At 32.9% G+C, this 123,653-nt stretch overlaps 5 protein-coding genes and 3 pseudogenes across 5 annotated transcripts; 2 read left to right on the top strand and 6 right to left on the bottom strand.

The window, feature by feature from the left end:
• Positions 1-6,864: 6,864 nt before the first annotated feature.
• On the bottom strand, positions 6,865-16,383 carry LOC107006452 (ABC transporter B family member 15-like). Its single transcript, XM_027913814.1, is given in 8 exon segments — positions 6,865-8,361; positions 8,822-9,472; positions 9,474-9,632; positions 10,048-10,623; positions 11,663-12,097; positions 12,328-12,454; positions 15,769-16,001; positions 16,117-16,383. Coding segments are annotated over 8 exon segments (3,810 nt in total). The 3' UTR covers positions 6,865-6,999.
• Positions 16,384-34,538: 18,155 nt separating this feature from the next.
• On the bottom strand, positions 34,539-84,458 carry LOC107006780 (annotated as a pseudogene).
• A 2,136-nt stretch (positions 84,459-86,594) lies between these two features.
• Positions 86,595-87,812, bottom strand: LOC107006894 (annotated as a pseudogene).
• Positions 87,813-89,383: 1,571 nt separating this feature from the next.
• Positions 89,384-90,986, bottom strand: LOC107006745 (protein PELPK1-like). Its single transcript, XM_015205260.2, has one exon. The coding sequence runs from the start codon at positions 90,957-90,959 to the stop codon at positions 89,574-89,576; it is 1,386 nt and encodes a 461-aa protein (XP_015060746.1). The 5' UTR covers positions 90,960-90,986; the 3' UTR covers positions 89,384-89,573.
• Positions 90,987-92,652: 1,666 nt separating this feature from the next.
• LOC107006741 (adhesive plaque matrix protein-like) lies at positions 92,653-93,866 on the bottom strand. The gene has a single exon (XM_015205255.2). It carries the CDS (start codon positions 93,819-93,821, stop codon positions 92,778-92,780), a length of 1,044 nt encoding a protein of 347 aa, XP_015060741.1. The 5' UTR covers positions 93,822-93,866; the 3' UTR covers positions 92,653-92,777.
• A 2,165-nt stretch (positions 93,867-96,031) lies between these two features.
• On the bottom strand, positions 96,032-97,322 carry LOC107006865 (annotated as a pseudogene).
• A 3,394-nt stretch (positions 97,323-100,716) lies between these two features.
• LOC107005782 (delta(12)-fatty-acid desaturase FAD2-like) lies at positions 100,717-102,079 on the top strand. The gene has a single exon (XM_015204439.2). It carries the CDS (start codon positions 100,794-100,796, stop codon positions 101,946-101,948), a length of 1,155 nt encoding a protein of 384 aa, XP_015059925.1. The 5' UTR covers positions 100,717-100,793; the 3' UTR covers positions 101,949-102,079.
• Positions 102,080-113,965: 11,886 nt separating this feature from the next.
• LOC107005568 (delta(12)-fatty-acid desaturase FAD2-like) lies at positions 113,966-115,459 on the top strand. Its single transcript, XM_015204199.2, has 2 exons — positions 113,966-114,056; positions 114,168-115,459. The coding sequence occupies exon 2, from the start codon at positions 114,172-114,174 to the stop codon at positions 115,309-115,311; it is 1,140 nt and encodes a 379-aa protein (XP_015059685.1). The 5' UTR covers positions 113,966-114,056; positions 114,168-114,171; the 3' UTR covers positions 115,312-115,459.
• Positions 115,460-123,653: the final 8,194 nt, after the last annotated feature.

The raw sequence follows: 123,653 nt of genomic DNA, 5'->3' as shown, positions 1-123,653 counted from the left end.
TTGTCGGTCAATGAGACATACTGGGTACACGTGGTTTCGTACTCATACTACGCTTGTTGCACTCTTTGTGGTGCAGATTCGATTTCGAGTAGGAGCACATCTCGTGGAGCAAATTGAGTCCGAGCTTGGAGTTCTTGGAGTTGTGGTGAGCTGCTTGGCTGTTCCGTGGCCCACACCTCCCTCTATCTTTTATTCATTCTGTTATTAGTATTCAGACAGGATATTCCTTATGTTAGATTTGTCATTTAGTTTCAGACTTGCATCGAATTTTAGAAGCTCTTGTACTTAAGACACCAATTCTTGGGGTGATATGTTTTAGCTTCCGCATTTCGTACTTATAAGGAACTCAATGTTGGAGATTCTTGCTAAGTGTTAGTCTTTTTTTTACTCATTTGTTGGTTTAGTTGGGTTAATATGTTGGGTTGGCTTACCTATTGGTTGGGAACATAGGTGCCATCACGACTTGAAAATTTGGGTCGTGACAAATTTGTCTTCATCGCGATGCTGATATTACCTTACCAGGTGTCCTCATTTTCTCATCACTTTAGTCATAGATCCGGATCCGACTTCTTAAGACGGATTAAATTTAATATATAATACTGAATGAGTTTATTATTCATAGCCAAATATTTTTTGTATATAAGATATTAGGTTCACCTAAACCCATGGATTTAAGGAGATATCCACCCTTGCTTTGGAAATGGGGATGTTAAAGGGAAAATGATGTTGGTTTTGTCCCACTGTTCAATTGTGTCCAAGTGAAGTGTACGGTGCAAATTAAAAGTTTTACATATTTTCTTTTGGTTTATGATCTTTGTAAAAGTTTTATTTTCAATCTATGTAGTTTATTGTTGTCGTTTATATGTTTATTCAGAATTTCGAACAAATTGAATTACGAATATTGTGCTTCAAATTTTCTCAAATTAAAGATATTTAATTTTTAAAAAATGATGCAACAAATAGGGCACCAAGGCCTTCTTCTACTTACCAAATGACATGTTTTTTTGCAAAAAGTGAAAGCTATATATATAGGGGATATATTATTATACATAAATGCTCTAATCTATACTACTTTCTAGAGAGTAGTGTATCTTAATGTTCCCTACTTCAAATTCAAATATGATATAAAATTATTAAGCAGTGAAATTCTAGGTACTTATTTAAAATTATAGCTAGGTAAGATTAATATATATAGTTTGAATGTATATCTAATTAAATAGTTATTTATAAAAAAAAGTACATTTGGGCCTATTGAGCCATTTTACAAGTTCTAGTAGGAGTTTCTATTTAATTAAGGAGTTAAAAAAATGGTAAGAAATAGCAAATTATTAATTTAAAATATATATTATAATCATAGTTGATCTAATTGTAACTCGTACTAAATAGTTGTCATTCGCCTCTCTCCCTGACTTTTTCGCTTGCGATTTCTCGCTTTCAGTCTCTTCTTCGCCTCTCTCACCTTATACAAACATAAATGTATACAATGTGATGCGATAAAAAATTATATATATACATATCTTTTCATCCGCCTCTCTCCCCCAGAGAATCACGCTAGCCACTCTCCCAAATCTCACTCGTCACTCTCACTCGCCTCTTTCACTTTATACAAAAATAAATGTATAAATTGCGTTTGTGTTTGTATAAATTAAGCGAGAGAAAATTATATATACAAATACATATATTTTCGTCCTATGCACTTATAATTATACAAATACAAATCTTTCCTTGCCCAGCTTTCTTTTATCTTTATCTTTTTCTCTAATTTTATGCAAACACAAAGTATACAATTGATTCTTTTTATCTGTATACAAAACAGATTGTACAATTGATTCTTTTGTATATGTATACAGAAATATACATATTAATAGCCATAGCAAAGATAATTTTTTTTTATTATGGAGCGTAATTATACAAACTATAGTTATAACATACAACTATGATTTTTATGTTTGCTTAACCTAAAATTTACTCTTAAAAAATACGGAAAATACATGTTCGAAAAATCTCTCTCCATTATTCTCTCCTTCTTGATCTTCTTCCATAAATCATGCAAAAAAATAATACTTCTTATCTTATTCCCCAAAAATCTCTACTTAATATTCTCATACAATTTTCTCCCTTACTTTTCCATATTCAATAATTCGTCTATCGTTCTTAAATATAATGTTCACGCTTTCATCCATTATTTTTTCATTTTCTTTTTATAAATATTGAAAAACAGCATGATTTATCTTTATTTTTTTCAAGTATAAAAGATGGTACGATTCATTTAGTCTCGATTCAACAAGGAGATAAATGAGATTAAATCTTGATTCAAATATATAGTATCACATAATGTATGAATAGGTATATAGAGAATAACAGAAGAAAAGTATAATTCGAAAAGCCTTCTGCTCGCCCAAGATCGTTAACTAAGACCGGAAAGTTCAACTAAGGATGAAGAGGAAGCTAGATAGTTATAAAGGAATTTGGAAAGAAGAACTTTGTAATGGAAGAAGACTTTTAAGTATTTGGATTTTTTTTCTTGAATACAAATGTACAAGGCCATCTCCTATTTATACTTGTCTAGGGATGGTTCTAGAAAGTCTTCTAGATACATCCATAAAAAAGTTCTAGTGAACTTATCTTCTAGCAACTATTCTAAAATATCTATATATTTCCTTAAGATAACTACTCTACATTATCTAGACAATTCTTTAAGATAATTTCTAAATTTCTATATTATGACATTCTAGAGAAATCTATGTTATTCAAAAAATCATCTTTAACTTTTTTCACACTCCCCCTTAAAGTGATTCTTGTGAAACTATCCCAATCTTGCCGCGGAGAAACTCAAATGCAGCTTTTGGAAGTGACTTGGAGAAGATATCAACAATATTCTCCTGACTTCGTACCTCCGACGTATATAAAGTTCCATCAAGAACTTTTTCTCGAATGAAATGATGTTCCACCTCAATGTGCTTAGTTCTTGTGTGAAATACCGAATTGTTAGCGAGCTTGATGGCACTTTGGTTGTCTCCAAAGATTGTAGTTGGCTTTGATATAGATAGATGCAAGTCTTCAGCAAGTCTTTGGAGCCATACACATTCTTGAGCAGTAAGGGCTGCTGCTTTATATTCTGCCTCCGTAGTTGACAAAGAAACTTAGTATTGCTTCTTACTGCACCAAGTAATACCTGTTCCACCACATAGAAAGATATAGCCTAATGTTGATCTTCGATTGTCCATATCACCACCAAAATCTGCGTTGGTATATCCGATCAATACCAAGTCATTCTTTCTTTTAAAAAATAGGCCCATATCTGATGTTGAGTTGATATACTTCAGGATCCTCTTTGCAGCTTCCAAGTGCGGCTTTCTTGGTGATTGCATAAATCTGCTGACATATCAAACAGAAAAGGCAATGTCTGGTCTTGTAATAGTCAAATACAGGAGACTTCCAACTAGCGTTCGATGAGGCTTGGGATCTACAAGAAGTGAGCCTTCTTCAACCTTAGCCTCGTGCTAGTTTCCAAAGGCATAGAGCACTTTTTGCTTTGTTTCATCCCAAACCTGTCCACAAGCTTCTTGGCATACCCTTCTTGGGTAACAAAGACCCCTTTACTTGTGTTTGTAACCTCTAATCCAAGAAAATGATGTAATTCTCCCAACTTCTTGATATCAAATGTCAGGGCAAGCTCTTCTTGAAGTCTTGCAACTTCATCATCATTATTTCATGTTATTATCAATGTCATCCACGTACAAGAGAACAACCACATGCAAATTTTCTTGTTTCTTAACAAACAAGCTAGGATCTGAATGTGATGTAGTATAGCCACAAAAATATAGATACTGAGCAATTTTCCCATACCATGCTCGTGGAGCTTGCTTGAGTCCATAAAGTGCTTTTTTAAGTTTGCAAACATAATCAGGATGTAAGTTAGAAACATACCCGGGTGGCTGCTCTATATAAATATCTTTGTCAAGTTCTCCATAAAAGAAAGTATTCTTCAAGTCAAGTTGCCATAGTTTCCAACCATATGAGGATGCCATGTCTAGTATAACACGAACTGAGATCATCTTAGCAACTGGACTGAAGGTTTCTTCGTAGTCTTCACCATATTTTGGAGAAAAACCTTGAGCGACAAATCTAGCTTTATATCTGTCTATGCTTCCATCTGCTCTTCTTTTGATTTTGTAAAACCATTTGCAAGAAACGGGTTGTACATCTATTGGCTTTGGCACAAGGCTCCAAGTTTGATTTTTCATTAAAGCCTCCACTTCATCATCCATGGCAAGCTTCCAATCTTTGGCTCCTTTAGCTTCTTCAAAAGATGAAGGTTCTTCATCATCAATTGGCCCTGCAAAGAAACAAGAATACGTACTAACAAAGTTTTCATCTCTGTAGCGAGCTGGCTTAACAATGGTTCTGTTTGGTCTTTGTGAAACCAATACATCATCTTCTGGTTGAGTTTCACATTGTTGAGTTTCTGGTCTCCTCCTTTCGCTTAGCTCCTCAACAATGGTATTATCTGGAGAATCACTTGTGATGGGCAAGTTTGAAACTCCAGGGTTCAATATTTTAGAACCCTCTTCTTTTGATGTAACTCCATAATACAAGGATGTTTCATCAAATACGACATCCCTTGAAACAACAAAACGATGAGTTTTTGGATTTATGCACTTCCAACCCTTTTTCCTTTCATCGTATCCAACAAAGATGCATTTTCTTGCCTTGGGATCCAACTTGCTCCATTGAGAATCAGGGATATGAACATAGCAGACATATCCAAACACTCTTAGGTTTTTGATATTAGGCTTCTCTCCAAACATTAATTCATAGGGAGACTTCATGTTGTTTGGAGAAAGTGGCATCTTGTTGATTATATAAGCTGCACATTTCATACCTTCATCCCACATGGCTCTAGGTAAACTTTTGGCATGAAGTCAGCTTTTGTATGTCTCTGTTAGGTGTCGGATCTTTCTTTCTGCCACTCCATTTTGTTGTGGCGTATCAGCACAACTAAGTTCTCTTTTAATGCCATATTGACGATAAAAAGAGAGAAATTCTTCAGAAGTGTATTCACCACCATTATTTGTTCGCAACCTCCTTATTTTTGAGCCAAGCTCGCCTTCAACAGTTTCCTTGAATTCCATAAACTTGTTAAGAACTTCTGACTTGTGCTTCACAAAATAAACCCATGTGAACCTTGTAAAGTCATTAATAAAAATTAGCATATAAGAACAACCGGAGAACGAAGGAGTTCTTGTTGACCCCATCAATCACTATGAATTAGCTCTAGTGGAGCAATGGATCTTGACACGAATATATCAAACAGAAGACGATGTGCCTTTCCGTATTGACATCCTTCACAAATCTCTCCTCCACAAAAATTTCTTAAGTTAGACAATCCTTTTACTAGATTCAATTTTACCATGGCTTTTAATTTTTTCCATGTTAAGATGCCCAAGTCTAGCATGCCATAGATATGCAGTATCATTGCTACTCATATTCTCAATAGATGAATTAGAGGCAGATAAAACATATAGATCATTAACTCTCTTACCGGTATGAATGACATCTGCCTTGAGTTCTTAGATATTTCGAAGGAACTTCACATCATGTGGTCCAAATAGGAGATAACTTCCTGCATCTACGGCATTTGCAACAGAAAATAGATTTTTCCTCATCCCTGGAACATGGAACACACTATTGAGAGTGATAGAGTCTTCGTTCTTCTCATTAATGACGACTGTGCCTTCCTTCTCCACTTGATGAACTGTATTATCTGCTGTTACAATAACATCACGATCATTGTATTTGTTAAAGTTAGAAAATTTAGATTCATCTCTATTGTTTAAATATATTGAATTAGAACGTATAAGAAAGAAAGGCCAAGTACATAAATAGATCCCTAAACTTGTTGGATTTTTTCCCTCGGGTACCTCAACTACGTCATTTTTCTATTGAATCATTGAACCACCCATAATTTGTTCCTTTAAAACACTGTTGGTTGATTTTAATCGGCTTTTCTATTGTAAATGCCTTCAATTTTGTTCGAATTATAATAATTATGATGAAGGAATGAAGACAAACCGTGTTAGTCTCATTTGTTTTCTAATGTGTTCAAATGACTTAAGTAAAACACAATTATTCTTGAATGTTTTCACTATCAATTGTACTAATGAGTTGTGGAACAACATATGTATCCTCTATCAATGCCCCTCATAAATCTGGTTCCACATCAGACAACGGTGTTTGTTTAAACGAAATAAAATATGGGGATTCAATGATTCAATAGAAAAATGAAGTAGTTGAGGTACCTGAGGGAAAAAACCCAACAAGTTTAAGGATCTGCTTATGTATTTGGCCCGAAAGAAATATTCTTTTGGGAAGCCAACATGATGTCACATGGCCAACACCCAACGGTAGTGGTAGCGTGCCTCACTTTATATTTATAATTTTAAATAATTATATATTTTTCCATTATTTAATTAACGTAAAAGGGTCAAAAATACCTTTGAACTATCAGAAATAGCTCAAATATACCCTTGAAGTATATTTCGGCTCAAATATATCCTTACCGTCAAACTATAGGGTCAAAAATGTCGTTCTCATTAGCAGAATCGGTTAAATGTCACTTAGATTCCATGTAGATGTCACATGGCATGCCACATAAGCCAATAAAGTTCCACTCATGTCACGTAAACTAATAAACTTACCTCTAATTTTACCCAATTTTCTCCATTTTCCGTAGAATTTAAAAACGATTTCACTGAAGAACATAGAATCCCTTTTCCTCATTTCTACCTACCCTTAATATATTGGAAATCTCCACAAATATATGACCCTAAAATTAGGCCAAAACACCATAATAGTTATATATTCATCAAACAAGATTTAGCCTTATCTAACAAAATTGACAAAAATCAATTCAACGGAAATGAGTGAAAATCATGTTCTAAAGTACAAATTTCCGACTAATTCATAGTGGAAAAACCTTCGTTTCTAGTAGTGTAATTAAGGATGATGATTTGCTGAACTAACCAGAGAGTAGTAAACTCCACAAGGCCTTTTAGCTAACAAAGAAGAGTGAGTCCCCTTCTCCACAACTTTGCCTTTGTCTAACACAACAACTGTATCACAATTTTGTATATTACTTAACCTATGTGCTACAACCACGCTTGTCCGCCCAACCATCACTCGTTCAACTGCCTCTTGTACTAATTTCTCCAATTGATCGTCCAATCCACTCGTTGCCTCGTCTAATAGCAACACCCTTGGATTTTTTAATATTGCACGAGCTATCGCGATTCTCTGTTTTTGGCCTCCTGTTAACTGCAGTCCCTTGTCCCCACACCATGTATCATATCCGTCTTTTAATGCTGAGATGAAACTATGGACATTTGCTGCCTTTGCGGCTTCAATTATCTCCGATTCATCCACTTCTTCTGATGCTAGCACTCCATACGCTATGTTTTCCCTTATGGTTCCGCGAAACAATGTTGGTTCTTGGCTTACAAGTGCTATGTGTTTCCTCAATGACTTCAAGTGGTATGATCTTATGTCACGTCCGTCTATTTTTACTACACCACTTAAAGGATCGTAGAATCTTTCTATTAGACCAATTATCGTGGACTTTCCCGAACCACTTTGTCCTACCAATGCTGTTGATTTTCCTGCATCAATTGTTATTGAGAACCCCTTGAAGATGATCACATTAGGCCTGGTAGGGTACGCGAAATCCACCTCACACATCTCGATATGGCCTGTTATTTTCTTTGGCTTGTAACCATCTGAATCCTCTGGCTCGATTAAGGAATATCGATCCAATGTTGCAAAGACTGAGCTGACAGCATTCGTACCTGTGGCGAGATCTTTAGTCATTGTTCCTAACTCTGCGATGACACCCAAATTGCAAAGTAAAAGCACCAAGATTTGGAATAGGGCTTGAGCTCCAATATAGCCTTCTACCATGAAATATCCACCAAACCAGAAAAAGAGAGCCCATGTACATGACTGGATACTGATGGTAGTGCCAAAAACAATTCCCCACAACCATGACTGTCGTATATTTTCGCGTAGAGGGCCTTCTTGGGCTTCTTTTAGCATTTGAAGAATTCGGCTTTGGGAGTTGAAGGCTGTTATAGTTTGTAGATTAGTAACTGCTTCAGCTGCTAATTTGCTGCTTTCTTCTTGAGACTTGATGGATTTTTCCAATAAAACCTTCCTGCAATCGATGCACAAAATGATGACAGCTTGAATCGCGATCATAACCAATCCCATTCTCCACGCAATAACTAGGCCAACTGTGCAAGCTATGGTCATCCCCGCAGTTGTTTGAATGAATAATGATATCCTGTCCCCAACCAAAGACCTCACCTGCACATGTTGTCATTACTTATTTCACGCTATATCACGTTATTTCCTTTTTAGTCTGATAAAAAAGAACGACCCTTTTATATAGTTGGTAACTCTATCAACTTCAATTTTTGTTCTGAAAATGGGCCTGATATAACCCTTAACTTCGTCATTTAGAGATGATACACCCATTGTTATAAAAGTTGCTCACATATACCTATTTGTATTACAATAAGGGTATATGTGAGCCCCTTTTAGAACGAGGGATATATCAGTTCTAAATCGCAAAGTTGAGGAGTATATCAGACTCTTTTTGCTTTTGTTTTTTCATCTGTAGTCAATGAAATGATGTTAGAGTCACAGAAATGTCATGAAATGATCTAAGACCACACGTTCGAGCTAAATGTGTATTATTCGGAAACAGTATATGATTAGTCAAAGACCGTCATATAAAATGAATATGGAAGAGTAGACATCGTACCACACTGGCATCATCGGTAAGTCTAGAGCATATTGCAGCAGTGGAATTCTGTTCCTTCTCATACCATCCAACTTCGAAAGTAAGCATCTTGGATAACATCCTCTCTCTGACCCTTTTAATCAATCGCTCTCCCATTACCGCAAAGTTATAATGCTGAAGTACATTGAGAAGAAGGGTAATAAATGCCATCCCCAGGAAAGCCAGAGTATACATCTTAGTCTTTCTCTTAATCTCGTCACGACTAGTCGAGTAAGACACTGATATCAATGCCCCCATCAGAAAAGCATATACTGGTACAACTCCACCTACTAAGATTGCTCCGATACATCCTAAAGTTGCTTGCTTCCATTCCGGCAAATTCATAGCCAAAAGCCTTTTAAATGATCCTTGCCCTGAAGTACTCGGAACTGAAGTATCACCGCGATTTGCAATTGAAGAAGATTGTCGTGAAGAGGCAATAGTTGATCCAGTAGGCTTTTCATTTTGTTGTAGACGGACTAAGGAAGCGTATAGTCCGTTTTGCTGATTTTTAATAAGCTCATCGTGTGATCCAATTTCCTTGACCTGTCCATTTTGGATAAAGGCGATAAAGTCAGCGTTACGAGTAGTGGAAAGGCGGCTTGCTACGATGATTGTGGTGCGGCCAGTGGAGGGCATTGTCTAGAGCTTCTTGCACCACTCTTTCTGATGCAGTGTCAAGTGCACTGGTTGCTTCATCTAGGAGGAGTATTTTTGGTGACCTGATGATGGCTCTTGCTATGGCTATTCTCTGTTTCTGTCCCTCAGACATTTGTATACCTTTCTCCCCCACCTGCATGTATGTTCTTCCAAACTATTATTTTTTTCAAAAGTGACCTGATCGTATAAATATTTTTGTTTTACACGATAGCGCATATAAGTAATAACTTAGTGATGTCCTAGGAATGATGGAATATAAATTGCAGCATATTCAAAAGTATTTACATAAACGTGTAATTTAACTTTAGTCATCTGACATCTATGCCTTCCAACTTTGAGTGTGTACACAAGTGGGCACACGCATCCTACATGACAATTCGTATGAGATACACGTCATTGAGGATGCATGTGTCTACTTGCGTATATTCAAAGTTATAGGGCATAGATAACAGCTGAAGCCAGGTTAAAGAGCATGTTCCATGAAAAACATTTTCTACCGAACACACTATATACTTTGAGAATATATAAGAGACATTTTACGAACATACCTTGGTGTTGTAACCCTGAGGCAATTTACATATGAAATCATGAGCATTAGATGCTTTTGCAGCCTCAATAACTTGTTCCATAGATGCATCCTCTTTGCCAAAAAGTATATTTTCTTTAATTGTGGTTGCAAAAAGTGCAGGCTCTTTGCTCACCAGACTCATCTGATACCTCAGCCACTTGGGCTGCAGCTTATTAATGACGACTCCATCGAGAAGAATCTCTCCAGATAGCGGAGCATAAAATCTCTGCAGCAATGCTATTACAGCGGATCCACTTCCTCCTACTAACGCCACTGTTTTCCCTCTCGGGATTTTTAGGCTAAAATCTATTAGTCCTATGCTTTTGCTCCCTGAGGGGTACGCGAATTTAATGTGTTTGAATTCTATTTCCCCTGTCATGTTATCCAATGCTTGTCCTTCCATGTTTTCTGAATCAATCTTTGGTACCATTTTTATTACTTCCATCACACGTTTATTAGCTGCTACTGCTTTTGCAAATTCCTTCATCTTTAAGAAACCAGAAGCCAAACTTCTGTTTGGAGGAAAAAAAAAACATGCAAGTGTAACATATGACGTCTTTTTAACTTGACATCATTTTACATTTATGTCCTTCAATTTTGGGTGGTGTGCACAAGTAAACTGAAACTTGTACAAAAGTTGAACAAGCAGATACATGAGTCCTACGTGATATAATACGCATAGGACAGTAAGTAGGATGAATATTGTCATGTAGGATGTCGCGTACAACGTGTATGTTTATTTGTTCAACTTTATACAAATTTAAATGTCTAGTACTTATGCACACTCAAAATTAGAGGGCATAAATATAAAATATTAAAACTAAATTAAAAGACACATATATTTATTATGCCTTTTTTACTCTATTAGTGTGTTTTAATAGAGTATAATATATGTCATACAAGTAAACTATTCTTTCCGTCTCAAAATATATGGTGGTTAGTTTTTAGTTTCAAAAATCCCTTTTTCTTTCTCAAATTTCGGTTCAGATTAAACTAACTCAAATAAAGTTGAACGGTGGAAGTATAAAGAAATTTCAGTAAAAATCATTACAAGAAAATAAGAAATTACTGACTGATAACATTTCCTAGTTAAACATCAAAAATCTCATGCTAATCTCATTTATTGATGGACTATACAAAGATTCAATCATCTATGAGTTATTAAGCAATAAATTCTAATTATAATAAAGGCATAATACATAAATGTGCACTTTAACTTAACCTCATTTCACATTTATGTCCTTTAACTTTGGGTATGCACAAGTACACAATTAAAAGTGTATAAACTTGAACAAGTAGATACATGAGCCCTACGTGACACAATACACGTAGGACACCACGTAGGATAAAAAATGACATGTAGGACATGTGTGTCGATTTGTTCAACTTTATACAAGTATTTACTAGTGCACCCCAAAGTTGAATGACATAAATATGATTTGAAATCAAGTTAAAAGACATATTTATGTATTATACCTATAATAAAAGGTATAATTACTAATCTGCCCTCACATGTCATGCAATAATATTGATAAAATATAAAAAAGAAAGGGTAGAGATAGTAACCTTCCACCCCAAAAAATTGCAAAGGTGACCATATAGACATTGCCACCATGAACTCCATTGTACATAACCAATATGCTACCATAATAAGACAAGAGAGCTCTAATTGCAAAGCCAGTGACAAAGCTATAACTTCCAAAGAACAATCCTTTAACTAAACTTTGCTTTACTCCCAATTCAACACATCCTTCAAGTGCAACACAATAATCTTCTATACTTTTTCTTTCTCCAACAAAAGAATACACTGTTCTAATAGAAGAAATCACTTGTTTCAAAATGTTTCCAGCTTTATCAGATTCATCCTTCACTTGTCTTGATATTCTCTCAAGAGCCCGTTGATAAATGATATTTGGTATTAACAACAATAATAATATTGAAGATATTACTAATACCAGCCTCCAAATCATCAAGAATCCTACCACGTATGCACCAATAAAAGTTGATATGTCCCTCAATAAAAGTGGTACCTATTTTCCAATATAGTCACAATTCAATATGAGAATTTTGTAGCAAAAGTTAGGTGGACGCAAGGGGTTCAGTTGAATGTCATTAGTATGAAAAATTAGCAAGATTTATAGAAATTATCGAATGTTATGATTCTAATACACAACCTTCGATAATATAACAAAGTGAAAATTAAATAAAGACACGTGACATCTGGATTCGAAATAATAGTTAAAAGCAAAAAAGTGCTTACCTTTTCACCAATGAAATCTTGAATTACTAGACAGTCATCAGAAACACTTGCCTTGAAGGCAACATCTTGTCTTAAAACTGATTTCAAGTATCTAATCCTTAGCCTTGAAGCTTTTCTCTTTGCTGTTCTTGTCCAACAAAAACCCTCTAAACAAAATACTAATAATCATAAATTGATCATAATATAACACAAATTTTTTTTAAAAAAAAATAAAAACCCTTACGTACGTATAAATTAAAATAATTAACATCGAATTTATTTATACTGGAAAGAGCTGATTAGACAAACCTAAAAAACACGCGATCCATTTTGCACAAACAATGTATATCAACAACATAACATTCTGCAAATAACCAAAACTATGATTATTAATCACTCCCATAACGTTATAGATGTGGAGTTTTTGACCAAAATGAGCTATTTTTAAAACCAATTCATCAAAATAATACGTTTTTAATTTTTTTTCACAAAACTAGTATAAACGTACTTCATGGTAACGTTTTAGGATATTTTAATTATAAAAATTTAACGGACAAAAAGTTAACGGGTTGGCGACGTTAAACGCATAAACGTAACTGTGAGTAACGTTTTAGGTGTAAAACGTTACTCAAGAGTACGTTTTTGGAGAATCCAATCACGGGCCATTGACACCAATCCTGCAAAGGCGGAGTCAAATCATTCAACTGTAAAACGTTACTATGAGTAACGTTTTACACCTAAAATGTTACTTTGACTCCCGTTTCTTAGATTTGATTGATTGATAGTTGAAGGAATGGGGACGGATAAAATTATTATTATTATTATTAAAACAAAATAATAATAATAATAATAATAATAATAATATTAATTTGGAAAACATAAAACGCCAGCTTTTAAAATTATTATTATTATTATTATTATTATTATTATTATTATTATTATTATTATTTTGTTTTAATAATAATAATAATAATTTTATCCTCCGTCCCCATTCCTTCAACTATCAATCAATCAAATCTAAGAAACGGGAGTCAAAGTAACATTTTAGTGTAAAACGTTACGCATAGTAACGTTTTACAGTTGAATGATTTGACTCTGCCTTTGCAGGATTGGAGTCAGTGGCCCGTGATTGGATTCTCCAAAAACGTACTCTTGAGTAACGTTTTACACCTAAAACGTTACTCACAGTTACGTTTATGCGTTTAACGTTGCCAACCCGTTAACTTTTTGTCCGTTGAATTTTTATAATGAAAATATCCTAAAACGTTACCATGAAGTACGTTTATACTAGTTTTGTGAAAAAAATTAAAAATGTATTATTTTGGTGAATTGGTTTTAAAAATAGCTCATTTTGGTCAAAAACTCTATAGATGTGCGTTCAAGTCTTACTGTTTACTTACCTCGTTAATATTGTGCATAAAATTAAGGTCATTTGAAGTGTCTGCACCACCAATAATGTTCATGAGTTTGATGGTGACTATTATCGTGATCGAAAAGCAAAAACCATTGCCAATTGCTCCAAGAAAACCTAGAGTGATCAACAAGATATCAATTCCATCGACATTCATGAAAATCATTTTTCACTTACCCTAATGTGTTATTGTATATGATATTAAACACTAATGTCTATATTTAAGAGTGAATATTATTAGTTTGAACAAGACTTTGTAGTTTTCAATATATAACATTAGGTTTTTTTTTTGACAATATCTAAACAAATAATAAATTAATTTAAGAAAATGAAAAATAGGTTAAGATAAATTTAATCAACTAATTAACAATATATTTTCCTTAATTATAGTGTTTTGTAAATGTAGGAATCCTAATTTTCTCTCAATTAGTTAGTTAGTATTTTGGTTGTTATCAATCTTCATCTTTTCTTAGTGTTAGAGTTTTATCGTGATTTTTTAATTTTTTCTGATATTTGGTTTATTATGAGTAGAAAAGGGTTTTAGTGATTTTTTTTTATATATTTGGTTTATTATGACTAGGATAGGGTTTTAGGACTCTATTTGTTCCTTTTAAGACAACACAATAGCTTTCGCAATGTAATATTATGTCTTTAGTATAAGTAAATGTCAGGTTATATAGTGTTTATTCAGATTCTATGTGACTACGTGTAATTTTTACTGCTTTGAAAATTATTTTTGTTGATATGATTATTTTAGTTTTTTTTATTTGAAAATTACTTTTTTCAAAAAATAAATTGAAATTAAGCATTTTTATTTCTAGAATCTTTTTTTTTTTTTGGAATATGGATCTTTTTGTAATTTTATTTAGATGAATAATTTCGGTTTGATAATACTGCGTCATTTACAATTAGCATTTTTTGATGTATACGAATTTTATAAATCTAAAATATAAAACTAAATCTCTATAATAAATTAATTTTACCAGTTTTGTGTATAATCTTCCTATTGAATGGAATGAGTATACCTTGTAACATATTATTTCACGCAATAAATTCAAAAAGAAATATCATTTATTGTATACAAAAATGAGTGTAACTTAATTTTATACTTAACTTTAAACTAATATTATTGAAATCAATTTATATACCACTTTTACACATTAAATAACAAGATTATTGAAATTAATTTATATACCAATTATATACATTAAATAACAACATTTTTTGGTACCTTAATGCATGTAGTTTTTATTTGATGTCAATTTTGATATTAGATTAACGTTAATTTTCATGACATGTCACTAAAGTGTGCGTATGCAATTGATATTAAAACTTGTATGAAAAAAATAATCTTATTAAACCAATCGGTTTACTATGAAAACGGTATACAATTTGCTAATACTTATTAAATTTGCTAACTTTGGTGAACTAAATTAAGGTCTCATTTGTTTGCACTTAGTAGGGGTCTAAATTTTAATAATTCAAATTCACTCATTAAATGTGTTTGTTTTTAATTATTTAATCTTAATTATTCAGATCTAGTTCATTAAGTTCGTTTATTTTATTTTGTTACAAGTCTTTTAATGGATCTGAATATATTTAAATGAATCAGATGTGTAACACACTCTTAACACCATTCGGAATCAAACATAAGATTTCTATCTTAATTCAACTACATCACAACAACTCATAAAAATTATTTTCTTATTTAATTAATGTTAATTACATGATTTACCATTATAATTTTTTTTATTCTTATTAATTTAATATACGTCTTTTACTTTCATAAATTAATGAATATATTTAAATTGATAAGCACTCCCATGATATAATATTTAGCACGGTTTCAAAAAATCAAAAAAATATTAGTTATTTGATCGATAACAATAATAAATGTCTATTATAAAATAAAATATTTTCCTAAACAACATATTTACTACTCTATATAAACTATTTTACATTGCATTATATTAGACATTCCCTCAAACTCTCTCTAATCTTTCTTAACTCCTATTAATGGAGTTTCTCAACACTTGACTGCTACATCAAACCGTGTATTCACCATGCACAGAAAATGTTGCAAAGCAGTAATAGTATCTGATTTAGTGTGCATTAAGAAAATCCAGGTGTATCTTGACATATCATCCACTAAGGTTCCAACTGCACAACTTCTATGAGAGCTTTGTTCACATGCAGGATGTGTAGAAGCTGAAAACTCAGTGTTGAACAGATAAAGGACTTGATCTTCTCTACCAATCCCCAGGACCCTCCCATTGAAGAAATCCTGAAAGATACAAAAATCAGGAAAAAAATACCACAGCACAACCTAGTTGCTTTGTTAGTTGTGAGACAGATAGAAGATTGTACTTAAACTATGGTATAAACAACACATCCTTCACCGTTTTATCCTTAAGTAGTATAGATTCACCAACATGAGTAATAGGAACTTGATCACCAGTAGGTAAGTTTACATTCATTTGTCTTTTATCACCAAGATCTGTAGACTGACTTATCAAACTTAGATTGTGGACCATGTGATTTGATGCACCAGTGTCAATGATCCAATTAGCATTTACCACATCAGTCATAAGAGCTATATGAATACCTGAAGTACTGGTTGTAGCAACATTAACTGAATAATCAACTTCCTTTCCTTTGCTCAACATTTGCAGAATCTGATTATACTACTCATGTGTAAACATTGACATGCCCTGTGTACCTGCTGGAGTGTTAGTAGAGGAACTATATGATCTAGCATTAGAGCTTACAGAGGAGTCATTATGACTAGCAGCTGTAGTAGCATTTGCATTAGAATGAGATGTGTCTCATTTCTTCTTAGGATAACCATGAAGCTTGCCACAAGCATCCTTAGTGTGTCCCTTATAATGACAAAGTTCACAGTAGATTGGAGGTCTACCAGATGTAGGATTACTGTTTCTTCCATCACTATAAATGTTTCTCCCATCAACATAGTTGTTCCTGTTCCTGTAACTACCACCAGAAGGACCTCCACCTGATCCTGAAGCATTACCATTGTTATAGTATCCCCAGCATTAGAAGAGGTGCCAAAAGACATTCGATACTCATAAGAGCTGTCTCTGATAGAATTACCATTCATTCTTTGCCTTTCAACATTTATTATCATGGCATAGGCCTGATTAACAGTAGGAATAGGAACTTGCATCAACACCTGACTTTTAGAATGCACATAGGACTCATTTAAGCCCATAAGAAATTGCCATAGTTTCTGAAACTGGAAATGCTCAGTATATTGTTTCGACTCAGGACAAGCACATGAGGGATGGGGAATTAGAGTTTCAACTTCATCCCATAGCTCTCTAAGTCTCGAAAAGTAATTAGACACAGAAGCAGTTCCTTGAGACAAGGTAACTATTTCTTTATGAAGATAGAAAGCTCTCGAAGCATTGACCTTATCGAACCTTTCACGAAGATCCTCCCACACTGTATGAGCATCAGATCCATAGATGACAGTACTCACTAGGCTCTTAGAAACAGTGTTCATAATCCACCCTAGAACAATGGCATTACATCTGTCCCACACAGGATGCAGAGAAGCTGGATACATATCCTTTCTACATGTTCCTAACAGAAAACTTAACTTGTTTTTACCAGTTAACACTAGTTTCAAAGACTTACTCCATAGAGAGTAATTTTCAGAACCTAGAAGCTGAATTGAGATTAGAACAGAACCTTGAGTGTCCGATGCATGAATGAAGAAAGGATGATTATGATCTACCAAAACTTGATGCTGAACTTCAATAGTTGCATCACCAACAATCGACATGACTAAACCAGTAATTTGAAACTTCAATTGCAACTGAGATCTGATCAACTGTTAATGCTACTGCAAAACTTCAATCAAGCAGCAATAGAACTGAATTTGTTAACTGTCAAGTAGATGAGTTGTTCAAAGTCAATGGCATTATACATCAAACCTCATGTGTTTACACTCCTTAACAAAATGGAGTGGTTGAGAGAAAACATATGTCCATTCGATATTTCGGTTCGGTTTTGGTTTTTTTCTTTCGATTTTCAATTCTTGTAAATTGTAAACCAAATACCAAACTGAAATATTTTGGTTCGGTTCGGTTTTTGTTATTTCGGTTCGGTTTTTTTATTTCAGTTTTAAATGAGTCGCCGATTGAAGACGAAGTCGCTGCAGGCTGCTGCTGCTGGCGCCTGGCGGGCTGCTGCTGCTGCTGCCTGAAAGAGGAATAGGGAGAAGAGGAAGATGAAAGAGGAAGAGGAAGAGGAAGAAGAGGAATAGGGTTTCACATACTTTTTTCTTTTTTTTAGAAGATTATTTAATATTAATGATTATTAATTAATATAATATAAATTATAGTATAATATTTTGATTTAAACCGAAATATCAAAAACCAAAATAATACGTACCGAAAACCGAATCGAAATAACGAAAAATACAAAAAAGTAAGCTGAATACAGAAACGAAAACCGAAATACCGAAACCAAAATTCTGAAAAAATTCGATTCGTTTCGGTGTTTTGATTTTCTGGTGTTTATGCCCATCCCTGTTTTTGTGTGACCACTGCCATCTATACTCTTAATAGATTACCTTCTTTGTGTTAAAAGGATGCTCTTCATTTGAAAAGTTATTTGGTCATCCTCCATATGTTCATCATTTTAGAGTATTTGGTAGCTTGTGTTATGCTACAAATCCTAAGTCTCTTGATAAATTTGCACCTAGAGCTATTCCTGCTGTTCACATGGGTTACTCTTCTTCTAAAAGGGGCTATGTGTTATATTCCTTAAGTTCGAAATCATTTTTTGTGAGTCGAGACACTGTATTTAAAGAGTCAGTCTTTCCTTTCAGAGATCTTCAATCTGAATATGCTCCCTTATTTCCTCCTCTTCTTGATATTTTTTTTGCTGATACAACCTTCTCTATCTCATTATCTCCTCAATCTTCTTCTATATCATTCAAGTCTAGTTCCTCTTCTATAGTCCCACCTGGTGATTTCACATATCTAGAATCATCTCCTCCAGTTCAACCAAGGAAATCCTTTAGAATTTCCAAACCTCCAGTATGGTTAGACTCTATGTCACTCCTAGTGCTAAATCTGCCTGCTTGTATCCAATATCACAGTATATATCATATTCTAAGTGGTCCACCCCTTACAAAACTTCTCTTGCAGGCTATTCTTTCATTATTGAACCTAATACTTATCTGGAGGCATGTCAAGATCCTTAATGGATTGAGGCTATGAGAACTAAAATTACTGCACTAGAGACCAATGCAACATGATCTCTTGTTCCTCTTCCTGCTAATAAGGTTCCTATGGGGTGTAAGTGGGTTTTCAAAGTCAAATATCATGCATCTAGAGAGGTTGAGAGGTATAAGGCTCGACTGGTAGCTAAGGGGTATAGTCAACAAGAAGGTCTTGATTACATTGAGACCTTTTCTCCTGTGGCAAAGATGGTTACTGTCATATCTGTGGTGGTTTTAACTGCTTCTTATGGCTGGTTTTTATTTCAAATGGATGTGCACAATGCTTTTTTTGAGGGTGATCTTAATGAGGAAGTCTACATGCATGTTCCTGAGGGTTTTGCAAACCAAGGGGAGAAACAACATATGGTTTGCAAACTCCACAAGTCCTTGTATGGACTAAAACAAGCGCCAAGACAGTGGAATCTGAAACTGACCAAGGCATTGATTGATATGGGAATCGTACAATCTCACAATGATTATTCTTTGCTTACACAGAAAATAGGTATAGACATTATTGTCATTCTTGTATACGTTGATGATATTCTCATTACTGGAAGTAGTTTGCATCTCATACAACAAACAAGAAAAAATTTGCAACATAAGTTCAAAATGAAGGATCTTGGAGAGTTGAAATACTTTCTTAGAATTGAATTTTCTAGGACAGCAGATGAGATTCTTATGAATCAAAGGAAGTAAGCACTTGGACTAGTATCTGAACTGAGACTAGCAGGATGTAAGCCTGCATCTACTCCCTTAGAGTCCAATCATAAGCTAATTTCTACTATATTTGATGATACACGGGAAGTAAGAATGATACAGATGATCGGGTTCTTGATGATTATGGGAAATACTAGAGTTTAGTAGCAAGACTCTTATATCTAACAATTACAAGTCCTGACATAGCCTTTGTTGTTCAGGTGCTTAGCCAATATATGTATTCTCCAAAACAGTCTCATATGGAAGCAACACTTAGAGTGGTAAGATATGTAAAAGGGTCAGCAGGTCTTGGATTGTTTATGCCAAGTACTAAAGTATCATCTTTGGTAGCCTATTGTGACTCAGATTGGGGAGCTTGTGTTGAAATCAGGAGATCAGTGACTGGATATATAGTAAAGTTGGCAATGCAATTGTGTCATGGAAATCAAAGAAGCAAAGCACAGTTTCAAGAAATTCTGCAGAGGAAGAATTCAGAAGCGTGGCATCTACAATAGCTAAGATTATATGGTTGATAGGTTTATTAAAGGATGTAGGAGTACAAGCCAAGTTACCTGTGAGATTGTTTTGTGACAGCAAAGCTGCCATTCAAATAGCAGCACATCCAATTTTTCATGAGAGAACAAAACACTTTGACATAGATTGTCGCTTTGTAAGGGAGAAGATACTAGAAGGACTAATTCAAACTCAACATATTGGAACAAAAGAACAACAAGCAGATCTTCTGATAAAGGGTTATGCAAGCCTCAACATGATGTACTGATTGACAGGCTTGGAATGAAAAACATATTTTTCAATTCTTAGCTTGAGGGAAAGTGTCGAGAAATAGTTAATTAACCATATGCTAGACTTAGAGTTGGTTAGTTATATGGAATTAGTTAGAAGAGCTTAGTTAGTTAGGATTTACAGCTGTCAAAGATTCTTTTTCTATACTTGAATATATGTGTGTAATCAGCATGTACAGATATAGATTGAATAAATAAGAATTGGTTCATTCCCTCAAACTCTCTCTAAGCTTTCTTAACTCCCATTAATGGAGTTTCTCAACATTTAAATCTTCATGCACATCTTAAAATTCAGATGTATATCAAAATTCAGATATCTTAATCTTAATAGGAACAAATGAGGCCTTAGTATCGTGTTCTTTACTGGCGGTTGTGAATCTTGTTAATAAATACTTTTAAAATATGTAAATAATATAGAATTCAAGTTTTATTTGATATTTTGAATCAAATTTAGAACGGTTTGTATCGACATTTTATTCACTAAATATTTTTTTATTCTAACCGATAATTATCAATTTCAGCTTATAGTTTACATACCAATAAAATATTTATACACACTAGATTAAACTTACTAATGTATACCAATTTCTATACATTTTTATATATTAATAAAAATTATAATAATTCACTAATTTATTGAAGTATCAAATTTCATACCTAGTTTATATATATACATAATAAACTTATAGGTTGCTTACTGGACATAGTCTCCTCTTGAAATATTCATTCCTTCTCGAATACATATCTCTCATTAAGTAATGTATCGCTTGCAATGTATCAGATATCCACAAAATGTATGCGAGAGCAATTGAACATCCAAAATTTGTAAATAAGATAACTTTAAAAGTACGATGTAACGTACACCCAAATATATGAGATTTTTATACTCTATACTATTTATATTGGAACTTTTACCTCAAATAACGTGTATGTGTTATAAAATAATATATTGTAGATGTCCACTATACAAAATGGTTACTACATTACTTTCCTCGATTATGAAGATAATCCATTACACCAAGAAGTTACTACATTACTTCCTTCCATTATGAAGATAACCTCCACCTTTATGATAATTATTCTTGTAACCTTTCACCTCCATAACCTCCTTCTTTATATTCATGTTTAATGTCATGTTTATAATTAACCTTTTGTATGCCTCTATGTTACTCTATAAATAGAGGCATAAGGATTCCTATTGGATACACTTGAAGATTTGATGAATAAGAAATGCTTTCATCTTTTGTCTCCCTATTTCTATTGCTTTATCTTTTATATTCCTTGTCTTATTTTACTTTAGTTTTACAACACGTTATCAACACGAGTTGCTCATTCTCCGTCAAGAATAATGATAGGTATTTCTTGATTTTCTTATGAATTACCCTAATATTTCTTCATGCAAGGTATACTTCATATTTTATATATTATTTGTACTAACAAAGTTTATTTTGTGATTATTTGATAATGGTTAGTAAATTATGATAATCTTTACAACAATATTGTGAGGTACAATGTTTTAATTTATTTTACTTGCGATTTATGATTCTAACATGTTATTCTAATTAATAGTTTTTTTTTCAATTTTATTCAATTTAAGTCAAATTAAGATTATATTTATGATATTTAATATTTATCATTTTTGGTAATGTATTTGGTTTATAAGACATTGATTGAGGGTAAGACGGTGAATTCAGGTTTCACCGCACCAAGTTGGTAAGACTTCGAGTAAAGTCTCGGTTCACCAAGATAATAGGAAGTTGGGTTTAAGTCCCATCAATTTATGACCAAATGCGATTTTTATATGGGTAAGACATTGGGTTTAAGTCCTAATGCACTATAATGATGATATGATGATGACTAACATAAAATTGTATACTTTTGACTGAAAGTCATGAAATTTACCCAATTAATTTGCTCCATTCTCTTATGTGAATGTGGTAGCAGTGCATAATATGTCTGAAAAATGACAAGTGGTTGAATGTATGATATGAATATGGTAAAATATTAATAGCCATCATTGTGATAATGAAAAGGAAGAACATTATGAGTTCTTAAGATAATCCTTCAAATGTGAAGGTAATTTTTATCCATCAAAGTGGTATGAGAAGTTATTGGACACATTGTTGTTGGTGCAACCCAAATTTAAATTTTTTTGTAAATCCTCCATCAAATAAAAGAGTACAAAGTGATAGTACATTTGATCATTTAAAGTGATGTTGAGGTAAGTCACATAAATTTGATATGTAAATGTGAAAGTATGACAACGAATTTCTAATAGAAACTTATGGAGTATGTTCAAATGGTTATGGTCCATTTTTTAAAGAAAATGTGACTTGTGTTCTTATGGATAAGAACACGTCCATGAATTGTTGGATAAATGTCATATCTCACCTCTACAGGAGGTTTGAGATATTGAAAAGAAGTATTTTGACATAAATGATCATTTAGTCATATACTTTAAGTAATACATAAATATTGTGATATGTTAAATTATGAACTATTGAAGGACAAAGAAAAGAAATAATTCTTTCCTATAAAGGTTGTGGCTATGAAAAAAAAAAGTCATTGGTTGTCAAGAAATAAGTCTTGCATGTGATAATTTAACCATGACAATAATAATAATAATTTTCTCTAGATAGTCACCATAATAATGACGTTGTGAAATTTATGGTAGTATACAAAATTAGTTGAGAGTTCCGAAAGGACTAATTTGTTACTATCCGGAGGGATGAAATTGTTCATTATATTAGGGTTGTAGTGAGTCTCAAAAGAAACTTTTAAGTTTCAGAAGAATTTAAAAGAAAAATATTATATTGAGAAAATAAACTATGGGAAGATATAATATCTTCAAATTACTACAACAAAAGTGGGTTGTAAATATTTATGTATAAGATTATCCATTTTTCCCCTTTTGTTTGTTGTATACATACATGGGCATGCTGATGGAATCACATGCAAAAGTAAACTAGAAGTTTACTAGAATAAATATCAGTTGGCACAATTGGTTGGCCATTTCGATTCAAATGTGATGCAAAAGATATTGAAAATTCATGTGGCTATATGTTGAAGAAATAAAAGATTCTTCAAGAATTCTCTTTTGTAGCTTCTTCTCGTGATACAATAGTCATAGTACCAGCTAAGGGTGAGATTGTATCCCCTAAAATTATTTGGAACATATAAAAAGGTGAATATGGGCCGGTTCACCTGCCATGTGGACCGTTTACTATTGTGGTTTAATAAATGCATCCATGATGTGGTCACATGTGCATTTGTATCAACTTACAAATTGATTTCTGTAAGGTTGTTTGCTCGAATTATTAAACTATAAAGAGCACAATTTCAAACTATAAAATCATGTTAATAATACTGGTTGGTTTAGAAAAAATTGTATACCTCAAATTATTGCTAGACCATTGATTATGAGAACAAATCTCTCAAATAAAATTTGGTATGAGATGAGTTTATTTAATATGTATGCATCAAGCCAACAAGGTTCTCCCAACACAATTGGTTTAGGGTCAGAAACCAAATAATTTTCATCTTAAAATTTGACATGTGCACATATGATTTTAATGCTCCACCATGCACAAAGATGAATCCCCAATCGAAGTCGAGGGTAAATGTTAGATTTCCTAATATTAGGGGGAGATATGTGTAGCAGTTGAAAATTATGTATGAGGTGAATTATCTAGATCCTCATTAAAAATTATGTGAACTTGAAGTTCAAGAGATAATTCATTTACAAAATGTTGCAAGTAATTTGCCAGATGTATTTGCTGACCCAATATTCTAATTAAGCTGCAAACGCTCTAATAAATAGTCCTTAAAGGACAAAGTCTATGGTACGCCAAAAACGTGATAAACCTATCGATTCTAAATGTAAAACTCCTCAGAAAGGAGAGAAGCAAATTATCGAAATGGTCATTGATAATGAGATAAGTGCTTTGAAAGAGCACTATGATATAACATTTCATAAAACCTTGGCAAAGGTTCAGGTACATGAAAATGATGAAAAATGAAAAGATCTCGATAAGTTATGTTGTATTGGAATCGATGTCAAAATGACCGTCGATGGTATATTTGATATGAAGTAACACCCAATGCTATAAATGGTTACGAGGATCTTAAATTTGAAATTGTCATATATTGTGAATACATAAATGATTAGCCAAATAAAATGCACTATTCATGTATATTTTATTTCACTTAGAGAAGTGATGTTTTTAAACTTATAGTTCATAGATCAAAATATATGTCAGTGGGGTACAAATGAATCATTTTGCGAAAGTATAACTGTAAGATATAAAGTACGGTTTGTGCCTCGGGGCATAAAGATTTTTTGCAAAAATCCTGACATTATTAAATGGAGATATATTCTCTAGTGGTGGATACAATAAGACTTGTTTCAGTCTGGCAATAGATGAAATACTTGAATATGCATAATGATTGATTATTACATCTAACTAGACAATGAAGGTTATATGGAAATTCTTGAAGGATTTAAAAGGTCTTAAAGCAATTCCATTGAGTACCCAATGGTTTTGAGATTGCTTAACACAAAGAAAAAATCTTTTCAACCTCATGAAAATGATTTAAAATGTCATGTATTAGTGCAATTGGTGCACTTACAAATTGTTGGTTATGCAAATGCTAGAAGATGTGTGATTTTCTTTGAAAAGAAAAGATGAGCTTCAATAAAATTAAAAGGATCAATTATTTAGATGCAAAATATTTATTTGATCCCCGCGTACAGCTCAATCACAAATGAATTATTTATTTACATATGAAAGTACAACAATATCTTGGAGCTTAAAGAATCAAATATTGATAACCACTTCTTCAAATCATGCAGAAATACTATTGATCTATGAAGTAAGTCTAGAGTGTGTTTAGTTGGAATCATGATTATTCATATTCAACCAATATGTGATTTTCCTTTGGCAAAGGATATAAAAACCACTATATACGAAAATAATATTGAAGGGGGAATATAATCAAATGAGATCAAACAAAGCATATTTCACCAAATATATTTTTTTCACACGTGATCTTCAACAAAATGGTGAGATTGCCGTTCAAAGACTCATTCAAGTAATAATCTTGTAAACTTATTCACTAAAGATTACCAACATCAATATTTGAGAAGTTGTGATGCAAGAATGGAATGCACTGTTTTCGATATATCAAGTAAAGTTTTTATCAGGGGAGAAAAATACATGTTGTACTCTTTTCTTTAATCATGGTTTTGTCCCAATTTAGTTTTCCTGGTAAGTATTTTAACGAGGCAACATTCAAAGCGTATTAAAAGATATGTGTACTCTTTTTCCTTCACTAGAATTTTTTCCCACAAGGTTTTTTCCTAGTAAGATTTTTATGAGGCAACATTTAAAGCATATTAAAAGATATGTGTACTCTTTTTCCTTCACTAGGATTTTTTCCCACAGGGTTTTTTCCTAGTAAGATTTTTAACGAGGCAACATTCAAAGCGTATTAAAAGATATGTGTACTCTTTTTCCTTCACTAGGATTTTTTCCTACAGGGTTTTTTCCTAGTAAGATTTTAACGAGGCCTATTATCTATGGACATCCAAGGGGGAGTGTTATAAAATAATATATTGTGGATGTCCACTACACAAAATGGTTACTACATTACTTCCCTCCATTATGAAGATAATTCACTACACCAAGAAGTTACTACATCATTTCCCTCCATTATGAATATAACCTCCACCTTTTATGATAATTATTCTTGTAACTTTTCATCTCCATAACCTCCTTCTTTTTATTCATGTTTATGACTAACCTTTTGTATGCTCTATGTTACTCTATAAATAGAGGCATAAGGATTCCTATTGGATACACTTGAAGATTTGATGAATACTTTGATGAATAAGAAATGCTCTGATCTTTTGTCTTCCTATTTCTATTGTTTTATCTTTTATATTTCTTGTCTTATTTTACTTTAATTTTACAACAGTATGGATTTATTGCTAAATATTAATTGGACCTTGTGTTTTGGGATTTGTTAGGAATAAGAATATATACATGTGAATGTGGCACACGTATGAGGAACGTTTAGTATGATTAAAAGAGGCATAAATAGTTCAATTTTATTTATTTAGTTTAAAAAATTTAAAAATAATTTATTATTTTATATCTATTTTATCTTATACATTAATGAATAGGTAAATACTATTAACTTTTTAATATTTAGATAACTTATAATTAATAGAAATAATATAACAATGTTACCTTCTTCTTCTTCTTTTGTTTCTTAAAATGTGTAAGTCAAACAAATCTATAAAATATATTAAAATTAGAAAAATAACTTCTCTAATAAAAACATCGAAAACAAGTTTCATAATAGCACTCCAAAGCAATTGTCTCCTTCTCATACCTTCACCATCCCACCAACCCCAAATTATCCTCACCCTCTAACAATCATTTGTCGATACAGTGTTTGCTAGATTATATATAAAATACTCGTAGGGTAATATTCTTTTTTTATACTTAACAAACATTAAATACTTATTTTTCAACGAAATATTTTTAATGAAAAATATTTTCTTTCATATGTACCAAGGACACCCTAATCTTAAGGGTTAATTACTCCAACCACCCTTACAATATGACTAGTACTGTAATAAAATAAAATCAATATAACATTAAGTATTAATTTCATAATTTTTTGTAGAAGAAAAGCAATCTGATTAAACGTTTATTAAATTAATCAGGTCTTTAATTTCAATACAACTAGACATGATTCTCTCAGCTATTAAATGGCAAAATCAACATATCATTAAAGATTGATTTCTTAACTACTTTAAAGGTCTCCACAAGCAGCAAAAGCTTCTAATTGAATAAATGAATTGGCAAATGATATATCAAAAGTCAAGTGGATCTCTTGCAAATTAGGCGAGTATATTTAAAGTTGGAGTGTTATATACTTGTTCACTGAGATTAAATTTGAGTGTTTGTTTATGTATTATGCTTTATAGTACTATACTAGTTTCTGCGAATGTGAATCACACTGTACCCCAATGAGGGAGCAAAAAATTTCATCAAGGATGTTCAAACTTTAAAAGAGTGAATATTTTTTAACGAAGTGACTATACAATTTTTTTTTAACTGATAAATGGGTGCATCCAAATTTAAAATTAAATTACATATCATCTAACTAAATCATATTAAGACTTAAATTATAAAACTATCAATGGTATAAATCAAAATTAACATAGAAAAGTTAAGAAAAATAATTTTAGGTACTAGTATAATACACTCCCTCTAGTTCATATATTAAGTGAATTCTTGATGCATATTAATCTATATTAATATAATTATCTTTGTTTACCAAAAAAAAAAAAAGTAAATCGTTGAGACTCTTTCAATAATTTAAAATAGGTATATTCTTTTATAGTTCAAGAGAATTGTTATCTTCATATTTACCCTTTTTTCAGTTAGATTCTTATGTATTTTACATTTTCTAAAAGAATAATTTAGAAAATAATCAAAAGAATAATAGTGGAAAGTGACTTTTAAGTTTATCTTTAAATATAATTTCATAGGATGGTGTTAATCTCACGATTTACTAATATAGATGGAAAATATGAAGAAACAATAAAATCTTAATTCTTAGGTTAATAAATCCATTGAATGAAGCGTGATTAAATTTAAGGCTAGAAATAGAAAGATTCGGGGCATCTTCTTTTGAGGTAACTATCGCATAACCTCTTAGACTGTCTTATCTGACTTTGAGCTTTTCGCTTCTCGCTTCTCAGTGTTGACAAAATCAAAGGTACGAACTGTGGTTTAAGGTATGAAAAAATTATTTCTGTCTCCTCACTCTAATTCTGTTTCTTTCCAATTTTAAAAAAAGAATTTGCTAAAGCATGCTTACCGGAGGGCCACATAATAAAAGACACATTTTATTTATATACACGATATAATTTTTTGATAAAGAATGTTTAACTGATCATCCTTCACCGGCTGTAGCTACGCCCCTGTGTACCACATTTATTGTATAAATATTTTAAATAATAGAAATTATTCATAGTAGATTTGAAGGGGGAAATACAAGTTTAAACTGATGAATGGTGAGCTTAGTTGACCAACTTAATTGTCGAGCATAAAATGATTATATATTATTTGAATAATTAAATTTAGTTGTAAAATTGTAATTATATTCAATTTTATTTTTTAACTACATATAGTTTATATGTAAATATAAGTGACGTCTGCTAGCTACAAATACTTTACATCTAGTAGTTTTTTTATGGTGTATCATTAAGAAATTGTAGCCTTTTTTTTTTGCAGAAATGATTATCTGTCTGTCTATAAGCAAAGTTGAAATTAATTCTCAGTGTGCATACTAACTTTTCAGTAAGATTTTTCAGGAATATCTAAGAGAAAAGGTTGAATGTAATCAAAGTCATTCTAGTTTCAATTTATTTTTCAAGAAATCGATTAAAAGAAGTAAAAAGAAATTACTTTATAAATACTTTAAAATCTTGTCTTTTAAGGTCCGACAAGTCTACACCTCAACAAGGCTTGAAGCAAGGTGTATTTATAGACATTTAAATTTTATTAGTTAAATTCATATGATTAAATCTTAAGCTCAAGATATGTCGATCTAATCAAATTATTGATTGATAAAGTTAAATTAATGTTTAAATTAAAATTATATGACTTAAATATCAATTACATTTGGATTAGTCTGTTATCATTATTTTATTTTTAAAAAAAACCATGTTAATAAGATAGACAAAAGTTACAAGAGTCAGAGACGAAAAGAGCATTTATAATGGAGTGATTATTCCGAAGAGATCTTGTCAAAGACTAAGAGTTTTGGCACGTTGAAGTGCTATAAACCTTCATAAACATAGAGGTAACCAATAGCTAGATTTAGTCTGTTATGTTGACAAGATGAGAACAACTGATGTTCTTCGAGCCGAGATTTCGGTAGAAACCCTAGCCTATGTAAAGGAATCTTCATAAGATGAAAGGAAGAAAAAAGTAGAAATACATAACATATGAGAAAATGAGTCATTTGACACCAAGCTTGACAAGAAGATACCACAAAAACAAATACATATATACTAAATGATAGAACATGTGACATAGAACATGAAACTTGTGAATTGAATTGAATTAAATTAATTTCCACCACCAGCAGAGGAAGAACCACCTAGCAAATCCCCAAGCAAACCATCAAGAAAACCACCAAAACCGCCGCCATCAAGCAAGCCTGTTTCTCATTCCCATGTTGGCTGAAACAATGCCACTCACAAGAACAAGTAACAATACCACTATTCCAACAAAACGTGATGACAAACCAGCCATTCTAACTAGGAATATGATTCTTATTCTTCAACAAGAGATAAAACGATTCGATAAATTTCCATTTCTTCATGCAACTATATATAGTGTTTAGTTTGAAATCCCCTTAAATTGTGTGTGAAGTAATTTTTTTGTTTAATCCTTCATCATTATATTATAAGAAATGTTTTGGTAGACATTGCATGTGGCTTTCCATAAACTAAGCATACTACCATATAGTATAGGACACTCAAAAATGTGTAAGAACTTCAAATTGAAGAAATGAGTTGGCAAATGATCAATCGAAAGTCAAATGGATCTCTTGCAAATTAGAGAACATTGTGTGATGATTCTAAAGGTCATTTTTGAAAATTTTCCGGAGAATTGTCATTTTACCCCTTCTGATAGTTGCCCCGAGTTATTCCTGATTAGTTTGCAAAGTTGGTTTCGAAATTTGATTGATAAGTTGTGATTTTTGGGAGTTTTGTTTTTCGGAGGTCTAAACTTTGTTAAAAGTGCTTTTTTGGTAACAACCAGATCTACGAGTCTCAATATGAAATTTCGTAAGTATCATCAACTTTGAGATGGAGAATAATTTGGTCGTCTAGGACTGTTGCCATTTTCTATTTCGGAGTTTTTATGGGGATTTGAGCCCTTGAGTTAAGGTGAAAATTAAGTCAAGGATTGACTGTGGTCATCATTTGGAGTTCAGACGCTCATATCGGATTTTTGACGATTCCATTGAATTCAGGAGATAATCTTTTGTCATGGTTAAATTTTCAGAGGTCCCGAGGACAGTTTGGTATTTTGAGTGTAAATTTATGTTTATTGTGACTTTAACAGGTTTCGGGTCAAGAAGACCTCGAATCCATGTTTTGACGATTTTATTGAGTCCGACTAGTCGAGTTTAGTTGGGTATCAAATCTGATTTGTGTGCTCGGAATTTTGAACGAACCTCTGAGGGTCTATTCGGTGAACTTTTGTGTCTTGGTGAGTTGTTATATGCTGATGTCTGGTGCCCCAATTGAGTGCTAATCATCACGATCACATAGCCATTGTACTTTTAGTGGCATTAAATATTGACACTAATAAAGGGTGCTAAAGTCTTTACCGGCATTAGTTAAGTGTCATTAGAATCAATGTCGCTAAAGACTTTAGGGACATATACAAAGAGTGACAATTGCCGCTAAAAATATATATTTATCGGCAATTAAGAATTAAGAATTAAATGCCGCTAATGATCATTTTTGTTGTGGTGTGTGTCGCGATCTTGATGTTTAATTAATGAATTGACAAGTGGTATTCATCGGATATCAAGGCTTTGGTTCACGATCACGATGAACAAATATTACCTGAATAGAATGTTTTCAAAAGTCGGAGTTTCATCCCCATTTTACCATTTTTGAACGTTTAGAGCTCAATAGAGGATTGACAGTTAAAGATCACATTTATGTATTATATCTTCAATCATACATTTCAATTCCTAATAAAGTGTTTCAATTAGTACTTCCAATTCGAATTTTATAAAAACTTATATGCATGTTTTTATTTGTCTATTAGATAATTTAAATTGAAAGAATCTAATTGAACACTTTAATATGAATTGAAATGTTCGATTGAAATATGACTTAAATTGAATATCTAAATAGAATATTTTTAAACAAGTTTAACAAGTAGATTATGTATTAAGTTGAAAAAGAACCTCTATATACTTGATAGGCAATGAATGAAAGCACGATATTAAACGTCTTATACAACATATCCAAATAAGCACATAAATCAACTAAAATAGAAAATTGATGTTGGTAATTTAAGAGAAACCAAAGTTAGAATATCAAGTTGAAGGTACAAACTTTGTACTTTTCAAAAGGAGGTTATTTACATTCATATAGATGCTTTACGCAAAAAAATTATGAAAACATATGCATGCACTTAAAATTATTTAGTATAATACATAAATATGCTTTTTTAACTTGGTTTTAAATTACATTTATGCCCTTCAACTTTGAATTTGTACAAGTAGACACTTAAACTTGTATAAAGTTGAACAAATAGACATACATGTCCTACATATCATCCTACATGTCTTTTTTTTTTGTCATACGTGGTGTCTTACATGCATTTTGCCACGTAGGACTCATGTGTTTATTTATTTAAAAGTTGGATAGTTAAAGTGTCTGTTTGTGCATTATGAAAGTTGGAGGTCAAAACTAAAATTTGAAGCTAAGTTTAGGGTCTAATATATGTATTAGGAAAAATTAGTAAAGTAGTCATAATTTCTAACTTAATTATTAAAAACATCTACACTTGAAAATATTTAGTCAAAATATCAAAATGTCAATATTTTAAAAATAATTTGTAAATACTATTATTTGTCTTTCCTTTTATTTCTCATAACAATCCAACATTAAATATATTCACTATCCATTTAGACTTCTCTAGACTTTAATATCATTAAATTTATTTCCATTTTTAAGATTTTCAAAAAAAAATTCTCTTTTACCATTTCCACCATTATTGTATCTCATTGTTGAAGAACTAATTATTCAAGTTCATATCAATTTGTTCAGATCAATCGATTAATTTAAGAAATCTCTCAATACATAAAGGTATTTTCGTTATCATCTTTTATTTTGCGAGATTTCATAAGTTTTTGTTTTCGAAATAAAAATTATGTTGAATTTTGGATTGTATGTATTACAATTTTTTCGTTATTTTTTCGATTTGTATATGAGTTTGTTAACATACTCATCAAATATTTATGCATTTCAGAATTTTAGTATTTGAAACACTATTTTTATGATTATTTTTGTATATTTGAGATTTAGTAGATTGTAATTTGTAGTAAGCCACATAAGCATTCATACATAATATATTGTTTGATTTTATATATATATATATATATATATATTCATTTTTAATAATTTTGAATTTTGCTTATAGGGTTATTAATTCACAATTAACACAGATTCAGATTTGAATTTGATGAAAAGAATTGAAAAAAAGAAACATAGTAGATGAAGAAGAAAGAGAGAGCCAAAGAAGAAGGTTGCGAAATTGTATACATATCAGAATAATATTCATATTAATTTTTATTAGTCAATTATTTTTCTTTTACACATCATTTGTATTTTTATTAAGAATATTGTATTTCTTTTATACTTGTAGTCATTCAAATACGTATCTTATATGAATTTGTATTTCTTAAGCATAGATGTATCCTATTTTTTAACAGTCAATTTATATTTTTTTAGAATATTGTATTCTAATTATATCATTTTCACTATGTATGCTATCTCATATGAATTTGTATTTCTTAAAAACATATATGTATCCTGTTTTTCAACAGTTAATTTGTATTTTTTTTTCAATATTGTATATTGATTATATTATTTTACTATGTATGCAATATGTTTCCAGAATCTTGTATTCTTATTTCTTTCATAGTCAATTTGTATTTATTTTTTTAGAATATTATATCCTTCCTCAACAAATTTATTATTTCCACCAAGTATATTATTTTCCCCAAAAAATCTTGTACTCTTTCATAAATCATATTCATACATATTGAGATACGTGTATATATTATATATGGTAATCAAGTAATACAATTTTGATCACCGGAATACAATTTGTAGTTTGAAAGAAAAAAATTAATTTTAATTGGAATGGTAAAGTGAGCACATAAAATGTAAAAAAATATTGATATACAATTAAAATGAAAACATAACAAAGGAAAGTTGATCTTATAGAATTAAAAAGGAGTTTTTTTTTTTTGAAATGGTTAATGATGAGAATTTTAAGTGATATGTTTCTTCTCTAAAAACTATTATCTCACTTTTTCATCATACTACTTTTTTGTATTTTATATATTATCATACAATATTTTAAATAAAAACTAGAATAAATAGAAATACGAATAAAATACATATTGAAATAAATACGAAATATAAAATTTTCGAAGAAACAAATAAATACAAATGAAAAAAATATATGAATAAAAATATGTTTCTTAAATAACTATAAATTCATTTGACAAACCTATTTGAATGACTAATAAAAAAAGATTAAGATTATGGAGGAAAAAAAAGAACAAAGTTTGAGTTTTATTTGAAAATGTAACTGATGAGAAAATTAAGTAATCTTTAATTTTTTTGAAATATTCTCTCCCTTGATTTTCTCGCTTTTGTTATTAAATAATTCTATTCTTTAAGTAAAAACAAATAATAAAATCATAAATAAGATACACAACAAAATAAAATTTTTGACATTTTTATTAAATATTGAAAGTGTTGCTAATAAGCCTTCTTAAATATTAAAATATTGATATTTTAAAAAATTTCCTTATGTATTATGCCTAAATTAAAATAAAAAAGAAACTAGAGTAAGATGCATGTTTTAAATCCCTATACTATAATTCCCACTCAATAATCCAGTCTAACTTGTTTGCAAACCAAACGATCCGTTAGGTTTTTTGGCTCAATTGCAAGCAAGGAACTAACAATATGGTTCAATAACACATAATCAAAAAAATCACAACAATGTCAATTTCATCACAAGCAACAAAAGAAGGAAAGCAGAACAGCTATACGAGCAATACCACCCAAAGTTTAGATCAAAGTCATAATGATTTAGTCGGGCCCTAATACAGGTAAATCAAACGCCAGGTGACGAATAAAAATAAACTTATCTACAATCTGCGTTTCTACGAGTAGAGTCGCTTGAATTGTAAAACCTAAGTTTTTTTTTTTAAAATCTCATAGTCTTATATCAAACACGCAAACCTTGTTATTTGCAAAACAAGCTGCAACCTTGTTGCCTTCCTTGTTCCAACACACTTCATAAATAATGTCATCCCCAGTGTAAGTTTTTACAATATTTCCCTCCTTCACTGACCATATATGCATGCATTTATCAGCTGATCCACTTGCCAAGTATTTGCCGTTCGGACTAAATGCAACAGAGAAAACAGGTCCTCTGAATTCAAAATGAAAGATAATATACTTAGTAAAAAGACAAAAACAGTCAACAAAAACGATACAAACACTTAATGATCTAAAAGAAAGATACACAATTAACTTATTCTCACTCCTCTCCCCTCACATCCCCATCCAAATAGGTATATATGTATCGATAGTTCAATTGAGTACGAGTAAACAAACCCCATAGTACTTGAGCTTGTATATAACAATTGAAAAGTGAAATTCTATTAGAGTGCCTTAATATCCAGTGTCTAAGTAGACATAATGAGTTCATATTTGTTACCTGTGACGGTTCAAGCTTTGAAGAAGACGCCCTTGTTTAACATTCCATATTTTCACAGTAGCGTCAAATGAACCACTACAAAGAGAATAAAACAAAACCAATAAGCTCAAAGAAACAAAAAGGTTAGGTGCAACACATTAATCGACACACACCAAAAATCTATTTTCTAGACTGTTATACTAAAACTTTATCTCTCTTAGATTATTTTTACTCGCAAGGAAAATTCGTTCTGCTGCCGTGGAATGGGGTGTTACGGATCAGGGATAGGATGATGAAGAATGAAAGGGAAAATATGTAGAAGGGGTTAATTTGTAATCCAGGATTTCTATCCCAATCCCAATCGATTTCCAAGATAAAACAACAAATCAAGCCGGGGCTAGAAACATGACTAGTAGCAATAGATAGAATACCTTGCTAGTAACAACGGTTGATTTGGATTGCTTGTACCAGCGCCAGTTGGACTCCATTTGACGGTATATGTAATCTAAAAGGACATAATAGCAGCAGGTGATGTCTGATTTGATTAAATGAATCAACTAAGACCATAAATAAAGAACAAAAATAGAAATAATTATATTATATGTGATACTTCGGAATGTTCTCTGAAATCATGCAAGCAAACATCTTGTTTCATGCTCCATATCTGTATAAAAAAGCAATGACTTATTTTATACAACATAATTCCTTGGAAACAACACACATAAAGTCCTAGCGCGGAAAAAATGAAGCTAAAATTCAACATATGCAAATCTCAGAGGGCCAGTGGCACACTACACCACCTCTACCTGATACGGAATTACCTTAACTGTGGCATCGTCAGAGCATGAAGCAAGCAAGGAACCTGAGGGATCCCAGTTGACAGCATTGACATCATTCTGTAATGGCGAAGTTAATAACTCTTTAAGAATATATTCACAAAGGAAATTAAGTTTACACTTTGGACATAAAATGTTTCGAACTGGAATCGTTATGAAATGGTATCACACCTCATGTCCTGAGAATCTTTTGACTGGTCTGTTCTCCCCAACTTTACAAATGTAAATCATGCCACCAGTGAGGCTGACCGCAAAAGAATCGTTGTTTTGCCAATCAACATCAATTACAACTGAATGGGGTTGTATAACAACAGTGAGAATAAATGCAAAACAAAACAAAATCTATCAGGTAAAATATAGACAGAGCAAGGGAAACAAAACACCTGAAGGAAATTCAAATTGCTGCTTCGGTTTGCCAGATATCACATTCCAAACAACTGCAGTTCTATCAACACTACCGCTAAGTAGATAATCACCCATCTTGTTCCACTTCAAACCGAAGATTGGACAACTATGATTGTCAAGATTTTTAACCAATTCCCCTGAATGAAAAGTCAGTTACAGGATTATCAGTAAGAGAAAAACAGACACGAGGACAACACGCACATTTGAACAACAATGAGAAGGACTCAACATTATTGAATAGATTCAACACGACGAAAAGCTTATCAACAAGTAAATGGATTGTTTCTTGGTGCCTTTTAGTTTCAATCAGGTAAACATGAAGACATGAAAATAATCCAAATAACAAAAGTATTTTCGGAACCATACTTTTCGAATGGTCAATTTATACATTCAATCTTCAAAATAAGTTTTTGCCTTACCATATCGGTTCCACATTCTGACTTTGCCTTCATGACTACCTGTTGCAAGCAGGGTACCCTCACTCTGTACAAGAAAAAAGTCAACGATACAAGATTGAATAATCACAAGAAAATCAAATTGGTGAAAGGATAGATTAATGAAAATGAGCAGTAGAAAACTCACATTCCAATTGAGTGTTGTAACAAGATCGTGGGTCTCACTTGTTTGACTTTCCAAAGACTTCAAAACCAAAACATTTGGAGCTCTCCTTCGGATAGTAGAATTACATGGACCATCTCCAATAGTCCAAATTCTAGCAGTAGAGTCTCTCGACCTAAAATGATATTACACATGGTTAGCTATACGAGAGATGGTTCCTTAGACAAGTCTAAAACTACTTTTAACTAAGGAAAATCACTTCAAAGAATTTGACCACATAAAACATATTGGAAAGTAGAAGCAAAAGTATGAATATGAAACATGAGTTAATTCATAGACGAGAGCAACAAACTAAAGAAATGGAACTAATGCTTACGCAGATGCAAGAAGAGACCCTTCTGGACTCCAAGCACAAGAAAAAACCTGACATGAGTTTAGAAACAATTGTAATTTTCATAGAGAAGACAGAAAAGAAATGATACTTAGCATTTTTGCCTATTATGAAATCGTGGCGGTCAAACCTCTGAAGTATGTCCTTCCAAAACCATTAAATCAGAACTCGGAAATTCATATGGGGTTGAGTCTGTGTTGATATCCATAGGCTCCGAATCTATCTTGCAACAAAAGAAAAACTTAGTGTCACAACAAAAGATGTGTACAAATATTAGCTGCATACTCAAAAAAATTATGTATTTATAATGCTTATATGAGTAGTAAATTATCTGCAATGGGAATGATTAGATACTACCGTACTAGTGGCGAATTTAGAATTTTTGTTCACTAGATGTTGTTCGATTTATATACTCATATTTCAAGAAATAACATAGATAAACGATTCTGCGGGGAGGTTAACTGGTGCTCCAGTGGCGGAGTCAGAAATTTTATTAAGGGTGTCCAAGAAAGCCAGAAACTTTATTAAGGGTGTCCAAGAATAATGATGTGTGACAGTCAAAATAAAATAAAATAAATACGGTGTTATTTGGGGTTCGAACATGAAATTTCTTCATTCAAATGGAAATCGATTACCACTGAACCAAAAACATAGCTTTTGTCAAGGGTGTCCAACTTTAAATATAGAATTTGGCATATATATTTACAACGTAGTTTTTATGAACTGAATGCGCTTTATTAATGAAGGCAGCAAGTTCTTAAATAGAGTTACAACGAAAGTAATAAGACTCCTAAACGAACTGAACTAAAGTAGTCTAATTGAATAATAACTACTGAATTAGTAAGACAATCCTAATACGACTAAACTACTAACTGGCGTCCTAGGACCAGGTGTTCTAATATGCCCCCTCAAGTTAGACGATGAGTCACTAAGCCTAACTTGAACAAATTAGACTCAAAAGCAGATTTAGAAAGTGCCTTGGTGAGGGTGTCTGCTATTTGATCGGCACCATGGACATGAACAACACGAACCCTTTTAATATCAACATAGTGGCGAACAAAGTGAAAGTCCACAGCAGCATGCTTAACACGACTATGGAGGACAGGATTCTTGCTCAAGAATGTGGCTCCAAGATTGTCACAATAAATTGTGGGTAGCTGATGTACTGGAAAGCGCAACTCATTTAGGAGATTGGTGACCCATAAGGTTTCAGAAAGTGCATTAGCCACTGCCCTGTATTCGGACTCAGTGGAGGAGCGTGAGACAATATTTTGCTTCTTTGATGACCAACTAATCGGATTGTGACCATGAAATAGGATGTAACCAGATGTAGAAACTATGTCAACGATGTCCCCACCCCAATCTGCATCAGAGTACACATGTAGATTGAATTCATCAATGGGAGTAACGCGTAGGCCGAGTTGAATGGTACCCCGCAAGTATCAAAGAACACGTTTTACAGCCTTCCAGTGAAGGTCTGGCGGTGCTTGCATAAATTGAGAAAGCTTGTTGACTGCATAGGCTATGTCAGGTCTAGTGAAGGATAGATATTGAAGCCTACCCAAGACTCGGCGATAACGTGTAGCATCAGTCAAGTGAGTTCCATCAGACAAGGTGAGTAACTCAGATGCACTCATGGGCGTGTTAACACTCTTGCAGTCGGTCATTAGCTCATCATTCAAAATTTCATTCACATAATTTGCTTGGGTGAGAATTAAACCGTTGGAGCTGCGTATCACTTCAACACCAAGAAAGTAGTGAAGATTACCTAAATCTTTAATAGAGAACTTAGAAGCAAGGGAAGTGATAACCTGATTGACACTTAAAGTATTGCTCCCAGTGATAATAATATCGTCGACATNAAGGTTTCAGAAAGTGCATTAGCCACTGCCCTGTATTCGGACTCAGTGGAGGAGCGTGAGACAATATTTTGCTTCTTTGATGACCAACTAATCGGATTGTGACCATGAAATAGGATGTAACCAGATGTAGAAACTATGTCAACGATGTCCCCACCCCAATCTGCATCAGAGTACACATGTAGATTGAATTCATCAATGGGAGTAACGCGTAGGCCGAGTTGAATGGTACCCCGCAAGTATCAAAGAACACGTTTTACAGCCTTCCAGTGAAGGTCTGGCGGTGCTTGCATAAATTGAGAAAGCTTGTTGACTGCATAGGCTATGTCAGGTCTAGTGAAGGATAGATATTGAAGCCTACCCAAGACTCGGCGATAACGTGTAGCATCAGTCAAGTGAGTTCCATCAGACAAGGTGAGTAACTCAGATGCACTCATGGGCGTGTTAACGCTCTTGCAGTCGTTCATTAGCTCATCATTCAAAATTTCATTCACATAATTTGCTTGGGTGAGAATTAAACCGTTGGAGCTGCGTATCACTTCAACACCAAGAAAGTAGTGAAGATTACCTAAATCTTTAATAGAGAACTTAGAAGCAAGGGAAGTGATAACCTGATTGACACTTAAAGTATTGCTCCCAGCGATAATAATATCATCGACATAGACGAGGACGAATAACGTATCATCTGCACCATGTCTGACAAGTAGTGAGGCATCAGATTTTGTCTTAACAAAGCCTATGGATGAAAGATAACCCGTGAGGGAATTGTACCACGCCCGAGGAGCCTGTTTCAAGCCATAGATTGCCTTCCGTAGCCGACATATATGCATTGGTTTGTCTTCACTAGTAAACCCCGGAGGTTGTGCCATGTACACTTCCTCTTCAAGGTTGCCTTGGAGGAAGGCATTATTGACATCTAGCTGGCGAAGGTGCTAGTTGTGACGAAGTGCCACAGAGAGGACAGTGCGAACTGTGGTGGGCTTGACGACAGGGCTGAATGTGGCACGAATGTCAACGCCTGGCCTCTGAGTAAAGCCTTTTGCAACTAGGCGCGCTTTGTATCTGTCGATGGACCCATCAACATTTCTCTTGATCCTGAAAAGCCACTTGCAGGATACAATGTTTTTATTCGGGTCAGGAGGAACAAGTTCCCAAGTCTGATTTTTAATTAAAGCATCAAATTCATGTTTCATTGCATAACGCCACTCTGGATATTTTTGTGCTTGTTTGACAGTAGTGGGTGTGACAGTGGGGTTCAATTTGGCTAGGTAATCAAAAATCTTTTTTGGTTTTGTGATATTATTTTGGGATCGAGTGACAGCACGGGTAGGAGGAGACGGACATTGAGGCGGTGAAGGAGCGAGTTCTAACTCGAAGGTAGGACAGGCTGGTTGAGGAGCCATATGTGTTGGTGGGTTGGTGTTTCTACGGTGATAGACAAGGAGAGGAGACAAGCTGCTTTGTGTGTTGGTTGTTATCGGCGTTTGAGAGTTTGTAGGGAGGCGTGGTAGTGCTAAATGTTGGGCAGTATATATAGAAGAGGTGTTCTGGGAAGCAGGAATTATTGAAGATGAGGAAGACAAAAATTTACCATGAGAGGGAGGAGTTGCTAGAGGTGAATCTGTTGCGGCTGTCGCTGATGCATTGTCGGATAAGGACTGCGAGTTTAAGTTGTCTCCGGACTGGGCTGGAGAGGAGGCAGATGGTGATGGAAAATCTGCAATAGTGCGTGCTGCTATTTCTAATGGAGTTTGCAGATCTGTAACTATGGGAAGTTTGGGTGTGGGGTCTGAAGAACTTGGCATTGTTGGTGTTGCCCATTCCAGGTGAGTTGATTTAATGGCAATGTTGGAGAACAATGTCTTAAACATCCTCAACAAATCGCACATCTCGAGATAAGTAAACCTTTGCAGAAATTGGGTCAAAACACTGGTGACAGTGATGGGATAGTGAGAATCCAAGATAGACACATGGGGTAGATTTTGATTCAAGTTTATTTTTGGAGTATGGTTTTAGCCATGGATAACATAAACAACCAAAAATTCGTAGGGAGTTATAATTAGGTGATTTTCTAAGTAATCTTTGGAATGGGGATTGATTATCGAGGTGAGAGGTTGGAAGACGATTGATGAGGTAGACAGTGTGATGGCATGCAAAATACCAGAATTGGGGTGGGAGAGACGCCTCATGTAAGAGTGTTCTTGCTGTTTCGACAATATGGCGATGTCGCCGTTCTGCAAGTGCAACTCGTTGGGGTGTATAGGGAGGGGTAGAGAGGTGTTGAATGCCGTGAAGTGAAAGATAGGAGTCAAGACTTTTATACTCACCTCCGCCATCAGTATACAATGATAAAATTTTATAGTCAAAATGTTTTTCCATCATAGGATGAAATTTTTGAAAGATATCTTTAACTTCACTTTTGTTTGTTAGTGTGTAGAGCCAAGTGTACTTCGTATATTGGTCAACAAAAATACAATAATACAACTTTTTATCAAGAGATAAGACTGGTGATGGCCCCCATAAGTCACTGAAAATAATTTGAAGTGGTTTAGAGCTACACAATGATAATTGAGTAAAAGGATGTCGATGAGCTTTATTAGATAAACATGAATTACAATGAAAATTTTTGTCTCTCTCATGAAACAATAGCGAGAATTTATTCCAAATAAACCTAAGAACTCTAGAGTGAGGATGACCAAGACGTTGGTGCCAAGTAGTGAGAGGGCTGGATGTGGAGATAATGTGAGCTTGGGGATGTGAGACAGGCCACTCATATAGTCCATTGTTAGTCCGATCGTGCACCAGTGGCTGCCGTGTTTTCAGATCCTTCACAACAAAGTTAAAAGGAAAAAATTCAACAGACTTAAGATTGTCTTGACAGAATTTAGAAACAGAGATAAGCTTGCGTTTAATGGAAGGGGCACACAAAGTGTGAGTTAGCTTAAAAACATTATTTGATGCATTTAATTTAGTAGAACCAGTGTGAGAGATAGGAATTTTGTTACCATCACCCATGGAGACATCTTCGTTACCGTGGTATGGTTGTAGGTTGTGCGGCTCTGTCGTGATGTGATGGGTGGCTCCTGAGTCAACTATCTAGGGATTGGTCTCCGTTGTAAGCCCAGCGGCAGTCTCGAGCGGCAAACATTGGCGGTGTGGCCAATTCTGTTACATAATAGACAGCGAATAATACCGTTTGGATTTGAATTGGATTGCCCTTGTGGTGGATCGCTTGGATGCAAGTTCTGGCGCCATTGTTGAGAGTTGTTGGTTTGTCTACGGTTGTTGCAATTATTGGAGTTGAATTTAGTGGGAGTAGCAACTGCAGCAGTGATGGTACTAGATAGTTTCTTAGCATCCTCATGGCGGAGGAAGAGTTCAAAGTCTAGTAACTTTTCAAACAGTTCCTCATAGGAGATAGGCGTATCGCGTGCACGAATGGCAGCAGATATTTCACGAAATTCAGGACCTAGACCACTAAGTATTTTGACAATGAGTTCAGGATTGGAAACAGGAGCACCAGCAGTGGCTAACTCATCCGAAAAGGACCGAATAGTATGAATATATTCAGTAATGGAGCGAGAGTCCTTAGTGACACGGGCAAGCTGATCACGCAGACTGAAGACTCGAGTTTGAGATTTGTTCGCATAAGTGGTATGCAAGGCATCCCAAGCTGATTTAGCCGAGTCAGCGGCTGCAACAGTAGGGGCAATAGTGGGTTCGACAGAAGCCATGAGAGCATTCTGGATGAGTTGATCCTGACGGAACCAAGTTAAGAAGGCAGGATTGGGAGAGATATTCGTGCCGAGGGTAATCGTGCGACTAGGGGACGGACTGGTTCCATCGAGATGGCCAAAGAGATTGTAGCCATACATAAGCATGGAAAATTGGGCTTTCCAGGTGGCGAAGTTGTGACCACTACTTAGTTTGATGGGTAATTGGGATGCGGGATTGAATTGAATGATAGTATTGGTGCTTGTCGTGTTATCAGCATTGAAAACTCTGGGATTGTTGCCATTGTTGTTGGTCATTGTTGCTGATCTGCGTGAGGAGAGGAAAAAGAAAAAAAAACTGGATCGTACTCTTTAGAGCGTGAAGAGCTCTAATACCATATGAACTAAATGTGCTTTATTAATGAAGGCAGCAAGTTCTTAAATAGAGTTACAACGAAAGTAATAAGACTCCTAAACGAACTGAACTAAAGTAGTCTAATTGAATAATAACTACTGAACTAGTAAGACAATCCTAATACGACTAAACTACTAACTGGCGTCGTAGGACCAGGTGTTCTAATAGTTTTCAGATGAAGGGTGTACTAGTTACCCTAGGGTGGCTATAGCTACGTCACTGTGGTGCTCGAGCACCCAATAAGTTGTATGTATCTCTTAACTGTAACATAAGTGTCTTCACCATTGAAAGTATGCCTATTCTAGCTATTTAAAGTTATTGATGTAATGTATTTTCAAACAGAATAATATTCCAACTATTATTTTTAATACTTTCTTCCACACTTTACTTTCATCATACTACTTCCCCAGACTCCACTTGTGAGATAACATCGATTATTCTTTTGTCATATTCTTTGATGATCAACAATTAGATTCCTTATTTAAATAACCAGACTAGCCAACTTCTCTGTTATTAGTCATTCTTTTTAACCATTAAAGTATATTACCTTCACCGCTGTTATATTCCTGCTATGCATTATTGTTGCAAAAATATCGTGGATTAACTAGCACATAATCACAAATAAAGAAAATAGAGAAGAAGAATAACACGAGGATGTAATGAGATTCAGCTGGGCCTACTCCTCTCAGCAAATTTTCAACTGTGAAAAAAAAAGATGAAGCTTACAATTCCTTCAAGCCCTTAGGAATACATTGTGTATCATGTACAATGCTTTAAAATCCACAACCTTTTCTCTTTTTCCCTCGGCTCAATTTTTCCATTTCTTACATGAGTATAAGCAGAACAACCAAATATTGTCAAATTTGAATAATCAACAGGTGAATCGGGCAAAACTTCAAAAGGAGTTTTAAGCTCAATAGCAATAGATGAGGATCTATTGACCAAATAACAAGTTGTATTAATTACTTCATCCCAAAAGTCTTGCTAACACATGAGTATGAAAGAATACGTCGTGTTCTATCACTAAGTGTTCTGTTCGTACGTTCTGCAACACTATTTTATTGTGGTGTTCCAACAAAAGTGCGGTGTCTCTCTATGCCCTTTCTGTTGCAAAAGTTATTGAACTTTAAGTTGCCAAATTTCAACCTATTTTCAGTTCAGAAGTTATAAAGTACCTTGCACCAATTTTGGAGGGAATTTCGTTTTTGGACTCCACAAGTTCGAATGTATATAATCTAACTTGTCTTTGCTATTGTTTATAGCCAACTGCTGAATTTCACCGTGTTCTCTTACCAAACACATAATGCTTAAAGCTTGATTTTTGTAACCATCCAACAAATTTTTCTTGTTCAACAAAGACAATCCATTGTTACTTATATGATCAAGTCGCACGTGCCACAACTGAGACTGATTCAAATTACTCTTCCCAGAAGCTACAATTTCTTTCATTACAACTACACCAGCTTGTAGATAATACAATATAGAATGCAACTTATACCCTTGCTCATCCAAAGTTAAAAGAGAAATCAAATATCTCTTAATTCAAGGAACATGCCAACACTTAATATTTCTGATAATTCCATCAAACATTCTCAATTTGATATTACTAATCCACTCTACCTTTTACGGTTTATCATCACCAAGGTAGACGATTTATTCAAATGTTTGTAAGTTGCAAACTAATTCTTGTGATGACATATGTGAAAAGTTGCACCGGAATCAAGAACCCAATAATTCTGTCTATGATCAGAGCTCACATCACAAACTTCCCCTACATAGTCATTGTCATCCGAATTATTTCCACTGTCAACAATATTTGTAAAGAACGTAACACACTTAAGACCTTATCCTCACTTTCAATTTTGATATATACATTCTTCAAGTCCATTATAATTGAATTAAACTCATCAAGGTAAGTTTTGATCGGTGTACCTCATTCATACGGATATTGTCTAACCTGATTTTTAAGTAGAGGTGGTTTGTGAGTGATTCTTAGAGTAAGATCTTCTAACTTCTTCCATGCCGTTGCTGCAGATTTTCCTTTATCAATTTCCTGAAGAACTTAATTTGTAACGCTCATGAATATCGCACTCAAACCCTCTCCGTCAGGTCTTGTTGTTATGATTCTTTCAACTCTTTTGGAACTCCTACTCAATTTCCTTCCACAATCCTTGTAAAACCAAAGAAAATCTCGTTCGAATCTTCCATAGACTGAAATTATAACCCTCCATCAAATTTCTCTATTTCTGTAACACCCCGTATATTATTAAGTCAAACTAGAGTGTCATAGAGTCTTGTAGTGAACTTTTGGAGTGTCGTATGAGGGTTAAAATCAAGATAAATGATTCCCATACTTAGAAAAGCATTTTTAGGGGTTAAACGTCTGGGTACAACTCCCCAAGGACCACCTATGAGGGGGGGGGTCCTTGAGGAGGACCCCAAAAACAGTCCCCAAAACTGTTAATTTTGTGACATACGGTTGCAATTCACGTTCAATAGATCAACCTACGCCCCATAGGTCAGGCATGAGTTGTCATGCAAAATATGAGCCTTGGGTCCAAACCACGGACAGTAGATCAATCTACGGTCCGTAGATGGCCAAGTCATTAGTTAGGTGTTAATATATGTCGGTTAATAGGTTATTTAACCACCTACATAAGCTTAAATAAACCCTAAACTAATCAATCGAACTCATACATCTAAAGCCCAAAAAACTCTCTAAAAAATCATCTCTCTAGAATAGAAGAAGAAGAAGAGAAGAGATGCGGGCAGAAGCTAGGGCCGAATTTACCAAGGATTCAAGCTTTCTTTAAGGCATTGATCAAAGGTATGTGAAGATTATTCATACATGGGTTCTTCCACCCACGGATCCAACATAGTTTCCCCCAAATGTAAACTCAAAACCCAATTCTAGCTAGGGCTGTGATTGCATTATGGGTAGGGCTTGAATGTGACTCCAACCTAGTGGTTAACACTCAGTTATGTTCGAATTAGATTTGTTTAATGATTAGATGATGATTTCATGTGAATTCCATGATGAACCCTAATCTAAGTTGATGAAGGTGATCTTTGTGTGTTTGTGCCAATAGAGGCAATGTTGAAGGATCAAAACTAATCTTCCTATTTCAATGTCTTGATTTTTAATTGATCAAAGTTAAGATCATCTAAATATGAAATGAGCTAGACTTGATTGAATAGGAAGTATCTTGACTTATAAAGTTAGAATTGAACCTTTATGATCAATTAAGAATAGAATCACTTAGTATGGAAGACGTGACTAAATTACCTTGAAATCTAGATATAAAGAAGAGATTAAAAAGAAACTTTGAGAGTAGAGTTTGTGATCATGATAGCTAGGGATTTAGGGTGAGTCTAATATGATTACCTAGTGATGCTAATGCTTTGAGAGTAAAGTCTAAAAGAGAATAGAAGTCTAATAGGTTGGATTGTGGTGAAAGGCCTATACTAATCTAACATAACTTAAGAATGCTTGCTAGATGGAAGTGATATAATCACTTGAATATGGATTGATTGTCAAGGACATCCTTCCATGAGAGATGAGTGTTAAGCAAGTCTTAACAAGTAAATAATGGGGTGTATGCTCGGCTCTAAGTGGATATTGACAATGAAATGGAGTATCACAATATAGGGTCCAAACTTCAAGAAGAGAGAAGAACCACACCTAGTTGATGTGAGGACTATCCAAGTTAAAGGGGAAACTCTTACGTAATAGAGTGTGGGTTTTCCCAAAGTTAGGTCTCATAATATGGGATCCTTCACATAGTTGAGTCAAGGTTCCTAGTAGAGATCTCTATATCCTATGAAGTAAGACATGTTGAGAAACATCTCATAGTGCTCATAGCATACTGGACTAAGACTTACTTAATGAAGTAACTCCTAGTGTTCAAGAGTGTAGATGAACTTAGACATACTAAAAGTGGTATCTCATAGTGTTCACGAGTATAGGTGGATTTAGACAAACTTAAGAAAGTATCTCATAGGGTCCACGTGAAGAAGAAACTTAGACATACTAAAAGAAGTATCTCTTAGGGTTCAACGTAATAATACACTAAGATGTGCTTGAGAGTGAGTACCTCATAGGGTTCTAAAGCTAAAGATAGGAACTAGGTTCCAAACTAAGAAGTACTGGTAAGAAGACATAAAAGTAATACTTAGCATGATTAGTATTATGGGATTCTATGATTGCATTACACAAAGTATGACTTAGGGTCACTAAAGAGGAGTTGTGAGATAAGATTGTGCTATAGTTGCCCTTCCTAGTTATTATTGACTAAAAGGTGAGAGATTCCCTTAGGTTGAGAGTTAAGATAATAATGAGGCCAAAGTAGGATTAATATGACTAGGATAACTTCAAGGCTATGCTTAGTGTGAAGGGTAGTATGGAATGTCTTTCAAGCATTACACAAGTGTGCCTTGGGGTTACTTAGGAGTATGATACTCTTATGGCATAGAGAAGCTTAAGAGTTGACCATATACATATAGTATAATTAATATAACATGAAAATCTAGGTATTGACTATAAGATGGACTATCCCCAAGAATGACCAAAGAGAGGTCTTAGCTTGGATGGTTGTATTAGATGATATCCCAACATTGAACAAGTATATTTGGAGGTGGATTGTGACATAGTTGTCTTGTAACATGAAAGACTTAAGGTTGATGAATGTAACCATGCACGGTCTAAGTAGAGACTGTTCCATGAATAGGATGCTTATATTGGAGATTGATGCTTCTATTGACTAACCATTTTGAGATGCTCATATGATGTGCTAGCTTTCGTACTTGGTAAATTTTGTACTAACATGTATTGCCTTCATTCTAACCAAATATTGGGTTGGAGGCTTGAATTGTTATTGGAGGCTAGGTTTCAAGGATTTAGAAAGAATTGAAGATCTTGGTGAATCTTCATAAATTCAAGGACAACATCCACTTTACATTTACGTCGTTTACTTTTATGTGTAAGACATTGTATGGGTTGCGTCCCAAACACTACTATTCTTGAGTATTAAATAGATGGTTTGAGACAAAGAGTTGGAAAAAACTTTTGTCTTCATTTATGATAAAGACTTCAATTGTATATCTTAAAAGTTTTAAATTCCTCCATTATTCCTATGATCTTATGTTATTCTACGCTAAAGGCTTGTATGAGACCGCTTTGGGGTCAAGTACGTCGTGTTACGTCTAGGGGGTGCTCTCAGGGCATGACAATTTCATACTTTGTTGAATATGATAGAGACATATTAACCCTTGATTATGTCTAGAAATACTAACCAAACTCTGATACCAATTGATGCAGAAATATCGTGGATGAACTAGCACAAAATCACAAACATAGAAAATAGATAAGAAAAATAACAACAAGGGTGTAATGAGGTCCGACTAGGCCTACTCCTCCCAACAAAAGCAGAGAGAGTTTTCCACTATAAAAAAAACATACAATACTTTCAAGACCTTAGGACTACATTATGTATCTTGTACCATGTCTTACAATCCTCAACTATATACCTCATACATAGATCCCAAGTAGTCTCAAAATTATAAGGACAAGGTTTCCAATCCTATAAGGAAAATATTTTCCTTTCCAATTATATTTGCACAAAGGGTTTCCTAAACTAATATGAATTATAGTTTCTAAAACATACAAGAAAAAATTCAAGACTGTTTAACGGTAATCAATGTAACTTTTACGAAATATTAAGAAGTTTGAAAGAATAGGAATTCTTACATTTCTAGTAATCTATTTGGTCATACTTTTGGAGGCTAAACGTGTCACGACCCAAATCGTCGTGATGGAAACCCACCCTGACCCTCCGGTGGGAGAACCACTACTACTATCCAACTAAACCAATAACTCTAGAACTAAGGTATTTAAGTTACGGAAGCAAGTTAAAATAAACTAAAATAATGTGAAAAATACGCGTAGAACCTAAAAGTCAATGTACCAAAACTCTAACAACAAAAAGTCTAAGAATAAGGGGTACAATTCCGAAACTAACAACAACTTAACCAATAGTTTGAGTCCGAAAAGAGTGAACTTAAACAAAGATAACTCAAGGCAGCCTGGAAGAACTAACTCACCCTTGAATTTGAACGGTCACTGATCTTCTTAATGAAGTTTGTCAATAGCCTCCTGATGATGCCTGTACTCAACAAAAATAAGAGCAAGTGCAGATTCAGTACATAAACAAGTCAATACAATATCATAATCATATGCATATATATCGCATAGTCAATATTATCAACATTAAAAATAACGACACAATCATATGTTTTCACGTAATTGGTCATCTCACGGAACCCAAATTCAACTTTCTAGCTTGTCGGGATGTGGCAATTCGATCCCATTTTATGCCGGAACATGGTAATTCGATCCAACTTTTATGCCAGAACGTAGAAATCCAATCCAAGTTAGCTTGTCGGAACATGGCAATCTGATCCCCAATCACACACCACAGTCACAATTACAAGTACATCATCAATGATCATAAATTAGGCCACGATTTCATGGTAACGACAATCACACATCACATTTTTCAAATTCTATGATCAATATTGGACATACATATATAATCAAGTATCACAATGAAGCAAGACAAGCATATACCACACATCATAGAATCGCAAGCATCACCTAAGACACTTGAATCTTCCCTTTACGGATTCTTTCCCCTTGTTCTAGGTTTACAACAATGGATATACACATGGATCAACATTCAAAGGTCTAATTATTCGGATTATAACAAACCATATAACCCTAGACCAAACCCAAGATCGTAATACCTAAATTAGAGGATTTTTTCACCTTAATTCTTATGTCAAAACCCTACCTCATCGATGATAACCCAAGAAAATAGGTTCTAAGGATTGAAAAATGGATTCGGGTAGTTAAAACCTTACCTTTAGCCTCAAAATGGTGAAAACTGTTAAGAACTCGTCTGAGGTTGCCTCTTTAGTCCTAAAAGTCAAAAAATACCAAATAGGGTCATCTTAACTTTAAAATGTGTATGTTCTGCTCTAGCGGACCCATTCCGCTACAATGGCGGCCTCGGCAGAGGAAGAATGTACTTATTCACAAAAAGATCAATTCCAGAGTTCTACTCGTCGAAATTCGATTCCGTAAAGTGCTACATGTTCCTTATCGTCTTATTTATCCACTCTTATAATAAAATTCACAATTAGGTCTTTTATTCATTATTATATTTTCTCTAGATCTTAGTGAATTCGATTTCTTCCAAATCTGGGCTAGGATGAGTATTTCCAAGTTACTACAAAAAAGTTTTCTGGCCCCATTCTTTCTTCTTTGAATTTTCTATAACGAAAGAATTGGACCATTACAATAGATACCAATTTACCTATCACTGATCCCCGAGTGATCAACTGGGAAAGACTTGGGTAAAATAAAGGTAGAGTAGTATCTGAAACGTGGAATTACCAGTGGTACTTGTCTCGGATTCCCTTCTTACCGAATTTCATTACCTCCTAAGGGTTTCACATCTCCAACCTCAAGCCAACCAATTTGTACCTACACATCCTCCCTTACCATGCATCAACAAAGTCATCTATACACTCAAGCGATACATATTGTTGTATGTAAACTTAACTAATCACAGAACGAATCCCAACAACCACCAAAGTTGATCGGACACACTTTTTCCACATGTTATCAAGGATCTTGACACAATCATAAGGACTAATACTTCCTCACATAACCATGATTAAATTCTAAAATTAAAACTCACCACAGTTTGAGATGAACCTAAACCAACAACCACACGCTCATAACACTCAAATAATCATAGTAAGCTTAAGTTACAGAAGTTTCAATCTTTAAACATTGGATATTCCTTGAGAAATATGTCCAACATATAAACCAACAAACAGTCCAACAACACTATCGAAATGATAAATTTAGTAATTGTAGCTTACCTTTTAACAACAACATAATTTGATTCAAATCACCACATTCGACCACATTTAACGATACATGAACTTGACGACAAGATGAATATTAAAATTGCCGGACAACCATAATTATGCAATATAGCTCTTCTATAAATTTTCCTAAGCAAGGTGGTACAAGAAAGAACAATAAAATACGTTAACAATTCCAAGTCCATACCACATAAGTAATCTAAATAACCAATTCTTCTCAATCATCCACTCATCCAAGAGAAAATAACAGTATCGGTACACTTGATTCCCTACTACGGATGCACCCTCAAAATAAAAGCACATGTGATCATAGTTATTTGATTATGTTCCCAATCATGTACAAAACGAAACACATAGTCACATAAGAATTTATCGAATAACATGAAAGGTTTTCCTTTGCAGAGTCGATACCAGTCATTCCCATTCACTTGACTCAACATACTCATCACATCCTTCGATTGGAGACAACACTCTTAATACTAACAACCATGATAAACACTCTGACCATTGAACTAATTTTATTTTAATACCTTTAGAATGAAAACCTTCCATAAATACCTTAACAATCAAAAGCGATAAACTTTACAAACTTAGATCAAGTGTAAGTGTTTTCAAATGCTCAATACTTGATAAGTGGCCATTCCACACCTTGTAAATTCATACCTTGGAAAAATATATCACCACAAATGTAGATGTTTGTAAGTTCAATCTTCTAACACAAACCCCTCATCTATTAACATTAGTTTATATGTTTATTTAATAACATTCAATCGCTTCGGACCCGCCACAGCAGCACCAATCCCGCTGCAGCGACACTTTTTTAACCACTGAGCTCTCGTATGAAATGTCCTAAAAAAATTTATAATTTCAATCCCCTCCTTGTTCGCTACAGCGACACCCATCTCGCAGTAGCGGCGTCGCTGCAACGGCAATAACTCCGCTGCAACGGCATGAATCGAGGCAGTGAGCCTTTTAGAGAATTTCAATTCTACCTTTTTATAACACACTCTTAACCCACTAAGATAAAAAAAATACCCTTAACGCTAAGATCGATTCACAGAGATCTATATATTCCTTTTTAAAACAAAATAAGGCACATATCATCACTCTCGAGCTAATATATGTATACTCCTTTCTCAAGTCTTTTCCAATAGTATTAACCAATATGATGGACTTTTGACACTATTAGAATAGCTACAACAAAACGAATGAAATACACATCCCTGCACCCAATTATCTATACCTCTAATAATATCTCTTTAGCCTTTCCAATCAATATAATATTCTTGCTTTCGCCTCTCTTTGAAAAAGATACTACATCCTACTATACTTAGCTCCTTAAAACTCTATATGAGAGGTGTACCAAAAACTCTAAAAACTTCACAATACAACCACCTTACTCACCAAATATTAGAAATATACAACTTTAGATATTCACAAGTCATAATAACTATACAAAATTCGCTTAGCCACAATCTTATTATATAGTTGCATCCCATCACAATCTACTACGAACTCTTATTACCATTATGATTAGTTAGGCATGACTATCTCTATAATTCAACATTTACATCGACATAACTCCTCAAAGTCATGTATACTCATCAACTTCAAAAGACTAACCCATTCTTGGTACACACTTTCTAACTAGAGTCATCAATTTCCTTCACCCAAGTATACCCAATAAAATTTTCTTTATCCATAAGCTTGTCATTCCGGTATTAATCCACTTCCTTATGGATTACGATAAAATCACCAATTCTCATACTACTCTCATTTTTAATAAACAAGATAGGAGCACTTCACGATGAACACTAGGATGGATGAAACCTTTATTAAGAATCCCTTTTTTTAAGCTTTAAGCTCTCTCAATTCTAACAACACATGAATAGACTCAATAGAGGGAGACTTGACCATAAAATCCCTAATATGAGCCAATTACGCCAAACAATCGTGCCCTACCAGTTTCCTAGCCCGAATGAAGGATAGGATCTTAGCTAGCTTAGACTTGTACACCCCTTCCCACTCTCATCTTTCTCTACCGGGGATCTCAAGAGTTACTATCCTGGCATCACAATTAAACCCGGTATAATAAGGGAACAACCAAGTCATATCCAACATAACCAAATAAATCCAAATCTGAGGAGTTACTATGACTGACTCCTCAACTAGGGTAGAAACATGGATGAGGGCATCAAGTATATCACAAACCACATCAAATCCCCAGGAAATTGAACTGAAACGAACGAATAAGTAGATTCTGGATCAACAACACATTACTCATTCGGTCACAACAATTTTATCACTTGTGAGCACTACATCCGACCCTCATATGCCTAGGTTCTCCACAATTTTTACACACCTTATAACTTATATTCAATTTCTTGATCTCAGAGGTACAATTAGGGGTCCATAATTATAAATGGAAAACAGGGATTACATGCTGAGATTTAGAATAATCTTCATAGCTATGATAATCATCAGTTACCTCGAGTCAATCTTAGTGACACAAGTTCCACAATTTTTCTTACATTACATTCAACACAATAACTCACTCGTTCCCAGGATACACCTAGACATTCATACGATTATCATTTCATCGCAACACATATCAAGATTTATCTCTTACAAATCATATCGTAATTTATCTAGCCCATTGAGCCTAATCTCATGATGATTTTCCTTTTTACAACAAGTTCTACGACACTCAAATGGTTACGATTGACACACTTTCAACATTTAGACCAACACATTGACATATCCCATTTAGTCAAGCAACACTTGAGCACCTAATCATACCCAAGCATTCAAGTAATACACCCTCCACATCCATAGTTAATTTCAGAGAACTAGAAGCACACATTCACTGTTTCGAAGATACAATACCAAAGAATTCCAAATTCTTAATAGTTATTTTTTTCATAAAGGACTTTTACTGATGATCCATTCCTTACACGATTCCTACGGACAAATACCAATGGAACCTTCTCAGTTTCGATTATCTTGTTTGTGTTCCATCTAGTTCACTTCGGTGAGATATCAATTTGAATTGGGAGATACCAATTGGACCCAAGTCATACCAAAATCAACAATAATAGCCAACAAGCCCCATAAAATTGCTAATTTCAATCACATAACTTGTCCAAACCCAATTCTTGACCGCCTCTTTCTTTAAATGATAGTAACTAGACCTTAAATCAATCTTAGAGAAAGCCTATGCACCTTGCTGTAGATCAAAAATGTCATTTATTCGAGGCAATGGATACTTGTTGTGAGTGGTAACCCTATTCAATTTTCATTAGTCTATACACAATTCTCACTTGCTAGCGATGCTGTTACCACTTTTGTTGCTTTAGTTCGAACTATAAAGTAAAGGAGGAAAAATACAAATTTGTATCACCTAATACCATTTGGATTCAAGTCATAGTACAAAAGAGTAAAAAGAAGTGAATTTTTTCTAAAGTCCTATACTCTCTCGAAGAAAAATATAGGCGTCAACGTACCGTTCCGCAAGACTCTACTAGAACCATTTTGGTACAAAGAGATCAACGAACCTACGCTCTAATGCCAACTTGTCACGACCCAAATCATCGTGATTGGCACCCACCTTAACCCTCTGGTGGGAGAACCACTACTACCATCCAATTAAAACAATTACTTTAGACCTAAGGTATATAAGTTACAAAAGCAAGTTAAAATAAACTAAAACAATGCAAAAAATCCTCCTAGAACCTGAAAGTCAATGTACAAAAACTCTAACAGCAACAAGTCTAAGAACAAGGGGTACAACCCCAAAACTAACAACAACTTGGCCAATAGTTTAAGTCCGAAAAGAGTGGACTTAAACAAAGAAAACTCAAGGTAGCCCGAAAGTACTAGATCACCCTTGAATTCGAACGATCACTAATCTTTTAAAAGACGCCTGTCAATAGCCGCCTGAAGATGCGATGTACTCAACAAAAACAAGAGTAAGTGCAGAATTAGCACAACCACCGTGTACTGGTATGGTTACGCGGCTATCCCACTAGTGAAACATGAATAAATCAATACAACATTATAATCATGTGCTTATATATCCCATAGTCAATATTATCAACATTAAGAACAACAAAACAATTCACATACTTTCACATAGTTGGACCTCTCATGGAACCCAAAGTCAACATGTTAGCTTGCTGACATGTGGAAATCTGATCCCATTTTATGTCGGAACGTGACAATTCGATCCAATTTTTATGCCAAAATGTGGCAATTCAATACAAGATAGCTTTCCATAACGTGGCAATCCGATCCCCAATCACACACCACAATGACAATTACAAGTACATCATCAATGATCATACATTAGTTCCTAATTTCATGGTAATGAGTATCACACATCATATTTTTCAAAGTCTATGATAAATATTGCAACATGCATACATAAACAAGTATCACAGTGAAGCAATACAACCATATACCACACATTATAGAATCACAACCATCACGTACCTTGAATCCAAGATTGAATCCCCTAAGACACTTGTTCTAGCTCTACAACAATTTATATAGACAAGGATCAACAATCAAAAGATTTATTATTCGGATTATAACAAATCCAAGATTATAATACCCAAATTAGAGCTTTTTCCACCATAATTATTACATCAGAACCTTTCCGCATAAATGATAACCCAAGAAAATAGGTTCTACGGATCAAAAAATGGATTCAGAGATTTAAAACCTTTCATTTAGCTTAAAATGGTGAAAAATTGTTAAGAACTTCTCTGGGGTCGCCTCCTTAGTCCTAGAAGTCAAAAAATACCAAATAGGATCATCTTAGGGTTTATAAGAGGCTTTAAAACGCGTCAGTACCGCTCTTGCGTACCCATCCCGCTGTAGCGACACCGCTCTAGCGGCCAGAATCCTGCTCTAGAGGACTCAACAGATGCAGAATGTACTCATTCAAAAGAAGATCAATTCCTGGAGTTCAACTCATCCAAATTCAATCCTGTAAAGTTCTACATGTTCGTTATCATATTATCTATCCATTCATATAATAAAATTCACTATTATATTCCTTATTCATTACTAGATTTTCCCTATACCTTAATGAATTTGATTTCTTCCAAATCTGGCTAGTTTGGATAATTACAAGTTACTACAAAAGAGTTTTCTAGCCCCAATTCTTTATTTATTAACTTTTCCATAACAAAGGAATTGGGTCGTCACAAAAAGCATAAAAAAGGGACTCCTTTTTATATTCGAGGTGATTGGTCAACAAAAAAATGCGTCTTTGAGCCAAAAAAACACAAAAAATTGTTTTTGTCAAAAAGTTCTTTGTATAAGTTGATTTCACAGAAGTGGCTCTAGATCTGAATAACATTCATTACCCTACCTTTGAGGTAGATAAACTATTTCTGATAAACCCTTGGTTTAGAAGAATCTTATACGCTGGAATGGTAATGTTAATCTTGTAGAATTTAACTCGTCTAAGAGCAACAACAACAGATCCAGTGAGGCCTGAGAAGGTTGATGTGTATGCAAACCTTTAACCCCTACCTTATGTAGGTAGAGGATCATGTTACCTAACACACCATTGACTCAAGTAAAGCATATACCGAATCAATTAAACTCATCTACTAGAAACATAACATCGAATTCTCCATAAAAAAATAGTAAAAATGAACGAATTCTAAAGATAAAGATTTAATTACCCAATTCAAGTTGTAGGAAGTTGTAGGTCTAAGAGGCCTTTGATGTGAATTGTCGGCGGCTTATATAAACATACATATGGATTACTATTAAGTTTGGTATATATAGAATTAGAAAGGTTTTCCTTCAAAAAAGGCATTTTGAATCAAGTGTTGAATGACTAATGTACCCTCAAGGCATTTCAAAGAGATGAAATTTCAAATTTATTTATTCGTATCTAAAAATAAAGAAATGAATTCAGAAGTTAAACGAGATTTCTAAATTTGGTAGCATATCACAATTATTCACCAATTTAATGGATTTGAAATTTATTAGTTAAAAATTTATCAAGTAATTAATTCATAATATGGGTTCTTGATACATTCCAAAATTCATAGTGATAAGTCAAAAAACCTATTTGGCTCCAAGAAGTGACCCTTGGTACTAATGCTTATCGAGAGTAGAAAATTAGCTGCAATGAGAATGAATTACCTCCAGCTTTTCCATTTTCCTCATGATTGATAGCCTCTTTTTGTCTACTCAGTTTTGAATATTTGATATCCTCGCGTTGATTTCCATTGTCATTATACACTTGTACTTGTCTTTCTCCTTGTTTTCACGATTCATATCATCGTGATTGACACTCATACTGACCCTACTGTAGGAAAATCCTTAATACTAATTAGATAATCCAAGAACTACACAAGCTAATCAATCACTAAGTATTTAAAGTTATGGAAGCAGGTGTAAATACATGAGTCAAGTAGAGTTCCCATACTTTCTCAAAAGATCTAACAACGACTAACAAAATAATGCAGAAATTATTTCTTAGAACTCGAAAGTCAATGTACCAAAACTCTAACAACAACCAAAAGTCTAAGGAAAAGGTTACAACCGAATCAACATAAGAAAACTAAAGTACTAGTCTAAGTACAAAGATGTGGAGTAAACAAGAAGGAGAACTCAAGGCAACCCAAAAGAACTGACTCACCCTTGAACTTGATGATGATCATTGATCTTCTAAACGAGGTCTCTCAGTAGCCACTTGAAGATACCCTGAACTCAACAAAGAAAGAGCATGTGCAATATCAGTACACAACCACAATGTATTTTAGGACCACACGGCTACTCCAATAATTGCAATATAAGCAAGTAATTACAACATCATAAGCATGCACACACCGAACATATACAATATCAATATCATTTCAAGATCAATGTAGAACTCCATATTTTCAACAATAAGTGTATGTATAACAAGTCATTGGTCTTCTCACATAAATCATACTCAAATAGTTAGTGTTGTAACGAAAAGATGAAACCGAAAATCTAACAATAAAGAACACCAAGTTTAACGTGGAAAAACCCTTCAAAGCGAAGGTAAATACCACGGGATCGACAAGATCCGAATTGCTTCACTATAAAAATAAGAGGGTTACAAATATTCTTCTAATGGCTACACAACAAGTTCCAAAATAGAACAAACAATAGCTATACCAACAAAAGATAATATAAAGAAACACCACCCAAACCCAGCTTCTGTTCGGGACCTAAAATAGGATCTTGCTGACCTCCGAATCCAATCTCCACCGTTCAAATCAACCACCAAGATGTCAGAAACACTAAGTCCAAATTTCAGCCTGATCCAACTGTTAGTTAATCGGGAAACACGATCTGAACGTTGTTGGTCGGAGAAAAAGACTGCAGCAAAAGAACCCTTTTCTTTCTCTCTTTTTCTCTTGTTGAAAGCTCTCTAAAAAACCTCTCTTATGTTCTAATGTCTTTCAAAGACAATACCAATGAGCAATTAATTATTCTCTCAAGACAATCCTCTATTTATAGAGTTGTGCTTTTCCTTACAAAGCCAAAACCAACTACAAATAGGATTACTATTCCAATCCTTTTCCTAATAGAATTGGAAACCAAATAAAGAGAATAATTCCAATCCTTTTCCAAGTAGGATTAGGCCATGGGCCTTTGGCTGGAACATGGGCAATAGCCCAACAAACTCTCCCTCCAGCCAAGGGGCCAAATGGACTTCAAATGGAGGATCTCTTGACAGGCTTCCTGCCTGCCACACTTTTACAAAACTCATGATTGTCTATGATGAGTTCTTTCCACTTATATCTATGAGTATCTAACATGACTTCATCATAACCTTCAGGTTCTCCCATATTAGTCAATAGAATATACTCATCATGAGAATAACGTGTTGAGCTTCGCTTCTCTCTAGTAGATCTTCTACAAGAGGTTTCTGGAGCATCTGAAGAGGTCATCCCAACATGAATTGGTTGATTATCAACCACAACATCATCAGTAAGAACAATTATATGTTCTACACTCTCATCTTTATCTTGATCATTACCTTGGGTTCCCTCATGTGCAGAAGATGTATCAATAATAGGAATTTGATCAACATCCACTAAGCTCTCATCAGTATGAGAATCTAGTTTCTCAGTCTTTTCAATATCTTCAATAGTTTGATCTTCAAAGAACACAAAATCACGACTAATAATGAGTTTCTTATCAATTGGATCATAAAAGCGATATCCAAACTCATCCTTACCATAACCAATGAAGATACATTGCTTTAGTTTTAACATCCAATTTTGACCTCTCATCTTTTGGAACATGCACACAAGCTTTACACCCAAACACTTTCAAGTGATCATAAGAAACATCCTTATCAAACCAAACTCTGTTTGGAATATCACGATCTAAAGCAACAACAGGAGACAAATTGATAACATAAGCAACAGTGTTAAGTGCTTCAGCCCAAAAAGAATTTGGAAGTTTAGCCTCTGAAAGCACACATCTAACTCTCCCAACTAAAGTTCTGTTCATCCTCTTTGCCAAACCATTTTATTGAGGAGTCTTTGGAGGAGTCTTCTGATGACGTATTCCTTGCGATTTGCAGTAGTTATCAAAGGGACCAATATACTCACCACCATTATCAGTGCAAATACATTTTAATTTCTTTCCCGTTTGTCTCTCAAATAAGGCTTGAAACTGTTTAAACACATCAAACACTTGATCTTTGGATTTTAAAGGATATACCCAAATCTTGCGAGAATGATCATCAATGAAAGTAGCAAAGTAAAGTGCACCACTTTTTGACTTCATTCTGAAAGGACCACACAAATCTGAGTGTACTAGCTCCAATAGCTCAGACTTTCTTGAAGGAGGATGACTGTGAAAATAAACTCTTTTCTGTTTCCCTGTTAAGCAATGAACACATCTTTTCACCTTTGCTTGTTTCATACCAGCAAGCAAATTCTTCTTAGCCAAACATCTGATCCCCCTCTCGCTCATATGACTAAGCCTCTTTTGCCACAATTCTGATAAAGTCTCGCTCTCCACCAAATTTATAGAGTCACCAAGAATTGATCCTTGTGTCACGTATAAATTTGAATGTTTTCTTCCTCGAGCTAAAATCAGTGAGCCTTTGGTGAGCTTCCATTGGCCATTGCACAAGTCATTATGATAGCCATCATAATCTAGTTGTCCTTCAGAGATCAAATTTAAGGGAATGTCTGGAGCATGCTTGACATTCTGAAGGACCAACGTTGAACCGGTATTGGTTTTCAAACAAACAGTGCCAACACCAAACACCTTAACCTCACCAGCATTACCCATCTTTAACACCTCACAGTTAACAGAAGTATAAGATGAAAAGAAGTCTTTTCTTGGTGTGACATGTGATGTAGCTCCAGAATCTACTATCCAACTTGTATCTTGAGATACAAAATTGATGACGTCTTTATCACAAGCGAAGAGAAGGTCATCATGTACAACAACAACAACATTATTTTCATTGTTTTCTTCCTTCTTCCTTTCTTTAAGATCTTGCTTCAATTGTTTACAAAATCTTTTAATATGTCCTTTCTTTCCACAATGATAACATATAATATTTGGATTCTTGAATTTTGACTTGCTTCTGCTTTTACCTCTACTCCTCGGATCTCTTGTCTTATGTCTCCCTCGATCTTCTGTATATAGAACATCTGAATGTGAAGATGTGTCTTGAGATTTTCTTCTAACCTCTTCATTCAACACACCACTCTTTGCATATTCCATAGTCACATTTCCACCAGTGGCAGAATTTGTTAAAGAAACAAGAAGAGTTTCCCAGGAATCCGGTAGAGTATTAAGAAGCCAAAGTCCTTGTATTTCATCATCAAAATTCACACCCATTCCTAATAGCTGATCAAGAATACCCTGAAAATCATTTATATGATCAAAAATAGGACTTCCCTCCTTGTATTTAAAGCTCATCAATTGCTTTGACAAGAACAACTTGTTATTGCCAGTTTTTGAAGCGTAAAGCGTCTCCAACTTTTCCCACAATGTTCTAGCATGTGTCTCATGCACAATATGGTTGCGAACATTATCTTCAACCCATTGTCTTATATATCCACATACTTGTTTGTGCTCAAATTCCCAATTTTCATCGATCACATTCTCGGGTTTATGAGCAGAAAAAACCGGAAGATGCATCTTCTTCACAAACAATAGATTTTTCATCTTGCTTTTCCATATGTTGTAGTTTCTTCCGTTTAGACATACCATCTTGCTCATATTCCCCTCCATATAGATAACCTTTGCTCTGATACCAGTTGTTGTGGCGAAAAGATGAAACCGAAAATCTAACAATAAAGAACACCAAGTTTAACGTGGAAAAACCCTTCAAACCGAAGGTAAACACCACGGGATCGATAAGATCTGAATTGCTTCACTATAACAATAAGAGGGTTACAAATATTCTTCTAATGGCTACACAACAAGTGCCAAAAGAGAAAAAATAATAGCTACACCAACAAAAGATAAATAGAAAGAAACACCACCCAAACCCAGCTTCTGTTCGGGACCTAAAACAGGATCTTGCTGACCTTGGAATACAATCTCCACCATTCAAATCAACCACCAAGATGTCATAAACACTCGGTCCAAATTTCAGCCCGATCCAACGGTTAGTTAATCGGGTAACACGATCTGAACGTTGCTGGTCGGAGAAAAGACTGCAGCAAAAAAACCCTTTTCTTTCTCTCTTTTTCTCTTGTTGAAAGATCTCTCAAAAACTTCTCTTATGTTCTAATGTCTTTCAAAGACAATACCAATGAGCAATTAATTATTCTCTCAAGACAATCCTCTATTTATAGAGTTGTGCTTTTTCTAACAAAGCCAAAACCAACTACAAATAGGATTACTATTTCAATCCTTTTCATAATAGAATTGGAAACCAAATAAAGAGAATAATTCCAATCATTTTCCAAGTAGGATTAGGCCATGGGCCTTTGGCTAGAACATGGGCAATAGCCCAACAGTTAGTGCACTGGATTGTGCCACCTATTTCAAGTTAGTGTGTTCGATCATGACACCCGTTCCAATATTTATGTAGGTACATGAAATCATATCTCATTTAGTGTGTTGGTACGTGACATCATATCTCATTTACTCTGTCGAAATATTACATTCAACATACCACAATCACAATCACAATGTACATTCTCACTATTATACAATTAAGAGGTTATCCATGTCATATGGTTATTTGTTCATACTTATTTACGATTAGTTTGATCAATAATGCAATATTCACATACATACATGAAATATAATGAAGAAAATACAAATATATATCACAAAACATGAAATCACAACCATTACCTACCCCACACAAATCTTGAATCCCTAAGAAACTTGATTCTGCCCTTTTCGGATACTTTCCACTTGTTCTTGGTGAGTTTTTGGCCAAAAACATCCTTAAACTATATCCCAAACTTAAACTAAATCCTTAAGTATCATTTGTAGCCGAAAACATCCTTTAACTATATCCCAAGCTTAAACTACATTCTTAAAGTATCATTCTTACCATAAAACATCCTTCAAATATTTTAAATGAACAAGTTTCATCCTTCTACTTGAATTTCTTGTAAATACCCGATATATCCCACAAAAATTAAGTTGTCCCTTCCTAATTAGTATTCTTAGATATGTCAAGAATATTACCGTGAACTTTTTCGTAATTGAGTTAACAATTATGCAAAACTTTTAATTTGACCGTTTTTTTCATTCATTTTTCATGTACTTTTAATTATAAATATTATTAGTTTAAATATGTTTTTTCTTAATTGAATATGCTAGAAGAAATATTTGTTGGAGACTTCCGCTTCTAATAATGTAGAATGTGTTGGGAAAGACAAGGCACTAACAAAGAATGCCTGACAGGATAACAGCGGAAGAATACCCAAGTCTATACTTTCCCTTCTCGATTTGAACCAAGAGAAGACAAACAACCACAAGCAATATGATAGTACGTCAGCAAGTAATTCAACCAAACAAATATAACAAGACAATAATAAACCAATCACACAAGACACCAAGATTTACGTGGAAAACCCTTCGATGTGAAGAGTAAAAAACCACGGGACCAAAAGCTCCACTATAATCACCAAGAGTTACAATATTGTTCTCCAAAATTGGCCACAAAACAAGTGCCAAACAACGAGCAACAACAAAATAAGATTGCACCAAATCTAGAGAATTAAAGGAGCAAAATCACCAATTTCGCAGCTACTGTTCACGACAGCAAAACTGAAGCTGCAGGCCACCAAATCCAACTCTGTCAGTTTCTAATCAAAGATTGAGATGAAGATAATATGCTGTCCAAAAATCAGCTCAATCGGACAAGAAACGAAGCGGGAATCGCAATTTGAAGTTGGCTGTTAGGGCTGAATTTTGACTGCGAAAACTGCTCTCTTTCTCTCTTTTTGGCTGCTGAAAAAACTCTCTGTGTATATGAAAATAAGACCTAAATAGGCTTATATTTGCCTCATAAGAATGGGCCTATGGGCAAAAATGGGTTGGTCCAAATTGGACTTTTATTTATCCACATAGGAAGGGAAAAAGGCCCATAACCCAACAATTCTCCCCCTCACGACTATGTGGAGGAGACCGCCATCCCGGCGACCATGCAACAATCTTCAAACTTCCCTCTTGGCAAAGCTTTAGTCATCATATCGGAACCATTGTCATTTGTATGAATCTTTTCAAGCTCAAGCAACTTAGAATCCAACACATCTCGAATCCAATGGTATCTCACATCAATGTGTTTAGACCGACCATGGAACGTAGAATTCTTGCCAAGATGTATAGCACTTTGACTGTCACAATAAAGCACATACCTCTCTTGAGCACAACCAAGTTCCCCCAAGAATCTCTTCATCCAAAGCAATTCTTTACAAGCTTCAACGACAGCAATAAGCTCAGCTTCTGTAGTAGATAGAGCAACACATTTTTGCAACCTAGATTGCCAAGACACAGCTCCCCCTGCAAAAGTAACCAAGTACCCTGAAGTAGACTTGCGAGTATCAACATCACCAGCCATGTCTGAATCAGTATAACCACAAAGAATAGGCTTCCCTGTACCAAAACACAAACTCAGACTAGAAGTGCCACAGAGATATCTCATAACCCACTTCACAGCATTCCAATGTTCTCTTCCCGGATTAGAAAGAAAACGGCTAACAACTCCAACAGCGTGAGCAATATCCGGTCTTGTACAAACCATCGCATACATCAAACTACCAACAGCTGAAGCATAAGGAACTTTCTTCATATCTTCCTTCTCATCATCACTAGAAGGACACTGTTTCGTGCTCAATTTGAAGTGCATAGCTAAAGGTGTACTGACAACCTTAGCTTTGTCCATGCTGAATCTGCGAAGTACTTTCTGAATGTACTTCTCTTGTGATAATACCAATTTCTTGGCCTTTCTATCACGGACAATCTGCATGCCAAGAATCTGCCTTGCTGGTCCTAAGTCTTTCATAGCAAAAGACTTACTCAACTCTTGCTTCAACTTCTGAATCCTGCAAGTATTATGACCAACAACAAGCATGTCATCAACATAAAGCAACACAATAATAAAGTCACCATCAGAGAACTTTTGCACAAAAACACAATGGTCTGAAGAAGTCTTCTTGAAGCCCTGCTGACTCATAAAAGAACCAAACTTCCTGTACCACTGCCTGGGAGCTTGTTTCAAACCATACAAGCTCTTCTTCAATTTGCAAACATAATTCTCTTTACCCTTGACTTCAAAACCTTCCGGTTGCTCCATATAAATTTCTTCATCTAAGTCACCATGGAGGAAAGCAGTTTTAACATCCATTTGCTCAACCTCTAAATCTAGACTTGCAGCCAAGCCTAGAACCACACGAATGGATGACATCTTCACAACTGGAGAGAATATCTCATCAAAATCAACTCCCCTTTTCTGATTAAATCCCTTGACAACTAATCTAGCTTTGTACCGTGGAACTGGATTACCATCTTCATGTTTCACCCGAAAAACCCACCTGTTTTTCAAAGCTTTTCTGTCTTTAGGTAACTTAACCAAATCAAAGGTATGATTATCATGCAAGGATTTAATCTCATCTTCCATAGCATCAAACCACCTTTCTTTTTCTTCACTTTCCATGGCCTCATCAAGACTCTCAGGTTCTCCCCCGTCAGTCAAGAGTACATACTCATTGGGAGAATAACGAGATGAAGGAATTCTCTCTCTACTAGATCGTCTGAGAGAACTCTCTGGAGCATCTATAATTGGTTGTTGGACAACCACATCATCTTGCACTGGAGCATCAACAACATCATGCCGGTCATTCTGAACATGATCACCATCTTCATTATCAACTTGATTTTCATCATTATGAAGATTTTCTTCCGGTGCAATAGTCAAAGGAACTGGATCAACATCAACTAAGCTCTCACTACTCTGAAAATCAGCCTTGTCAGCTTTGTCAAAATCTTCAATTGTTTGGTCTTCAAAGAACACAACATCACGGCTTCTAACAAGTTTCTTCTCAACAGGATCATAGAAACGATAGCCAAATTCATCTTGACCATAACCAATGAAGATACACTGCCTAGTTTTAACATCCAACTTTGACCTTTCATCCTTAGGAACATGTACAAAGGCTTTACACCCAAAGACTCTAAGATGATCATAAGAAACATTCTTACCAGTCCAAACTCTGTCAGGGACATCACCATCTAAAGCAACAGCAGGAGATAAATTGATAACATAAGCAGCAGTATTAAGTGCTTCTGCCCAAAAGGAATCTGACAGCTTAGCATCTGAAAGCATACATCTAACCCTCTCAACTAGAGTTCTGTTCATCCTCTCTGCTAAACCATTTAACTGAGGAGTCTTTGTAGGAGTTTTCTGATGCCTAATACCCTGCTCTCTGCAATATCTATCAAAAGGACCAATATACTCACCACCATTATCTGAGCGGATGCATTTCAATGTCTTCCCTGTTTGTCTTTCAACCAAGGCCTGAAAACTCTTGAACACATCAAGTACTTGATCCTTGGACTTCAAAGGAAATACCCAGAGTTTGCGAGAATGATCATCAATAAAAGTCACAAAGTAAAGTGCACCACCATGAGATCTTACCTTAAAAGGACCACACAAATCAGAATGTACCAACTCCAGCAAATCAAGCTTTCTTGAAGGCGGATGACTCTGAAAAGAAACTCTTTTCTGTTTACCGGCTAAGCAATGAACACATTTCTTCAACTTTGCTTGTTTCACTCCAGAAAGCAAATTTTTCTTAGCCAAACTATCAATCCCCTTCTCGCTCATATGACTCAGCCTTCTATGCCATAACTCTGATGAAGTATCATTCTCCACCAAATTTACTGAGTCTCTGGACATGGAGCCCTGAAATACATACAAGTTAGACAACTTGTCACCACGGGCCACAACCATCAAACCTCTAGTAAGCTTCCACTGGCCAACACCAAGTGTATTAACATAACCCTCATCATCAAGATATCCCACAGAAATCAAATTCAAGCGAACATCTGGAGCATGCTTGACATTATTGAGAACTAGTTTGGAACCATTGTTACTTTCCAAACAAACTGTCCCAATGCCAATAACTTCAACTTCATGATTATTGCCCATTTTCAACGTTCCAAAATTACCTGGAGTATAAGAAGAAAATAATTCCTTCTTTGGCGTGACATGAGAAGTAGCACCAGAATCCACAAACCAGCTAGACTCATCACGAACAAGATTAATGGCATTTGCATCACAAGAAACAAGAAGATCATCATTAGCAACAACAGCAACACGATTTTCATTATCGCCTTCTCTCTTTTGTTGTCTCATATCTCTCTTGTGCTTGTAACAATATTTCATGATATGCCCATTCTTGTGGCAATAGTCACATGTAATATTCTTGTATTTAGACTTTGACTTGCTTCTACTTTTACCTCTATCATTCTGACCTCTGGACTTGTTTCTCCCCCTATCTTCAGTAACCAAAACATCGGAGTGTGAAGCTGAAGAAGATGAGGCTTGAGATCTTCTTCTCATTTCTTCATTCAAGACACCACTCTTAGTATATTCCATGGTTACAACACCACTGGGAGCAGAATTAGTCAAAGAAACTCGAAGAGTTTCCCAAGAGTCTGGCAGAGTATTAAGAAGCCAAAGTCCCTGTATCTCATCATCAAACTTTACACCCATTCCGGACAGCTGGTCAAGAACACCCTGAAAATCATTAATATGATCAGAAATAGGAGTGCCCTCTTTATACCTGATATTCATTAATTGTTTCAATAGGAACAACTTGTTGTTGCCAGTCTTCGAAGCATAAAGTGTCTCGAGCTTGTCCCACAAACTTTTGGCATGTGTCTCATTCACAATATGATTTCTAACATTATCTTCAACCCATTGTCTAATATAGCCACAAACCTGCAGATGCTCAAATTCCCATTCTTCATCATTCAAAGACTGAGGCTTATTAGAAGCAAACACAGGTAAATGCATCTTCTTGACAAATAGAAGATCTTTCATCTTGCCTTTCCAAATATGATAGTTACTACCATTTAAACACACCATTTTGCTCATATTTGCCTCCATCATTCAAAACGACAATCAACAATAACCAATGCTCTGATACCACTTTGTTGGGAAAGACAAGGCACTAACAAAGAATGCCTGACAGGATAACAGCGGAAGAATACCCAAGTCTATACTTTCCCTTCTCGATTTGAACCAAGAGAAGACAAACAACCACAAGCAATATGATAGTAAGGCAGCAAGTAATTCAACCAAACAAATATAACAAGGCAATAATAAACCAATCACACAAGACACCAAGATTTACGTGGAAAACCCTTCGATGTGAAGAGTAAAAAACCACGGGACCAAAAGCTCCACTATAATCACCAAGAGTTACAATATTGTTCTCCAAAATTGGCCACAAAACAAGTGCCAAACAACGAGCAACAACAAAATAAGATTGCACCAAATCTAGAGAATTAAAGGAGCAAAATCACCAATTTCGCAGCTACTGTTCACGACAGCAAAACTGAAGCTGCAGGCTACCAAATCCAACTCTTTCAGTTCCTAATCAAAGATTGAGATGAATATAATATGCTGTCCAAAAATCAGCTCAATCGGACAAGAAACGAAGCGGGAATCGCAATTTGAAGTTGGCTGTTAGGGCTGAATTTTTGACTGCGAAAAACTGTTCTCTTTCTCTCTTTTTGGCTGCTGAAAAACTCTTTGTATGTCTGAAAATAAGACCTAAATAGGCTTATATTTGCCTCATCAGAATGGGCCTATGGGCAAAAATGGGTTGGTCCAAATTGGACTTTTATTTATCCACATAGGAAGGGAAAAAGGTCCATAACCCAACAGAATGAAACTCAAATACCAGACATAATAAATATTTTGGGCACTTCAATATTAGATTGACCTAAAAATCTATTGATTTAATTGGTTAAGAAAAAGATAGAAATAATTAATCTCCAACTTCTTTTCAATACGAAAAAGGCAAATCATGTACGTTCACACCTTCCTGTCATTTTTAGTTTTCATAAGCAACAATCTCTAAGACTTTTTATATTTTACAAGAACTTTTTGTAGCAAGTAATGAAATTATGCAGAATAACTTTTGTTGGTAGTCACGTTAACTGCTCATGTTTTCGTAAAATCCTTCAGTTTTTTGACAATATCTAACAAAAGGATGAAGTTGTTCACTTACAAATACTTAAAGGATGTTTTTTGCTAAAAATGATACTTTAAGGATTTAGTTTAAGTTTGGGGTATAATTAAAGGATGTTTTCTGCTAGAAATAATACTTGAAGGATGTAGTTTAAGTTTGAGATATAGTTAAAGGATGTTTTTGACCAAAAACTCTATTCTTGGTCTACAAACAATCAATATAACACAAAGATGAATAAATGAAGCCTAATTACCCATATTACAATCGAAATCATCAACCCTAGGCCAAATCCTTGATCCTCATACCCATGTTGGGGGTTTTTCCACCATAAACCCATATCAAAACCTTCCCCATCAATAATTACCTAAGAAACTAAGCTCTATGGATTGAAAAATAGACTTAGTGAGTGAAAACCTTACCTTCAGCCTCAAGAAATGTGAAAAAATTCTCAAGATGACACCTGTGGTCGTTCCTTAGCTCTCAAAGTAGAAACTTGCCGAATAAAGAATTTTTGGGATTTATTTCCTACTTAAGTCGCGTCTGTATCGCCACAAGGGTCCTCACCCCTCTATAGTAGCCCCACCTGGTGGAATAATTATGCCTTGGCGGCTTACACTAAAACAAAGAGCTAATTTAAGAGTTCCAAACTCCCATTTCACAACACACATGCATCCTATGACACTCAGAGAATATCCGTTCACATTTAAGATCAATTTCGAGAGTTCTACTTGCCCATATTCAGTTTTGTAAAGTCGTACGCTTCCCTTAATGTCTAAGCTATCTTCCCATATGATCGAATTCACAGTTAGACCTCCCATATGTTATTGAATTTCCTAGACCTGACTAAATCTGATTTGTGCCAAATCTAGACTAGGTAATTGGGAAATTTCCATATACTACCGTAAAATTGTACCATTGGCTTTTTCTGTAATGATGGGAATCGGTTGCTACACTTGTTTTTTCCTCTCCTTTCTCTATCCTATTCTCAATCTTTTCCTTATGTTGTTTCTCCTTCTCCCTATTTCTTCTAGGTTCTTGTTTGTGGTATTCTCACGTTATATTTGTTGGATTCTAAAAGGTGTGAATCGAAAATGAAAAGTTGTGACTTTTATGAAAGGTTGCGACTTTTATGAAAAATTATGACATTATGAAAAGTTGCGAATTTTATGAAAAGTTGTGACTTTTATGAATGGGGACGACCTTTAAGAAAGTTTATGACTTTTCCAAAGATTTGTGACCATTTTGGTAAGACATAATAAGAACATTTTCGCACTACCTTTGTTTCAAATAAATTAAGGGATTTCCACTCATTTTAAAAATAAAATTTCTGGACTGCTTCTAGTACTAATAAATCTAGTATTCTTAGTGTACTTTACTACCGTTGAGTGACTCGCTGACACCAACATTTTGGGTATCAATACACTGGTGATTAGATCATTCTATTTAGGGAGGACATATTACAAATGAAACCTCGGATACAATAGGGGAATAATTTTTCTAAGGGGACACTTTGCATTCTGTAGGCTTGATCTTCTTCCTATTTTTCAGATTCTGGTATGTGTTACAGATTTAAAATTTGTAAATTAATTTCTATTCTTTTGTTCTTCACTGGTAACTTCGTATTTCTGCAAAGTTTGTTGGAATCAGTAAGAACCTTTAAACACAGATTGACAACAATTCTTCTTTAAGAAAAATATATCGTATATTTTTTTCTAATATGTTTTTGATTTTAGTTTCTCTACTAGTTTTAATTTTCTAGTTGTGAAAATGTTATTAAACTTTGTTGTCTTACCAAGTACTTCAAAGTTTTGTTCTAACACTACAAAAAAACAGTATTTAGCGACTGATGAAATCCGTTGCTAAACTGAATTTGCGACGGATTTGCGAAGGATTGTTGGTTGTTTCTATTTCGCTTGTTAGTAATCGTTTAGCAACGAAAAATGAGTTTCGTCGCAAATTTAGTGATGCATTAAAGACTAATGATATCCATCGCTACTTGTTAGTGACAGACTGATCTGCCGTTATACTTATATAATTCCTAGCTAATTTCATAATTAATTTCGCCATTTCAAATAAATTTGTGACTTAATTTTTGTCACTAATCCGTAAAAAAAATTCGTTGCTAATTTCATCATTAATTTCGTTATTTCTAATAAATTTGCGATGGAATGTTGTCACTAATATGTCACAAAATATTCTGCTATTTGAGTCAGCATATTTGTCACTAAAATGTTTCATTGCTAATGCGTCGCCAATATTTTTATAGACACCACCAAAATTTTCAATAAATTTGTCGCTAAAATATTACTAAATACCTCTAAATAATAAATATTTCATATAAATAATATTTAGAAGGTTCAAAATCTGTAGATAGAAACAAATCACATACTTATGGTGCAAAATATCAAAAGCAATTTATCAATTGTTCTTAAGAGAACACAATTCATCAGCTATGCATAATTTGTACTTTTCAAAAAGAGAGACAACATCAAAAATTACAACTACAAGAGACTAATTAAGGAATACCTTCATCACTTGAAACTATGGGATGAACCACATCCTCATTAGTAGTAGTAGGAGGCACCATAGGTGTCACAAGTGATGGATTGTCAATAGGAGTAACCACTTGTTGTACCCGATCCATAATAACTTGAAGAAAATTATTAATAAGGGCAATAATCATTTCCTTTACAAACACATACATATTTCTTGTCGTTGTTGTTTGAGAAACTGAAGGTGCTACAGATGATGAGGTACGAAGATTCCACCCGTAGTAAGTTTTTGCTTCAGATCCAAGTCTGTATATTCTTTTCTTTTTTTCTTCCCCGACAGCTTTATAGTATGCTTCACATGGATAAATATCAGATTGGGATGTTGTTTTTCCCGTAATATTTCTTCATATTTTTCCTATGATAAATTGCGAAAAAAGAGAATATTAAAGATAAGGAACAAAATTATAATGGAAGAAAAAAACAAAAACATACATAACCTTTTAGCTTAATTAAATATGCAGCAAAACAATTAACCCCCATGGAATTGGGATCAACTTTGAATAGAGAACAATTACTATTGATTTACAAGGTTACAACAGAACATGAAATACACAAGACTTTGGGTGAAATTACACTGTACAACTATGGTATAGAACAAACACATAAACTTTATCAGTCATATTCATTGATGACATTGTGAAATCCAACAGGAAGATGACTTCTCATATAATAACATACAGGGAAGATGATCAGGTAAGAAATAAGGGTGATGAAACCAATGATAAAAAAACAAAGGCAAACAACAAATTGGTCATGACAATAATCAACAACTTGTGGAGAAGGTTACTCATGCAATGTCAAACTGTTCTATACCTTTTCCCTCGAAGTTACATTTATTTATTTTTTTGCTCTCTGTTGATCCAAGAAAATAATTTAAATTCAGTTTATCGACTTCACAAAGAATGGAAGTACTCAAAACCTCACCTAAAGAATGACTATTGGTCAATGATCCTGCAATGAATCGGACTATTGTATGTATTGCAAGCATCAAGGACCCCTTGTAGATGTATGCACAATCAAGAAAATAGATGAGGAATACCAAAGGAGAAAGGAGCATGAAGCTGAGAAAAGAAACAAAAACGAAGCAGGCACCTTTGAAATAGAAAAAAGAACAACAACCTAAGAATAAGGAAAAAAAGGACATAAATCCAAAGATCATAAATCAACAATATCTTTGTATACTACTTTCAACAACATTTTAAGCCAAATTTCCCTTCTAATAACAAATGACATGTATATCTTCAGATATGTTTCAAAGTTTTGGACTTACATGGACAATTCGAGAGCGTTCGCCAACAAAAGATTTGCCATCATCAACATGCATATAGACATGCAGATGTAACTAGCTCGATGTTGGATCTCATCCCTTTTCAATAGCTTTTACAAAAGAAAAACACTTTTTAGATACAAAAATATTGTACAGATATCATATAACCTAAAGATCTTACATATATAATTTGTGAAATATATACTTACAAGTTTCTTGTGATGTCCTCGAATTGAGATGGAGCCACCTGTGTGAGTCGCAGCAACAAATTCCAGCCGCCACACCTTTTTTTTTGCATTTGTTTTTGACTTTTTAATATACTCATCACTTTCCAAAGTTGTGTCCATTTTTTCAAGACATGCTCAGGTACATAACCTGGACTAACACCTCCCCCTTTTTTTATTATAGAAATAAAATTTCTGTATTTTGTAGTCGTCTTAACCAACCAGTGTCTCTTCACTTCACTTTCCCTAGTAGAAACATCCCAATAGAATATTTTCTGAAATAAATTTGAAAGTAATATATCAATATCCTATCTATTAGTACAAATACACTTTTCAAACTTATTTATTTGAATTCTCCAAAATAACCATCTTTTACATCGTTTGAAACACTTTCTCAATTAATTCCATTGGGATCAACATCATTTCTGAAAGACTTGGTTGTGAAACTAGAGCATACTATAGAAGGTTGGATTCTCATTTGATTCCATTGGAATCAACATTATTTCTGAAAGACTTGGTTATGCAACTAGAGCATAAGATAGAAGGTTCCAACCTGCGTAAATTTGAAGACATTATTTGAAGTGTTATTATAAACGAGACATTATATATGTGAGTTCTTAAAAAAAAAGAATACTCAGATTATAGTAGGCAACTGATTTTTCTGATCCATCAATTAGCATTGCTTAACACGGAATCTTAAATTATAATTTGTTTACTGGAACTTGTGGATTCTAAGACTACCATTATTAACTAAACTTAAGTATAAGCAAGTTATAGGATAAAAGAAAGAGAGTAAATAAGCATTCGTGAGTGGCTACTACTAGAATCAGCATCAATAATTGTGTTTGTATGACTTCTTGAGTTGCTTTGAGTAGATAGATCCTCTTCAACAATTGGATTACTACAATCTCTTGGGATGCTCTGAGTAGACAGACCTTGAAATATGGGATTACTTTGATTTGGTGCAGCTAGATGTGTCTCGGAGATAGTTGGGTGGTACTTTGAGCTGATACTTCAATTGCTGGGGTAACACCTTGTTGAGGAGAAACTATAGTGGGCATCGAAATAGTTGACATGCTTAGATGAATAGAAGGGCTACTCCTACCAAAAGGCTTTCCACGACCTCTGCCTCGAGCCACACCTATTAAAAAAAATATTAACAGTGTATGGTGTAGTTGGCTTCCTAAAAAATGTATTATCATGTCTAAACAAAGAAACTTTCAGTGATGTGGAACTACAAACACAACAGGCATGGGAGTTTCTATCTAATGTCAAAACAAAATACTGACAGACCTACATAACATGAAAAATATTGGCAAACTCACATAATATCATGTTGTATGAAAATGAAAGGAGACTAGAAAATGACTATCACAAAAATAAAAAGAAGCAAGTCCAATGTTTTTTTACAGTGTGATGAGAGCAATATTCGTTGTTGACAATACTTGCAGCAATTATTCACTACATATGGAAGGCACCAAAGAAACAAAAATGTAACAAATAGAACATGGATAGAAAATATACTAGTTAAAGTAGATGAAAAACTATTGCAACAACAGTTTCTAGAGTCAAACATTTATCACTAGTATAAATCAAATTAAGCTACCTCACTGAAGTGTGACGAAATATTAAAAATACCACTAAAAAAAGTTGTAGAACAAGTTAAAAAACTTTTGCCTGCATACAAAAAAGTGAAATAATTATCATTGAGTTTGGTTAGAAGATTTACAGAACGAATGAGCTTCAGAAATCTATATCAGATTCTGAATATTTGAATGCAATCACAAAAAGAATATTAGAAAATTGGAGAAGCCTTTTAAGATTCTGAAAAGTTGAATACCATCAAATTATGTGTTTCTAATAAGGCACCTAAACCTGATGCTTACATTCTTTCATCAAAATTGGTACGTATAACAATAATGTAAAATGAACACAAAGCATAACATTTGTTTCAGTTTTCCCTGTAGCAAGGAAGAGAACATAAACTCTCTTTGTATAGTCCATCAATGATAATTAAAAGATAGTAGCTCAAAGAGAGGACAAGGTGAATGTGGAGATTTTCTAGGCATCCAAAGCATCACAAAACACCTCTCATTCAAATGGAACTTTCAGTTACCTCATATTTATAACATAAAGTGAATGTGGAGATTTCCTAAGCATCCAAAGCATCACAATATTTTAACATCAGATTGTCTTGGTTATTAACAAGAACAATTAACAATAACATCAACTTGTCTTGGTTATTATCAAGAACATGAAACAAACAAGTACAATTAAACGCTTAATATATAAATGAGTTGTTGTATTGAGTTTCATAAACACTTATGAAGTGAGTGGTGAATCAGGAGCCCTTCAAAACCAATTGATCAGTCCACTCCAATTAGATACATTTCATTCTAATTCCGGATAATTTTCTTTTTACGATAAATTGTGGGCTCTCTAAATTAGAAGTTCTCTTATCTTACACTCATCCACAATTTGATGAAAAATTATCAAACCATACTAAAAAAGGCTTAGTATAAAAATAAGAACAAGAAGTAAACCTTAATTGTAAGCTGGTATGACAGACCACATCGATTTAAAGAGTCTCGCCTCCTTTTAATACCTCAATTATCCAAATAGAATGAATTAACTAAAAAAAACGATATACCTCATTTCAACCAACTTTTTAAAAGTGTACAAGTTATAATATTCTTATACAATAACTGAGAACTAGATTATTAAATCATGAAGTTTTCTTTAAAATCATTACCTTCATACACTTCCAAACAAAACCTCCAACAAAATGCATAATAACTTAACAAGAAATTTAAGCCTCACCAAAAATATTAAAAATATTCATTCCTAATGAGAGAATTTCACCAAGTCTTTGCAGTAGCATCTACTTTCCCCAACAATGACTCTAACTAGTAGTATCGCACAGAATAAAATTAATTGCTAAATGATAGTACACGACTAGTATTATAAAACTATGGCTATTTCTCATAATAAATAACATTAAAAAACTTGTTCTTTCAAAATGAAATTAATTTCTTATATGAGATGGTTGGGGCAACATTTTTCTTTTGTAATTTCAACAGAAATTATTTTCATGAGATCTTAAAATGGGAACAGTAAGAAGGACGATGATGGAAAGAAGAAGAAAAAGGGGAAATAGAACACTTACTGGATGTCAATGTGTTTCTTTTAGTTTCTTGTACACTGATGACAATGTCTTTCTTCGGAGACGAAAAGCTGAGACATAGAAAAATTCAATCATAACCACAATTTAACCCCAAATCACCTAAATCAGTATTTTCAACACCTTCTACATTGTCTAATTAATACGATGAACAGAAAAACAACTTTGTCTATATAAGCATTGCATAAAGGCAGAGGATTACAGTGGGTTGATTATCATGTTGGAAATAGTGTTACTATAGTTAAACTACGACAAATCCTGTAACGACTACCAACATTTCACATAGTTTACACCCACTAATTTTAAAATTGGGGTTGAGACATTATCGATTGATTCATGAACCAAAAGAGCCAAAATAAGAACACATCAAACCACAACTCAGCACAACACATATACAATTTACTCAGATGATACAGATACTATCAAAACATCACCATCAACAAAGATACAACAAGTTTTCATCCAAGAAACACAAAATCAGCACAAAATCCTCAATTTTCACCTGGATTATAAAGCAATATCCCTAAAAATTAAACCTTGTACAAATAACAACCATACCATAAGCATCATATTAATCCAAATCTAACAAAGCACCCCAAAAAATGAAATATTTATCTATATCGAGGAGATGAACATAAGTATATTTTGTAAAAAGTATGACTAAACAAAACTCCATCTCCTCCAATGGTAAGAATTTCTATTAAAACGAAAAATTTGATTTTCTCTTACAAATACCACTTCCACCCCTTTCAAGGGTTTCTCAAGGGTTATGCATCCCAACAACCATAAATCTCGGCAAGAGAATCACGGCACCACCATGTCTTACATAGAGGAGATGGACATAGATGAACAAAGAGAAATTACCTTTCACCTGAGGCAGTAGAAGCGCGAGAACATCTCTAGACTGAGGATGAAGAAGACGGGATCTGATATAGAAGTTCACTTGAGGAAGAAACGGGAGTTCACCTGAGGAAGAAAACCCTATTACTTTAGGGGAAATGTTCTGTTCTTCCCTTTTTGTTTTGAGCTGAGTTAATAAAGTTCCAACTAAGTTAAAAAATATTTGTAACAAACTTAATGACGGATTATGACATCCATTGCTACTAAAATGATTATTTATTTAGAATAAATTTTAGCGACAGAAAATTCCATCACGGTATGATTTAAAATTCATAAAAATATATTTATTAAGCTAGCAATGATATTCCGTCACAAATTTCGTCGCAACAAATTAGTAAATTTTTTCACACCCATTTTGTTCAAAAATCCGTAGCGAAAATAAGGGTGTCAAAGTTTCGCTCTATTTTATAGCGACCCAAAAGAATATTCCATCCCCAATCCGTCGCTATATTGTAACTCAAAAAATTATTAGTAATTTTTGCAACAAAATGGCTATTTCGTTGCTGATCCGTTACTACTTAGTGACGGAATATACATTGTCACTAATATCCGTCGCTAAACACTATTTTTTTAGTAGTGTAAGTATCATAGGAATACAAGATGAACAACAATCTCAGGAAAATTATTATACGATTGATATTTCTTGTATTTTATTGATTAAGAGAAATAGATCATGAATGTAGAAGATAAATGCATTACTTCTCTAGAATTCAATGTTTTGTTTAACAAGGTCAAAGTGAGAATGTACTAGAAGAGTTGGTGGTATTCTAGGTAAAGATTACACCAGGTAACCTTCTTCTTATTCATCTAAGGAGGAAAATAGTGACTAAAGGTTAACAATTTTGATATTTATCATGTATGTCTTTGGAAAAAGTTCTACTAATCGTATGGTTTTCGAATGAATTTTCCTTGGCAAATTGTTGCCTTTAAAATTCACTAGTATGCAGAATGAGACATGTATATTTTTGTTTGATAAAATAGTATGTCAAAATTTTATAGTTGGAAGACTATTTGAAAAGAAAAAATATTTCTATGTGATAATCTATAAATATATTTTATTCTATTTAGAGTAAAAAAAAACTTTTGTAGTTTTGTAGTTCCTGTAAATTTGATTGTGTCTGATTGTTGTAGAGTAAAAACTTTTTGTAGTTTTCTAACTGAACAAATTGGATTCTGCAATTGCTTTGAAGAATATGAAAGCTTCACATAATAAGTCAATGTTGTACTTTTTATTTTCTATAATCTTCATTGTTAAATAGAAAAAAATGTACAAAAGTATGTCTTTATTATTAGTATTCTAAATACTAAGGGGCCGTTTGGTTACGGTATAACTTACTTTTTATTCATTAATAAAACAATGTATTAAATTATGCTATGCTTGGTAGAAATCTTTGTTTAGGTAGAATCAACATAACTTATACCATGTTTGGTTACATTTTTGTAATCCTACATAACTAATACCAACATAACTTATGAGGGAATCTATGTATAAAGTTATGCAGGGTAGAAGGTGGAATAAGTTATGTGGCTATTAGTTATACATGTATTAAAGTAATAAATTACTATTTACCCTATTAATTTATTTTATTATTTTTAATTGGAAACTTTATTGTTTTCCTATATATAAGTTTGTTGTTTTTATTTCTTTTTTATATTTAGACCATTTTTATTTCTTTTAATTTTTTTAATTGGAAACTTTATTATTTCCTATCAACATGTGTTGTTTTTATTTCTTATTATATATAGATTATTTTAATTGCTTTATATACTTACCGTTTTGATTGATTTATGCAAATATAAATATTTTTTTAATATTAGAAATTGATTGTATATTTTTTAAGGTACATATGCTAATAAAATATTAGCATTATATATTATTCACTATATTTCACATTTTATTAGTACGCATTATTATTTTGTAAATAATATATAATAATAATTTGCAACAAATTTAATATTCAATAGTTAATAATTCATGTATTGTAATCTCCAAACCCTGCATAGCCAATACTTGCATAACTAAACCCTGCATAACTAATACCTGCATAACTAATACCTACATAACTAAACTCTGCATAGCTAATACCTGCATAACTCTAACCAGTAACCAAACAATCCCTAAGTGGTATGTCTATTTGTGATAGAAGAAAAAGACGAGTGACTTAGAATTGGTATGTTTGTGCCTCTATGGAATGAATTTTGACACTATTTAAAGATTGTCAAAGAGAAATGATACTCTATAATTCTTTCGTAGAATAATATTTTCAAAAGAGGTTTCATACTACGAATGACATTTTGATAGTTTGGGAAAATATGTGGAAAAACTACTTTCAAATACTTCAAAAAACATTTTTGAGATCACATTTAAAATGTGGTGGTTCTTTGCTTCTGATAAAAATAAAACTAGCCTTAGTGTCTAATTTAATTTTGGAGCCAAAAATATAAAATTCAATGATATTTTTTTATTATGTTAGACCCACAAAATTCTTGGAGTATATTTGGTATTGTGGTTGTTGAGTTTTTCTATTACTATAATATGATGTTACTAGTATGAAACTACCAAATTATATGTATACTTGTTCAAAATGGTTGAATTCTTTTATGAAAAAGTGTCACTTAAAATGTGGTGATTTTTTCATGTAATGATATGTCTTTTATATATAATTATTTGTATATACATGAATATTGGTGAATAGTCATTTGTCATATTTTGTAAAAGAAGCATTTGGACTATATCACCTTCATTGGACCCGATGAAACTTTATTCATGGGTAATTTTATAACAATAATATTGAAAGTTATGGAAAGATCCTTATGAAAAGGACATTTGACAAGGTGTTGACTCTAAAAAATGTTTGTATCACACAAAATTGTAAGAAGTAGGAACAAAATATTAGTGAGAAAAAAGCTACCTCGCGGAGAGCTTTTCAAACTCAATATTTTTATTCGTTCTTATTTGCTTGAGTCAAAGTTTGTGACATGAGTTCTTGGGGAATATAAATTACAAAACCTTGTAAGGAAAACTGATCAACTTAGAACTTTTGTCTAACTTTGAGTGCAATAAATAAAAATGTCAAGTCAATGTGAAATCTAAGTATGCTAAGCATTCTTATAAATCTGTTGAAAGGAATTTTAATCCCTTAGAATTGATTTACACTGATATTCGTGATATGAAGTCGACACCATCTCATGGTTGGAAAAAGTATATTGTTACTTTTATTGACAATTGCATTAGAAATGACTGTGTCTATTTGCTGAATTGTAAGCATGAAGGAATAGAAATGTCTTGACAATGTAATATCAAAGTTGAAAATTCAGTTGAAAAAAAGATAAGAAGTGATAATAATGGAGAGTATACATCTTCTTATACAGAAATATGTTTAGAAAGTGAAATTATCCATCAAACTGCTACCCTATTCATCTCAATCTAATGAAAAATCGACCGCTGAAAGAAATGATGGATGCACTATTTATAAGTTCTGGTTTACCACAAAACTTATGTGAAGAAACTATCATTACTGCATAAGGGAACAACCAAAAGTTCTGTCTTTTCAAAAATAAAGAAATTTTGTTTGTTCAGGACACAATCTATTTCATATGGAAAGTAGAACGGAAGGAAATTCAAATTGAAATATTTCAAAGTGTGAGGGTGTCTAGCCAAAGTCCAAGTTCTCTATTTCTAAAAATATTAAAATATGAACTACGACTGTGGACTGTAAAGTTAGATTTGAGTAGTCTAGTCAAGGGTCTAAAAGACCTTGGAAAGGAAAAAGAATAATGTACTTAATAAAGAGATTCGGAGGTGTATTAAATGTCAAAGGACATTTATTTCCTTCAAATATGATTTTGTAACATTTTTTCATCCTTCGGAAAGATAGTGTGAATAGTGAGATCGATGCAATCTTGAGCAACCATATTGGAAGTTAATTAATCTTATTCTAGAAAAAGTCATTGGGTTCAAAGTGAATCTTTAGAAGGAAAATAACAATTGATTGAACTGTTGACAAATATAAAGCAAGACTTTGTGTCAAAGACTTTAGACAAAAACAAGGTTCTGATTTTGTCGATATATATACTCTTTGGTAACTAGAGTTACATCCATTAAGATACTAATATTATTAGTTGTGATATATGACCTCCAAATTCATCAAATAAGTGTGAAACAACTTTATTAAATGTAGAATTTGAGGAAGAAATTTAGATGAAACAACCCGAGGGTTTTGTGGTTCCTGGTAAATAAAAGAAAGTTTGCGAACTTGTTAAGTCATAATATGGACTAAAACAAGCACCCAAACAATGATATAAGGAATTTGACCAAACCATTTTGACAAATGTATTTACGAATGATGAAAGTGATAAATGTGTTCAGATTAAAATCACAAGGTCATTGTTTGTTTGAATATTAGTGATATGTTGATCATCAATAGAGACACTAATGACATAAATGCTACTAAACATATGCTAGAAAACAAGTTTGGAATGAAAAATTTTAGAGTTATTGATGCGATCTTAGGTATAAGAATCCTTAGAACTCCATAATGTTTAGCATTTTCATGGTCTCATTGCAATGAAAAAGTATTTTTCTAGTTCAAATATTTGAATTTCAATATGGTCAAGTTCCAATGATTGTGAGTTTTGCATTTCAAAAGAGTGAAAATGACTCATAATTGAATTGTCTAGAGTATTGGAAAATATGATGTATATCATGAAGTGTGCGTGATCAGATATATAATTTGTTATTAATGACTGAGTCGGTTCACCAGTATTCCCAATTGAACTCAAAGATGACAATGAAAAGAGTTTTGGAGTATTTAAGAAATATTTAAAACTATGTTTTGCATTATAGCAATATTCAGCAGTACTTAAAGGATATAGTGATGCAAATTAGATCACCAGACAAATAAAGTAAAATCCACGAGTAGATATGTATTAACTCTTGGTACAAGAGCAGTCTCTTGGAAATATTTCAAAAGAGGCATGTATCGCTAGCTCTATAATAATCTTTAAGCTAGGTGCTCTAGATAATGTCGGTGAATAAGTTTAAAGACTCCGGAATTTCTTGATAGATATTCTTTTTTGTCTTAAACCATTGGCATTAGTATGCACACACTTCCATAGTCAAATGCAATAGGTAAGTCATGGAGCATGATGTATAACGAAAATTATCGTCATATAGGACATAAACATAATACCGTTAGAAAACTACTCTCTAGAGGAATTATCAGAATTGACTATGTAAAGTCAAAGGATAATGTGTCAGATCACTTACCAAAAGGCCTAACTAGAGAGAATGTTTAAAGACCATCTAAGGAAATGAGTTAATGGTTTAGGACAAGTCATCATGACGGTAACTCTATCTAGCAGACTGGAGATCCCAAAATCTAGATTCAAGGAGAAATGAGATCTTTCTCTTTGAATAAGATCTCAAATAAAGTTGTGACTGACAGTTCAGCAGTGTCAACAAACTCAATCTATTCTCATAATGAAAACAATTCTCAGGAACAAGGATTCAACATTAAGGCTTGCTAATGAGTTAATAAAGTTTAATATTTGTAATGATTTTCTAAGTTTGACAGATTTGGCCAAATAATATATCTACACGATAACACGGTTAGAAATCACCTATGTGAATGTGAAGTGTAAGCCGCTTCAAAGAAAATTATTTTAAAAAGTCTATTCTTTATATACTCATGAAACCATGAGGTGTTCATGGCTGAAACAAACACAAATATAAGAACCATAAAAAGTAAAGGGTTAATTGTGTGACACATGGTTGTCTAGGTTTACACCAAATCTCGACGGTTCAAAGATATCACATCTACCAATTGACCGAGTATATCCGACGTATGTTCACCACGGAAAGTCCAAGGGGAAACCTACTTATCCAGATGCAATTAATTCTTCCTTGTAAAGTACACATACTTTTTCGTTTTTTGTCTTGGAGTCATTCCCCATTCATGTGGGGGATTGTTGGGTTTTAAAATGTATGAATGGAAAATAAAGAGATGTACTTTTATGAAGAGTTGTGACTTTTATGAAAGGTTGCGACTTTAATGAAAAGTTGCGACTTTTATGAAAAGTTGTGACTTTTATGAAAGGTGACAACATTCTGAAAGTTTTTGACTTTTCCAAAGGTTTGTGACCTTTCCGGTAAGGCAGAATAAGAACCTTTTCGTACTACCCTTTGTTTTCTTTAAATTGAGGGATTTCCTCTCATTTTAAAAATAGATTTTCTAGACTCTTCTACTACTACTAAATCTGGTATTTTAAGTGTACCTTATTACCGTTGAGTGGCTCGCTGACACCGGCATTTTGGATATTACTACACTGATGATTGAGATTATTCTATATTGGAAGGACATTCTAAATCATACCTCGGATACTAGAGGGGAATAATTTTCTTAAGGGGACACTGTGCATTTAGTGGGATTGATCTTCTTTCTATTTTTCCAGATTCTAGTATGTGTTACAAATTTTAGATTTGTGAATTAATTTTTGTTCTTCTGCTCTTCATTGGTTCATTAAACTTTAGTAACTTCGTATTTCTACACAGTTTGTTGGAATCAACAAGATTCTTTAAACACAGATTGACAACAATTCTTCTTTAAGAAAAATATATCGTATATTTTTTTCTAATATGTTTCGGATTCTATTTTCTCTGCTAGTTTTAATTTTCTAGTTATGAAAATGTTCTTAAACTTTGATGTGTCTTACCATGTACTTCAAAATTTTGTTCCAAGTATCTTAGGAATACAAGATGAACAACAATATTTCCACCTAGTTTATCTTTCTAAGGCTTTTCCTTTTCCTTTTTATTATATTGTGAAGCTCATATATATTTTGTGTGCTATGTGATCCAAGGGTTGTAGAAACTTGAAGTCTTCATCCATATATGTATCATACTGCATTCCTTAGTTATTGGTTTGTTCAAAGTTATAAAAAGATCTAAACTTGATATAGAAAAAATTAGAATATCAAAATATTTGCGTTACATTGCTCCAATTTATAATATTCTGTTTATAGATACTTAATACCCTCTTGCACAAATTTAAGAACAACACATAGAGGAACTAGATTTCCATCCATTGTGCTCTTATTGATCCCTGCCTCATATCCAAAAGTGAATGTTATATGTGAGAATCCTGAAAAATATCAGCAAACTAGTAGACTGATTAGATACTAGCATACTAGCCCATCACATCAAAATCAAGGTGTCAACCAGCCTATTAGGCAATGAGGGCACCTTTGGAATATATGAAACCTTGTAAGGTCTGAGTGGTGGACTCTGTATCTTGAGAACTATCTATACATCAAACTCTTCAACCTTATCACGAGACTTCATTGTCAACTATCCGACTGCTACATTAATTAATCAATCCCTTTTATATGGCTAAGAACAGATGGATATCTTAAAAAATGAGACATAGAACTGGCTCAATGACAAGCTCTTGGGATCTTGTAGTTTAGCACGCGGCATGTTCTAATTTCTCGATGTTCAACTATGACATATTTTGTGAGCCACCTCTTATTAGCAATGATGATAAGAATCAGGTTACCAGAATAAACAAGAAAATAACGCGGAAGCGAAATTATAAAGATTAAAGACAGAAATCGAAAGATAGGTGAAATTCAAGACTAAAATCCTCAATTCCAAAATAAAGAGCTAAGAAATCTAATTGAAATTAGTATTCAAAATTAGCGGATTAAGACTAATTATGATACTAATAGAGTCAATTCGATAACTTAGACCAAAAGTTATCTAGACCCCTATTTCGAAGAAATTAAAAACAACAATTAGTATATATATATATATATATATAAGACTAATCACCTTCTTTAATTTACAAATAGAAACCAACTATATCAAATTAAGAATTAATCTTACCTCTAAAGAATCATTCTTATAAGGTTGTAAGATAAATCCATAGTCACCACACACAAAGGTGTAAAGAAGAGAAATCTCTCAAATAATATTAATCATGTTTGTCTTAAAATAATAAAAATCAACCCCTATCCCAAATTGTATAGGATTTAAATGAGAAAAGGATCAAAATAGTCTCTCTTCTTTGGGTTAAGGCTCAAAGTGATCCTTGAGTTTTCACATATAGCACTAATAGTCCCTCATGTTTGCAATATTGGTGCACTTTTGGTCCTCCTTCAAAATTTTACCTATTTTTTTGCATTGATTTATCCATAACCTATGTATGGGATGTTCAGTCGTCATTTTATATATTTAGTAGAAATAACAACTCTATATCAAAGAATGTGAGAAGAAAACACTTTGTTTTGTTTAGTAGAAATCGTATTGCAGGTAAAGTCGAGGGTTCATCACGATAATTTCACGTGCAATAGTATAATTTTTTCTTTTCCTGCAAAGTCATACGTTAAGATGTTCTTAGTTTAGTTGCAGTAATATTTCTAGTGAACAGAACAAGGTGTTTTTCTTATCACCTTCTCTCAGATAGACATATTATTTCTATTATATATATTAAAAGACGATTGGACATTCCTTATATAAAATCTAGGACAAAATTAATGTTAAAAAATAGGCAATTTTAGGATAGTACCAAAAGTGCACCAATATTACAAACATGAGAGACTATTAGTGCTCCATGTGAAAACTCAAGGATCACTTTGAGTCTTAACCTAAAGATGAGGGATTATTTTGAGCCTTTCCTCGATTTAAATCCTAATTTTATGAAAACTTTTAAACTAGGAAACTTTAAACTAAGAAAGCTGATAAACTTTAACTAGGAAACTTCTTAAACTAAGAAAATTTTAAAATAGGAACTTTTGACTTAAAGTGTTCAGCTATTTAGACTCTTTTATTGGGTTTCGGGTGGCCCAATCTTCTTTCCTTTGGCTTGAACACCTCTTTCGTGAAAATATATTCTTAATTGGAAAAAATACTTAAATACACACCTTTGTTTTCCTTATTTTCAATATCCCCTTCTATTTCTATAAACCTCTAAAATCCCTTATTTTTTTTTATTGTATCTAAGCTACTTATTAATATATGTGAGTCAGTATTTAATGTATCCAAGCTACATATTATGTATTTAGTTTATTTCATAACATATCCGAGCTATATATTGTGTACCCGGTTTATGTTGTAATGTATCCGAGATACTCTTTAATGTATTCGAGCTTCATATTAATGTACTCGATTTGTATTGCTTTTTAAGGGATTAATGTAATTACAAACTAAAGAGGGATATATTGTAATTTCATATTTAAAAACTATGTTATTCCTAAAATATATCCTTCTTAATTTTATATTGAAGCCCGTCAACTTTAATATAAGAGTACTGACATGAATGCTATCAAATGATGTCTTTAATGTACCTTACATACTATGACATATTTTGTGAGTTACCTCTTATGCATTTCAGTCCAAACAATCCAGATGAATCTATATACTTATATAAACTTCAATAACAAGAATTTGTATTTCATTGAAATAAATTTTTCCAAACATTCAAAATATAGAATCTAAATGACAAAACTATTACAAACCTAAGTAGGAAAAGGAAAAATAAATAAATAAATAAATAAGAATTACAAATTTTGATATCATGCCTTGTAAATCATAAATTTGAGAACCCTATGGGTTATATATGTTGAGCTCGAGAAGGACTTAAATGAAATATGCATGTTGAACATGAAAGATGGAAATTTAATAATATGGAGGTGGTGGTAATGGAGAAGGTAATGGCTTCTTGTAGTAGTCATCTTTGGCAAAGTGGGCACCTTATATTCATCTTTAGGTACTGAGGTCACCTTGGGAACATATGATACCTTTTTGTAGCTTTCTTCTGAAACTGATGGCTTCTTGTAGTAGTCATTTTTTGACAAAGAAGGCACCTTGTATTCTTCTTTAGGCACTGAGGGCACCTTTGGAACAAGTGGTACCTTTTTGTAGTTTTCTTCTGTAACTGATGGCTTCTTGTTGTAATCATTCTTTGGCAAAGTAGGTGCCTTGTGTTCTTCTTTAGGCACTGAGGGCACCTTTGGAACATATGGCACCTTTTTATAGTTATCTTCTGGAATTGTTGGTTTCTTATAGTAGTCATTCTTTGGCAAAGATGGTACCTTGTATTCCGGTTTAGGCTCTGTGGATACCTCTGAAACATATGGCGCCTTCTTGTATTTATCTTTTGGAGCTAATGGCTTCTTGAAGTAGTCAAATTTTGGAAAAAATGACTCTTTATATTCTGGTTTAGCCATCGAGGGTACCTCTGGAACATATGACGTCTTCTTGTAGTTATCTTCTGAAACTGATGGCTTCTTAAAGTAGTCAAATTTTGGAAAAAATGACTCCTTATATTTTGGTTTAGCCATCGAGGGTACCTCTGGAACATATGACGTCTTCTTGTAATTGTCTTCGGAAAATAATGGCTTCTTGAAGTAGTCAAATTTTGGCAAAAATGACTCTTTATATTCTTGTTTAGCCTTTGAGGGTACCTCTGAAACATATGACTCTTTCTTGTTGTTATCTTCCGAAAATAATGGCTTCTTGTAGTAGTCATTCTTTGGCAAGAATGATTCATGTTCGGGAACAGACGGTATTTTCTTATTGTTATCTTCTGAAGCTAATGGCTTCTTGTAGTAATCAATTTTTGGCAAAGATGACGACTTATATTCCTTTTCCGACTCTGAGGGTACCTTGAAGTTTTCACTTTTGACTACTGTGGTTGTTACTTTATTGTTTGTTGAATATGATGATTCATAAGAATTATAAGGTGAATATGCCATGGTGCATGTGACAATCAAGAAAAATGTCAAAGCAGAAGCTAATTGAAGCCATTGCTTCGTTCATTTGGATTCCCATGGAGAATTATTAGATTCTAAGGCTAGGTATTTCTTCTTCTTTTTTTGTGTGTATTGGAATGGAGGAATTAGGAGTTAATATAACATAACTAAGATGGTTTATTTGAAGATTTGGATTCTCTCAAAATTAAATAACATATCAAAGATTTGCCATTTTTTGGTCATGCTGTTCCACTAAGGTTTTGAGATAATGGGAAGCCATGATCAATTCATACACATTTGCTTGACTCACCTATTTTTTAAATTTTAATCCAATTTTTTATTGACTTCCAAGAAAGTTGTTCTTGTTTTTTTTTTTTTTTGATTGGTATAACGAAAAACTGATTAAATTAGTTTTTAAAAATTAAATATATATATAGGCCTCACAAATATTTCTCATTAATTATTTGGTGTTCACTAATTATATGTACTTATTGCGCACGACCTACTTATAATTCACATCAGGTCACCATACTTACTTTTTTAAATCAAAGTAATTCACAGTTGCTATTCTTTGGAAGCACATTGAGTAAATCACTTACGTGCAATATCTTAAAAATCATACATGAGATGTAAGCTACTTTGAGCAAGCCCGTTGTAACAAATCTCTTATCCTTGCGAGTTATTTCCCTGAATACTTCTCATTACCAAGCATGACAATATTTTGGGTTTGATTAGTTTTCTTAATACAAACAGGAAAAATTCTTGTTTTTATTTTCATATATTTAGTGTTTTTTGTAATTAACTCAAATTAATTCAAATTTGCGGTCGTGATCTATTTTTAAGATTTAAAAAAAGGGTTCTACGAGATATTACTTCAATATTCCCTAGGATCGAACCCTACCACACAGATAATTGAGTCAATCATTTTTCTTAAAAAAAAAAAAAACTCTCACAAAATTTTAGAAGTTCTGGCTTTAAAAAATTTCATACTTTGAGCATAGAACTTCTGCAATATAGATTAAATCCACCTACACAATAACTAAAGGGAAAATACATAAGTATCCCTCAATTTATGCTTGAAATTTCATAGACACACTTATACTACATTAAGGTCCTATTACCTCCTAGATTTATTTCATAAATAATTTTCTACTCCTTTTCGATCGGGCTTACGTGGAACTAACTTGAAAAAAAAAATGTCAACAAGTGCTATAGTATAAGTGTGTCTCTGAGATTTCGAACATAGATTGAGGGTCTACTTGTGCATTTCCCATAACTAGATGACTAATATTGAAGGGCTATTGAAAATTTTGTGATATTTTATCTTAAGTAGTATAATATTTATTGTCGATTTTTCTTTATCGGATTGAAATGGTTCGCTTTATTTCTTTATCGCCCAAGAGTTATATGTTTATAACGATAGAGATCGTTGTTAGATTAAACGAATTGTATCATTCTTTTGAGTACAATATAATGAAATTCACCCAATATAATCCTTAGTGACCTATTTTTGAAATATTATCTGATTTTTGTTATGTTCCAAGAGTTTTGTTATTAATAGTAAGTGAACAAATTGGCAAGTGATGGAAGAATAGATGTAAACTACGTAAACTCTAAATAAATAAAAACTTGTATTCAATTGAAATAAATTTCTCATACAAAATATAGAAATTAAATGACAAAACAATTACAAACCAAGGAAGGAAAAGGAAAAATAAATAAATAAATACAAATTTTTATATCATGCCTTCTAACTCATAATATGAGAACTCCACGAGTTATATATGTTGAGCTGGAGAAGGACTTTAATTAAACAGCCATGTTGAACATGAATAGAAATTTAATAATATGGAGGTGGTGGTGGTGATGGAGAAGGTGATGGCTTCTTGTAGTAGTCATTCTTTGACAAAGAAGGCGCCTTGTATTCTTCTTTAGGCACGGAGGGCACCTTTGGAACATATGAAACCTTTTTGTAGCTATCTTCAGAAACCGATGGCTTCTTGTAGTAGTCATTTTTTGACAAAGAAGGCACCTTATATTCTTCTTTAGGCACTGAGGGCACCTTTGGAACAAGTGGTACCTTTTTGTAGTTTTCTTCTGAAACTGATGACTTCTTGTAGTAATCATTCTTTGGCAAAGTAGGTGCCTTGTATTCTTCTTTAGGCACAGAGGGCACCTTTGGAACATATGAAACCTTTTTGTAGCTATCTTCAGAAACCGATGGCTTCTTGTAGTAGTCATTTTTTGACAAAGAAGGCACCTTGTATTCTTCTTTAGGCACTGAGGGCACCTTTGGAACAAGTGGTACCTTTTTGTAGTTTTCTTCTGTAACTGATGGCTTCTTGTAGTAATCATTCTTTGGCAAAGTAGGTGCCTTGTGTTCTTCTTTAGGCGCTGAGGGCACCTTTGGAACATATGACACCTTTTTATAGTTATCTTCTGGAATTGTTGGCTTCTTATAGTAGTCATTCTTTGGCAAAGATGGTACATTGTATTCCGGTTTAGGCTCTGTGGATACCTCTGGAACATATGGCGCCTTCTTGTATTTATCTTCTGGAGCTAATGGCTTCTTGAAGTAGTCAAATTTTTGAAAAAATGACTCCTTGTATTCTGGTTTAGCCATAGAGGGTACCTCTGGAACATATGACGTCTTCTTGTAGTTATCTTCTGAAACTAATGGCTTCTTAAAGTAGTCAAATTTTGAAAAAAATGACTCCTTATATTCTGGTTTAGCCATGGAGGGTACCTCTGCAACATATGACGTCTTCTTGTAGTTGTCTTCGAAAAATGATGGCTTCTTGAAGTAGTCAAATTTTGGCAAAAATGACTCTTTATATTCTGGTTTAGCCTTCGAGGGTACCTCTGAAACATATGACTCTTTCTTGTTGTTATCTTCCGAAAATAATGGTTTCTTGTAGTAGTCATTCTTTGGCAAGAATGATTCATGTTCGGGAACAGACGGTATTTTCTTATTGTTATCTTCTGAAGCTAATGGCTTCTTGTAGTAATCAATTTTTGGTAAAGATGACGACTTATATTCCTCTTCGGACTCTGAGGGTACCTTGAAGTTTTCACTTTTGACTACTGTGGTTGGTACTTTATTGTTTGTTGAATCTGATGATTCATAAGAATTATAAGGTGAATATGCCATAGTGCATGTGGCAATCAAGAAAAATGTCAAAACACAACCAAATTGAAGCCATTGCTTCTTCATTTGGATTCCCATTGAGAATTATTGGATTCTAAGGCTAGGTATTTCTTCTTCTTTTTTTGTGTGTATTGGAATGGAGGAATTAGGAGTTAATATAACATAACTAAGATGGTTTATTTGAAGATTTGGATTCTCTCAAAATTAATTAACATATCAAAGATTTGCCGTTTTTGGTTATGCTGTTCCACTAATGTTTTGAGATAATGGGAAGCCATGAGCAATTCATACACATTTGCTTGACTCACCTACTTTAAATTTTAATCCAAATTTTTATTGACTTCCAAGAAAGTTGTTCTTGTTTTTTTTTTTTTGGTTGGTATAGCGAAAAATTGATTAAATTAGTTTTTAAAAGTTGAAGATATGTATAGGCCTAACAAAATTTCCCATTAATTATATGTACTTATTGCGCACGACTTACTTATAATTCACATTATGTCACCACACTTACTTTTCTAAATCAATGTAATTCGCAGTTGCTATTCTTTGGATGCAAATTGAGTAAATCACTTATGTGCAATATCTTACAAATCATACACGAGATGTAAGCTGCTTTGAGCAAGCCCGTTGTAACAAATCTACTAAAAAAGCGTACGTTGGCGCAAGAAATTGATCTCTGACCTCCCTTATCCTTGCGAGTTAATTCCCTGAATACTTCTCATTACCAAGAATGACAATATTTTGGGTATGATTAGTTCTTAATACAAACAGGAAAAATTAGAAGTTATTGTTTTTATTGTCATATATTTAGTGTTTTTGGTTATTAACTCAAATTAATTCAAATTTGCATCGTGATCTATTTTTAAGATTAAAAAAAAAGGGTTCTACGAGATATTACTTCAATATTCCCTAGGATCGAACCCTACCACAAAGATAATTGAGTCAATCATTTTTCTTTAAAAAAAAATAAAAAAATAAAAAATAAACTCTCAAAAAATTTTAGATGTTCTGGCTTTAAAAATTTTCATACTTTGAGCATACAACTTCTGCAATATAGATCAAATGCACCTACACAATGACTAAAGGGAAAATGCATAAGTATCTCTCAATTTATGTTTGAAATTTCATAGACACACTTATACTATATTAAGGTCATATTACCTCTGGATTTATTTTATAAATAATTTTCTACTCCTTTTCGATCGGCCTACGTGGCACTAACTTGAAAAAAATGTCAAAAAGTACTATATTATAAGTGTGTCTCTGATATTTCGAACATATATTGAGGAGGTACTTGTGCATTTTCCCATAACTAAATGATTAATATTGAAGGGTTAATGAAAATTTTGTGATATTTTATCTTAAGTAGTGTAATATTTATCGTCAGTTTTTCTTTATCGGATTGAAATGGTTCGCTTTATTTCTTTATCTCCCAAGAGTTATATGTTTGTAACGATAGAGATCGTTGTTTTCTTTCTTTCCAATTCTAATAGATTAAACGAATTGTATTACTCTTTTGAGTACAATATAAGGAAATTCACCCAATATAATCCTTAGTGACCTATTTTTGAAATATTATCTGATTGTTGTTATGTTCCAAGAGTTTTGTTATTAATAGTAAGTGAACAAATTGGCAATTGATGGAAGAATAGATGAAAACTACGTAAACTCTAAATAAAAAAAACTTGTATTCAATTGAAATAAATTTCTCATACAAAATATAGAAATTAAATGACAAAACAATTACAAACCAAGGTAGGAAAAGGAAAAATAAATAAATAAATACAAATTTTGATATCATGCCTTCTAACTCATAATATGAGAATTCCATGAGTTATATATGTTGAGCTGGAGAAGGACTTTAATTAAACATCCATGTTGAACATGAAAAGAAATTTAATAATATGGAGGTGGTGGTGGTGATGGATAAGGCGATGACTTCTTGTAGTAGTCATTCTTTGACAAAGAAGGCGCCTTGTATTCTTCTTTAGGCACGGAGGGCACCTTTGGAACATATAAAACCTTTTTGTAGTTATCTTCAGAAACCGATGGCTTCTTGTAGTAGTCATTTTTTGACAAAGAAGGCACCTTGTATTCTTCTTTAGGCACTGAGGACACCTTTGGAACAAGTGGTACCTTTTTGTAGTTTTCTTCTGGAACTGATGGCTTATTGTAGTAATCATTCTTTGACAAAGTAGGTGCCTTATATTCTTCTTTAGGCACTGAGGGCACCTTTGGAACATATGACACCTTTTTATAGTTATCTTCTGGAATTGTTGGCTTCTTATAATAGTCATTCTTTGGCAAAGATGGTACCTTGTATTCCGGTTTAGGCTCTGTGGATACCTCTGGAACATACGGCGCCTTCTTGTATTTATCTTCTGGAGCTAATGGCTTCTTGAAGTAGTCAAATTTTGGAAAAAATGACTCCTTATATTCTGGTTTAGCCATCGAGGGTACCTCTGGAACATATGAAGTCTTCTTGTAGTTGTCTTCGGAAAATGATGGCTTCTTAAAGTAGTCAAATTTTGGCAAAAATGACTCTTTATATTCTGGTTTAGCCTTCGAGGGTACCTCTGGAACATATGACTCCTTCTTGTAGTTATCTTCCGAAAATAATGGCTTCTTGTAGTAGTCATTCTTTGGCAAGAATGATTCATGTTCGGGAACAAATGATACTTTCTTATTGTTATCCTCTGAAATTGATGGCTTCTTGTAGTAATTATTTTTTGGCAAAAATGACGACTTATATTCCTTTTCCGACTCTGAGGGTACCTTGAAGTCTTCACTTTTGACTACTGTGGTTGGTACTTTACTATATGTTGAGTCTGATGATTCATAAGAATTGTAAGGTGAATATGCCATAGTGCATGTGGCAATCAAGAAAAATGTCAAAACACAAGCAAATTGAAGCCATTGCTTCTTCATTTGGCTTCCCATTGACAAGAATTGGGTTCTAAGGCAGTAAGGCTAGATATATCTTTGTTTTTCTTTTTCTTGTGTGTTTTAGATTGGAGGAATTAGGAGTTTATATAACATAATTAAGATGGTCATTTGATGATTTAAAAATTAAATAATCCAAACATATCAAAGATTTTGCCATTTTTTAGTTAATGCTGTTCCACTAAGGTTTTGAGATAATGGAAAGTCATAAACAATTCATACACATTTGCTTGACTCACCTATTTCTAAACTTTTAGTCGAATATTTGTTGACTTGCAAGAATGTTGTTTGTTCATTTCTTTTGGTTGAGAAAATTTGATAAAATTAATTTTTAAAAGTTGAGATATGTGTAGGCTTAACAAATACTGTCCATTATTTGGTGTCGATTAATTATTTGTACTTGTTGAGCACAACTTATAATCCACATCATGGTACTGTACTTAAATCTTTTTTTTAAAAAAAAATAAATGGGTAAGCTATTCTTCGGGTGTCTGCCGAATAAATTGCTCATGTGCATTTACTTGCAAATCATATGTAAGTTGCTTTGAACAATTCCGTTGTGACAAATCAACTGAAAAAATGTTGATAGAAGAAATCGATCTCTGACTTCTGTTACCCTTGCGAGTAACATACATACTTTTCATCACCAAGAATGACAATATTTTGGGTTTGATTAGTTAATGATACCAATGGGAATAATTAGAAGCTATTTTTTTTAATGTCATATTTTTGTTTATTAATTATAATAATTCAAATTTGCGTCCTGTATGATCTAGTCTTGAGAAAAAAGTGTTGTATGAGATATTACTTTATTCCCGAATATCGAACCGTACCAAAAAAAAAAATTGAGTAGATAAAATTATTTTGAAAATTTTCTGAAAATATTTTAGAAATTTCGATATTAAAAAAATCATACTTAGAGCTCAAAACTTCTGCAATATAGATCAAATACACCTAAACAATCACTAAATGATTAATATTGAAGGGCTTATGAAATAACCGTGATATTTTATCTCTGTGTAACATTTATTTTCGAGTTTCTTTTTATTTGATTAAAATGATTCACTACTTGATTCGCTTTATTTCTTTTATCTCTCAGGAATCATATGTTTATAACAATAGCAATCAATTTATTTTTCTTCTTTTAAATTCAAACAGATTAGACAAATTGTATCGATTATTTTGCGTAATATATCAATAGTGTAATTCTTAGTTACCTATTTTTGAAGTATGTTAGAGTTTTTTTAGGACCAAAAGTGCACCAATATTGCAAACATGAGAGACTATTAGTGCTCCATGTGAAAACTTAAGGATCACTTTGAGCCTTAACCTAAAGATGAGAGATTATTTTGAGCCTTTCCTCGATTTAAATCCTACTTTTATGAAAACTTTTAAACTAGGAAACTTTAAACTAAGAAAGGTGAAAAACTTTAACTAGGAAACTTTTTAAACTAACAAACTTTTTAAACTAGGAAACTTTTAAAAGAGGAACTTTTCACTTAAAGCGTTCAGCTTTTTAGACTCTTTTATTGGGTTTCGAGTGGCCCAATCTTCTTTCCTTTGTTCTTGAACACCTCTTTCGTGAAAAATATATTCTTAATTGTAAAAAATATTTAAATACACATCTTTGTTTTTTAATTTTCAATATCCCCTTCTATTTCTATAAACCTCTAAAATCCCTTATTTCTTTATTGTATCTAAGCTACTTATTAATATAATGTATCCGAGCTACATATTATGTACCCGGTTTTTATTGTAATGTATCCGAGATACTCTTTAATGTATTCGAGCTGCATATTAATATACTCGATTTTTAATGTAATTACAAAGTAAAGAGGGATAGATTGTAATTTCATATTTAAAAACTATGTGATTCTTAAAATTTCTCCTAATTAATTGTATATTGAAGCCCGTCAACTTTAGTATAAGTATGCTGACATGAATGCTATCAAATAATGTCTTAATGTACCTTACATACTATGACATATTTTGTGAGTTACCTCTTATGCATTTCAGTCCGAATAATCCAGATGAATCTATATACTTATATAAACTTCAATAACAAGAATTTGTATTTAATTGAAATAAATTTCTCCAAACATTCAAAATATGGAATCTAAATGACAAAACTATTACAAACCTAAGTAGGAAAGGAAAAATAAATAAATAAATAAATAAGAATTAAAATTTTGATATCATGCCTTGTACATCATAAATTTGAGAACCCTATGGGTTATATATGTTGAGCTCGAGAAGGACTTAAATGAGATATGCATGTTGAACATGAAAGATGGAAATTTAATAATATGGAGGTGGTGGTGGTGATGGAGAAGGCGCTGACTTCCTGTAGTATTCATTCTTTGACAAAGAAGGCGCCTTGTATTCTTCTTTAGACACGGAGGGCACCTTTGAAACATATGAAACCTTTTTGTAGTTATCTTCAGAAACCGATGGCTTCTTGTAGTAGTCATTTTTTGACAAAGAAGGCACCTTGTATTCTTCTTTAGACACTGAGGGCACCTTTGGAACAAGTGGTACCTTTTTGTAGTTTTCTTCTGGAACTGATGGCTTCTTGTATTAATCATTCTTTGGCAAAGTAGGTGCCTTGTATTCTTCTTTAGGCACTGAGGGCACCTTTGGAACATATGACACCTTTTTATAGTTATCTTCTGGAATTGTTGGCTTCTTATAGTAGTCATTCTTTGACAAAGATGGTACCTTATATTCCGGTTTAGGCTCTGTGGATACCTCTGGAACATATGGCGCCTTCTTGTATTTATCTTCTGGAGCTAATGGCTTCTTGAAGTAGTCAAATTTTGGAAAAAATGACTCCTTATATTCTGGTTTAGCCATCGAGGGTACCTCTGGAACATATGACGTCTTCTTGTAGTTATCTTCTGAAACTGATGGCTTCTTAAAGTAGTCAAATTTTGGAAAAAATGACTCCTTATATTCTGGTTTAGCCATCGAGGGTACCTTTGGAACATATGACGTCTTCTTGTAGTTGTCTTCGGAAAATGATGGCTTCTTGAAGTAGTCAAATTTTGGAAAAAATGACTCCTTATATTCTGGTTTAGCCTTCGAGGGTACCTCTGGAACATATGACTCCTTGTAGTTATCTTCCGAAAATAATGGCTTCTTGTAGTAGTCATTCTTTGGCAAGAATGATTCATGTTCGGGAACGAATGATACTTTCTTATTGTTATCCTCTGAAATTGATGGCTTCTTCTAGTAATTATTTTTTGGCAAAAATGACGACTTATATTCCTTTTCCGACTCTGAGGGTACCTTGAAGTCTTCACTTTTGACTACTGTGGTTGGTACTTTACTATATGTTGAGTCTGATGATTCATAAGAATTGTAAGGTGAATATGCCATAGTGCATGCGGCAATCAAGAAAAATGTCAAAACACAAGCAAATTGAAGCCATTGCTTCTTCATTTGGCTTCCCATTGAGAAGAATTGGGTTCTAAGGCAGTAAGGCTAGATATATCTTTGTTTTTCTTTTTCTTGTGTGTTTTAGAACGGAGGAATTAGGAGTTTATATAACATAATTAAGATGGGGTCATTTGATGATTTAAAAATTAAATAATCCAAACATATCAAAGACTTAGCCGTTTTTTGGTTAATGCTGTTCCACTAAGGTTTTGAGATAATGGGAAGTCATAAACAATTCATACACATTTGCTTGACTCACCTATTTCTAAACTTTTAGTCGAATATTTGTTGACTTGCAAGAATGTTGTTTGTTCATTTCTTTTGGTTGTGAAAATTTGATAAAATTAATTTTTAAAAGTTGAGATATGTGTAGGCTTAACAAATACTGTCCATTATTTGGTGTCGATTAATTATTTGTACTTGTTGAGCACAACTTATAATCCACATCATGGTACTGTACTTAAATCTTTTTTTTTTAAAAAAATAAATGGGTAAGCTATTCTTCGGGTGCCTGCCGAATAAATTGCTCATGTGCATTTACTTGCAAATCATATGTAAGCTGCTTTGAACAATTCCGTTGTGACAAATCAACTGAAAAAACGTTGATAGAAGAAATCGATCTCTGACTTCTGTTACCCTTGCGAGTAACATACATACTTTTCATCACCAAGAATGACAATATTTTGGATTTGATTAGTTAATGATACCAACGGGAATAATTAGAAGCTATTGTTTTTAATGTCATATTTTCATATTTTTGGTTATTAATTATAATAATTCAAATTTGCGTCCAGTATGACCTAGTCTTGAGAAAAAAGTGTTGTATGAGATATTACTTCATTCCCGAATATCAAACCCTACCAAAAAAAAATAATTGAGTAGATCAAATTATTTTGAAAATTTTCTGAAAATATTTTAGAAGTTTCGATATTAAAAAATTCATACTTAGAGCTTAAAACTTCTGCAATATAGATCAAATACACCTAAACAATCACTAAATGATTAATATTGAAGGGCTTATCAAAAAACCGTGATATTTTATTTTTGGGTAACATTTATCTTCGAGTTTCTTTTTATTTGATTAAAATGATTCACTACTTGATTCGCTTTATTTCTTTTATCTCTTAGGAATCATATGTTTATGACAATAGCAATCATTTTATTTTTCTTCTTTTAAATTCAAATAGATTAGACAAATTTTATCGATTATTTTGCGTAATGTATCAATAGTGTAATTCTTAGTTACCTATTTTTGAAGTATGTTAGAGTTTTGTTATAAGTAAATAGTAAGTGAACAAATTGTCAATTGCTGGAAGAAAAGCTGAAATTAAATAGAAAGAACTAGTATTGAGTTGAAATAAATAATCCTCTGGAAATATTGGAAATACGATATAATTTAATTTAACGATAAAATAATTACAACCCGAACTATGAAAATATTTCCCTTTCATAAATTATATACAATCATTTCTTGAACACAAGTGCTTGAAATTACATGTTATTATTCCATAAAGATTAATTATTTTCTTATTTCAATTCATGTGACACTCCTTTCTTTTTATAAGTCCATTCCATTAAAAATATGACCTTCAATAATTGAAAATAATTTAACTTTAAGTTGTTCATTTACTCTTAATAAAATGATTATAGTCTCACAAAGAGTCAAAGGGTGGTTTAGATTTAAAAAATTTTAATCTCATTTACTTACTTGAGTTGGGTGAGCTTTTGTTTTTTGTATTGCCGATTCATTAATGTTTTATATACTTATTATCAGTGTTTTTAAAAATATTTTTGGGGTCAGTTTCGGGGGGAGGGTTACTAAAAATGCTTTGGAACGCCTATTGAATACGTAGATTCATAGGGCGTAAATCTTAGAATTTTTTTTTTATTATTTTTAAATCTTGTTTTGCTTTATATCATTTTATTATTGGTATAATGATATTTCTAAAAATAATTAATTATGATAGTTTTTTTCTTCATTATTGATTATTAATACTTATCTTAAATAAAGATTATAATATTTTTCTATATATTATAGGCCATTTATTAAAATTTATTTGTAAAATTATTGAAAGTTTTACTTTTACTTATTTTCTTAGTAATTGTAAAATTAAATATCTATGAAACTATGCACTGTAGATCTATGGGACTTACACCCCATGTCTCGAACTTTCCTCTCAGCCCGTATTGCATAAAATGACTCGCCTCACGGTCCCACCTTTAAAAAATTGCTTATTATTGTATGGAAATTGAAACGTGATTAATGCAGCTTAATTCAGTGTGATTAGTCTCTATTCCTTGACTATTATTGTTTTAAATTCTTACAATGCATGTAATTCCTCCTATTCAAAATAAATAAATTATTTTGGGTATCACGCACACCTTTTAAGAGAATAATTTTTTAATATTATTTATTTTTTTGCTTTTTCACAAACTATTCTTAAATTTTAAAGATTTAGATTGTTGAAAACCTAGTTATAAAAAAAGGGATAACTTTAAGAAAACCTACACCCAGAATGTTTTTTAGGTGGAATGGTACTGCAGTTTACATTCCAAATATGAATTAATAAAATTGAAATGTGAAAATAATTGGTAATTCGTACAACTGGATATGAGACTTGATAAGACTTTAACTTTAGATCAATCTGATTTTAAATCATGATTTTGTAACGAATCAAAAATATCAGTATACGAAAATTAATAGTTGTGTGTATCACTTATTTGAAATTTCAACGTCAACACTCGTGCAAGGACTTGAGAAAACAATAATATTCTCATTCTTCATTTGTAGTTGCCTTTCTTGACTTAACTTTAATTTCTCTGGTCTTTGTTTTTATCTGAGTTCTAGTGTGATTATACTATTGTCATATGTTGTAGTTTCCTTGAGATTTCATGGCAAACTTTAGTGTTGGAAGGATGATTATTGGATAACGCGAACATTCTGCCAATGGAGAGCCTCAAGTGATAGAATCACCGGGATACCTCTAGTCAGAATTATGGTTAAACATGACGCTTAATGAGTTTGGTTAGAAAAAGTTGTATCCTCAGCTATTATCGCTAGGTGTCGGGAGGGGGATTGGTGGTCACACCAACACTGCCTATTGCAAACCTCAGGATGGCCTGGGCCGGGATAGCCCAAATCAAATTATAATACAACACGACGCTTAATTAATGGATATGAATTTAATTAAAATAATACTGCTCTTGTTCTAATTTATTTGTCTTACTAGTCTTTTCAAAAAGAATGATTCTTTATTTTATTTTTTTAACTTCGTGTTAATTTAAACTATAGTCAAATAAATTAAAATAGAGAGAGTAAAACTTTCTACAATTACCTATAGCTTTTGACATGATTGATAATCAATTGGTCCTAATAGTCAAACAAATAGAAATTTTAAGAATAGAGTTAATTTAGCCTCTTGTTCTCTACTTCTATAAAGAGAGAGGAAATGGGAAAGAGAAATCTCCAACCACTTCTTTGAGATATTTCCTTCTCCTCCTCCTCTTCTTCTTCTTCATTTATACCGAAAAATGGGAGGTGGTGGTAATATGTCTGTTCCAACAACTAAAACTGAACAAAAGAAAAATCCTCTCCAGAGAGCGCCAATTTCAAAGCCCCCTTTTACACTTAGTGACATCAAGAAAGCCATCCCTCCTCATTGCTTTGAGCGATCTCTCATTCGCTCATCCTACTATCTTGTACATGACCTAGTATTGATCTACATCTTCTATTACATCGCGTCCACTTACTTCCATGCCCTTCCATCTCCATATTCTTACCTAGCATGGTTCGCTTATTGGATCGTTCAAGGTTGTGTTTCCACAGGTATATGGGTCAATGCCCATGAATGTGGTCACCAAGCGTTCAGTCATTACCCGTTGATAAATGACACTATTGGTTTTATCCTCCACTCAGCACTTTTAACACCATACTTTTCATGGAAGTATAGTCATCGTCGTCACCACTCCAATACTGCTTCCCTTGAGAACGATGAAAACTATGTTCCCAAAACCAAGTCAGAACTAAAATGGTTCACCAAAGCATACGCGAATAATCCATTAGGACGATTATTCATACTCGTATTTACCCTCACCGTTGGCTTACCTTTATACTATGCCATAAATGTGGCTGGAAGACCTTATGATCGCTTTGCAAGTCATTATAATCCATATAGCCCTATATATAACGATCGTGAAAGGCTACAAATTTACTTTTCTGATGTAGGTGTGATTGCAACTAGTTATGTATTGTATCGCGTTGCATGCACACAAGGGCTAACTTGGCTTGTATGCATCTATGGGGTACCCCTCCTAGTTGTAAACGGATTCATAGTGTTGATCACGTTTTTGCACCACACACACTCTTCATTACCACATTACGATTCACAAGAATGGAATTGGCTACGAGGAGCTCTAGCTACGGTAGATAGAGACTATGGTGTGTTAAATTACTTCTTCCATAACATTGCGGATACTCATGTTATGCATCATCTATTCTCATCAATTCCACATTACCATGCAATAGAGGCAACAAAAGCTATCAAGCCAGTATTAGGAGAATACTACCAATATGATGGTACCCCAATTTATAAGGCAATGTGGAGGGACTTCAAGGAGTGCATCTATGTTGAGAAAGATAATGAATCTCAAGAAAAAGGTGTTTATTGGTACAAAAACAATATTTGAAAGTTTAATAGTTACATGGAATAGTTAAACATTTTGGATTGTGTATTTTCATCACTTCGTATCTAGGTACTAGTTCTGAACCAATCCTACCATGTTTCACTATCAGAAATAAAGATTTTTTTCGACAACCAGAGTGAAAAATTTGTGTTATAAAATATAATTTACCACTCATTTTCCATCGGATCAACTCATTGAGAAAATGCATGGTAAAAAATTAATTCCCCTAAAATAGTGGATAACTTCCTAAAATTTTTTATACGAATATAATATTATATTTTTTTCTCACGTATTCAATCAAAAAATATCATTGGGAATCCACTAAACATTTTTAGTGGAAATAGTAATTTTTTTGTAGTGTGTATATTAGGTTCTCATCACATGCTACACTAATGAACAGTATTACTATCGACATTGGTTATGGTGCAGTGGTGAAACTATTTCACCCTTAACGATAGTTCTCGTGTTCGAACCCTGGGTATGAAGAAGATCTTGTGGGGAGCGTCATCCTCAAATGGACCCTACAGAGCGCGATTCAAATTTAGTAAAAGTTCCAATATAAATTTCGGAGACGATGGAAAACCAAAAAAAAAAAACAATAGTATTATTATAGAAGTAAATGTAAGCATGAGGGAAATATACAATTCGATTTTAGGACCATTATTTAAATTTTAAGCTATAGCCAAAGTTAATAACTTTTGTAAGTTTTATCATTTTACAAGCAATTTCCAACATACGCGATCCAAAATACAAAAAATTGTGTATAATGCTTACATAATTTCTCTAAATTAAAGTTTAGTATAATGCTTGTGAAACCAAACTTCAGACATATTTACACATCAGAAAATTTAATTTGCCTATGGCCAAACTTCTTGCCAAAGGCAAACTTCCAACATATACTACTGAAAGTTGGCTTGTCAAAATCACATTTAAGATATTCATACCTAACTTTAAATATTTGATATGTTATCAAACACATTATATTGTATAGGAAAATATTACTTACTGACATAGTATATGATGGGTAACGTATTCAACACAGATAAAAGAACAACAAATTAGAAAATAGAAAACTTATGAGTCCGGAGCCTAAAGGTACAAAATATTAACAAAAAATTCCAAAACGTATATAAAATTTTATATTAATCAAAACGGTAAAATCGCTGCATCAACAGCGACTTACCCCACCAGAAAAAGCAAAATCGCTGCCTCTGCAGCGATTTTGCAAAATATGATTTTTTTTAAATCGCTGCCAAGGCAGCGATTTAAAAAAAAAAGATTTTAAAAACATATGGAAATCGCTGCTGAGAGCAGCGATTTCAAAAACAATTTTTTTTAAATGTTAAATCGCTGCTTTGGCAGCGATTTTATGATTATTTTTTTTAAATCGCTACCTAGGCAGCGATTTTGTAAAAAAAAAAAATTCTAAATATGTTAATCGCTCAGCGATTTTATATATAAAAAATGTCAAATCGCTGCCTTGGCAGCGATTTTATTAAAAATTTTATTTTTTTAAATCGCTGCCTCAGCAGCGATTTCCATATCTTTTTTGTAAAAAATAAATAAATATATTTACCTTTTTTTAAAAAAAAAATAAATTTAAAAAAAAATAACATTTTGCAAAATCGCTGCAGAGGCAGCGATTTTGCTTTTTCTGGTGAGGTAAGTCGTTGTTGATGCAACGATTTTACCGTTTTTGTTAATATAAAATTTTATATACCGTTTTGGAATTTTTGTTAATATTTTGTACCCTTTAGACTCCGAACTCGAAAACTTATATGTATATAAACAAATATTCGTGACCACAAAATTCACCCTGTTGTTATGTGGAATTCAAGATAATACGAGAAAATATAAACGCGAAAAACAAGACAACAGATTTACGTGGTTCACCAATAAATTGGCTACGTCCACGGGGAAGAGGGGGAGCAGTTTTATTATGGAGAGGCAAGAACAGAATTACAAAATAGGGTTTGCCATAGCGTCTATATATAGTGCTAAGCTACGCCCTAACAGGCTTGGGCCCAAAATACAGAATTGACAGATAATTAAGGGCCCAATACAACAACATTGTATACCGTCGGGCCGGGGGCGACTTCGCCCCCCCGGACCCCCAAACTACAGTAACTTCAATGAACTCAACAATTAACAATAAAATCACACAAAGACTCAGACTTAAAACTCCTTTATATATACAATATCACTTATTCATATTCCCCTCTCTCTCTATATATATATATAACAAAGGATAGTAATATGAATAAGTGATATTGTGCTCTATAAGAGAAGTCATCATCAATTAGAAAAGTTACAACCTATAAAAAAATCACTATTTATCAAAAAAGTCACCACTCACCCATTTGAACGTGAAAAGAGACGACTATTCGTGTTGCATCCCTTCTCTTGATGTCTTTTTAGAGAGAAAAAAAGCCTTAAGTCATTCACGGTCACTTAATGTTGTTCGTATAATTTATTTAAATATCTCAATTAAGATTTGTATCTATTGAACATCTTTATCATATTAAATTGATACCTATTAGACATTTTTTTTTGACAATCAACCAAAATTTTGAAGTGTGTGAGATTTACTCGCCATGACATGGCATCATAACAAATTAAACTTTGACATGTCATTTAGTTTCAAAAAATTATTTAAAAAAATCTTATAAAAAATATTTAAAAGTAAAAATCAACCCTATATATCCATAACCCCTTTCCGGCAGAACAAGTCCACCGGAACATCACAGCCCGATAACGAGCAGCAAGTATCTTCCCCATATTTCTCTCATCAACACCATAACTGCTACCTACACTACAACAAAAATAATCATTAGCGGCATTTAATTCTTAATTGCCGCTAAATATGTATTTTTAGCGGCAATTGTCACTCTTTGTATATGTTCCTAAAGCCTTTAGCGATATTGGTTCTAATGACACTTTACTAATGTCGATAAAGACTTTAGCACTCTTTATTAGTGTTAATATTTAATGTCGCTAAAAGCTATTTTTTGTTGTAGTGCTATCCTCTTCCTTATATTCCCATTTGGCAATTTTATATCAATACAATAGCCACTATTTCTCCAATCTCACTTCTTCTTCGTACATCATTTGAGATTTGTTGATATATTTTGTATTGTGGATTCTTTAGGATTTGACTTCTTAAACAATTTCATAGAAAACAAATATAGATTTGTATTAGTTTTCTTGGAAAAAATGGATGCTCGCCGGATTTTTTTTTCGACGCAATCTTCTTCTTATTATTAGTACTATTATTATTCCTTCTGCTTTAACTCTCTTGAATTTTTCTGCAATTTATAAGCGATTTTAGTTTTTATGTATCAATTAACTCTCTTTTGAATTTTTTCGATTTTGACAGTCATTTATTTAATAGACACTTTTCTGATTAAAATAAAGACGACGATTTTGATAATAATGAATGATAGTAGAAAGGAAAAATAAAGGTGAATACAGAAAGAGGTGTGCCAGAGACGTTGGCTAAATGATTTAGCCGGTGCGTAAAATGCAAAAGGCTAAGGTGGTTGGAAATGGAAAAGAAGATACTGTTGGGAGCACATGTATTTTTTCATGCTTAGACTTTTGCTCCACTTTTTAAATATTGACATGTAAATTATTGATTGCTTTGTAAGTAAATTGTATTGGTTTCACGCGCTTTTCAGGCGTGTACTATACCTGTAATGCCACATCATCAAAAAGTATGTAATAAATATATGTTTTGAACAAAAGAGGTGTTCAACATATATATTTCTTAATTGAAGTGTACAAGTGAAATATGATGACAATTTTAAGTGGTTGTGGTTGATTTAAGCGGGAAAAAAACATCATTTTTAGTTCACACATTATTAAACACGTGATCCAAGAAATATCTTGGAAATATCATGAAAATAAAATATTTTATTAAGAAAAAATAAAAAATATTAAACATATATGAATGTTGTTGTTAATAATTATGCGTATTAACTAATTCTGAAATGTCCAATTAAAAAAAGATATGTTGTCTAATATTGATTAGATTTTCTCTTCTTTTTTTTTGTCACTTGCTTCCAAGAAGAGAGTAAGCATATTCTAAACCACAAAAAAAAAAAAATAGAAAAAAATTATTTAGAAAATAATAAGTTCCTGAAATTTTCTATAATAGTTTAAAATTATATATGTGCGACAAATTCACTAGAGTGGTATATAATACATTAAAGTCAAAAGAGGCAACTATGAATAATGTTTAGTCCAATTTGCTTAGAAATTTGAAATGATAGTTACNCACCCCCCCCCCCACACACACACATATATATATATCACCTTTAGCACATTAAAAGAAAGAATGTATTTTTTTCATATTTTTTCCTTAACATTTCAACTCAACGCATTTTCCAAAATCTAAGACTACGTATCAAATCAATATGATTAATATGATAAATTTGTTTAGGTCAATTATTATGTATTAAGAATTGTGTAACAAACTCGACAAGTAAAGTCAAAAAAATTATTTTTTACTAAAAGATAGCATGAATGAAAGACGATTTTTTAATTAAACATAAATTACATGCAGGCTACTCATAAGTCTATCTCCAAGCTTTGGTATTGGGTAGGCAAACAAAAGTCTTGTGAAATCCTAATAAAATAAATTCTTAAGACTTTACAAATTCAAATAACCTCACTAAATCCAATTTTAAACGATCACAACTCCTAATAACATATGAAAAGATAGGCATAATACATAAAAATAACCTTTAACTTGGTCTCGGTTCACATTTATATCCTTTAACTTTGGGTGTGTATAAGTAAACAGTTAAGCTTGTATAAAGCTATGCAAAAAGGATATACGTCTTTTTATGGCATCCTACATGATAATTTTCATCTTATGTGGTATCAGGCGTCCTATATGTAATATGCCATGTAGGACTGATGCGTCTACTTATTTGACTTTGCAAAATTTAAAATGTCTATTTGTACATGCATATCCAAAATTGTAGGCCATAGATGTAAAAAAAAGTCAAGTTAAAGAGTAAATTATGTATTATCACTAAAAAGATATATGGTGAATTGTGTATTCAATAAAAGATGTTCGAATCTAATTTTCAACGGTTTAAATTGTCTGGCATTAAATTTGGATACCATGGAAATTTCAAAAGAAAACAACAACACACAAAAGTCTAATTACAATTCTATTTAAGTTACTCTAAGCAATCATAGTGTATCTCTTGTATAAAGCCAAAATCAGATAAACAATGAGCTTAGTCAAGAAAGACAACTATGAAAGTAGAATAATGGAATTGTTATTCTTATCTCAAGTGTTTATACGATTGTTTATGTGGAAATTTCAAACACACATAAATAAATCATTTTCCTTTGAATTTTCATTGTAATGTTTACTCATTAAGTGAAAAATTTAACTTTGTACACAAAGTTATGAATCCATTCCTAAAGCATATTATAAGGCATAATATATAAATGCGGCATTTAATTTGGCTTCATCAATTTTAGCTATGCATAAGTTGATATTTGAAATTTTTATAAAATTAAACTAGTAGACATACGTGTCCTACATGACATATAAATTACACGTTTAACAGCATATAAGATGTGATTTATCACGCGGGAGGTTATGTAAAACAAATGTGTCTACTTATTTAATTTATACATATTTACGTATCTACTTATGTAAATCTAAAATTGAAGGATATGAATGTTAATTGAAGTCAAGTTTATAAATACAAAAGTAGATAAAAACAAAGAGCAGAGTCAAGAAAGACATCTATGAATCTTTGAAGAATGGAAACGTTTTCCTATGTACCAAAAACAATAAATGCTAAATCCTTGCACGAGTTGGAAATTTCAAATGAAAAATACAAAGCACAAATAATTGCTTTCAACCATCATGGGTTAGATATTCAGTTGAATATCTATCTATGTTTTTTTAAAATTTTTTCCTATTGGTTTTTTATTCAATGTTCGATATCCGCATTGAAATTCAATTAAATCAAATATACATTGAAAAATCTCACATCGAGAGTGAAATACTCCCTAACAAAGGCAACTTTGTACTCAGAGGGACTCAAACCCGAAATTTCTGATTAAGGATGAAGGATTACTTACCTCTGATTATGCCCCGAGTTTGGATATATGAACACATGTAGACGATTAAATTTGCTTAAATTAAATAAGTATACACACATGTCCTGCATGACATAATATACATAAGACGTCACATAGGACGAGAATTGTCATATAGAATATCAAATAAACTATATGTGTCTATTTATTTATCTTTATACAAATTTAAATACCTAAATTATGCGAGATTCACTTTTTCCAGATACTCACACCATTCAATTTCACTACCCAACAACATCCGCATCAATAAATTTTCTTAGGTTTGGATATTTTCATGTCTATTCATTCTAACCACCATATGTCCATCTCCCTATCCGACATAATAATAATAATGTACATTAGAAACTAAAATCCCATGGAGATTTTTCAAATACATGAATGGTTCTTTTAATTTGGTTTTATATATTTATGTTCTGTAACATTTTTTAAAATTTTGATATGATATTTAGTATCTTCTTGGAGCCCAATTAAATTTTGATTTATATCAGAAAGTCTCACATTAACAGTAAAACACTCTTTAATAAAGATAACTCTTTATCTAGGGGGACTTGAACACAATACTAAGGGTGTGCATTTGATTTTTCGATTTGGTTTTACACTATTCGGTTTGGATTTTTTTATTTTTGATTTTGTAAAAGTGTAACCCAATTCGATCCAAAATAAATTTGGTTTGATTTGATTTTCCTCTATTCGGTTCAACTTTTTGTGATTTGGTTATTCGGTTATGTCAATAATTAATTAGCATAACCGAAGTAATAATATTTAATACCTTAAATATACTTTCAAATACAAAGCATAAGTAAAACTTAAAACACAATACTTATAAATATACCTATTATAGATGTTCAAACATAAAATATAAATATAATCATCATGAAAAGCAATAACCAAAAAGGGACAAAAGTGATTTTATATATATATAATTCGATTTTTTCGATTTTTATTTTTTAATATTCAAAACCAAACCAAAAAATCAAACTAAGTAATTTGCTAATTCAATTTGAAAAACCAAAAAACTAATCCAAATAAAAATTTGATTTGATTTGGATTGGTTATTCGATTTAATCCGAATAGTGCACATCCCTACTCGAGAACACTGGTTAAGGATAAAGTACTTGCCGTTGATTTTGCCCCCAATTTTGGATATGCATAAGCATACACTTAGGCCTAATTTGTTTTCATTAAGATTAATAGGTCTGAATCTGAATACACAACTGAATATTAAGATTTTTTGCTTGAGATCTGATTGTTTTTATCTAAATACGTATCTGAATATTAAGATGTGGTCTCTAAATATGAACACTAAATAATTAATGTTGTTTGTTTTCAATATCTAATGTGAAAGTGAAATTGAACATTATATTAATAAAATATTATAAAATTTTCATTTCAACAAAATATATCACTTTTGATAAAAAAAAAAAAAGAGTTTTAAAAGTTTCAATAATCATGATTTGGAGTATTATTTTTCATTCAAAAACCTTGATAAACAACAATACACCAAAAATATTATTGCAACCAATGTTCTTGACACACATCAATACAAGAAAATTATTAATATAAAAAAAGATACTTGAAAGGATTTATGAAGACTTACCGGTTGGAAAAAAATGGTGTTTGATTGAGAAAAGTGAGAAAGAAAGTTTTACGTTATGAGATAAGAAGACACGCCCAAAGCAAGAAACTATGATTTATTATTTGATAATTTATCAAATGCGTCTGAATGTTGTAAAGAGTCTCCTACATATCTGATTTGTTCAGAACCCATTAAGAGATTTTTTTTAAAAATAAAACAAATGAATTTAATGGGCTGAATCTGAATAATTTAGATTCAGACCTAAAAACCAAACGCACTTAATGGGTTGAATCTGAATGATTAAGATTTAGACCTCCATTAAGTGCAAACAAATGAGACCTTAACCTTTTATGAACTTGAACAAGTAGACACAGGTGTGCTACATGACATAATACATATAAGACGTCACATAGGATGAGAATTGTCATATAAAATACCAAATAGAATACATATATCTATTTATTTAATTTTATACAAATTTAAATACCTAAATTACTCTGAGATTCAATTTTTCCAAATACCCAACACCATTCAATTTCACTGTCCAACAGCATCCATATCATAAATTTTCTTAGATGTGGATATTTTCATGTCTATTCACTCTAATAAATAACCATAATCTTCCTATCCAACATATGGTACACTAAAAACTTAAAAATGATAGGTCAATTCATAAATGAACCTTTTTAATTTGGCTATATACATCTATGCCATTCAATTTTTCTTTTAGTTTTTTTTTTTCATTTGGTATTTGGTAGGTATATTAGAGTCTGATTAAATCTAGATTTATGTTGGAAAGTTTTACACATTGGAGGTAAAACACTTTCAAATAAAGATAATTTTGTATCTTGGGGACTCGAACACGAGATCATTACTTAAATATGAATGAGTACTTATATATGGTTATACCCTCCAGATCTGGATGTGCACAAGTAAAAATTTAAATAATTATATAAAATTAAATAAATAGACAAATTCATCTTCTAAATTCTTAAATGTTCAATTCTAACCACTATAACCACCATCTCCCAACATACATTAGGATTATTTCATGTCTATTCATAGTAATAATAAACCACCATGTCCCTATCCAACATTATATACACTAAAAATATAAATCTGATAGAGATTATGTAAAATTGTGATTATCCAAAATTCTAGCATTTCATTTGCAAATTTCAAGCATTACTCAATTTATAACGACAATGTCAGGGCACCCAATACATTCAAACTCATCAGATCAATTGAACAAAAATTTAGTGATAAATTCAAAATCATTATAGAAACCTGATGAAACTTTCAAATCTTAAAGCCAAGCTTGTTTAGTAAACTATTTGATTGAGATAAACTATAGCTTTAAATTCTAGTAGAATGTAACTCGAGTGTTTGAAATGCATGTCTGAAACCCCTGGATACAAACATAACATCCAACCACTTATTTGAAATGCATTGAATTTGTTTATCTTTACTTCTGGTTTCAAGTATTAGTATTCATTGTGATTGTGATTGTGCCTAAGACCTAATTTCACATAGTATCTGCTCAGGGTCCATCTCACGGCCCTCAAAAATAAAAAAAATGCCCGATATTGTCCATGCACCAGATGCTAAACAGTGGATGTGAGGTGGGTAAAAAATTACTCATGCACCAGATGCTAAGCACTGGACGTGAGGTAGGGTGTTAAAAAATGAAAAAAAGGGCTCAAGTTGGTGGTTAATGAGATAAATGAACTTCTTATAAGGCTTGGCAATCCTCCTCAGTTTGAGCTAGCTTTTGGAGCGTGAGTTAGGCCCAAGACCTAATTTCACATAGTATCAAAGTAGGGGTCATCTCAGCCAATGTAGGGCCCCCCAAAATAAAAAATTGCTCATGTACTAGATGCTAAGCACTGAGCGTGAGGTGGGTATTAAAGAATGACAGAAAGTCACACATTGGTCGTTAATGAGATAAGTGAACTTCCTTACAAAGATTGGTAATCTTCCTCCCTTTGAGCTGACTTTTGGAGTGTGAATTAGGCTAAGACAAAGAATTTCAAGACTTTGGATTCACCAAATATGATCTCTAAACTAAAATTTAAAAATAAAAATAATAAAAAAATGCTCAGTTATATTCGAACTGTGATCTTGTGAGTGAATTCTCTAGCTCTAGCACAACGACATTCCCGTGTTCTTTATGGGTGAAATATAAATTATATCTTAATTACTGTGAATTTCTCAATGTAGATATACATATATACCCATCATTTTTCTGAAGTTACTAGTGCACTTGTACCCTCACCCTAACATATGGGTCCGCCTCTGTCGATTGTCCAGGATACCACGTCGGTACGTTAACAGTTTGTGTGTGAGTAATTCCCTGGCTGGACCGGGTGTGTGATATTGTAGTTTCCTGAGAGGACCAGATATGTGTGATTGTGGTTTGATAAGAGGGTCACATTTTTGTAATTGTGATCATGTAAGACATGTTTCATATGTGTGTTCATTCTGGGTAAGGACTGGGAGTCCAATTTATTTCATAATTGTTGGTTTTATGTCTTGGTTGTGTCTACTATGTTGTAGTTGTTTGTTTACATTCATGGTTTCAAACTTGTCACTTGATCCTACAAGTACAGTGTGGTTCTATATTGATATTTCATCTGTTCTCTTTTATTAAGTATAACACATCTTTTAGCAGCGACTGATATGAGACCTCAGTTAAGAGACGCTTGACTTCAAATCTAACGGCGAGTTACTCTTTCTGGATGCCATAAGTTCCTCTATATCTCTTTGTCCATATTTTCGGACAAAGACATTAAACTATTAGTTTATGTTTTTGGAGTTGTATCCCTATTTTTGAATAAATAGAATTTTGGTACTTTCAGATTTTACTCGCTTCTCTCACTTTATACAAGCACAAAGATAATGTTTATATTTGTATTTGTATAAAGTGAGAGAAAATTTTATATACACAAATGCATATATTTTCGTTCTATACACTTGTGATTATACAAATACAATCTTCCTACCCATTTCTTTTGTGTTTTTCTCTTTCTCGCTTTATACAAACATTAATTATACAATTAATTCTTTTGTATATGTATACCGAAACAAATTATAAAATTGCTTCTTTTATATAGGCATAATACATAAACATGACCCTTAACTTGGCGTCAATGAACAACTATGTCCTCCAACTTTGAATGTGCACAAGTAGATATTTAAACTATTATAAAATTGCATAAATAGCCACAAGTGTCCTACATGACATAATGCACGTAGGACGCCATGTAGGATACAAAATTGCTATGTAGGGTGTCATGTAGGACGAATGTGTTCATTTGCTTAATTTTATACAAGTTTGAGTGTCTAATTATGCACACCCAAAGTGAAAAGTCATAGTTGTCAATTGACGCCAAGTTAAGGGTCATATTTATGTATCATCATAGTATAGCGAAATAGTCAGCCTTTTGTTTATATGTATAGCGAAACAACCACAACTTTTTGTATATATGTATAGCGAAATAGCGTAGCAAAGTATGCTATGAAACACAATTATACAAACTATAGTTATAACATACAAATATAATTTTTGTGTTTGTTTTATATGAAAAGGTTCTCAATTATAAATCATGTTTTGAACCTCATAAACCGTCAAAACTCAAATTCGAGTTCATTAACCCCATATTTTGACTTTGGAGAAACATTTCCATGTAGCAATTTCTTTTAGCTTCGAATATATCTCATAAAATATTAGATATAGATATTTTGTCCCATTAGTTAAAAATATCAATTTATTTGTACTAGCAATTGACCTAACTTCATATGCAAGTTTTTGCTCGACTAAATTTAAATATAACATAATTCTTAATTGATCAAAAACTTAAAAATTGGTCATTATGGATTAAATAAACTTATTGAGGTTGTCTATCCCCCCTGCAGTCGCTTTTGTTGACTATAGTTTATATCTAAGGATATTGATTTGGTTAAGATCAAAGTCTGTTACTTTCTTGAATGGTAATATAGTTTTGTGGATTTGACTATTGAAAAACTATCTCATTCTTTTAAGCTAGTTGATTTGGTCAAGTTTAAAATTAAATTCTTTAATAAGTTGATTCGGTGAAACTAAAAATTAAATGTTAAAAACTCATATATTTTTATTCTACGAATTAGTCGCTTCGATGAAACTAAACATTAAATGGAAAAAATCATATTCTATATCTTACATAAAATTAATTTTTTTACGAATTCACGGTGGACAAAAAAAAAATTAAAGAAATTTGACTTTACCTATAATTTACTATATTTAATAAGAATAGTCAGAATAGGTGTGCTGTTTGGTCCCCCACATATTTGCATTATATATAGAGAAGCAGTATATGAGAAAGTAAAACTCAAAAGACTCTTTTCTCTCTACTTTTGAATATATTCAGGTATTTCTTGTCAATAATTGTAGACTTTTTAATTTAAGAAGTAATTTATAATTCCTTTTTAGGCAATGATTGTTATATTTTACTAACTAAAAAATTAATTATTTCATGCAGGAAAATGGGAGGTGGTGGTAATATGAGCACTAAAATAATAGAAGAAAAGCAAAATGATATTGCAAAAAGAGTTCCATCTTCAAAGCCCCCTTTTACAATTGGTGACATAAAGAGGGCTATCCCTCCCCATTGCTTCGAACGATCTCTTGTAAAATCATTTTCGTTTCTTATTCAGGATCTCATACTCGTCTACATCTTTTATTACATCGCCAACACTTACTTTCACCTCATTCCAACCCCATATAGTTATGTAGCATGGACCACTTATTGGATTGCTCAAGGTTGTGTTGGGGAAGGAATATGGATCCTAGCTCATGAATGTGGTCATCATGGCTTTAGTGATTACCAATGGGTAGATGACACTGTTGGTCTTATCCTTCACTCTTCACTTTTAACACCATACTTCTCATGGAAACATAGTCATCGTCGTCACCATTCAAACACTGCTTCCATTGAGAATGATGAAGTCTACAAACCAAGAATTAAATCAAAACTAAGATGGTACTACAAGTACTTGAACAATCCATTAGGACGACTACTCATACTTGCCTTCACCGTTACTTTTGCATGGCCTTTGTACTTGCTCTTTAATGTCTCAGGGAAAAAATATGATCGTTTTGCAAGTCACTATTATCCTTATAGCCCAATATATACCGATCGCGAGAGGCTACAAATCTACATTTCAGATGTAGGTATCATTGCAACAACTTATTTGTTGTATCGCGCTGTTATGATGAAAGGGCTAGCTTGGGTATTTTGTATCTATGGGGTACCCCTACTTATTGTGAATGGGCTTGTAGTGTTTATCACTCTTTTGCACCACACTCACTCTTCATTGCCACATTATGATTCAACTGAGTGGGATTTTCTAAGAGGAGCTTTAGCTACAGTGGATAGAGACTATGGTTTCTTAAATAAGGTGTTTCACAATGTTACTGATACACATGTTTTGCATCATATATTTCCATACATATCACATCACCATGCAGTTGAGGCAACAAAAGCTATCAAACCTTTGTTGGGAGAATACTATAAATTTGATGATACACCAATTCTAAAGGCAATGTGGAGGGATATAAATGAGTGCATCTTTGTGGAGAAAGAAAAGGATAAGGGTATTTATTGGTACAAGAACGAGATTTGAGCTCCTACCTTAATTGCTAAACCTAAGTGGTTCTAGCTACTAGTGATGTTTTTTCTTGTATTGTACTATTAATGTTTATTTTAGTTGTCCCTACTGTATGGTTAAATCCCTTGTTATGTAATAAAATGAATATCTTTGTGACAATCAATTTGGTGTGAATGAATCTGATGTTATTTGATGCCCTCGCCGCGTTTGTTTTAAAGCTATATAGAGCATGTGCCTAAGTTTCCTCTTGTTAATAGCGCGTCAATAAACTCTAAGGTTTTTCTTTATACCGATGTTCTTTTTCGAAGAGTTCAGCAAAATATTTGAAGATCAATACTGAGAGATTCTCTAACATTGTCTATCTATGAAGCCTCTATTGTCGAGTGGCGTTGGGACAAACGACAACTTTAAATAAAATTACTAAAGCAAATAAATGACTGAAGTCCTCCGAAAGCAAGAAGATCTGACCAAAAGCTGGTAAGAAGTTGGGTGACGGTACTCCTGTTGTTGATTCTGAACATCTGTATTTGCATCACAAGATGATACACGTCAAATGACATCAGTACATTAAATGTACGAGTTTGTAATATGATAGAATAAATAATGACTGAATAGAGGACTAGATACATATCAAGCAAAACAATGTACAAATTGTTAGGATCGGAAATAAGCAGGTGTAAACGCGGAAGCTAGCAAAGAAAACCTCGATAGACCACGAGTAAGAAGACAACGAGAAATATACCAAAAGACACAAAGATTTAACGTGGTTCGGTCAATCGACCTACGTCCACAAAGGAGATGAGCAATCCACTATAAATATGAGAGTACAAAATAGAGAGAGAAACAACCTCAACCAATTCACTCGGAATACATGAGAGGTTCACACAAGTGATAACCTATCAAACTTGTGACCCATAAATTCTCTCCCTAACCAAAACTCTCAAAGCCCTTAAGACTACATTGTGAATGCTAATTAAGTTAGACGGAACATTCCTCTATTTATAGAGTCCTAAACCTTTTCCTACCAGAAAAAGGATTAGTCAATTCAAAACCTTTTCCTAAAATGAAAACCTATTTATGGTAAGAAATCAGGGCAAATAAAACCCAACAAATCTCCCCCTTGACCTAAATTTCTGACAAAATAAATTTGTCCACCTTCTTCACTTAATCTTCAACAACTTGCTTCTCCTCTCCATAATCTCCTTTGCAAAATTTATGTCTCAACACAGAGAACCTCTCTGAAACAATTTCTCCAACAAAATCTTCATTACTGTCAAAAAGGTTGCGGCTAGAACTACACCCGCCAAGATGAACACCTCTTTCTAACCTGGTTCAATCATCGATTATCGAACCACTAAACCTGACTCCATCATTGAATCTGGCTCTGATACCACTTGTTAGGACCGAAAATAAGCAGGTGTAAACGCGGAAGCTAGCAAAGCAAACCTCGAAAGACCACGAGTAAGAAGACAACGAGAAATATACCAAAAGACACAAAGATTTAACGTGGTTCGGTCAATCGACCTACGTCCACAAAGGAGATGAGCAATCCACTATAAATATGAGAGTACAAAATACAGAGAGAAACAACCTCAACCAATTCACTCGGAATACATGAGAGGTTCACACAAGTGATAACCTATCAAACTTGTGACCCATAAATTCTCTCCCTAACCAAAACTCTCAAAGCCCTTAAGACTACATTGTGAATGCTAATTAAGTTAGACGGAACATTCCTCTATTTATAGAGTCCTAAACCTTTTCCTACCAGAAAAAGGATTAGTCAATTCAAAACCTTTTCCTAAAATGAAAACCTATTTATGGTAAGAAATCAGGGCAAATAAAACCCAACAAATCTCCCCCTTGACCTAAATTTCTGACAAAATAAATTTGTCCACCTTCTTCACTTAATCTTCAACAACTTGCTTCTCCTCTCCATAATCTCCTTTGCAAAATTTATGTCTCAACACAGAGAACCTCTCTGAAACAATTTCTCCAACAAAATCTTCATTACTGTCAAAATGGTTGCGGCTAGAACTACACCCACCAAGATGAACACCTCTTTCTAACGTGGTTCAATCATCGATTATTGAACAACTAAACCTGACTCCATCATTGAATCTGGCTCTGATACCACTTGTTAGGACCGAAAATAAGCAGGCGTAAACGCGGAAGCTAGCAAAGCAAACCTCGAAAGACCACGAGTAAGAAGACAACGAGAAATATACCAAAAGACACAAAGATTTAACGTGGTTCGGTCAATCGACCTACGTCCACAAAGGAGATGAGCAATCCACTATAAATATGAGAGTACAAAATACAGAGAGAAACAACCTCAACCAATTCACTCGGAATACATGGGAGGTTCACACAAGTGATAACGTATCAAGCTTGTGACCCACAAATTCTCCCCCTAACCAAAACTCTCAAAGCCCTTAAGACTACATTGTGAATGCTGATTAAGTTAGAAGGAACATTCCTCTATTTATAGAGTCCTAAACCTTTTCCTACTAGAAAAAGGATTAGTCAATTCAAAACATTTTCCTAAAAGGAAAACCTATTTATGGTAAAAAATCAGGGCAAATAAAACCCAACATAAATAACTAGTGAAAACTATCTGTACTTTACAATAAGGTATGTAGTATAAGCAGTATGATAGTAGAAAACTTTACTCTGTCAGGAGTTTCTCTAACGGACAATCATTACTATATGAGCCTAGTAGTTATATAACGTTTCACTCATGTTGCAAAGGTCATCCTATACTTTGTCGGGGTATAGGGTGCTAAGTATAATTGTGGAGTCATCGAACAAGCCTTCTTGAAGCAGTAGGGAGTCCTCCAAAAAGTCGGTAGATCATACCCTGCACTGGCTATGTAGTTTTATGGGATATGAGTTGTCTGAACTCTTAGCTCATATCTGTGATTGATACTACTTCCAAACAATATACTTGTATAATATGCTCATATTTTGCTAAACTATCTGTCTGTCTGAATAAAGGGGGAAACCATTTAATTTAAGAAAGTACATAGGTCAAGAATCTTTAATGGTGAATAATTAGTTTAAGAAATCATACAATTCGGATCATAATTATGGATGAATTCAAAAGTGAATTTGATAATCCTAACTATAGAATTTAGTTCATGAACATTGATAAATCTTGGACATGGGAATGAAAGGAATTCCTTATTGAAGTATTACGTACCTTAATCGCTCCAATTACGGAAGAAAAGTATGATCTTGGAAGAAGAAGACCTACAAAAAAAAATTGAACCTTGGAGATGAGGCCATAGAGTTGTGTATGGGACACCTTTAAGATTAGAAATCTCACATCGACAAAATATAGAAGATATGTTGGGTATACATAAGTAAACATGTCTTACCAACTAGTGACACGTTTTAAAATCCTGTGGGCCTAGGCCGAAAACGAACAATATCACTGTCGGGTTGGGCGGTTACAAATGGTATTAGAGTAACTCATGTGTCAGCCTTGTTTTGATGTGGGCCAAAGTTCAGCTGAGTTTAGGCAAATCCCAATAAGATGGGGTAAACCTCAAAGTCTAGGCAAATCTCATTTGGTAGGGCAAACCTCAGCAAGGACGTTTGAGTTCATACACACCCTAACTTAAGATTAGAAGTCCCACATCGGCATAACACAATAGAGATATTTAGTATATAAGTAAGCATGTCTTACCGACTAGTGGCATATTTTAAAGTCGTGCGACCTAAGCCCAAAGCGGACAATATCACTAGCGAGTTGGGTCGTTACAAATTCCTCCATTTAAATTCTGATAATTTGTAAACAAATTAATAGTGAATTACACACGAAATTATTGGACATATAAGGCAAACTTATTCCCCATGGATTCTATCCCAACTCCTAAGTTGAGATAATTTTTTATTTTTTTTATACATGATCGTTTATATTTCAATTATTTGAGGTATATACTTGAGATTATAAGGCAAACTTATTCCCCATGGATTCTATCCCAACTCCTAAGTTGAGATACTTTTTTATTTTTTTTTTATACATGATCGTTTATATTTCAATTATTTGAGGTATATACTTGAGATTATGAATGAGTAAATGTACTCTATCTTAGTATTGTCGATGCAGATAAGCACAGTTTAATTGTTGTCACACAAATATTTTTAAAATTCATTTACAATATAAATACTTTCAAAAGTTTAATATTTATTCTAAAATATTTCTCTATTTTAATAGTATTGTGTATTACCTACATTGAAATATGTTGATAGGTTAATGTCTTTCTGTTAGTTTCATTTGCTATTAAAGTTTTGATTATTATCAATAAATTTAATTTTCTTATTTTCTCATTTATTTTACTATAGAAAATGATTAACTTATATATTCCATTAGTATATTTCACTTTTTTTCCGAAACTAATATATATTTATTTCTTGTAAGTTATTTGTTACATAGATCTTAATTATTTCTTTTATGATTTTAAAAAAGTTAAAATAAAAAAGATAAAGGGATGATATATATATATACACACACTCACACACATATTTCTTCTGTCTCATTTTATGTGACACTTTTCGTTTTTCAAGAGTCAAACAATTTAACTTTGACCGGACATTTGCGTATAGAATCTTCATTTTTTTTAAATGAAATTTATATAATTGTAAACTATGTAAAGAGTACTATAAATCACAATAATTGATAATTCAAAATGTTAAATGGATATATAAAAAATTTACGGTAAAAAATAGACTTATTTGAATCCCAAAATGCGAAAAGTACCACATAAAATAAAACAGAAAAAAAGCATAATTTTATAAAACTAATCTAAAGCTGATTTTTTTAATTAAAGAAAATGTCACGTGACTTTGAAAAAATACTTCACTCTTTTTGGGGGACAAATAACACATGTATTTGATGTATTCGGAAAGAAAAGATATAAAGTGACACTTGAAGTTATCTCGAATTTTCAAAAAAACATCTTAACTATGCAAGCGTTCTATTACCCCCTAAACAATTTTGAACTGATATTATTACATCATTTATTGTCCATCTGACATGGAGAGTGTATGCACTCTCTTAAAGAGCGTGAACAAACAAAAAAATGAATATAATTTTATTTTTGCAAGTATTTTGCTATAAAATACATTTTCTTGTTTTTCTTATTAGTTTAACTTTTTCTCCTTATTAATTTTTTTCTTTTTCTTTCTTCCTTCTTCTTCAAAAAATCATTTTCATCTTAATTGAAGATCCTCACTTTAAATGTCATTTTTATCACAATTTCATCTCCCCTTTTTACTACTATTAGCTTAACTATCTCTTTAATTTAAAACAATATCTAAACATTATATTACATATGAACAATTTGATAACCACATTAGATTTCAAGATAATTAATAGGTATTATTTATTTTTTTTAATCCAAATTTCAATTAAACTTTTTCATATTTCGAAGAATTATGATTATTTCAAAATTATCATTTCTAGTTTTGAAATTATATGAAAATGAGCTAAATTATTGAGATGATTAGGGAGTATCATATAGTTTTTGTTTTATCCGATTTCAATTAAGTTCTTTCAATTTTCAGAAATTAATTTATTCTTTTAAAATTATGATTCTAATTTTGGATTTATATGAAAATGTGTAGTTGATGATACTTTAAAATTTTAAATTATTTAGAAAAATAATTAATTTTGTTATCAATAATTTAGTAAAGTATAAATAATATTATGAATAAAATTTGACCGGAGAAGAAGAAGAAAAAGAAAAGAAAAGAAAATAATGGGAGTGAGATTCAATTTGACATGAGGAGTGGGAGGTGAAGAAAAAAAAAGAAAATGGAGAGAGGTGGAAGATAAAATTAAATTTAAAATAAATCAAAATTGAAATCCAAAAAGTAAGAGAGAGAAAAAAAAGATAAAGGAAAAAATTTAAAATGAAAAAAAAATATATTTTTAATTAAATTAACATGTGTCATGTATTGATTGGTGTGTGAATACATTTGCTTCTTAAAATTTGGGCTTATCGAAAAATGGTATAATAATACCGGTTCATAATTGTTTAGTGGGGTAATAGGACAGTTACAAAGTTAAAATGTCTTTTTAAAAATCCGAGACAACTTCAATGGTTACTTTATGTCTTTTCTCGACATTCGGATACATTTTAGTGGATACATGAGGTCAAGTGTATGTGACTCTGTCACTCACCTCTATCCTATTTGTTTGCACCTCACCGCACCTCACCTCTCTCCCTCTCCCACTCATCTCTCTCCCTATATATTTGTATTTCAAAATACATATGATATTTTAGAGGTATCCCAGATACATATATCTAGTGTAATTTGAATGTATCTAGGATATATCGACTATCTTGGTCGCCTCCTTCCTATCTCACTCGTCTCTCTCCTCATTTCAGTATGTCTTGTAGATAAAAATACATGTATCTAGGTGTATCCTACTTTAAATCTGATATGAAATTATCAAGTAGTGAGACAATATGTAATTGTTTCAAAAGAATTAGTAAATGTGGTAGGAATATTTATATAATTAGGTAGTATTCCCCCTTTCTTAACCCCTCCAGGCCCTAACCATTTTAAAAAGTGCAACTTTCACATCTTTGTATGTTATAACTATATTTTTTTTAATAGTCCTTCATAACAAATTTTATATTTGTTATGACTATTAATCTGTATATTTCGGTGTACTTATACATATAAAATTTATATTTGGGTTTATTTATATATTTCCACATACAAATGGGTTCTGCATTTGTATATTTCTATATACAAATGGGTCCTGCATTTATATATTTTGGCCTATTTGTGTATTTCAGTAACAAACGAGTCCTGCATTTATATATTTGATCTACAAATGAAATCACAAAAAAAGGAATGTTTGCTACGAATTACAAATAAAAAAACTATTGCTATATCATTTAATTTGAATTAATAGCTAATTATCATTTTCACTTTTGAAAAATCCAATTTATCTATTATTCAGACCCGTCTCAGACTTATTTTATGATTGAGGAACTGAATGTTTTGTTTGGATTGGATCTGGAGGGATAAAAAAATGTGTAAGTTACCACATGATATTTTTGGAATTTAAAAAACTATTTTTGAATAATTTTCTTTTAAATCAGTTTGTTAACAAAGAAAAGATAAAATATGCATTGTTTGTTAGACAATGGAGGTATATATTCAACACTTTTATAATAAAGTAATATTTGCTCTAAACCTTAAAGTTACAGGGGTAATATTTTTGTGAATGTGTTTATTAAAGTCCTTGCACGAATCTTACATGGAAATTTCATGTGAAAGCTACAACACATAAATATATCCTTTTGCTTTGAATTTTCATTTTAAGGGAACGTACATAATTGTCAAGCAGCACAAGTGTTAATTATATTGTATCCACTCAAATAGTCCTTTTTGGTTGGCTTTAGCCAAACCAAAGTCTTAATCTCTCTATCATTGGGAATCTCATTTAGAGTCCTCTACTTGTAGAAAAATAGATAAAAACAAAAGAGATGAAGAGTCAAGAAAGACATGTATGAATGGAAATTATATGTTAGTTGTATTTCAAAGAAAGATACAACAGTCCACTTGAAATTTCATTTTGATGTTTACTCATTAACTTAACCTAACCTATGTCTAGTCAATATCAACATGTGTTAGATATTTCATTCAAGATTGGAAGGATAAAAAAAAAAGCATATTACATAAATATTAGTCTCATTTCAGATTTATGTCCTTTAAATTTGAGTGTGTACAAGTAGCCTTTATAACTTGAAATAAAGGTGAATAAATACACACATGAGTCATACTGATATATAATACATGTAGGACGCCATGTAGGATGAAAATTGTCATGTAGGATGCCACATAGGATGTGTGTGTCTATTTGTTCAATTTTATATAACTTTAAGGGTGTGTTTGGTATGAAGGAGAATGTTTTCTTGGAAAACAAGTGAATTTCTAACTTATTTTTTCTTGTTTGGTTGGTGAGTAAAAAATATTTAACGAAAATTATTCTTTTATGTTTTGTTGGTGAATGAAGAATATTTTCCATAAAATATCTTTTATATATTTTTGGCTTGAGACTAGAAAAAACTCTTTAGGAAAATAATTTCTAATACGAAAATCAACCCCGATAATTGATCTAGGACCGAACCCTAGCTAACACCTGAACTAGGACAAAATCCCGATGACAGTACCAAAAATCAGACCATGAGATCTGACCAAAATCCAACAATTAGATCTGACACAGGATAGTATTTTTCAAAAAAAAATATTAACGGGGTGGCGCGGGGGTGGGGGAGTAGCGGCTAGAGATGGGGGTAGAGGTGGGGGTAGCAAAAAAAAATTTTCTTAAA

Source organism: Solanum pennellii, chromosome 12 (genome assembly GCF_001406875.1).
Source record: "Solanum pennellii chromosome 12, SPENNV200".
Lineage (NCBI taxonomy): Eukaryota > Viridiplantae > Streptophyta > Magnoliopsida > Solanales > Solanaceae > Solanum > Solanum pennellii.
The sequence above is the reverse complement of the archived record's forward strand: the minus strand, read 5'-3'. Positions and strand labels throughout refer to the sequence as shown.

Bases quoted from the DNA above. Each gene is read 5' to 3' on its own strand.
- LOC107005782 (XM_015204439.2), top strand. From the start codon at position 100,794: ATGGGAGGTGGTGGTAATATGTCTGTTCCAACAACTAAAACTGAACAA.
- LOC107006741 (XM_015205255.2), bottom strand. From the start codon at position 93,821: ATGGGAAGCCAAATGAAGAAGCAATGGCTTCAATTTGCTTGTGTTTTG.
- LOC107006745 (XM_015205260.2), bottom strand. From the start codon at position 90,959: ATGGGAATCCAAATGAAGAAGCAATGGCTTCAATTTGGTTGTGTTTTG.
- LOC107005568 (XM_015204199.2), top strand. From the start codon at position 114,172: ATGGGAGGTGGTGGTAATATGAGCACTAAAATAATAGAAGAAAAGCAA.